Here is a 144,179-nt window from a genome sequence, read left to right as displayed (position 1 = left end):
TATTTTTGGGTTCCCTCCTCGTATAACAAAAATATCCTAACACTGACAGGCAGGACCTATATCCATTCAGATGATCTTGCATTTGTGAAAGTGTGGCAGAGCCAGCTGTTAAAAGAAGAGTTGGGTGCTTCAGGTTCTTGATAGCCACACTAGCAGACTTTTATTCTCAAAAAAGATAGCCATTAACTGCAGGCAGACTTAAAATGCGTAGTCACGCTGACATACCAGCCACACTCACCTGTTAAATGCACTCTGGCCATAATACCCAACCCGGGACGTTGTTGCATATTTTACTTTACACTCATCTGAGCGAGTGACATATAGATGCCTAAAAGTAAAGCAGTCTAACCAGGCAGTCCAAAGTAAAGGGTGGCGCACGAAAAAACCGAACCGTCTCTGACCGGCTGGCTCGAGCTATTATACAGGCGGGTTCAGTCACGATTGCGGAGCCTCATTGACGTGACGGGGTCAGCAGCCCCAACTGTGCATTAGTAAGGAAGCTGTGAGCCAGTGGGTACGGACATGCATGAAAGAGATCCAGAAGATGTATTCTCTGCAACAGAGGATTGGAATAGTGGAGGCGTATGTGTCTACTGGTTCTTTTAAGGAAACGCGGCACATTTATGCACAGAAGTTTCCTGGCGTAAAACTACCAGCAAAGAGCAGTACAGTAGACCTCCGCGAAGTCGCGGTTCAGGGTTCGCGGATTTTTCCTTTGAACCTAACTATTAACTGTTACCGGAAAGCGCAAATATCCTCCGCAATTTTTTATGGCTTTTTTCGTGGCAATACCGTGCTGTAGAGAGAACAGGAAGCAACCGCTGAGGGAAACGCGGTTTGGGATGGTGAAAGTAGCCAATCCGAGAGCGTTATTCATTTCTCCTTGCTGCTGATTGACTGCTGCCCTGTGACGCGTCTCCAGTTGAGTGTCCTTGTGTTTTCCATTTTGTTCTTGTATTCATTTTGTTATTCTTAAACGCACAAGATGTCGCGGCAAAACGCCCTGCACCTTCTTGCACTGAGCCTAAGCGCCAGAAGAAGTTTAAAACACTCCAGGAGAAAGATGAACTACTGGAATTGCTCCGGGAACTAAAAAGGTATGCTGCAGTAGCGCGCCACTATGGCATTAATGAAAGCACCGCACGCTACATAAAGAAGAACGAAGCAGTGATCTGGAGTACTGTAAGTTTCTGTGATAGTGCCAAAAAGGTAACGACCGTAAGGAATAAAAATATCATCAGGATGGAATCTGCCTTGGCATTGTGGATCACCGACTGAAGGAAGAAGAACATCCCCTTGGATGGTAACATCCTTCGGGAGAAAGCACGGAAATTGTACCAGCAGTTCGCTACAGGAGACAATGTAGCAACTTCCCATCACAATGTTCCTGAAACCTATCAAGTAAAGCCAACACGAAACCCCACCAGAAGAAGACCCGTCCAAAGATACGACTCCTCCTGAAGGAGAGGTGCCACCCGAGGAGTTTTAAATCCTCTGCATCGTACTGCACAGCTACTTCATCATCAATATCATTCATCATTGGTGAGTACCCGTACATTTTACTGTACTTTAATTAAATGAAACTATCATGTATTTACTCTGCTTATAACAAAGAAACGACAGCACATACCAAAGAAAACGCACTTGCATGAATTACAGTACGTGTAGCGGTAACATCGGTATTTTACATTTTAGCACCGCGGGAGACATAGCAGTACAGTACTTTACAGTAGACGGGTTTACCTTTACATTCTGTTTTTAGGTAATGTATTAAGCTGAGTTTGCAACAAAATTAAAGTGCTTTGGGGGCAATATCATACAAATTAGGCATTTAAAAGGCATTTTTTAACCCCATCCAAAAGTCACAGTTTTTCACACTTCGCAGATGCTCTAGAAATGTAATCCCCACGAATTATGGAGATGTACTGTATTCACGAGTTGGTGAAGAAGTGGAGTAAGACTGGATCAGTTGCAAACTGCAAAAAGAATCGGGCCCCGTTGCTCGTTTCGTGTACAGGCTAAGAAACGTACGTCGACATCGAAGTCGGAGATGGTTCAGTTTTTCGTGCGCCACCCTGTATATGGACACCCCTCCAAATGATTGACTTCAGGTGTTTCATTGCTAACAGCGGTATAAAATCAACTGCCTAGCCATGCCATCTCCATTGACAAACACGGGCAGTAAAATGGGTCACAATGAAGAGCTCAGTGGCTTTCAACATGACACTGTCATAGGATGCCACCTTTGCCACAAGTCAGAATGTGGAATCTCTGCCCTGTTCAACTCTAAGAGCTACCACTGTAAAGTGGAAGTGTTAAGGAGTGACAACACATCAGACATGAAGAAGCAGACCACATAAAAACCATGCAGAGCAGGCTGCCAAGCACTGAAGTGTGTAAAAATTGCCTCTTTTCTCTTGCATCACTCACAGCAGAGTTCCAAACCACCTCTGGAAGCAACATCAGCACAAGAACCGAGGGCTGAGAGTTTAATAAAATGGCTTCCCATAGCGGGGCAGCTGTACCCAAGCCTAAGATCACAATGTGCAATGCCAAGCATCAGCTGGAGTGGTGGAAAGCAGGGGTTCTCAAAGACGGTCCTGGGGGCCCACTGTGGCTTCAGGTTTTTGCTTCAACCAGATTCATAAATCGGTGACGACTGCTGATGCTGATCTCAATTAATTAAGCTGTTTTTGATTTACATTACATTAAGAAAGAAAGCACAGCAGCACGATTTTAGAAATATTTCTGCTTTTGCTATAGATTTAAACACTTAACTCACTTTTGTTGCTTTCATTACAAGGTGAGACACAAAAATAACCGGATTGATAAAAAAAAATATTTCTTGATGACTTCTAAACATTGTCACCTTCTTTATAACCCCCCGATCCCTACACCGCTCCATACGTATCTTCCATTGTTGAAACAGAGCTGGAAGTCTTCTTGCTTGAGGCTCTTCAACAGGCTTGCCATTTCTGTCTTCACTTCCTCCATTGAAGAAAAATGTGTTCCCTTCAGGTCACTTTTGATTTTCGTGAAGAAGTAAAAATCACAGGGAGCTAAATCGGGCGAATAGGGAGGATGATTGAGGACAGGAATGTTTTTGTCAGTCAAAAACTGCTTTACAGAAAAAGCGTAGTCTTGTCTAGCTGTTCGCTTTTTTCACCCGATATTATCGCAGCAAATCATGTAGAGATTGTTTTGCAAACACCTATTGGGCTCTTCACAGGATATACCGAGCTGGTCGGCGGTTTGAAAGGGCGTGTAGGGATAGAGTTCTATGATTCACATCCAGCCGACCTCCAGACGGTTTTCCAGGAAAACCCCAAGCCCAGTCCGGTTATTTTTGTGTCTCACCTCGTATATTTTGCCCTTTCTCTGTGCAGTTTGAGCCCTTTGTGGCATCTTTATGATGAGAATTAAAAACAAGCAGAGCAGACACACTGGCAAACAACACTGAATCATGAAAGGCTGCAATTACTTTAGCATCAGACCTGCTAATTAGAAAACAAAGGATTAATTAAACAAATAGAACACCCAGAAAAACAGAATGAACATCCATCCATTATCCAACCCGCTATATCCTAACTACAGGGTCACGGGGGGTCTGCTGGAGCCAATCTCAGCCAACAAAGGGCGCAAAGCAGGAAACAAACTCCGGGCAGGGCGCACACACACACCCACACAGCAAGCACACACAAGGGACAATTTAGGATCGCCAATGCACCTAACCTGCATGTCTTTGGACTGTGGGAGGAAACCAGAACATCAAGATGAAAATATTGTTAAAAAGAAAATATATATTAATATATATATATATTTTTTAATCAAACTTAGTTTTCTAATTTCTATATTGTTCCTGAAACACAGAATCTGGGTAATAACAGTTAACTTAATTAGCCCAGGATTCCAATTAAAAACTGAAGCTAGTTGTAACAAAAACCTGCAGCCACAGGGGGTCCCCAGGACCGACTGTGAGAACCCCTAGTGGGCCACCTTTGGACTCTGGACCTGTGTAAACGTGATCTCTGGAGTGTTGAATTACGCTTTATTATTTGGTAGTCTTGGAATAACTGTGGAGATAACACGGCCCAGGGACTGGGACCATAACAAAAATACCTGATTAAATGTTCAATATAAAGGGTAAGATTTCTCGGTTAAAAGGCAAGCATGCTAACCAGCACACCATGTGCGCTGCTGCTTCTCTGTCAATAGATCATACTGTTGTATTTCTTACTATTTTTTTTGAAAATTTAGCTCTGATTCTCACCTTTGCCCAAGTGGTATTTTCCAAACTTTGCTGTAAATGTAGAGTGAAGAAACACACCATACACATATTTTTAGGAAGTGAAACATATTTTAGGATGTCACTGCGCACTGGGGGGATTCCAAAGGACTGGAAAATGGCGAATATTATTCCGTTATATAAAAATGGGTGATGGAGCAGATCCAAGCAACTATAGGCCAGTAAGCTTAGCGTGCATCACAGGAAAATTAATGGATGAAATTATTAAGGATAAGATTGAGCAACACCTGGCAAGGACAAGAGTTTAACTGAACAGTCAGTATGGGCTCAGAAGAGGGAGGTCGTGTTTTACTAACATGCTGGAATTCTATGAGGAGGCAACAAAAGGAAACGATCAAAGTGGAGCAGATGATATTATTTATCTGGACTTTCAGAAAGCATCTGATGAGGTGCCACATGAGAGGTTGGGCATCAAACTATTTTTTGATGGGTGCAGAATTGGCTCAGACACATGGTTGATGTTAAGAGTGGTAGCCAGCAGGGGTCACGTTAGGGGCCGCTGCTTTTTTTAATACATATAAATGATTTAGATAGGAATATAAGTAACAAGCTGGTTAAGTTTGCAGATGATACCAAGACAGGTGGATGGGCAGATAATTTGGAATCCGTTATATCATCACAGAAGGAATTGGACAGAAGACAGGCTTGGGCAGATTTACGGCAGATGAAATTTAATGTCAGTAAATGTAAAGAATTACACATAGGAAATAAAAATGTGAGGTTTGAATACACAATGGGGGTGGGGGGTGTCTGAAAATTGAGAGTCCACCTTATGAGAAGGACTTAGGAGTCATAGTGGACTTGTCACTATCAACTGGCAGACAGTGTTCAGAAGCCATTAAGAAGGCTAACAGAATGTCAGGTTATATAGCGCCTTGATGTGTGCAGTACAATTCACAGGAGGTTCTGCTCAAGCTTTATAACACACTGGTGAGGCTTCATCTGGAGTCCTGGGTGCAGTTTGGGTCTCCAGGCTACAAAAAGGACATAACAGCATGTTCCCTGTAGGGGGTGGTAGCTCCCTAGTTGGAATAAGTTCTTTTGTAATTGCTGCGTTTTAAGTAACCGGAAACTATATAGTGTCAGAAAGGCGCTATATTGCGCCTGACCCGGCACAGACTTGACACAGGAGGCACGTATAAAATACAAATATTTTATTATTCTTCAGCTGGAGGGCACGTCTTCCCCGTAAACCCCCCAGCCACAACACAGTCCCAAGCACTTATAACTACCAGTACAAGCACAAACACTTCTCCTTGGCACCACCACTCCTCTCTAGCAACCTTGTCCTCCTCCACCCGACTCTGGCCCCTGAGTGGTGGTCACTGGCTCCTTTTATAGGTCACCTGGAAGTGCTCCAGGTGCTTGATCACCGAGTTCCGGCGGCACTTCCAGGTGTGACGAATCTGTTGCCCATACGGGCTCAGGAGTCCCAAACACAGTACCCCCTGGCGGTACCTGCGGGACCCAAACAGGGCTGCCCCCAACTCCAATTCCCAGGGAGCCCTGTGGGAAACCCAGGCACTACTCCAGCCCACAGGGGTGGCCATCTAGTGTCCAGGGGGAGGTATTGCACTTTCCAGGGCTGCTCTCCCTGAATATAGTGTGCAGGGGCGTCCCGGCTGGGCATGGATGCCAGCCGCCTGCCACAATAGATATGATATTAAAGGGCGATACCTCTCCCATAGTGATATGGCGGTAAGAAATCACATAAGAGAAAATAACTTAGCTTTCTTTAATGACAATTTACGCGGTATTACAGACGGGAAGCCATGGCAAGACAAATACCAAGGTGGGATTTTGATCTATACAGTCTGCCATTTTTCGTCGCTGCGCTGGAAGGCTTTTCAGGATGGATGACGATATCACCCATCTGTCCGTCGGCTTCCAAGTGTTTGGCTGCTATCTTTCATACTGGTTTCTCCACGTGCAGGCCCTTACTTAGGTTCCAAACAAGGGAAGAAGATTTTGTGCTGACTTTTAACAGAGGACAAAATAGTATACATCTGTCTTTAGGCTGACTATACATTCTTCCAGCTGTCTTTGTCTATCTTGTCCTATGCTTGGCCCAGCAATTCTAAATGCTGAGCCCCTTTGTGCTAAATCTGGCTCAGCTATGCATGCACAAAGAAAAGAAAAACAGATTTAAAATGTCTGACAGTGACATTAAACTTAATATTATAACAAACGTATTATAACACAGCACTAGAAAAAGTCCAGAGAAGAGCGACGAGACTGATTCGAGGGCTACAGGGGAAGAATTATCTCTCATATATATTTCTCTTCAGGTTCGTCCTGCTTCCACTTCAAAACCGGTCCCGCCCACACGCAGCCGACACGGCATTTCTCGATTCCTATTCATCGTCTTCCATGTCATGCACTATACTGGCCTGCTGAGTGTAATCCATCCAACAAGTACTCGAGGTGCTGCCACAAAGGTAAAGTACCTTTACCACCTTTGCAGGAGCCACCGGTGTCTTTACAACAGCTTCTTACACAGCAAACATCAGAAGCTAAAAATTATCGTGAACACATTCGAGAATACAACTCTTCTCTAGCGTTTGCTTCCATGGGTGCACAGATAACTCAACCTCCTGGCCACGGACCATACTGTTTTAAAATACACGGGCAAATTTATCACCAAATCTCTCCACTATACACTAACACTTCTACCTCTCCAGGATATGGACAGTTGTATGTTTTTGACTCAGCACAAGCTACTGAAGTACGCTTACCAAATAAAGCAAACTCTGCATGCAGCGAAAATGTACTTCTCCAGCTAGATTCCATGCTCAGAACCATCAACCCCTTTGCTAAATCATACAAACACATGCATGAAATCGCTCAGTCCAATCCAAAAGCATCTGTACGAATGGTTTTCAAGGAAAACCCTGGGCAGGATTTACGACGATACAATGCCCAGACATGTCACACCGATGTTGCAGCGATTTTCGTCGGAGAAGATGGCGAACCGCCTGCCGAAAGGGACATTTGCATCTATCCCATGGGCAACTCCTGTGAACAGATTTCCACGCTCAATATGAATTGCGATCCTATGGTTTGCCCACTTTTATTCCCTTATGAAGACATTGGCTGGCACAAAGATTTACAATATGTTCCCGATAAAAGAACTGCCAAGCGAAGAAGGTTTACACAATGCCAATTTTACGCATACAGATTAGCAATGAGGAATACATTTAGTATTTTGCATTCCAGCAGCAAACTATTCCAACAGTACGTCGTAGATGCGTATGTTAAAACAGAGGACGTGCGTCTCAACTATCTCAGATTACATTAACAAGATCTGCGCGTCGAACTATCACACGCACTGCAAGCAAACGCTGAAAATAACAAGATACGTGTAGGCAAAATTATATCACTGTCCACATTTCCAGGAAGTCCAAGATACATGCAACAAAACTATCAGGACCATTGCCATAGTACGTAAATTCGGAGAAGCCTGATTTATTTATCACTTTCACATGTAATCCTCTTGGCCGGAAATTCTACATGCACACTGCGTCTTTCAAGAAGTATTTATTTCTTCTTGATTTCTGAATTCCTTTCTCACCATTTTCCGTTCCTATTCTTACACCGCCATATGCTACGGCGGGCGTCAGCTAGTAAAGAAAGATTAAAAGAGCTGAGCCTTTCCAGTTTAAGCAAAAAAAAAAAAGATTAAGAGGTAACATGAATGAAGTGTTTAAAATTATGAAGGGAATTAGTCCAGTGGATCGAGACTGTTATTTTAGATAGATAGATAGATAGATAGATCTTTGTCATTGTCACTTTTACAAAGGAACAACGAAATTGAAATTTTAAAATGAGTTCAACAAAAACACGGGGACACAGTTGGAAACTTGTTAAGGGTAAATTTTGCATAAACATTAGGAAGTTTTTCTTTACACAGAGAACCACAAACACATGGAATAAGCGACCGAGTAGTGTGACAATAGACAGTAAGACTTTAGGGACTTTCAAAATTAAACTTGATGGTTTTTTTTAGAAGAATTAAGTGGATACGACTGACAAGTTTTGTTGGGCTGAATGGCCTGTTCTCGTCTAGATTGTTCTAATGTTCTGATGTTTAGACCAAATACAATAAAGCATTTTGAGATTTGAGTCAGAGGGGTTTCAACCATTTGCTCTGATCCTGAGCCGCCTCCATTGCCCACAAGGGGAACAAAACTAAAACGTATGCCAAACATCTGAACAATGCACATTAAACTTAACAGAGAAACAGTGATGGGCAGGTTGCAATGGTGGCGAGACCTCAAATTGCAATAACTATCTCCTTAGACAACATGACCGCCCCACCTTGGTTAAAATGACAAAAAAAGAAAAAATAAAAGGTTTCACATAATGGGCATATATCGAGCGCAGATTCTCAGTATGAAAGATATGTGTATAATAATAATAATAATTCATTACATTTATATAGCGCTTTTCTCAGTACTCAAAGCGCTATCCACACAGGGAGGAACCAGGAAGCGAACCCACAATCTTCCACAGTCTCCTTACTGCAAAGCAGCAGCACTACCACTGTGCCACCTGTGAGGACAATTAATCACGGCACCACCATCACAACCTGTAGTGCCATTTCTCAGTCGATTAAACACGCTGTAAGTATGTCATACCACATTTTCTGACCCTGAGATGCCCCCACCATGCCTCTGGGGAGGCAAAATCAAAATTACATATCAAAAACTTGGATTAATGGTGAGACGTACCCTTTTGCAAGTCTGTGTCTTGAAAAATAAAGATGTGCACAAAGAACAAACAAATGGAAATTGTGCTTTATACACATAGAGATTCATTCCCCCTTCCATTATCTGCACCCGCCTTGTCCACCTCGGGCTCAGTGGAGCCTAACAACATCTGGTGCATGGTATTAAATAAAAGTCAGACAAAGCACCAGTTACACCAACCTTTAGATGTGCCAACTACCTGCACATACAAGTATATTCAGGGGGAAAACCCACATAGACATGGGAGAACTGCAAGAACCTGGAAACTAAAATAAAAATGCCACCAGAGGTAAAAACAGATGGCTCCACCAAACATCCTGCACCAATAAGAATCTGCAGTCACTAGTGGTCTCTAGAGAGTGGTCTGAGCACCAATGATTAGGGAGACTTGAATGCTTAACCCTTATAGATCTCCACAACCTTGTTGGAATAATGAAACACCATTATTGGAACATCTGAAAACTTGATATGGGGTCTCCACCTGTTCCCAAGAAGCAATGGCTCATCATAAAGATTAAACCACTGTGTGTGTCACAAAACTGAAAAAATGAAAACATACTCACTTTTACCGGCGCCCTTCTGTTTTGAAGATGGTTTATCTCCTGTAATGGCAAGGAGCTCAGCTTCCAGGTCAGCATTGTCCTCATTGTTCTCCATCCCTTCTGGTGATAAATCCAGTAAAAGGCCCATCTGTCGTAATAGAGAGCGTTGATCAGACAAATTTCACAATTTCTTGCATAAGCATCTGATATATAATAAAAAAAACAGTAAGACATGGGTGTCAAGTTCTTCAGAGCAATTTGATTGGTCGGTTTGGCTTTGGTGACGCAAGCGAAAGAGGAAGTGTGAGTGTGAGACACACGAGGAGGACAGAAGGTGTAGGAGGCACACTGAGAGTCTCCTTCGAAGAAGGGAAGTATAAAAATGGACAGGAGGAGAGAAAGGCACTTTAAAAATAATGACAGAGTCTGAGAAGCAGACTTCTAGGGGGGATTCAGACACACACACGGACATCGAGGAATGATGGTGCAGGTCCACTTAGGACAAGAGACAGCAAATCGTTTTAAATTGTTCTATTGTCCGTCTTTGACCGGCACCATGACTAGTGCCTAAATAAAATCCTTTAACCTTCTACAGTTTCCTTTCACTGAGTCAAATAATATTATGAATCACTTCTCAGGATCGTCTTCTTCTGTGCCTTCAATTTAGGATATTTTCTCCAGGGCAAGTGCTTGGGTTTGACTGTCGGATGGATGGACAGAGACACGGGCGGTACTTTATTTGTTGCAATGGGGAATTTAGTTTTTACAGAAGCTCAAATATAGAAATATTAAAACAAAAGTACAACAAATGCTCTCAAACACACACACATACACACATAAGAATTACGAAAATGAAGAAAGAACTCCTGACTTGAGAACAGAGCAGTGAGGTAACATAAAGGCACAAAACCCAAGAGAGATGAAAGAGATCTGGTAGTGTTTCTTGAAATGCTTATGTTGAATTATAGTCCCTTAATGCTGATGTGTCATGGATGATGTACAGCATTGCTCATTATGGTCCTTAGTTTCATCTTCATTCTTGCCTCCACTACCACCTCCAGCAGGTCCAGAGAGCATCCCATAATTGAGCCTGCCTTCTAACTCAGCTTGGTGATTCAGTGGGCCTTTCTTGAAGTGAGGTTACTGGCCCAGCACACCACACTGGTCATCACAGAGTTGTGGAAGATGGGAAGGATGTCACCACACACGTTAAAGGACACCAGTCTCCTTAGGAAAAAGAGCCTGCTCTAGCCTTAAGTCTCAAGCTTTTTAATCCAGGCTGAAGACTCATGACTTCAGTTCAGCATACCCTGACTAGAGCTGCTGATTAGCTGTGATACTGCTGCATTGTTGTTAATCATTAGTACTAAAATGTAATAACTAAAACTAATATATGCCTATTGCTTTTCTTGAATTCTTGTCATTTGTTTCCAAGCTACCTACCTTAATCTGTCCCTCAAAGCCGTCACTCAAAGGCTGATGTACACACGTGCACGACAACACCAGCGTTTTTTTTTTTCCTTTTTTTCAAAATTCATTGAGCTGTTTTGTCCAGGAAGAGGTAAGGACTTCCTGTAAAATGCTTCCAAAAACGCTCTTCCATTTTCTTTTCCCTGCATTTTTTGAGCATTTCTGTTAATTTCAATGGAATAGGCACCAACTTATGGGTTGGTGGCAGGATTGGCACTCCAGCCACTGTAAAAAAAAAAAAAAAAAAAAACACGCTGTTCCAGTGTGGTGCCGAGGTGTTACCTGTTGCATGGCTGCACTCGGATCCCAAGCCGGGTGGTTCACCGTAAATACAAAGTAGACGTCTTAATCAATATGCCAAACATACAATTTTACTAGAAAATCTGTGGAGGTGTGAGTTTTAAATAATTCACCCTAAGTGTATGGATATGTCTGACTGTCAACTGTAGGACTGAACAAAATACAGTATGATTAATCTACTGATCTGGCCTGCAAGTTTGAAATAAAATGCATTCTACAGTCAGCCATTTTCTGAACCTGATTTTTCCATAACAGGAACTGATGGAACAGCAGTAATGAAGTAAGCCAATCTGGGACACCAGTTTGCCACCATCCACACCCACAGTCATTCATTCCTGACTGTTTGCATTCGGGTTCACTAGCTAACCTAAGACGCACACTTTGGGATCTTGAAGGAAACTCATATGTCAGCCATAAGAAGAAAGCAGGGCATTGTTGGGTGTCAGACCCAGCCAAAAGAACATTAACTATAAATTCAAGATGGGTGACAACAACTTGTGGGAATAAGGGCCCCTGAAAAGAGATATGAGAAATGAAACAAGTAAAAACGTTCACTGATAAACTAAAAACCTAACGTTTAGTATTTTTTTAATCCTCTTGGTTATGTCACTTGCATTCTAATTTAGAACAGACTGTAAAGTTGCACATTATTTTTTTACTTTTCAGATAACGACCAATTCTAATTTTGTGTTACTTATACAGGTAATTCTAGTTGTGATTTGAAAGGATATGAAACAGAACGTTTTCAGATTTTCCAGACACATCTTCTTCTTCTCCTTTCGGCTGCTCCCGTTAGGGGTCACCAACAGCGGATCATCTTCTTCCATATCTTTCTGTCCTCTGCATCGTGTTCTGTTACACCCATCACCTGCATGTCCTCTCTCACCACATCCATGAACATAAACACAATAAATCCTGAATTCCATACATGATGTCACGGTCCCACCGTTTCCCTTCAGCACTTCCGATTCCAGGAAGGTAAGCCGCGCACACCTGCCTGACTCACCTGCCGCGCGGCCGCCGCACCCTGCCCCTTCGGCCGGGGGGCCGGCGCCTTCTTCGCTCGATTCATGCAGAGTCCTCAGCAGGACGAGTAGGCTCTCCGAAAAGCTCTGCGATGATCTCTCCGACTCCAAACCAAAGAAGCGTCCAATGAAATTCACAAAACTAACACTAAACGCGGGCAGCCATCCTTTCGGTGGACGCAGCTAAATGACACTCGAGCCATTACAATTAAAAAGGCGTCCTTAAGCCTTACGGACTGTCTTACTGTTCGTATGACTTGTACAGTTCCTTCTTTAGATGAATCCTTATTCGTTTTATTTATACAAACAATCGCTTTCTTTTTTTCCCAGTTTTGCGAGACGCTCCTACTCTTATTTTAATCAGCAACTTCCTGTTTTGCAGACGCGTAACGAAGCAACGGCGACACTTTACGGCAGTTCAACTGGTCGTTGTATCGAAATGCCATGCCATCACACTCCCAAAAGGTGGGCGCACTTTACGGCAGGCCTGATACTAGCTGTGTATATGCCATCACTGTCGCAAACCTTCAGCGGGAGAAACTACCAGGGAATTTCTTTAAACAATTTCCGTGATGTCAAGAGCTTCCGTACAAAACTGCTTAAAATACAAAAGAGAAATTATTTTGCTCTGGTGGTAAGCCATTAAAATAAGCAAAGTATAGAAATGTATTCATATGACGTTTATTTTTCTTTAAAAGTTTTCAGCTATGGCAATGGTTCAGTTCAAGTCGCTAATTATTCAAATATATAACTGCATGTGCGAAGAGAACTATACATGCATGCAGTTCTTTACATTTATACAAAGCCATCTTCATCTCACATCCAGCATTTTAGGGATGTAAGTCACTGGGGGTGCCCTTTAAAGGACTGGTATCTTGGGTTGGTCCATGTCTTGTGCCCACTGCTGCTGGGACTGGCACCACCCTGAACTGCATAAGTGAGTTAGAAAATGGACGAATGGTCGGGTAGATGGAATTTATATTTCATAGCCTGATTGCTGAGTTTCGTCCAGCACATTTCAGACGATGCCAAAGATCACAGTGCAAGACAAGTGTAAAGACCGAAGTGACAGCCTCAGGATTTTATATAGCGCCTTTCACAGTGAGGCATATCTTCAATGTTCTTTACAGTTCAGCATATCTTTATTGTTTTCATATTTATGCAATGTAAATGAATCACTCGGTGTATGGCTCACTATCCCAAGGAATTTTAAATTTATGGATCAGTTGTTTCCTTAAGGGTGGCATGGTGGCACAGAAGTAGTGGTGCCATCCTTCACAATAAGGAGATTTGATTTTGTGCCCCCTATGCTCCTTGTATGGAAGTTAAATGCTCTCCTCGTGTCCATGTGGGCTTCCTTGGGGTGCTCCAGTTTCCTCTTAGAGCCCAAAGACATGCGGGTTAGGTAAACTGTCCCATTATGTGTGTCTGTGTGTTCACCCTGTGATGGACTGGTGCCTATCCCAGTGTTGTCTCTTTCTTGTGCCCAGGGCTTGCTGAGATTGGTTTCAGCTGCTTTGCAACCCTGCACTGGATAAGCGGGTTAAGGAAATGGATGGGTTGGATGGATTGTTTTAGATAGATAGATAGATAGATAGATAGATAGATAGATAGATAGATAGATAGATAGATAGATAGATAGATAGATAGATAGAAAAGGCACTATATGATAGATAGATATATAGGCTGTAAGGTGTCCTTAACTCTGGTCACTTCCTTTGTCAGTGCTACTAGTGCTACAGAATGAAGAAAATTTGTGAATTTCTCCTTGGGGTTAATAAAGTATCTATCTATCTATCTATCTATCATCCTATAAATACAAAAATCCTAAGTGGATGAAACAGTAGAGGATATGCATACGGGCAGTGTTAGCAACACATTGGCAATAGCTGTGGGGTGCAGGTGGGCAGGGGTGAGTGAGTCCCGCCCACATTCCCATAGTCACCGCCTCCTCGACCGCCCACTCACTACAGGTGAGGTTAAACGTGTGGTGTTTACATGCTCAGTACAGTATTCAAGGCAAAATTTTTATGAATTACAAGCTGTGTAAGCCTGTGCTGTAAAAAGCCCGGGGTCCTAGAAACTATTGAAATCATCAGAAAAAAAATTGAATTGTAGAGATGTCAGGTAATTGAAAGGAACTACTCTGGGCGTCTCTCTCCTAGGTGGTTTCGTTTTGCCGACGTGCTTGCCTTGCTTCTGTATTAGCAGCTAAGCAAGTGACTCCTTCTTTGGAGATTTTGTTTTGCCGACATGGCAGCCTCGCTTGTATCCTTGGAGGTGGAGCCCTTACCCCAACTCCACTTCTCACTTCCTGGCCAGACAGACAGACACACACACTTCAACGCGTAGACGTTTATATATAAGATAACAAAAGTAGTCTGTTACAATTGCAGCTTTGCCTCGGATAACCTGTAACCTCTGTTAATCAAGGAGTGAATAATCAGCAATTCTACTGTAATAGATATACAGTATATACTGTATACTGGTCGAATAAGGAATCATAAGATAGATAGATAGATAGATAGATAGATAGATAGATAGATAGATAGATAGATAGATACTTTATTAATCCCAAGGGGAAATTCACAAATTTTCTTCATTCTGTAGCACTGGTAGCACTGACAAAGGAAGTGACCAGAGTTAAGGACACCTTACAGCCTATATAGCGCCTTTCATACAGAACATTAACACAGGACACTTTATAAATACACCACAAGATAATTCCTACATTGTCAGCACTGGCAGGGGATGTGAATCCCTACCTTATTGTTTTATACAGCTCCTTCTGTCGGAGGGCTCCTTTGGGGTGGAGTGGTGGCTCTGAGGCTAGGGATTCGCACTGGCAATTGGAAGGTTGCCGGGTTTGAATCCCGTAAACACCAAAAGAGACCCTTAACCTTCAGTTGTTCCATCCTGGGTATGATGTTAATCTGCATCTACATGTAGGCCCTCCAACCTGCAGGGAAAATCTGGGGGTTGGTGGCAGAATTGGCACTCCAGCCACCATTAAAAACCTCCCACTGATTCCATTCCATCTGAACTAGTGTGGTGCTGAGGTGTCACCCATTGTATGGCTGCACTCGGGTCCTAATCTGGGATCCAGGAGTTGGTTTGTCATGTGGTGGGTGCGGCAATGCGCCGTATCGGCGTCTGCTCCTAACCCCTCTCTGTCTCTCCTGTCATGAATAACAATGTGTTTTATAGTTAGTTTTCGATTGTGAGTATTGGTGGGTGGGGTCTCTTTCTTACAGACACTGTATCATGTTGAGTAACACCCCCCCCCCCCATTACTGACAGTATCCTGGGGCACTTCACACATAATGTAAATAGCAGCTGTCTCTATATATAAACATTATATTTAATTTTTACCTACATATCTATATAAATAAATATAAAGTCACACGTGCATGTCTGTGGATCACCCTCAGGGTTCCTCTAAGGCAGCGGTTTTCAAACTGTGGGACGCGCCCCCCTAGGGGGGCACAAAGTAACAAAACAGGGGGCGTGGATCTTGCCATATGTGGCGTAATTTCGCTATTCGTAGGGAAATTGTAAACTTGTAGCGGTGTATCGGCAGCAAAAAATATAGGAATAAGATTCAATGAAAGAACTAGATGTTACAATCCCTGATATTTGCATCGCTTCTAATGGGGGAAATCTTGAGGGGTGGTTGCTATGAAGAATGGCAGCCAAGAGGCTTTACCAGCAGGACACATCGTCAGTTGTGTGCCTCAACTTCACCGGGTGTTTCGGCCTTTTATCACAAGACACCCTCTGTTGAGGCAGGCCCACCACAGGTTGATCAAGCCTGGGCGTGTGTCTAGCGGTTAGATAATCGCCTTAGCTGCCCAAGTGATGTCATTCCTCTTCAGCCATAGCCAGTGACTGGTCCTCTCAGCAGTGTTAGCCAAATCTCTGATAGCCTGTCGATGGGCCTGTCCCCTAACTCCAACCTCTCTAAGTATCTTTCGCTGTTGTACTGGCAACAAAGCCCCTACACCCTACCTCCACCGGGTGCACCTTGATCTTCCAGCCTCTGTCCTCCGCCTCAGCTGCTAAGTTGGCATACCGCAGCTTCTTACGTTCAAAGGCTTCCTCAATGGCATCCTCCCACGGTACCGTTAGCTCGATGACGTAAGCAAGTTTTCGGAAGTTAGACCAAAGGACGAGGTCTGGTCGCAGAGTAGTTGTTACGATCTCTGTGGGGAAGATGAGCCTCTGATCCAAGTCAACGTGCATCTGCCAATCCCTGGCTACCTTCAGTGGTCTCAGATCCGGGGGTTGAATGGGTAGTCCTCTGCTTGTCCCCCTCCCGGACAAATGCTGGTGGGTACTGGCGCACCTCCTGGTTGGTGAAAGGTTGGGCGTTGATGGATTGCCTCTTGCACTCAACTTTCTCAGCTAGACACCTGAGGACCTGGCTGTGTCTCCATGTGTATCTGCCTTGAGTGAGGCTAGTCCTACAACCAACCAGAATGTGCTTAAGTGTTGCTGGGACTGTACACAGGGGGTAAGATGGGTCCTTTCCAAACCACAGCTGCAGATTTATGGGGGAAGGCAGCACATCATATGTGGCTCGGATGATGAAGCTCAGCCTGTTGTACTCCATTCTCCAGAGTTCTCTCCATGTGAGTTTCCTCTTTTCAACACTCCCACTTCATCCAGCGGCTCTGCTTGGCTTGCGCTACAGCTCTGGCACACCTGGCTGCTTCCTCCTGTCGATGCACCTCCTCCACCACCATGTTTCGATGTTCGGTTGCAGATACCTGTTGCCAGAGAGGTGTTACCGCTCCAAAACCAAAGCCTCCTCTGCCCTGTTGGACGTGACCCACCCACCACGTCACGATGGAGAAGAGCAGATTTGGCCTGTAGCACAGCTGTGGCTGGGGTCCACTTCCTCCCTGTTGCTAGGGAGGGAGCAGCGCCTCTCACTATGGGATCCCAGCAGTCTGTGAGTGACATGTCCAGCCTCACCTTTGCGCATTTGAACTCCTCAACCAGGCTAGGAATGGGCAGTGACAGAATTCAGTCGCTGTAGAGCCCAACGCTGCTGAAGCATTTTGGAAGTCCAAGCCACTTCCTCACATAAGAGCTCACTAGCCTCTCCAGTCGATTGGCATGATCGAGCGAAACCTCATACATGGTCAACGGCCACATTAGTCTGGGTAATAAATTTTATTAGGGTTTCAAAAAAATGTTAGGGGGGCGCGATTAAAACAGTTATGAAAACTCGGGTCGCAAATACTTAAAGGTTGAGAAACGCTGCTCTAAGGCATGTGATCCCACCCCAGGTCGATAGGGGGCACTGTCACTAATCATGTCCTCTTCTATTCCTCCCACATCACCAAGAAGATGCCCAGTGAGGGCACCTGACTCCGCCCCTTCCAGTCTCCCACTTATAAGTCACGGAGTCAATGGAAGGAGGCGTCACTCTGTGAACAGAGCATGGCACAGGACGGGGGTCCAGCGTGACTGACCAGCTTGAATGCGTAAGCCCGATTTGGCGACTTTTTGTTTACTTATTATTTTCACTGCCTTGGGTGCTTGTTTTATGCTTATGGTCCTCCTAAAATCCACCACCAGCTCCTTGGTTTTGCTGGTGTTCAGGTGTAGGTGGTTTGAGTCGCACCATTTAACAAAGTCCTTGATGAGGTTCCTATACTCCTCCTCCTGCCCCACTCCTGATGCAGCCCACGATAGCAGTGTCATCAGCGAACTTTTGCACGTGGCAGGACTCTGAGTTGTATTGGAAGTCCGATGTATATAGGCTGAACAGGACCGGAGAAAGTACAGTCCCCTGTGGCGCTCCTGTGTTGCTGACCACAATGATGAGGGCTGCACAGCAAATCCAGGACATGAGATTTCTCAAAATGCCAGCAAAACAGCACTTTTGCATGTTGAACACCAGGACATTACACCTGACACGATCCTGATGCTGAGGGGACATTGCAGAAACAGCACAAACCTGAACAAACACGAAAATGAACCCCGTAAAAGAGTATGATGTGTTAGGAGGGGAGGAGATCGGAGGTGGAGAAGGTGGGGACGCAGGCAAATCCCCCAATATGTGACACCAGGGTGGGGAAGAGAGCCTGACAGAGGGACAAGCATATCAACGCCCAGAATACTGATACACTTTGGTAATTTTTTACGTGAGTAGAAAGCAGGGAACAGTGGTTATTTCTCTACAACAACAACAACATTTATTTCTATAGCACATTTTCATACAAATAATGTAGCTCAAAGTGCTTTACATGATGAAGAAAAGAGAAAGTAAGAAGTAAAATAAGACAACACTAATTAACATAGAATAAGAGTAAGGTCCGATGGCCAGGTAGGACAGAAAAAACAAAAAAACTCCAGATGGCCGGAGAAAAAAAATAAAATCTGCAGGGGTACCAGACCACGAGACCACCCAGCCCCCTCTGGTCATTCTCAAGGGGCAGAATCTTATAGAAATAAGTTTGTTCAATGGATTAAATTCATTTTCAAACAATTTCTCAATGTTGCTTCCTAAAGTATCTCACAAAAGTGAGTCCACCCCTCACATTTTTGTTAATATTTTAACTTTTCATGGGACAACATTGAAGATATGACACTTTGATCCAATGTCAAGTAGTCCATGTACAGCTTGTATCACAGTGTGAATTTGCTGTCCCCTCAAAATAACTCAACACACAGCTATTAATGTCCGATCCTTCTCCCACTTGGACAGAGGCAGTGGTGCAGTAAGAATTATGTTTCTGGACTTCTCTAGCGCCTTCAGCACCATCCAACCTCTGCTCCTTAGGGACAAGCTGACAGAGATGGGAGTAGATTCATACCTGGTGGCATGGATTGTGGACTATCTTACAGACAGACCTCAGTATGTGCGTCTCGGGAACTGCAGGTCTGACATTAGGAGCAGCGCAGGGGACTGTACTTTCTCCGGTCCTGTTCAGCCTATATACATCGGACTTCCAATACAACTCTGAGTCCTGCCACGTGCAAAAGTTCGCTGATGACACTGCTATCGTGGGCTGCATCAGGAGTGGGGCAGGAGGAGGAGTACAGGAACCTCATCAAGGACTTTGTTAAATGGTGCGACTCAAACCACCTACACCTGAACACCAGCAAAACCAAGGAGCTGGTGGTGGATTTTAGGAGGACCAGGCCCCTCATGGACCCCGTGATCATCAGAGGTGACTGTGTGCAGATGGTGCAGACCTATAATTACCTAGGAGTGCAGCTGGATGATAAATTAGACTGGACTGCCAATACTGATGCGCTGTGCAAGAAAGGACAGAGCCGACTATACTTCCTTAGAAGGCTGGCGTCCTTCAACATCTGCAATAAGATGCCTGCAGATGTTCTATCAGACGGTTGTGGCGAGCGCCCTCTTCTACGCAGTGGTGTGCTGGGAGGCAGCATTAAGAGGAAAGACGCCTCACGTCTGGACAGACTGGTGAGGAAGGCAGGCTCTATTGTAGGGACGAAGCTGGACAGTTTGACATCTATGGCAGAGCGACGGGCGCTGAGCAGGCTCCTGTCAATCATGGAGAATCCACTGCATCCACTGAACAGGATCATCTCCAGACAGAGGAGCAGCTTCAGCGACCGACTGCTGTCACCGTCCTGCTCCACTGACAGACTGAGTAGATCGTTCCTCCCCCAAACTATGTGACTCTTCAATTCCACCCGGGGGCGGTAAACATTAATATTATACAAAGATATTGTCTGTATACCTGCATGGTTATCACTCTTTAATTAATATTGTTTTTTATCAGTATGCTGCTGCTGGAGTATGTGAATTTCTCCTTGGGATTAATAAAGTATCTAACTATCTATCTATCTATCTAAACCGCTGGTAACAAAAGTGAGTACACCCCTAAGTGAAACATGCCCAAATTGTGCCCAATTAGCCATTTTCCCTCCCCAGTGTCATGTGACTCGTTCGTGTTACAAGGTCTCAGGTGTGTTAAATTTGGTGTTATCGCTCTCACACTCTCATGCTGGTCACTGGAAGTTCAACATGGCACCTCATGGCAAAGAACTCTCTGAGGATCTGAAAACATGAATTGTTGCTCTACATAAAGATGGCCTCGGCTATAAGATTGGCAACACCCTGAAACTGAGCTGCAGCACGGTGGCCAAGACCATACAGCGGTTTAACAGGACAGCTTTCACTCAGAACAGGCCTCGCCATGTCGACCAAAGAAGTTGAGTGCACGTGATCAGTGTCATATACAGAGGTTGTCTTTTGAAAACAGACGTATGAGTGCTGCCAGCATTGCTGCAGAGGTTGAAGGGGTTGGGGGGTCAGCCTGTCAGTGCTCAGACCATACGCCCGCCGCACACTGCATCAAATTGGTCTGCATGGCTGTCATCCCGGAAGGAAGCCTCTTCTAAAGATGATGCACAAGAAAGCCCGCAAACACTTTGCTGAAGACAAGCAGACTAAAGACATGGATTACTGGAGCCATGTCCTGTGGTCTGATGAGACCAAGATCAACTTATTTGGTTCAGATGGTGTCAAGCGTGTGTGGCAGCAACCAGGTGAGGAGTACAAAGACTAGTGTGTCTTGCCTACAGTCAAGCATGGTGGTGGGAGTGTCATGGTTTGGGGCTGCATGAGTGCTACTGGCACTGGGGAGCTACAGTTCATTGAGGGAACCATGAATGCCAACATGTACTGTGATATACTGAAGCAGAGCATGATAACGACCCCAAACACACCTCCAAGACCACCACTGCCTTGCTAAAGAAACTGAGGGTAAAGGTGCTGGACTGGCCAAGCATGTCTCCAGACCTAAACCCTATTGAGCATCTGTGGGGAAGGTGGAGGAGCACCAGGTCTCTAACATCCACCAGCTCTGTGATGTCGTCATGGAGGAGTGGAAGAGGATTCCAGTGGCGACCTGTGAAGCTCGTGTGAACTCCATGCCCAAGAGAGTTAAGGCAGTGCTGGAAAATAATGGTGACCACACAAAATATTGACACTTTGGGCACAATTTGGGCATTTTTCACTTAGGGGTGTACTCACTTTTGTTGCCAGTGGTTTAGACATTAATGGCTGGGTGTTCAGTTATTTTGAGGGGACAGCAAATTCACACTGTCATACAAACTATACACGGACTACTTAACATTGTGTCAAAGTGTCACATCTTCAGTGTTGTCTCATGAAAAGATATCATAAAATATTTACAAAAATGTGAGGGGTGGACTCACTTTTGTGAGATACTGTATATCTTGCATCACACATTTTGAGGAAGAACTGATATGCAGTGCTCAGTTATTTTGGGAACATACATTTTATATGTTATAAAATGTTACTATTTCAAACACAAAGATCTCTGATTGCTAATGCTGTCAGGAATTATCTGCTGTGAACTGAAGTGTTAAGTCACCTTTCATTTTATCACAGTGAGATAGATAGATAGATAGATAGATAGATAGATAGATAGATAGATAGATAGATAGATAGATAGATAGATAGATAGATAGATAGATAGATAGATAGATAGATAGATAAGGCACTATACAATAATAGATAGATGTGAAAGGTGCCATATAATAATATAAAACACTTTTCCAGTGCTTTTAACACCATTCTGCCCAATACCAGTGCTTGCCATCTGCAGAAGTTTTCTGATGACTCCTTCATCACAGGTTGCATTAATAACGGAGATGAGTCCAAGTACTGGAAAGTCACAGAGGACTTCAACTTGTGGTGTTGGGACGGCAACCTGCAACTCAACAACAGCAAAACAAAAGAGCTGCTGGTGGACTTCTGACGTGCCATGGAGCCTCCGAGTCCACTCACTGTTCAGGGGGAGGAGGTGGAAGTGGAGCAGAGCTACATGGAACAGCAAACTGGACTGATCTGACAACACCGTGGGTCTGGGCAAGAACAAGACAAGAAGGTCCCTAAAGTCCTACTCTTTATGACACTGTACTTTGAAAAATTGCCGCTCTGGGTGGTATCACTTCTTACTTAACAGAGAACCATTTCATTCTGAGGAGGGATCTTTACACATTAAGTCAGTTCTTGGGCTTTGAAAAAATTCCTAATATGTGAGCAAACCATAAATCAGTAATGTCTAATAGGTGACCTAGCAGGGTACGACAGATTGAGAGAACTAAGCCTATGTGATTACAGGAAGAGTTCTGTGAAAATCAGGAAACCAACTGGAACTTCACAAATCTGTTGTCATCTCTCCATGGTTATTTATGGAGCTTGTTATAGAGTGAAATAAAGAGGTTAATTCTGGAAGCTTCATGTGGAAGGTTTGTTTGAGAACCAAAAATGGCTTCCCTATGGCATCGCTCTGAGAAACTACTATGGTACCTTTATTTTTATACAGTGTATGTGGTAATGTATTTCAATTATGTATCTAAGCCTAAATTTTCCCCTCGGGAACAATTGAACTTCTATCTGTTTATCTGCTCCCATGTATTTACCTGGTAGTTTATTCCAAATGTACACAGAACATCAGAACAATTTAGTCAAGACCAGGCCATTCAGCCCAACAAAGCATGCCAGTTGCATTCTTCTAAAATCACATCAAGTCAAGTTTTGAAGGTTCCTGAAGTCCTACCATCTACCACACTACTTGGTCACTTATTCCACGTGTCTGTGGTCCTCTGTGTAAAGAAAAACTTCCTAATGTGTGTGTCCGAAATTTATACTTCACAAGTTTCCAATTGTGTTCTTGATGAACTCATTTTAAAGTCACTGTCTCCATCCACCGGACTGATTCTCTTCAGAATTTTAAACACTTCAGTCAGGTCTCCTCTGAATCTCCTTTAAAGGCTCAGCTCTTTTAATCTTTCCTCACCACTCATCCCCTGCAGCCCTGAAACACCCTTGTTGCTCTTTTGTGGCCTTTCTCTTGTGCTGCTTTGTCCTTTTTGTAGTCTGGAGACCAAAACTGCTCCCAGGACTCCAGATGAGGCCTTACCAGTGTGTTATAAAGCATTAATAGGACTTGTAGTCCACACATCAGGTCTCCTCTTCATCTCCTTTCCTTAAACTGAGAAGGTTCATCTCTTTTAATCTTTCCTCATAACTCATCAGACCTCCCATTGTGTATTCAGACCTCACATTCTGACTTCCTACGTGTTGTACTTTACATTTACTGACATTCAATTTCATCCCCTGTAGCCCTGAATCAGCCTCGTCACTCTTCACTGGACCTTCTCTTGTGCTGTTTTGTCCTTTTTGTAGCCTGGAGACCAAAACTGCACCCAGGACTCCAGATGAGGCCTCACCAGTGTGTTATAAAGCTTGAGCAGAACCTCCAGTGACTTCTACTCCACACATCAAGGTGCTATATAACCTGACATTCTGTTAGCCTTCTTAATGGCTTCTGAGCACTGTCGGGAAATTGACAGTGACAAGTCCACAATGATACCTAAATCCTTGTCATAAGCTGTACTCTCGATTTTCTGACCACCCATTGTGTATTCAGACCTCACATTTTTACTTCCTACATGTCATTCTTTACATTTACTGACATTAAATTTCATCTGCCACAAATCTGCCCAACCCAGTCTGCTGTCTAAGTCCCTCGGTGATGATTTAATGGATTCTCGATTGTCTGCCGATCATTCTAGCTTGGCATCATCTGCAAACTTAACCAGCTTGTTATTTTTCCATCCATCCATTATCCAACCCACTATATCCTAACTACAGAGTCACGGGGGTCTGCTGGAGCCAATCCCAGCCAACACAGGGCGCAAGGCAGGAAACAAACCCCAGGCAGAGTGCACACCCACACACACACACACACACCAAGCACACACCAGGGACAATTTAGGATCGCCAATGCACCTAACCTGAATGTCTTTGGACTGTGGGAGGAAACCAGAACATCAAGATGAAAATATTGTTTAAAAGAAAATATATACTAATGTATATACAGTACTGTGCAAAAGGTTTAGGCAGGTGTGAAAAAATGCTGTAAACAAAGAATGCTTTCAGAAATATAAATAATGATTGTTTATTGTTATCAATTCACAAAATGCAAAGTGAGCGAACAAAAGAGAAATCTAAATCAAATCAATATTTGGTGTTCCTACCTTTTGCCTTCAAACCAGCATCAATTCTTAAAGGTCCACTTGCACAAAGTCAGGGATTTTGTAGGATTCTAGTCAGGTGTCTGATCAACCAATTCTACCAAACAGGTGCTGATGATCATCAATGTCACACGTAGGTTGAAACACAGTCATTAACTGAAACAGAAACAGCTTCAAACTGGGTGAGGAACAGCCAAACTCTGCTACCAAGGTGAGGTTGTGAAGACAGTTTCATGTCATGGCGAGATTGAGCACAACAACAAGACACAAGGTAGTTCTACTGCATCAGCAAGGTCTCTCCCAGACAAAGATCTCAAAGCAGACTGGGGTTTCAAGATGTGCTGTTCAAGCTCTTTTGAAGAAGCACAAAGAAACGGGCAACGTTGAGGATCGTAGACGCAGTGGTCGGCCAAGGAAACTTAGTGCAGCAGATGAAAGACACATCAAGCTTATTACCCTTCAAAATCGGAAGATGTCCAGCAGTGCCATCAGCTCAGAACTGGCAGAAACCAGTGGGACCCAGGTACACCCATCTACTGTCCGGAGAAGTCTGGCCAGAAGTGGTCTTCATAGAAGAGTTGCAGACAAAAAGCCATACCTCCGACGTGGAAACAAGGCCAAGTGACTCAAGTATGCACAAAAACATAGGAACTGGGGTGCAGAAAAATGGCAGCAGGTGCTCTGGACTGATGAGTCAAAATTTGGGCTGTAGCAGAAGGCAGTTTGTTCATCGAAGGGCTGGAGAGCGGTACAATAATGAGTGTCTGCAGGCAACAGTGAAGCATGGTGGAGGTTCCTTGAACGTTTGGGGCTGCATTTCTGCAAATGGAGTTGGAGATTTGCTCAGGATTAAAAACTGGGATTTCTCAGTTTTGTATTTTTAATAAATTTGCAAAAACCTCAAGTAAACTTTTTTCACGTTGTCATTATGGGGTGTTGTGTGTAGAATTCTGAGGTAAAAAAATGAATTTAATCCATTTTGGAATAAGGCTGTAACATAACAAAATGTGGAAAAAGTGATACGCTGTGAACACTTTCTGGATGCACTGTATCCGACCGCAAAGGATAGTGAAGACAGCAGTGAACATTATTGGGGTTCCTCTCCCTTCACTATAGGACATATTTTACAAACATTAGTGTCCACAAGGCCTGCAGCATTGTGCCGTCCAAGAGAAGATACTGTAGCATCAGAGCCAGATCTGCCAGGCTGCAGGAGAGTTTTTACCCGCAAGCTGTCAGACTCCTTAACACCAGGCTGCCCACTGGGACCTTCCACCGCTAAAATCAGAACTTTTATACATGCGAGCCCCTGTCCTGCAAAGACGAGTGTGCAGGTAGAGAAGAACTGAAAATCTCATACTGACCTTTAAGGATTTTGACACTCTGGATATCCTTCTGCTGTGAAACATTCTGACCTGTCATTGTTTACACGTCTTAAACAACTATCATCATACACTGATCATTTCTGTATTATCTATTTATTATTTATTTATTATACCACATATCTTTCACATCAATATTGCTGCTACTTCTTCATCTTGTCTTGTTTGTGTTTTAATTTTAAATCCATCCATTATCCAACCCGCTGAATCCAAACACAGGGTCACGGGGGTCTGCTGGAGCCAATCCCAGGCAACACAGGGCACAAGGCAGGAACCAACCCACCACAGGACACACACACAGCACACACTAGGGCCAATTTAGAATCACCAATCCACCTAACCTGCATGTCTTTGGACTGTGGGAGGAAACCCACGCAAACATGGGGAGAACATGCAAAATCCACACAGGGAGGACCCGGGAAGCGAGCCCACATTACTGCGAGGCAGCAGCACTACCACTGTACCACCATGCCGCCTTTAATTTTAAATTTTAATTTTATTTTTAATTTATTATTGCACTTCATGTTGTTACACTGTGGATCCTGAGCTTCGCAATTCCGTCTATCTGTACACTTGTACAGTATATGGCTGAGATGACACTAAAGTTCACTTTGACTTTCTCTGAATGTCTTCACCATTTCTCTGAATTGCTTCATTTCTTTCCTTAAACAGAAATGAAACATGAAGTGAGGGAGCCAACAGAAGACCAACTACGTCAGGGCCTCAAACTCCAACCAGATACTTAAATAGGAGCCAATTCTTATTGTTAATTAAACCCGTTGTTTAATTCCATGGCTTGTTGCTGCTCTCATTGTGCAACAGCAGACATGTCCGAAATTGTGGATTGTTCTCTTTTCTAAGAACAGATCAACATTCCTGAGACCTTCACCTTTCTTTATTTTCAGATAATGTATGATGGACACCAGTTGTTTTGGTTCATTTTGTATCTCATTATTGTCCATCCATCCATTATCCAACCCGCTATATCCTAACTACAGGGTCACGGGGGGGTCTGCTGGAGCCAATCCCAGCCAACACAGGGCGCAAGGCAGGAAACAAACCTCCGGGCAGGGCGCCAGCCCACTGCAGGGTAAATCTCTCTATTCAAATGTTTTGTGGACCTGAGCAGATCAACATTCCTGAGACCTTCATCTTTCTTTATTTTCAAAATATTGTATGATGGACACCAGTTGTTTTAGCTCATTTTGTACCTCATTATTGTTTGGCAGCTAATTAAGGAAAAAAAAACAATTAAGGGGTCCGAGTCTTTGAGAACAAATCAATTAAAATGAATTGAAAAGAAGTTCACCAGCAGCAAAAACCGGTCACTCATTAAGAAAAGGGTTAGAATGAAAACCTGCGGCCACGGCGGCCATCCAGCACTGGGAATTGAGACTACTGAACAGGGAACAGGGGAGAGTCCCGAGGCTTTGGAAAACATCTTGTATCACCCCAGTACCAAAGGTATCACGTCCTAGTGAGCTGAATGACTTTTGGCCTGTTGCTCTGACATCACATGTGATGAAGACCATGGAGAGGCTGCTGCTTCACCACCTTAGGCCACAGGTTCAACACGCCCTCGACCCTCTGCAGTTTGCATATCAGGAGAAGGTGGGAGCGGAGGATGCCATCATCTACATGCTACACCGATCCCTCTCTCACTTGGACAGAGGCAGTGGTGCTGTAAGAATTATGTTTCTGGACTTCTCTAGCGCCTTCAACACAATCCAACCTCTGCTCCTTAGGGACAAGCTGACAGAGATGGGATTAGATTCATACCTGGTGGCATGGATCGTGGACTATCTTAAAGACAGACCTCAGTATGTGTGTCTTGGGAACTGCACGTCTGACAATGTAGTCAGCAACACAGGAGTGCCACAGGGGACTGTACTTTCTCCGGTCCTGTTCAGCCAACATACATCGGACTTCCAATACAACTCGGAGTCCTGTCACGTGCAAAAGTTTGCTGACGACACTGCTATCGTGGGCTGCATCAGGAATGGGCAGGAGGAGGAGTATAGGGACCTAATCAAGGACTTTGTTAAATGGTGCGACTTAAACCACCTACACCTGAACACCAGCAAAACCAAGGAGCTGGTGGTGGATTTTAGGAGGCCCAGGCCCCTCATGGACCCCGTGATCATCAGAGGTGACTGTGTGCAGAGGGTGCAGACCTACAAATACCTGGGAGTGCAGCTAGTATCATCTCCAGACAGAAGAGCAGCTTCAGCGACAGACTGCTGTCACCGTCCTGCTCCACTGACAGACTGAGGAGATCGTTCCTCCCCCAAACTATGCGACTCTTTAATTCCACCCGGGGGGGTAAACGTTAACATTTAACATTATACAAAGTTATTGTCTGTTTTTCACCTGCATTATTATCATTCTTTAATTTAATATTGTTCTTTATCAGTATGCTGCTGCTGAAGAATGTGAATTTCCCATTGGGATTAATAAAGTATCTATCTATCTATCTACTGCCATAGGGGAACCATTTCTAGTTCCCAGAAGAGCCCATCCACATGAAGATTCCGGAAAGAACCTTTTGCGGAGATGCGAGGTCCCATAAACAAACATGAAGAGATGATGACGGATTTATGAAATCCCAATGCTCTTCGGATTTTATTTAAGAGGACTCTCGCGCCCTACGATCACACGGACTCAGTTTAGACTTTCTTCACCTTCTACTATCCCACTGGTGGCCTTTTCAAAGCCCAAAGAATCAAATTTACTCACAAGAAACACTTCATGAGATGAAATGGGTCGTTGTCAAGAAATGGAGCTACAAGGGAGCGCACAACCCAGTAGGGAGCCATTACAGAACAGAGGGTACTCGTGTGTTGTAACCCCACCACAGGCCCAGGCAAGAGAGAAACTTCATCGTTTTTTTACATTTCATTTATTTACAAAACAAAAAATACGTCAAATTTTTTTTCCATTTTCCAACCCGCTGAATCCGAACACAGGGTCACGGGGGTCTGCTGGAGCCAATCCCAGCCAACACAGGGCACAAGGCAGGAACCAATCCTGGGCAGGGCGCCAACCCACCACAGGACACACACAAACACACCCACACACCAAGCACACACTAGGGCCAATTTAGAATCGCCAATCCACCTAACCTGCATGTCTTTGGACTGTGGGAGGAAACCGGAGCCCCCGGAGGAAACCCACACAGACACGGGGAGAACATGCAAACTCCACACAGGGAGGACCCGGGAATCGAACCCGGGTCCCCAGGTCACCCAACTGCGAGGCAGCAGCGCTACCCACTGCGCCACCGTGCCGCCCATACGTCAAATTTGATTTTAAATTATTTTTGAAACATTACTTCTGTTGTGAAGTTTCTAATGTCGTTATGTATAACATCGAAAGAGTCATCGCTGTTGAGCTGTCTGGGTTTATCTGGGTTGAGGGGTGGGATGATAACACACGAGTGCCCACTTAAAAATCAAGGTGCCACATTGCGGAACCATTTTTTTTTTGGTTTCTGAAAGACCCATCCACCCGGAAGGTTCCGGAAAGGCCCTTTTATTTACTTAGATCTGTAACAGGCTCCATACAGTAAATAACCATGATGGTAACAAATCAGTGAAATAGCAATGGCTCAGGGTTTTAAAAAGGACTCTCGCGTCATACAATCACACGGGTTAAATTCAGATTTTCATAATCTGTTGGTGTCCTGCTAGGTAGCCTACCATCCAATTTGTTTTTCGTTCTAAATATTAGGACGTTTTTCAAAGCACAAATGACCAACATCATATGCAACAAGGCTTTACCAGAATGAAATGGTGCTTTACATGCAATCACCCTATGCGGAACCACAAAGTGCCATTAAAAGAACCAGCATTTTTAAGAGTATACTTGTTTTTTTTGTTCCAAATACGTCCATTTGTATATTTGATCATCATTTCCAAGGATCTGCTTTGTCCAGAGCTGCTCCCCGATCCAGAAAACAGCCAGACGGAGGCTATTATCAAGATTGAAAACGTACGATTAGGCACCCCAAGGGGCCATTAACATTAGGGACCTACAGGTTACTCTGCTCCCACCCTCACTAACTTTTAAGGTCAGTATTTGTAGTTGGGGTAGGCCAGTCTTTAAGTCACGATAATAGAAAAGTACCACTATTTGTAATACCAGACGTCATTTTCACAAAAATGAATCCAATTTAGGGCAGTAGGGTGGGCCAACCTTTGCAGCATAACGTGCAATGCGACTTCTATAAAATAAATGAGGATTGGATAATTAAAATGTCACGGCACGGCTCTCATTATAAAAAATGAACAAAGGAACGCAACAGAAACGACAAATTTACTGAAAAAATGGCCTCAGATTTATACATTACATATTTACATTAAAATTATTGTGAATCATCCAAGTCATGCAAAACATCATAAAAAAATTAAAACACAAGAATCATTTGTACAATTAATTAAAACGAACAAGCAAACAAACAAACCAAACCTTGGAAGGTGAACTCGTGAATTGTCCCCTCTTACACCGAAAGTGTCATCCCGAAGTCTCAAACCCCGTGAAACGTCCGTTTTTTTTTTTAAACAAACACGTGAACATTTTCTAGAATCCCTGCGGAATGTTTGTTGTGAACTGCAACGGGAGTACAAACAAGAAAGTTTTCGTCTGGGCCATTTCCGTTTAAAATAATAAACTGTCTGGCGAAGTAAAACCATTTAAAACTGGGAACTCTTCGGCGGGCGAACGCGTTTCTGTCCACTTGTCCGTTTAAAACGCTGCAGTGAAGTCCTCCTCGCGCATCGGTGCCTCCGCCCGTTTGTTTCACTCTGCGCCTCCTCGGGTGGGTCACTCACGGCTTGTTGAGGTACAAACACACGTAGGTGTCGCTGATCTTCGGACAGAAGCGCTTCGTGTGAGCTTTGTCGCCCGTAGCTCCGCACACCGGACAGGTGTATTTCCTGAGAAGTGGGCAGCACACTTTGCCTTGCGAGTCCCGCAGAATGTGGGACGAATACACCTGCACGCTTTCTCCATTTTGTTTGCAAAAACTGCAAACCGTGCGTCGCACTCGGCTCGGCCTTCGAGAACTGGAGGTGCATTGCACAGCGGCGGACCCCTGCGCCTCCCGTGAGGTCCCCTGCGACGCATCAGCTGGCGTCTCCGCCGCTCCTTGTCCACCCTGTGGATTAGCGGCGATCGGCTCCTGAGGGAAACCTGTTTGGCAAGCTCCATCCCGGCTGGTTATAATTTCTTTTAAAACATCCGCTAGGCGAAAGTGGTCACTCCACATATCGAAGGCGAGGTCCTTGCGCTCCATCTTTCCACCTAGTTTGAAAAGTTTGATAGAGTCGGCGCCAGCCGCAAGCGCAGGTGACAGAGCGCGTCTGATTCGGGAGTGCAGCGGTCCTGTAACTCGACGTCACCGTGTGGGTCGGGGCGCTAAGGACCACACCAATGTGCATGTTTCATTGAAAACACTAAGAGCTTTGACTATATCGCATGTCAGTGTTTCATGAAAATTCGGAACGGTCTGAAATGCAAATTTGTGCTTATCATAGTATTAATCCATCCAGGCACCCAGTCCAATATTTAGGGGTCCTAAAAACCGACAGAACAGAGAAAGGGACCAGACCGACCTGGGCGGATATTTGATAATTAAATATTATTTTACACTCTTATCCGCAAACCCGCTTATTCGGCTCAGTTTCTTCAGCGGGTCATCACCCTGAAATCCCTGGATTTGATAGTATCAGGGTCTTTGTCCCGTTGTCGGTGTCTTGTTCCTCGTCGCGGTGTGTTTCTTTTCTTTTTTTTTTTTTTCTTGTTTGTTCATAAAAATTAAACTTTTTTTTTCGGTCCACTGGTTGGAGGAAATTCCCACATGCCGTTTTAATATTTAATTCCATTTATTTGATAATCTGCATTCAAAACATTGATATGAGTTTCAAATTTGATATCAGAACTTAGAAATTTGATATCTGGCATATAACATTTGATTACACGCTTTTAAAATTTGATATCCAGTTTTTATAATTTGATAGTGCGCTTTTGAAATTTGACATGATAGCTTAAATGCTAAACTCTCACATCATATTTTGGCGGCATGGTGGCGCAGCAAGGAGACCTGGGTTCTCTGTCCTCCAAAGACATGTAGGTTTGGGTGCATTGGTGATCCTAAACTGTCCCTGGTGTGTGTGCCCTGCGGTGGGCTGGTGCCCTGCCCGGGATTTATTCCTGCCTTGCGCCCTGTGTTGGCTGGGATTGGCTCCAGCAGACCCCCGCGACCCTGTGCTGGGATATAGCGGAGTATAAAATGACTGACTGACATCATATTTTGTCATTTTGATATCACATTAATTAAATTTGATATCAGGCTTATAACATTTGATATTACGCTTTTGAAATCTGATATCCGGCTTTGAAAATTTGATATCAACATTGCAATGGTTGATATCAAGATTTTACATTTGATATCGAGCTTTTGAAATTCGAGATCAAGGTTTTAAAATCTGACATCGCTCTTTCGAAATGTAATATCAGCTTTTGAAAATTTGATAACAAGTTTTTGAAAATAGTGGTCAACATTGTAATGTTTGATATCAAGCTTTTAAAACTCGTTTTGAAATTCGATATCGTACTTTTTTAAATTTCATATCAAGTTTGATATCACGCTTTTAAAATTTGATATGAGCTTTTGAGAAGTAAAACAAAAATGACAAGGTACAATACCCTAACTTTTGAAATGTGATATCAAGTTTTTAAAACTTATTATAGTAGTGTGGTAGCAAGGCTGCTTACCTTGTAGTAAAAAGACTATAGTTCGGCAGAAGATAATAACATTATTACATTGAATAAATAAAAAGATAAGGGAAGAATCAATACCAAAAATATTTCAATTAAATTAAGGTGAAAAATCTTAACAAAGCAATTGCCTTATAGTTCATTTGTTTGTTTTGTGGCGACCGCAAACTTATTAATGTAGTCATACAATTCAATACGTCAGTGCCTAAAAATATAAATGGTGGTATCCTTATGGGGAGCCTCGTTTTATTTATATAACATAATAAATTATTTGGTAATTGTCAAGAGTCAAAGGGAGCTACATTAAAACACAACGTAGCAACTCTGAGGGAACTCTCTACAGATTCCTTTCTTCATGTCCACCAACAGTTCTAAGCAGAAAGATCTGAGAAATACACAACGAATGCCCCAGGACAAAATGGACGTTCAGTAGATTTTGTAGCTCCCTTTACAGACGACACAAGCGCAGTTGCAGTCTGCTGCGAACATCGCTTACTTTAAGAAAGTTGCATTGTGTTTTATGACCCGAGAATTATCTATGTAACATTTAAGCAGCGATTCTGTGAGTTTGTTACGGATAAAAACTTTTAAGAAAAGGTTAGAGTGAGCCGTTGACACGTCACTAGTGTTTTTTTTTTTTTGTATTTGGTACACTGCATTAATCCCAGAGATACCAGCTGTATCAAATATTATTAAAGCCGCCTTGGATAAAGATGTCAGACAAATAGTAAGTAACAATATTAATTATGGCAGCAGTAGCCCGACGCTTCTGTGATAGAATTCAGCTGCCCGCTATCCTGAATTGGATTACGCACGTTTTAACGTTATGCTCATAATCAAGTAATCGATTATTATTGTTGTTGCCATTATTATTATTATTATAAAACATTCCTGACTAAATACTATTATCAATAATCATGTAACTCGCGCTCCTGCCGTAATCTCGACGCCTGCGCAACGTAGCCTAATGAGAGGCGCCAGTCAGGCTCAGGGCAAGCGAGAACTCGGAGTCACATGGACGGAGCGCACTTGGAAACGCGCACGCGCAGAGAGGGCCGTAATCGCACCTACGTCGCTGGATTTTGAAACGCCATTTGGGATGACATTTATATTTTTCATAATAAGGTACTCTGGTAAAGCTGCACAATTTTGTGAGTCAACCAGCTACTGTTAAGATATTTTTATTATTCAAATTAGGCCTACAATAGTTTGACAGAAATATAAATACGAAATCAAATATTTTACTTAGTCCGGCTAGTAAGAAGTTAAGCAAAATGACACTTTTTATGGGTTACAATATGCAAGCTTTCGGGTCAACTCAGGCCTCTTCTTCGGGCAAGATTTAATCAACGAGACTACGGATCACAATGAAGATTAATAAAATAAAAATATAAATAAAATCCTTAAAAAAAAAAAAAAAAAAATCTACGAGACTACTTGGTCACGTATTGGGTAACGGAAAAGAGGCAGTTTGTTACCTGGTCATTTTTGATGGTTGGTATCTGGGAGGAGAGCTTGGCGACATTTAATTTTTTTTTCATTATTTCTTTATGCAGCCGACATACTAATAGGTTGTTCTTTTTGTTCGTTTCTATGCTACTGTTCTCATGCTAATGTTGTACTATTTGATTCAGCTTTTAAAGATTGTTTCCCCTCTGAGGTTGCTGGATGTCATGGCCGGCCTGTGTACTGTGAGCGCTGTGCAGAGTGGTGGCAGACCCTCTGCGTTTTCCTCAGTTGATTCTGGGGATTGTCAGGGGTCTGTTCTGCTTTGTGTCGTGGGGTCCAGCGGCTGTGGGGCATCGGTTGGTGAAAAGAGATTCACTGATCTTGACTTTGCTGACGATGCTGTGATCTTTAATGGAGGCTCTGACTGGGGCTCTCGAGAGTCTGAGTGTCTGGGCTTGCGAGTGTCCTGATAAAAACCAAAGATCCAGGCCTTTAATGACCACTTAGGCACGGCCATCAGCAGAGTGTCTGTCTGCAGAGAGAGAGTGTCGACCTCGTCAATTGAGAGGTTTACTTACCTTGGTGGCCACGTTCATGCCTCTGGTGACTCTTCCTATGAAGTCAGTAGACGGATTGGGAGAGCATGGGGGGCTCATGAGGTCAACATAAAGGGGTGTGAGGCGCTCCCGATATCTGCAAAAGGACGAAGGTCCAAGTCTTTAGAGTCCTGGTGCTTCCTGTTTGTCAGACATGGATGCTATCCAGTGACCTGAGACTGAGACTGGACCCCTTGGGTGTCTCTTCAGAGGGTCCTTGGGTGCCACTGGTTTGACTTTGTGTTGCTCATGGAGTCCCGAATGAGGCACATGACCTGCATGGTGAGTGAGCGTCAGTTATACAATACAATACAGTTTATATCTTTGTGGAGCCCAAAATCACACAAGAAGTACCGCAATGGGCTTTAACAGGCCCTGCCTCATGACAGCCCCCCCCCCCCAGGCTTGAATCCCTAAGAAGACAAAGAAGAACTCCCAAAAAAAATCCTGGTAGGGTAAAAAAAATGAAAGAAACCTCAAGAACCTCAGACTGCTGAAGGTCTGTGCATCGGAGCTGGGGGGCCCTCTACAGCGCATCTTCAACCTGAGCCTGGCGCTAAGGACCACACCAATGTGCATGTTTCGTTGAAAACACTAAGAGCTTTGACTATATCGCATGTCAGTGTTTCATGAAAATTCGGAACGGTCTGAAATGCAAATTTGTGCTTATCATAGTATTAATCCATCCAGGCACCCAGTCCAATATTTAGGGGTCCTAAAAACCGACAGAACAGAGAAAGGGACCAGACCGACCTGGGCGGATATTTGATAATTAAATATTATTTTACACTCTTATCCGCAAACCCGCTTATTCGGCTCAGTTTCTTCAGCGGGTCATCACCCTGAAATCCCTGGATTTGATAGTATCAGGGTCTTTGTCCCGTTGTCGGTGTCTTGTTCCTCGTCGCGGTGTGTTTCTTTTCTTTTTTTTTTTTTTTCTTGTTTGTTCATAAAAATTAAACTTTTTTTTCGGTCCACTGGTTGGAGGAAATTCCCACATGCCGTTTTAATATTTAATTCCATTTATTTGATAATCTGCATTCAAAACATTGATATGAGTTTCAAATTTGATATCAGAACTTAGAAATTTGATATCTGGCATATAACATTTGATTACACGCTTTTAAAATTTGATATCCAGTTTTTATAATTTGATAGTGCGCTTTTGAAATTTGACATGATAGCTTAAATGCTAAACTCTCACATCATATTTTGGCGGCATGGTGGCGCAGCAAGGAGACCTGGGTTCTCTGTCCTCCAAAGACATGTAGGTTTAGGTGCATTGGTGATCCTAAATTGTCCCTGGTGTGTGTGCCCTGCGGTGGGCTGGCGCCCTGCCCGGGATTTATTCCTGCCTTGTGCCCTGTGTTGGCTGGGATTGGCTCCAGCAGACCCCCGCGACCCTGTGCTGGGATATAGCGGAGTATAAAATGACTGACTGACATCATATTTTGTCATTTTGATATCACATTAATTAAATTTGATATCAGGCTTATAACATTTGATATTACGCTTTTGAAATCTGATATCCGGCTTTTAAAATTTGATATCAACATTGCAATGGTTGATATCAAGATTTTACATTTGATATCGAGCTTTTGAAATTCGAGATCAAGGTTTTAAAATCTGACATCGCTCTTTCGAAATGTAATATCAGCTTTTGAAAATTTGATATTGCGCCTTTGAAATTTGATAACAAGTTTTTGAAAATAGTGGTCAACATTGTAATGTTTGATATCAAGCTTTTAAAACTCGTTTTGAAATTCGATATCGTACTTTTTTAAATTTCATATCAAGTTTGATATCACGCTTTTAAAATTTGATATGAGCTTTTGAGAAGTAAAACAAAAATGACAAGGTACAATACCCTAACTTTTGAAATGTGATATCAAGTTTTTAAAACTTATTATAGTAGTGTGGTAGCAAGGCTGCTTACCTTGTAGTAAAAAGACTATAGTTCGGCAGAAGATAATAACATTATTACATTGAATAAATAAAAAGATAAGGGAAGAATCAATACCAAAAATATTTCAATTAAATTAAGGTGAAAAATCTTAACAAAGCAATTGCCTTATAGTTCATTTGTTTGTTTTGTGGCGACCGCAAACTTATTAATGTAGTCATACAATTCAATACGTCAGTGCCTAAAAATATAAATGGTGGTATCCTTATGGGGAGCCTCGTTTTATTTATATAACATAATAAATTATTTGGTAATTATCAAGAGTCAAAGGGAGCTACATTAAACCACAACGTAGCAACTCTGAGGGAACTCTCTACAGATTCCTTTCTTCATGTCCACCAACAGTTCTAAGCAGAAAGATCTGAGAAATACACAATGAATGCCCCAGGACAAAATGGACGTTCAGTAGATTTTGTAGCTCCCTTTACAGACGACACAAGCGCAGTTGCAGTCTGCTGCGAACATCGCTTACTTTAAGAAAGTTGCATTGTGTTTTATGACCCGAGAATTATCTATGTAACATTTAAGCAGCGATTCTGTGAGTTTGTTACGGATAAAAACTTTTAAGAAAAGGTTAGAGTGAGCCGTTGACACGTCACTAGTGTTTTTTTTTTTGTATTTGGTACACTGCATTAATCCCAGAGATACCAGCTGTATCAAATATTATTAAAGCCGCCTTGGATAAAGATGTCAGACAAATAGTAAGTAACAATATTAATTATGGCAGCAGTAGCCCGACGCTTCTGTGATAGAATTCAGCTGCCCGCTATCCTGAATTGGATTACGCACGTTTTAACATGTTATGCTCATAATCAAGTAATCGATTATTATTGTTGTTGCCATTATTATTATTATTATAAAACATTCCTGACTAAATACTATTATCAATAATCATGTAACTCGCGCTCCTGCCGTAATCTCGACGCCTGCGCAGCGTAGCCTAATGAGAGGCGCCAGTCAGGCTCAGGGCAATCGAGAAGTCGGAGTCACATGGACGGAGCGCACTTGGAAACGCGCACGCGCAGAGAGGGCCGTAATCGCACCTACGTCGCTGGATTTTGAAACGCCATTTGGGATGACATTTATATTTTTCATAATAAGGTACTCTGGTAAAGCTGCACAATTTTGTGAGTCAACCAGCTACTGTTAAGATATTTTTATTATTCAAATTAGGCCTACAATAGTTTGACAGAAATATAAATACGAAATCAAATATTTTACTTAGTCCGGCTAGTAAGAAGTTAAGCAAAATGACACTTTTTATGGGTTACAATATGCAAGCTTTCGGGTCAACTCAGGCCTCTTCTTCGGGCAAGATTTAATCAACGAGACTACGGATTACAATGAAAATTAATAAAATAAAAATATAAATAAAATCCTTAAAAAAAAAAAAAAAAAAATCTACGAGACTACTTGGTCACGTATTGGGTAACGGAAAAGAGGCAGTTTGTTACCTGGTCATTTTTGATGGTTGGTATCTGGGAGGAGAGCTTGGCGACATTTAATTTTTTTTTCATTATTTCTTTATGCAGCCGACATACTAATAGGTTGTTCTTTTTGTTCGTTTCTATGCTACTGTTCTCATGCTAATGTTGTACTATTTGATTCAGCTTTTAAAGATTGTTTCCCCTCTGAGGTTGCTGGATGTCATGGCCGGCCTGTGTACTGTGAGCGCTGTGCAGAGTGGAGGCAGACCCTCTGCGTTTTCCTCAGTTGATTCTGGGGATTGTCAGGGGTCTGTTCTGCTTTGTGTCGTGGGGTCCAGCGGCTGTGGGGCATCGGTTGGTGAAAAGAGATTCACTGATCTTGACTTTGCTGACGATGCTGTGATCTTTAATGGAGGCTCTGACTGGGGCTCTCGAGAGTCTGAGTGTCTGGGCTTGCGAGTGTCCTGATAAAAACCAAAGATCCAGGCCTTTAATGACCACTTAGGCACGGCCATCAGCAGAGTGTCTGTCTGCAGAGAGAGAGTGTCGACCTCGTCAATTGAGAGGTTTACTTACCTTGGTGGCCACATTCATGCCTCTGGTGACTCTTCCTATGAAGTCAGTAGACGGATTGGGAGAGCATGGGGAGCTCATGAGGTCAACATAAAGGGGTGTGAGGCGCTCCCGATATCTGCAAAAGGACGAAGGTCCAAGTCTTTAGAGTCCTGGTGCTTCCTGTTTGTCAGACATGGATGCTATCCAGTGACCTGAGACTGAGACTGGACCCCTTGGGTGTCTCTTCAGAGGGTCCTTGGGTGCCACTGGTTTGACTTTGTGTTGCTCATGGAGTCCCGAATGAGGCACATGACCTGCATGGTGAGTGAACGTCAGTTATACAATACAATACAGTTTATATCTTTGTGGAGCCCAAAATCACACAAGAAGTACCGCAATGGGCTTTAACAGGCACTGCCTCATGACAGCCCCACCCCCCCCAGGCTTGAATCCCTAAGAAGACAAAGAAGAACTCCCAAAAAAAAATCCTGGTAGGGGAAAAAAAATGAAAGAAACCTCAAGAACCTCAGACTGCTGAAGGTCTGTGCATCGGAGCTGGGGGGCCCTCTACAGCGCATCTTCAACCTGAGCCTGGAACAGGGCAGAGTCCCGAGGCTTTGGAAAACATCTTGTATCACCCCAGTCCCAAAGGTTTCACGTCCTAGTGAGCTGAATGACTTGCTCTGAAATCACATGTGATGAAGACCATGGAGAGGCTGCTGCTTCACCACCTTAGGCCACAGGTTCAACATGCCCTTGACCCTCTGCAGTTTGCATATCAGGAGAAGGTGGGAGCGGAGGATGCCATCATCTACATGCTGCACCGATCCCTCTCCCACTTGGACAGAGGCAGTGGTGCAGTAAGAATTATGTTTCTAGACTTCTCTAGCGCCTTCAACACAATCCAACCTCTGCTCCTTAGGGACAAGCTGACAGAGATGGGAGTAGATTCATACTTGGTGGCATGGATCGTGGACTATCTTAAAGACAGACCTCAGTATGTGCGTCTTGGGAACTGCAGGTCTGACATTGTGGTCAGCAACACAGGAGTGCCACAGGGGACTGTATTTTCTCTGGTCCTGTTCAGCCTATATACATCAGACTTCCAATACAACTCGGAGTCCTGCCACGTGCAAAAGTTCGCTGATGACACTGCTATGGTGGGCTGCATCAGGAGTGGGCAAGAGGAGGAGTATAGGGACCTAATCAAGGACTTTGTTAAATGGTGCGACTCAAACCACCTGCACCTGAACACCAGCAAAACCAAAGAGCTGTTGGTGGATTTTAGGAGGCCCAGGCCCCTCATAGACCCCATGATCATCAGAGGTGACTGTGTGCAGATGGTGCAGACCTATAAATACCTGGGAGTGCAGCTGGATGATAAATTGGACTGGACTGCCAATACTGATGCTCTGTGCAAGAGAGGACAGAGCCGACTATACTTCCTTAGAAGGCTGGCATCCTTCAACATCTGCAATAAGATGCTGCAGATGTTCTATCAGACAGTTGTGGCGAGCGCCCTCTTCTACGCAGTGGTGTGCTGGGGAGGCAGCATTAAGAGGAAAGACGCCTCACGTCTGGACAAACTGGTGAGGAAGGCAGGCTCTATTGTTGGCATGGAGCTGGACAGTCTGACATCTGTGGCAGAGCGACGGGCGCTGAGCAGACTCCTATCAATTATGGAGAATCCACTGCATCCACTAAATAGGATCATCTCCAGACAGAGGAGCAGCTTCAGCGACAGACTGCTGTCACCATCCTGCTCACTGACAGAGTGAGGAGATCGTTCCTCCACCAAACTATGTGACTCTTTAATTCCATCCGGGGGGGTAAACGTTAGCATTTAACATTATACAAAGTTATTGTCTGTTTTTCACCGGCATTATTATCATTCTTTAATTTAATATTATTTATTGTATCAGTATGCTGCTGCTGGAGTATGGGAATTTCCCATTGGGATTAATAAAGTATCTATCTATCTATCTATCTATCTATCTATCTATCTATCTATCTATCTATCTATCTATCTATCTATCTATCTATCTATCTAAGAAAGGCAGTTCAAGAGAGACCCCTTTCCAGGTAGGCTGGGCGTGCAGTGGGTGTCCTAAAAAGGGGGTCAATACAACACAATACACAGAACACAAGTAATGCTCAATACAACATAATAGAAATAACACAAGTACAGAGCAGAGTTCAACAGTAGATGATATCACAAAATACGATTTGGTTTTGTTCAGAGTCCTGGAGACCTCGGTCATCAAGCTGCCTCCCCCTATTGGCTATATGGCGCCATACCCTGAGGGTGATCCGGCTCGCAGGACCCTCATTATTCAGGACCAGCCCAAGGGGACGCCCATGTAACGTGGCTGCGGCAGTGGCACTGGACCGCATGTCTGCCTGGGAGGGTTGCCAACCGGGATCCCGAGCTGTTTCATCACATGGTGGGTACAGCAACACACCTTACCAGTGCCTGCTCCCCAACCTGACCTGACCTGATATTTGTAGTCTAATCCTGCATGATGTGTTTGAATGTCAGATCGTATGTAGGAGAATCGGTAATGTTTAGTTAATTTATTATTATTATACACACTGTGTATATTTTGTCACTTGTGTTCACTATTGTCACTAGTATTTAATTTGAGTGATGTAGATTTTTTTTTGTATTGTTTTCAATGTACCCCTCCCCATAGCAATCATTGTGATATGGGTTTATAAGAGGCAGTGATAAATAATAATTGCATTTTTTCCTGAGCTCTTTTTGCTCTTGTATTTGTTTAAATTCTAGTATAATAATAGAGTTGAATTCTGTTCTCTTACAAAAGCAGAGACAAGGCCCAGATATTATATTACTGGGCCCAGGGAGAGTAGCTTACTAGCTCTTAGGCTGTCTACGTTTGAAGTGTATGCTACTCAGGATATTCCAAGTATCTTATTAATAATTCAATCAAGATCCATCCATCCATTTTCCAACCCACTGAATCCAAACACAGGGTCACGGGGTTCTGCTGGAGCCAATCCCAGCCAACACAGGGCACAAGGCAGGAACCAATCCTAGGCAGGGTGCCAACCCACCGCAGGACACACACAAACATACCAAGCACACACCAGGGCCAATTTAGGATCGCCAATCCACCTGACCTGCATGTCTTTGGGAGGAAACCCACGCAGACACGGGGAGAACATGCAAACTCCACGCAGGGAGGACCCGGGAAGCGAATCCACATTACTGCGAGGCAGCAGCGCTACCCACTGCGCCACCGTGCCACTCAATCAATATGAAGTGACATTTTTTTTTAATTCAACTCCAATTTATTTTCTGCTCTTTACAATCTCAACTATGCTGAAATCAACTGTTTCTTTTCTAATTTGCCCCATTCCTAAACTCTAGGATGATGATGACTTTACTCTTAGCTGCATTTATTACTGCTGCTGCAATTAAAAAGGGACATGGGCTGGGAGGTTTAATTCTACGCCCTCCTTATTGTCACACATAGAAAAACAAAATTTAAAACGTTTAACAGAGTCAGGGTATGATAGCTACTGCAACAAAGGGGTCGCCTAACTTTCTAGTAGCTCGGTGGGTGTTCTCGCTCGTTCTTTCTGCTCCGTAAAGTCGATGGTTTGAGATAAAGATGGTATGAGTCTGGCCAGTGGCTGAAGTGGGAAAATACGTCTGGTGTTATGTCAATTTCAGATTCTTCCTGTATTTCTATATATATATATAAATATATAGTATCCAGGGCGGCACGGTGGCACAGTGGGTAGCGCTGTTGCCTCGCAGTTGGGAGATCTGGGGACCTGGGTTCGCTTCCCGTGTCCTCCCTGCGTGGAGTTTGCATGTTCTCCCCGTGTCTGCGTGGGTTTCCTTCCAAAGGCATGCAGGTTAGGTGGATTGGCGATTCTAAATTGGCCCTGGTGTGTGCTTGGTGTGTGGGTGTGTGTGTGTGTATCCTGTGGTGGGTTGGCACCCTGCCTGGGATTGGTTCCTGCCTTGTGCCCTGTGTTGGCTGGGATTGGCTCCAGCAGACCCACCGCAGTAAATATATATTATATTTAATATAATAATATATATAATATAATGTTATAAATGCAAAGCTGATATTTCGATTTCTTCAGGGATACGTGGTAACAGGGGGCTTCAGGGGGCTAAGGGGGTATTTGTCCCTTGGCAATGTTAAAGCCCCGTGAAAGGACAGATTTCCTGTTTTTTTTTTTTTTTTTTCAAAAGACGGGTTGGTAAAGGTTCGAAATCCCAGTAAGCTCACATTAACTATATTCATTAATTATGCTAAGGGCAGAACGGGGTCAAATTCAATCACAGTCCTTGCGGTGGGCTTGTAGAGGCATCCGAAGTCATTGGGAATTATGCTTGTTTGGATCCTCTCTGAACTTGCATGTTAACTTACGAGCCCCAGTGAAGGTAAAACAAATCTGATTTCTAACACGCCTTAACAGTTTTCCTTGCGTGGCCCTAATTTCTCCGTTAAGCCTTCCTGCAGCACTTTTGTACGAGTCTTATGTGAGATTCATTCATCAACTCTGGGCTCTGGCTGGGCCACTCAAGGACATTCACAGAGTTGTCCTGAAGCCACTCCTTTGATATCTTGGCTGTGTGCTTAGGGTCGTTGTCCTGCTGAAAGATGAACCGTCGCCCCAGTCTGAGGTCAAGAGCGCTCTGGAGCAGGTTTTCATCCAGGATGTCTCTGTACATTGCTGCAGTCATCTTTCCCTTTATCCTGACTAGTCTCCCAGTTCCTGCCACTGAAAAACATCCCCACAGCATGATGCTGCCACCACCATGCTTCACTGTAGGGATGGTATTGGCCTGGTGGTGATAAGCGGTGCCTGGTTTCCTCCAAATGTGACACCTGGCATTCACACCAAAGAGTTCAATCTTTGTCTCATCAGACCAGAGAATTTTCTTTCTCATGGTCTGAGAGTCCTTCAGGTGCCTTTTGGCAAACTCCAGGCAGGCTGCCATGTGCCTTTTACTAAGGAGTGGCTTCCGTCTGGCCACTCTACCATACAGGCCTGATTGGTGGATTGCTGCAGAGATGGTTGTCCTTCTGGAAGGTTCTCCTCTCTCCACCAGAGGACCTCTGGAGCTCTGACAGAGTGACCATCGAGTTCTTGGTCACCTCCCTGACTAAGGTCCTTCTCCCCCGATCGCTCAGTTTAGATGGCCGGCCAGCTCTAGGAAGAGTCCTGGTGGTTTCGAACTTCTTCCACTTATGGATGCTGGAGGCCACTGTGCTCATTGGGACCTTCAAAGCAGCAGAAATGTTTCTGTAACCTTCCCCAGATTTGTGCCTCGAGACAATCCTGTCTCAGAGGTCTTCAGACAATTCCTTTGACTTCATGCTTGGTTTGTGCTCTGACATGAACTGTCAACTGTGGGACCTTATATAGACAGGTGTGTGCCTTTCCAAATCATGTCCAGTCAACTGAATTGACCACAGGTGGACTCCAATGAAGCTGCAGAAACATCTCAAGGATGATCAGGGGAAACAGGAGGCACCTGAGCTCGATTTCGAGCTTCATGGCAAAGGCTGTGAATACTTATGTACATGTGCTTTCTCAGTTTTTTTATTTTTAATAAATTTGCAAAAACCTCAAGTAAACTTTTTTCACGTTGTCATTATGGGGTGTTGTGTGTAGAATTCTGAGGAAAAAAATGAATTTAATCCATTTTGGAATAAGGCTGTAACATAAGAAAATGTGGAAAAAGTGATGTGCTGTGAATACTTTCCGGATGCACTGTATATCCTCTTTAATAAAACCCCTGTGTGTGTGCAGTGTCCGTGTGTGTGTGTCTTCTGGTGAAGTGCGCATGCGCGGGGCACGGTGCGACGCTTCAAAGACCGCTTTACGCGTCACACAAGACAGAGAAGGGGGGACGTATAAAATATCACGCGGCCGATCCAATCAGATTTCGGTAAATGAGGTAAGACCTAAAACATAAAACACGAAAAATCCAATCGAGTACTGAGACGCGGAGACGAGCTTCACCATTGTTGTGCAAGTGTTCACTCTGAGGATGTCAGATTTGCGATTAAGAAGCTTGGCCCGGTGAAGTCTAAAGTGTCAGTCGTTGAAGGGATTTTCCTAAATATACGAATTTTCATGATATTACAATACGATTACTTTTAAAAGTGGATTTATTTTTGCGCACATTACATCAGTTGCTGGGGAGAATCTGCTGATTGCCCACCATTGTGACAGAAAATTAAACGCATATTACGGACAGCAAAGCCAGTATTACTGTCAGAGAAAATGACAGGCATTTTACGGAAAAAATTTAATGAGGTAAAAGGTCCCTTGCCATTTAATATAGGCTGTTCCTACTAATGTTTATGGACTACTGTTCCAGCGCCCGTTATTGTAACGGTCTTAATGCCTATATATATATAGAGAGAGATAGATAGATAGATAGATAGATAGATAGATAGATATATATATATATACAGTATATATATTACGGAAGCGTATTAGGGCCACGATGAAAAAAAATACGGACACAGTGAAGAAAAAAAAACGAAATGTCGAGATTAAAGTCGACATATTGACTTTATCCTCGACATTTCCACATTATTCTCGTAGCTTATTTTGTCAGTAGCATGTCGCAAACTATACTTCATCTTACGATACAAGATGTTTTCCAAAGCCTCGGGACTCTCCCCTGTTCCAGGCTCAGGTTGAAGATGCGCTGTAGAGGACCCCCCAGCTCCGATGCACAGACCTTCAGCAGTCGTGGCGATACTCCATCTGGACCCGCTGCTTTGCTGGCACGAAGTCTCCTCAGCTCTCTGCTCACTTGCGCTGTTGTTATTATGGGTGGGGATGTTTTTCCTATGCTGGTATCAGCAGAAGGATGTGTGGAGGGTGCAGTACTCTGAGGTGAGAGTGAGAGTGGGTTAGGGTGGTCAAACCTGTTAAAAAAGTTGTTCATTTGGTTTGCTCTCTTCACGTCTCTCTCAATGGTGGTACCCCGCTTCGAGCTGCAGCCAGTGATGATCTTCATCCCATCCCACACTTCCTTCATGCTGTTATTCTAAAACTTCTGCTCCAGCTTTCTCCTGTACTGCTCCTTCGCCGCCCTGAGTTGGACTCGGAGTTCCTTCTGCACACGCAGGCTCCTATCAATTATGGAGAATCCACTGCATCCACTAAATAATGTCATCTCCAGACAGAAGAGCAGCTTCAGCGACAGACTGCTGTCACTGTCCTGCTCCACAGACAGATTGAGGAGATCGTTCCTCCCCCAAACTATGCGACTCTTTAATTCCACCAGGGGGGGTAAACGTTAATATTTAACATTATACATAGTTATTGTCTGTTTTTTTCACCTGTATTATTATCATTCTTTAATTTAATATTATTTATTGTATCAGTATGCTGCTGCTGAAGAATGTGAATTTCCCATCGGGATTAATAAAGTATCTATCTATCTATCTATCTATCTATCTATCTATCTATCTATCTATCTATCTATCTATCTATCTATCTATCTATCTATCTATCTATCTTAAAATGAATGTTGAATTTACTAAAGTTTCTCAAACCCTGTCATAAATTATGTAGCACATTAAATGCTTTGTGTTAACTGTTCCCCGAGCCACGTTAATCGGTACGCGCTTCTTAAACGGATTTCCTCTGCACTGAAAGGAGGCGCAGGCAGCAATCGCCGCACAGAATACATTCACTTCACGATATTCCTGCTCTCTGAAGATTTAGAATGCTGAGATAAATAATTGATATCATTTTCATGATGAAATGTATTAAAGTATGGGGGGCACGGTGGCGTGGTGGTTGCACTGCTGCCTCACAGCAAAGGAGTCCCGGGTATTCCCTGCCTTGAGTTTTCATGTTTTTCTGGTGGGTTTACTCGGCGTGCTTCAGTTTCCTTTCAAAGCGATGTCGGGTTTTGTTATGTATTATGGACACTGCTACTGTATGTGTTGCTCGTATTCACCCTGCGATGTGCTGGCGCCCCATTCAGGATTTGCTCCTGCCTCGCACACGACGCTTGCTGGGATGGGTGCAAACCCTGAATGGATGGCATAATTAAACATGTATAACGAATATTTTTTTTTAAGTTCTGAAAACTCTGAGGTCTAAGTTTGTAACTATTTTTTATTTCACAAAGACGTTTATCGTGTGGTGATTGGTTATGTGGAGAAAGAATAAGGAAGGATAGGAACTGGGGGTTTAGTACTGTACATCAGACATACAGCACGCATGAAATAAAGAAAGCCTGCTCAGAAGAACATCCATTGAATTCTGTGTTCGTGTCTCCGACCAGCACATCACGAACCCAACATGTACACAATATTTCAGTTAAACCTGTGCGATACTCATACGCTTCCGTAATATAAACAGTGTATGTAAGGGACATTTCAATGTTTGCACCTTACGGTGCTCATAGCAACCGGCTATCCACCAGCCCCAACCCACCCAAGCCATAGCTGGAGTTAAAAGGGTGTCCTGTCTCCTAAAAGACGCACTATTACTAAAATAAATTTTAAAGGCTATTTTTTTTTCCTCTTTAAAGTTACTGCAATGTAAATATAATCAACGAATACGCGGAGCACTGCTGCCTTGAACTATTCTCGCGTCAATGGGCTCGACATCGCAGCAAGCATAAAGAAATGGGCGTTACAGATGGGCGGGGTTATCTGTCAATCTTTAAAACTTCAGCCAATAGTATATTCAATTCTTTTTTGCTTTCAGATTTTGACAGTTATCACGCCCCTTAGACCCGCCCATAATATCTCCGGTCGGCTGCGAAAAGTGACGCAAATGAGTCGCGCCGGAAAAAAAAAACTGCACGAATTCTGAGCAAACCTTGGAGCCTCATGACTGATCAAATTCAGGTAATGTATTTTTTCCAATGGGGACATTATGATTAGAGGCGTCGCTGCGCTTTTTCGTTATGCAGACAAGTCATAAATCAAAAAACGATTTGCTGTCATTGCCAATATGTAACGAATTTATTTTATTTTAAAACGCAGAGCTCTGGGCAGTGCAAACTGACCACTCCCGAGCCCGAGCAGAATTTAGAAAATGGTAGCGAGGAAGACGTCGGTGCCTGCAGCGAGGCAGGTGAAGCTCAGCGCTATATGGATCACATGTGGCGCTCGGCAGGCAGTGACATTCGGCAGCCGGTTGAGGAGGAAGAATTCTGGTAAGGCCTTAATTTTCTTTTTTTATCTTCGCGTCATTCCCATTGCGAAGCGCTTAATTCGAAAGTGGGATCCTGACTGCATTTCAGGAAAAGCGCCCGAACTTTCCTGATTTATATATTGTTTTTTATTTCAGAACAGACATATACAGTACGTGGTGTTGCGGGAGGGCGTGGTTTTATGCAAATAAATTGTTTATCAAGGGACTAGTCACTCCCCCCCCCCCCCTCTCGTTTGACACAATTTCCCCCATGTAAATCTGGTTTGCTCGCATTACTTTAATCTTTAGCCAAGCCTATCCATTCGCTTTTCCTGGGAAAAAAACGGAATACAGTATCCGTTTCTAGTACTGTACCCACAAAAAGTCCAAAGGGTGAAATCTGCATTAGAGAGCTTTACACCACCTTGAAAAAGTCCAGCAGTAAAAATGCAAGTAATTAAAGTCAGTCGGAATTACTTTGACAAGAATAACTAGGTCACTAGAATAAAAAAATACATTCTCACACCAAATAATGAATTAGCACAGTGTATTAAGGATAAGTTCAGGATTTTTTCAAGTCAAAGTTATTTATTCACAATCTTCACCGTCATGGTATATATAATTTTGACACATATAATTATGTTCTAAGGTGTAGCTTTATTAGACTTGCAGTATATAAAGGAAAGACCTGCGTGTGTGTGTCTATGGAGCAGTGCGCTTTGCTCATGCTCAGCCACATCCACTAGATGGCGCATGCATGTACTTTTGATTTTTTTCGGAGCTTGCTCACTTTGCGCATGCGTGTGTGTATGGAGCAGTCCGCAGCCACGGGAGGAGTTGTGAATTCTACGGAAGATGTAGAAGCTTATACTGTACAAGTGTGACTTGCACTTGGTGAGATAGCGCATGAACGCACCTGAAATTGCACGTCGCTTCTCATTCAACCCAAACCTTCTTTATTTATTTGTCTGGTTTGTACAATGCTATATACTGCATACGCTGCCGTTCTTTATTATATTCTGTAAGTGCCTTGAGCATGGGAAAGGCGCTATATAAATAAAATGTATTATTATTATTATTAAGCAGACAAACTGAGCTTTGTGGTACGTGCATGTTCTTCATTCACACAGCGAGCAGCCATATACAGTTGTGCTTGAAAGTTTGTGAACCCTTTAGAATTTTATATATTTCTGCATAAATATGACCTAAAACATCATCAGATTTTCACTCAAGTCCTAAAAGTAGATAAAGAGAAACCAGTTAAACAAATGAGACAAAAATATTATACTTGGTCATTTATTTATTAAGGAAAATGATCGAATATTCCATATTTGTGAGTGGCAAAAAGTATGTGAACCTTTGCTTTCAGTATCTGGTGTGACCCCCCCTAAACGTTTCCGGTAACTGTTGATCAGTCCTGCACACCGGCTTGGAGGAATTTTCGCCCATTCCTCCGTACAGAACAGCTTCAACTCTGGGATGTTGGTGGGTTTCCTCACATTAACTGCTCACTTCAGGTCCTTCCGCAACATTTCGATGGGATTAAGGTCAGGACTTTGACTTGGCCATTCCAAAACATGAACTTTATTCTTCTTTAACCATTCTTTGGTAGAACGACTTGTGTGCTTAGTGTCGTTGTCTTGCTGCATGACCCACCTTCTCTTGAGATCCAGTTCATGGACAGATGTCCTGACATTTTCCTTTCGAATTCTCTGATATAATTCAGAATTCATTGTTCCATCAATGAAGACAAGCCGTCCTGGCCTAGATGCAGCAAAACGGGCCCAAACCATGATACTACCACCACCATGTTTCACAGATGGGATAAGGTTCTTATGCTGAAATGCAGTGTTTTTCCTTTCTCCAAACATAACGCTTTTCATTTAAACCAAAAAGTTCTATTTTGGTCTCATCCGTCCACAAAACATTCTTCCAATGGCCTTCTGGTTTGTCCACGTGATCTTTAGCAAACTGCAGACGAGCAGCAATGTTTTTTTTGGAGAGCAGTGGCTTTCTCCTTGCAACCCTGCCATGCACACCATTGTTGTTGAGTGTTCTCCTGATGGTGGACTCATGAACATGAACATGAGAGAGGCCTTCAGTTGCTTAGAAGTTACCCTGGGGTCCTTTGTGACCTCGCCGACTATTACACACCTCGCTCTTGGAGTGATCTTTGTTGGTCGACCACTCCTGGGGAGAGTAACAATGGTCTTGAATTTCCTCCATTTGTACACAATCTGACTGTGGATTGGTGGAGTCCAAACTCTTTACAGATGGTTTTGTGACCTTTTCCAGCCTGATGAGCATCAACAACTCTTTTTCAGAGGTCCTCAGAAATCTCCTTTGTTTGTGCCATGATACACTTCCACAAACATGTGTTGTGAAGAGTAGACTTTGATAGATCCTGTTCTTTAAATAACACAGGGTGCCCACTCACACCTGATTGTCATCCCATTGATTGAAAACACCGGACTTGAATTTCACCTTCAAACTAACTGCTAATCCTAGAGGTTCACAACATGACAAATATGTCATATTCAATCATTTTCCTCAATAAATAAATGACCAAGTATAATATTTTTGTCTCATTTGTTTAACTGGTTTCTCTTTATCTACTTTTAAGACTTGAGTGAAAATCTGATGGTGTTTTAGGTCACATTTATGCAGAAATAAAGAAAATTGTAAAGGGTTCACAAACTTTCAAGCACAACTGTATTTGCCTCCATTGGGTTCCAGTCTGACCTTACGGATCTTTTTCCCTCAAGGACGCTGCTTGGCCAAGTGATGCAGAGGGCAGTCCAGTCAGTTCCGACGTTTGCCGCTAGGTGTGTGTACTAACGTCCCTCCAGCCCCCAGAAAGAAATTCTTGTTATTTTTGGGTCCCCCCCTCATATATAAACTGATTCTCTTCGCTATTGGTTCGTATATCGTGCTTTCTGGATTTTGTTAATCTTGACCCGGTTTGTTCTTTCAGGTCCAAGCCTCAGCCTGCTCTGCCATCCTCCTTCCCCAGGTCCCCCATGGACGGAGCTCCTGGTCATGTAGGCCTTCTCTCACTGCCCTGGGAGCTCCTCCTTGAGATTATCTCCTACCTGCCAGCTCGTTTCATCCTGACTGTGCTTCCCCAGGTGTGCCGGACACTACAAGCTCTCGTATCGGATCGAGTTACCTGGAGGCTTCGTGCACAAAAACAGCTGATGGCCGCCTTCCCACTTACTGAGGATGAGGATTTTGATTGGCCTAAAGCTTGCAGCGAATTAGAAGAACATCTATCTCACTGGTCAGATGGCAAGGTGGAGCATTTCTCGTTGGTGGATGGACACTTTGCCACTGTCGACACCGTACTGCTGCTGGAGGAAGGCAATCTTTGTGTTTCAGGGTCACGGGACCGCAACGTCCGGATGTGGGACCTAAAAAACCTTGGGCAGCCCTCCAGTGAGGTTTTGCTCGGGACACTTGGGAAGGAGCGCAGTGGAACCCACAAAGGATGGGTTTGGTGTCTTGCGTCCCGGGGAAACCAGCTGTGCTCCGGATCTTTTGACAGTACCATCAAACTTTGGGACATGGGCTCTTCGGGGGCTCTCATCACAGAAGTCACGGGCAAAGCGGCTGTTTTGTGCCTGTTTTGTCTTCCAGATGTTCTGGTCGCTGGTTCCTATGACAAGAAGGTCACTGTGTATGACCCAAGAGGTGAGCTGCTCTACCAGTAGACCCAACTCCCTGCACATTTTATTGTTAAACTGCAGTATTTTGGAGGTAGTTCTGTAAATTAATGATGGGCGAAAATGCATACGCTTTTGCTGTATGCGACGTGACCAATTGGAGGTGCGAATGAATGCCTCGCTGCAACTTTTTGTTTAAAGGTTTTTGTAATTGGTCATCACTACGTTAACCTTGTGTAACTATCAGGTGACTGGTTGTCTGATGATTTTACGAGAACAGTTATGACCGGAGCAGGGCATTCAAATCAATATGGCCAATCCTACTGTAGCCAAAGGTTTGAAGTGTGCCACTGTGATCTGTGAGGTTTATTCTAAACACCTTATTTTATTAAAAACTAGCTGTCCCCCGCAGGACAAAGATTAAAAATCAATGTCAAGAGGGCCTGTTGGTGGTCTTCTTCTTCTTCTTCTTCTTCTTTCGGCTGCTCCCATTAGGGGTCGCCACAGCAGATCATCTTCTTCCGTATCTTCCTGTCCTCATCATCTTGCTCTGTCACCTCCATCACCTGCATGTCCTCTCTCACCACATCCATAAACCTTCTCAACCTTTAAGTATTTGCGACCCGAATTTTCATAACAGTTTTAATCGCGCCCCCCTAACGTTTTTTTGAAACCCTGTATTCCTATATTTTTTGCTGCCGATACACCGCTACAAGTTTAAAATTTCCCTATGAATAGCAAAATTACGCCACATATGGCAACATTCGCGCCCCACAGTTTGAGAACCGCTGTCTTAGGCCTTCCTCTTCTCCTCTTACCTGGCAGCTCTATATCCTTGACATCCTTTCAAGAGACCTCTTGGTATACAATATTTTTGGTTTTGTTATCGGAGGTGAGAATGCAGCTGTGATCTCTTTGCCAGAAATTTAAAAAGTTGGCCAAGCGGCAGGCAGGTACGCTCGAACGTGAAACGTTGGCACTGTATCTGACCGTGTTCAGCTGTGACGGGAGAGTGTCCCCCCGCTGTCGGGAGAAGAGCATGTGGCCGTGATATCTCTGCCAATGAGCAGCTACCCTCCATAACACACGGAGCTCTGATCTCAAAAACATCAAACGTTACTCCTTAAGAATCTCCAGATGGTAATGTCTGCTGAGCAAATGGGCATCGCTAGCTAAGCAGAGAGAAGGTGCGCTCCCAACACGTGGCGGGAGGTAGAGCGACTCGAACGGAGGCTGGCGTGTGAGTGATTAGGGCCCCGCCCACCTCCCTACTCCTGAGATCCCGCCTCCTCCTCCCATTGGCCTACAGCCTCTCTCTCGGATTTGCGCAGATAAACCAGTACCACAGCCGAACTTTGATACTTGGCGTGATAACAGAAGTCACAAAATCAACCGGAATGTTCAAGCAGGTTACAGAGAAAAACCCAATCTAAATCCGTCAAGCAGTTCTCTCGTGAAAAGCGGACAGACAGACAGATAGACTTTGGATTTTATATACAGGGTGAGTCATAATGATGTTAACTTTTGAATGGCGGGAACAATTTATTCACAAAACGTACTTCATATGTGCAGTGATGATTTACAGGAATGTCTCAACCTGTTCGCCATCACGCTCAGCACATGTCATATGTGGCACATAAATTGTATAGAAGTGTACAGAGCAGTACCATTAGTGTTAATATAATTTCGACTCACCCCGTATATAGAGATGTGTAATTGAGGCCATAACTAAATACAACTGAAATCACACAAATCATCTGACAGGGAGATGGAAAGAAACAAGTAGACGACGACTCAGGCTGAGGTGCCCTGTTTGGTGACCATCAGTATACAGCGGGGAAAATCAGTACAGGGCGGCATGGTGGCGCAGTGGGTAGCACTGCTGCCTCACAGTTAGGAGACCTGGGTTCACTTCCCGGGTCCTCCCTGTGTGGAGTTTGCATGTTCTCCCCATGTCTGCGTGGGTTTCCTCCCACAGTCCAAAAACATGCAGGTTAGGTGGATTGGCGATCCTAAATTGTCCCAAGTGTGTGCTTGGTGTGTTTGTGTGTGTGTGTGCCCTGCTGTGGGCTGGTGCCCTGCTCAGGGTTTGTTTTCTGCCTTATGCCCTGTGTTGGCTGGGATTGTCTCCAGCAGACCCCTGTGACCCTGTAGTTAGGATATAGCAGGTTGGATGATGAATGGATGGATGGATGGAAAATCAGAAAATTTTTTCTCTCAGTAAATGTATTCCTAATGCGGCTATTGACATGAAATTTTCATCAGATGTCGGTAACAACCCAAGTTATCCACACATATAAAGAAATCAAAATAAATAAGTCCATAAATAAGTTCTGTGTGATAAAGTGGAATGACACAGGGAATAAGTACTGAACACACTTACTGAAATTTATTTAATACTTTGTAGGAAAGCCTTTGTTAGTCATGACAGCTTCAAGACACCACCTGTATGTCGCTTGCATTGCTCAGGTGTGATTTTGGCCCATGCTTCCACACAAACCGCCTTCAAATCTTGAAGGTTCCAAAGTTCTCTTCTATGAACTCTGATCTTCAGTTCTTTCCATAGAATTTCAATTGGATTCAAGCCGGGTGATTGTCTGGGCCATTCTAGCAGCTTCTTTATTTTCTTTATTCTCTGAAACCAATTGAGAGTTTCCTTGGCTTTATGTTTAGGATCCTTGTCTTGCTGAAATGTCCCCCCTCGTTTCATCTTCAGCATCCTGGTAGATGGCAGCAGATTCTTATCAAGGATGTCCCGGTACATTTCTCCATTCTTCCTTCCTTCGATTATATGAAGTCTGCCAGCCCCACACCATGATGTCCCCACCTCTAAACTTCACTGTTGGTGTGGCGTTATTGGGGTGGTGTACAATGACATCCTAAGAGTTTGATTTTAGTCTCCTCTGACCAGACTCTGTTCTCCTAGTATTTCATTGGCTTGTCCAAATGTTGTGCAGCAAACTCTAAACGAGCTTCAACCTGCTTTTTCTTCAGCAGTGGAGCCATGGCGGCTGAGTGCATCATTTATTGTTTTCTTAGTCACAACTGGACCTGCTCATTCCAGGTCTTTCTGAAGCTCTCGATGAGTGGTCCTTGACTTTTGGACAACTCTTCTAATTATGGCTCTGAGGCTAGGGATCTGCACTGGCAATCAGAAAGGCTGCCAATTCGAATCCCGTAAATGCCAGTAGGGACTCTGCTCTGTTGGGCCCTTGAACAAGGCCCTTAACCTGCAATTGCTGAGCGCTTTGGGTAGTGAGAAAAGCGCTATATAAATGTAAAGAATTATTATTATTATTATTCTTTTGACTCCTCTGTCACAAATCTTGCAAGGAGCACCTGGTCGTGGCCGGTTTATGGGGAGATGATGTTCTTTCCACTTCCGGATTACGGCCCCAACGGTGCTCACTGAAACATTGAGAAGTTTAGATAAACTCCTGTGACCGATGCCATCAGTAATGTTGTGAAGGTCTTGAGAGAGGTCTTTGCTTTTACCCATCATGAGATGCTTCTCGTGTGACACTTTGGGAATGAGGCCATCAATTAGGACAAAACAAGCAGATATTGTGAATTTCCCCTTGGGATTAATAAAGTCTATCTATCTATCCATCCATCCATCCATCCATCCTGATCGGGGATATCAAGATTGCTGTCTAAATCCTGACAGATGTCAGCTGGTGTCTTGGCTTTCCATGCCTTTTTGCACCTCCTTTTCTTCATGTGTTCAATACTTTTTCCACTTTATTACACACAACTTAATTTATGGACTTATTTGTTTTGATTTCTCCATATGTGTGGATTACTTGGATTGTTACTGACATCTGTTGAAAATTTCATGTCAACAGCCCCGTTAGAAATATATTTACTGATAAAAACGTTGACGCGTTCAATACTGATTTTCCCCGCTGTATGGGCAGGGGCCGCTGTCTGCTATTTCGAGTTTTCCCTGAGAACAAATTCTTTCTGTCCCTTGGTGCTGGAAGAGCCTAAAGAATTGGGTTACGGTACAAGCGGCCCGAAATGACCTTTCTCTGCTGAGTGGCGATTGGGTGAGAAGCGCTGACATCCAGGAGAGGCATGGAGTAGAGCCGCTGACCCTCCACATCAAGAGGAGCCAACTGCGGATTCTTGCTGGATGCCTTTCTATGGAGGTTTTACAGCATGACCACCTGGGAGGGCACTCCGGGGGGATACCTAGAACTCGCAGGGAGGTTTATATCTCTCCCAGTTGGCTTGGGAACACCTTGGGATCCCACAGTATGAGTTTTCAAGTGTGGCTGGGGAAAGGGACGGACGTTTGGGCCTCACTGCTAAGACTGTTGCCCCCGCTTTGGAAAATGAATGAATTGTGTTAAAGCCTAATCCTTTGTGTCATATGTAGGTTGTGTAAAGCTGGCATCATCCTTGTTCCTGTGCCAATAGTAATGTAAATTAAATGTGGCCAATGAGGTTGTTATTGTGAAGCATGTGTGCTCATTGGTGGCTCTTGACCTCCATCTTCTAGTAAAGATGTGTGAATGATAGCTGGTTGCTCTGTCAATTCATACAATGTCCACTCTGATGTTTGTTCTTCTTCTTCGCAGCTGCTAACCCCTTGGTGAAGAGTCTTAGGCTCCACAATAAAGCTGTGTTATGTTTAGCTGCTGATGACCAATACATAATCTCAGGAAGTGATGATCACACAGTTGTGGTGTTTGACAGGAGAGCTGGGAAGGTCCTTCAGAAGATGCAGGTATGACCACTAGGGTTCTTCTTGAGTATCATCAACCTGTCCTTTTTTTACTTTCTCGTATAGGGCAAGTATTGTAATCGTCCAAAAATTCAACCTTGAGATTTTGATGAATCTCAACGTTTTAGACCTCCCCAAGTCCAAGTTGCTTTCTCTTAGGCAAAGTATGGTAATTGTCCAAAAATTCAATTTTGATGAATCTCGACGTTTTAAACCTCCCCGAGTCCGATTTACTTTCTCTTAGGGAAATTATTGTAATCGTCCAAAAATTCGATTTTGATGAATCTCGACATTTTAAACCTCCCCAAGTCCGATGTACTTTCTCTTAGGGAAATTATTGTAATCGTCCAAAAATTCGATTTTGTTGAATCTCGACGTTTTAGACCTCCCCAAGTCCAATTTACTTTCTCTTAGGGGAAAGTATTGTAATCGTCCAAAAATTTGATTTTGAGATTTTGATGAATCTCGACGTTTTAGACCTCCCTGAGTCCGATTTACTTTGTCCTAGGGAAAGTATTTTAATTGTCCCAAAAATTGATTGTGATGAATCTCGACGTTTTAGATCTCCCCAAGTCCAAAAATACAATTTTTGGAATTTATGTGTGTGTATGTATGTATGTAAACATTATAACTTGAGTATGCTTTATCTTAGGTCAAGCAAATTTTGCATACAAGTATGAGGTACAAAACGTAGATTTCTATCAACTTTTGAGCTACTTCTGCTAACCAGAAGTGGTACTTTATGTTTTATTTATGCAGCTGAAGAGTCCGATTTATTCAACTTTACTTTTATAATAATTGTTCAAGATATTATTAATTTGATTTGATTTGTTGTTGATGATTCTTTAATGTACATAATATAAAAATATAACCATTGTCTTGCGGTTTACTCCTCAAATATCCATCCCCATATCTGAGTATATGGGAAAGTCGAGGGGAGAGCACTCCCGATTTTATTTGAGATGACACATCAATGACGAATTTTCTCTTCTCTCCATGTAGCTGAGTTCCTACCTGCTGTCCTTTTCCTACCAGTATCCACAGCTGTGGGCAGGTGACAACCAAGGAATGCTGCATACGTACGAGTGCCAGGCAGGGCTTTTCCAACCCATTAAGAAGTTCAACGTGGGTCACAGTTCCCTGATCACAGGAATCCACCATACCCTGAGCTCGCTGTACACGTGCTCCACGGACCGGACCATCAAAGTACATGTGCCATCAGTTCCACCTAAGACTTTGTGCACTCTGCATCACTGGGAAGTTGTCAATGGGGTGAGTGGTATGGCTGAGTTACTCTTCTGTGTTGTCTTTACTGTTATATCCTTCTTAAAAAAAGAATCATTGCTCCATTACTGGATAGGCCTCTCCGCATTTCCATAAGATGGCAGGTTATGAGGTAAGGTAAATGCGGACTCTGTGGAGAAAGTGTACTTTTTAGCTTATTTGGCAATTCATAACACTAGAATACTGGTGTGGGGGGTGCATGCTGGACCCTAATTACAAATATGTGGATTTTTTTACATTTTCTTCTTACGTATTTTGTTGAACTCTTTCAGGGTTGATGTTGACTTTTGTTGAAATTCAGGGGGAAAGGACAGTAATCGGGTGTAAACTGCGACAAAACTCGCCGTTATGTTTTAGTTCGACTCTCTTTGCTTGAAGGAGAGCTCCGTAGCTTTGTTGATTTGACCTCGATTCCCTGCATCTGCATGAGTAGTGAAGAGCAAACAGCCTCTAAAATGGCAGCGACATCTTAAAGCAAATGTGCAAAGCAAAATACTCCATGGACATTTTACGTATTATTTCTGAATATTTTCTAGTGATGTAGGGCAGGATGACGCTCTACACACTTAACAGTCTTACTGAGTGTGCAGTGCAGCGTTTTGTTGTTAATCATTCTGCACGTACGAGAAGATTTTTTACGGTGACAAATGATGTTAGGGGAGAAATTTGCAGCTTTTCTTGCCCGCTATAAATCACATTCATGTGCAAGGTGAGAATAAAAACCTGTTTTTAACGCAGAGCAATTCTCATTTCATTCAATACCATTTATCTGACCTGTTGTGTCCTTGATGTCATGTCTTGTCTGTGTTCGGACATGTTTATCGAGCACACTGATCCCAAATGCTACCGAACCGTTCTCCTGCCCACCTCTTCCACGCAGGCCAGGGAACGGTTATGGTTGTCCCGGCATGAAGTGATCACAGTAGTCAAACAAACTAGACTGTTTGGGGTTACATAGGACTAACGTTCTCGGGCAGGGAACGAATTCCCTGTGTGTGTACACCCTAAGACACGTTGTGGTGATGCACAAATTCTCCACAAGAGGGTAGTAGAACAAGCTTTTTCAAAAATTAGAAACACATAAACTCATCCTAATCTTCTGTTTTCCTCACCTGCTGAAATTAGACAGCTGTGTGTTGGTGGCACGTCTTTTATCAAATTATGATCGCGGTGATGCACATCAACCACAGATAAAAAAAAAAAATCATTTACTATACAAATTAATAATAAATTTCAGTACTGGAACGGTCATTGAAATTTCCATAATTTTCATTGGGCTGAAGTATTCAGACCTCTTCACTGAGTTCACATTTTATGCTGCATTTTATTATTTAATCTTTTCCCATATCAAGCAACACTCAGCATCCAAAATTCTGAAGCAATTTTAGGACAAAAAAGTTTTAGGATTTTTTTTGTAATTTTTTTAAATAAAAAACTGATTAAATTTGCTCTGAGGGTGTTGATGGAGAAGTTTAGAGAAGGCCAGAAGGAGTTGCATTGCGTCTTTGTGGACCTGAAGAAAGAATATGAAAGGGTGAGGAGAGGGGAGCTGTGGTATTGTATGAGGAAGTCGGGAGTGGCAGAGAAGTACGTAAGAGTGGTACAGGATATGTACGAGGGAAGTGTGACCATGGTAAGGTCCGCAGTAGGAGTGACGGAGGTGGGATTACATCAGGGGTTGGCTCTGAGCCCTTTCTTATTTGCAATGGTGATGGACAGGTTGACAGACGAGATTAGACAGGAGTCCCTGTGGACTGTGATGTTTGCTGATGACATTGTGATCTGTAGTGAGAGTAGGGAGCAGGGTGAGGAGACCCTGGAGAGATATGCTCTAGAGAAGAGAGGAATGAAAGTCAGTAGGAACAAGACAGAATACATCTGTGTGAATTAGAGGAAGGTCAGTGGAATGGTGAGGATGAGGGGAATAGAGTTGGCGAAGGCGGATGAGTTTAAATATTTGGGATCAACAGTACAGAGTAATGGGGATTGTGGAAGAGAAGTGAAAAAGAGAGTGCAGGCAGGGTGGAGTGGGTGGAGAAGAGTGTCAGGAGTGATTTGTGACAGACGGGTATCAGCAAGAGTGAAAGGGAAGGTCTACAGGACGGTAGTGAGACCAGCTACGTTATATGGGTTGGAGACGGTGGCACTGACCAGAAAGCAGGAGGCAGAGCTGGAGGTGGCAGAGTTAAAGATGCTAAGATTTGCAGTGGGCGTGATAAGGATGGATGGGATTAGGAGCAAGGACATTAGAAGGTCAGCTCAAGTGGGACAGTTTGGAGAAAAAGTCAGAGAGGTGAGATTGTGTTGGTTTGGACATGTGCAGAGGAGAGATGCTGGTTATAGTGGGAGAAGGGTGCTAAGGATAGAGCTACCAGGGAAGATGAAGTCCTAAGCGAAGGTTTATGGATGTGATGAGAGAGGACATGCAGGTGATGGTGGCGACAGAGCAAGATGACGAGGACAGGAAGTTATGGAAAAAGATGATCTGATAGAACATCTGCAGCATCTTATTGCAGATGTTGAAAGACGCCAGCCTTCTAAGGAAGTATAGTCTGCTCTGTCCTTTCTTACACAGAGCATCAGTATTGGCAGTCCAGTCCAGTTTATCATCCAGCTGCACTCCCATTTATTTATAGGTCTGTACCCTCTGCACACAGTCACCTCTGATGATCACGGGGTCCATGAGGTGCCTGGTCCTCCTAAAATCCACCACCAGCTCTTTGGTTTTGCTGGTGTTCAGTTGTAGGTGGTTTGAGTCGCACCATTTAACAAAGTCCTTGATTAGGTCCCTATACTCCTCCTCCTGCCCACTCCTGATGCAGCCCATGATAGCAGTGTCGTCAGCGAACTTTTGTACGTGGCAGCACTCCCAGTTGTATTGGAAGTCTGATGTATATAGGCTGAACAGGACCAGAGAAAGTACAGTCCTCTGCGGTGCTCCTGTGCTGCTGACCACAATGGCAGACCTGCAGTTCCCGAGACGCACATACTGAGGCCTGTCTGTAAGATAGTCCATGATCCATGCCACCAGGTATGAATCTACTCCCATCTCTGTCAGCTTGTCCCTAAGGAGCTGAGGTTGGATTGTGTTGAAGGCGCTAGAGAAGTCCAGAAACATAATTCTTACAGCACCACTGCCTCTGTCCAAGTGGGAGAGGGATTGGTGTAGTATGTAGATGATGGCATCCTCCGCTCCCACCTTCTCCTGGTATGCGAACTGCTGAGGGTCGAGGGCGTGTTGGACCTGTGGCCTCGAGTGGTGAAGCAGCAGCCTCTCCGTGGTCTTCATCACATGTGACGTCAGTGCGACAGGCCGGAAGTCATTCAGCTCACTAGGATGTGATTCCTTTGGGACTGGGGTGATACAAGATGTTTTCCAAAGCCTCGGGACTCTTCCCTGATCCAAGCTCAGGCTGAAGATGCGTTGTAGAGGACTCCCCAACTCCAATGCACAGGCCTTCAGCAGTCGTGGCGATACTCCATCTGGACCTGCTGCTTTGCTGGCATGAAGTCTCCTCAGCTCTCTGCTCACCTGCGCTGTTGTATTTGTGGGTGGGGATGTCTCTCCTATGCTGGTATCAGCAGAAGGATGGGTGGAGGGTGCAGTACTGCGAGGTGAGAGTGGGTTAGGGTGGTCAAACCTGTTAAAGAAGTTGTTCATCTGGTTTGCTCTCTTCACGGCTCTCTTGATGGTGGCAGCCCGCTTTGAGCTGCAGCCAGTGATGATCTTCATCCCTTCCCACACTTCCTTCACGCTGTTATTCTGCAAGTTCTGCTCTTTCGCCGCCCTGAGCTGGTCTCGGAGTTCCTTCTGCACGCACTTGAGCTTGATTGTCAATACTGAAACTGTGCCACATTTGCATAAGTGCACAAAAAATAAAAACATTGACATTGGTACAAGAAATATATAATGGAAACGATTGAGTTTAGAAATGTGGGTACGGTATGATTATTAAGGCACAAGCGTTTCAGAGACGGACTGTTTGTATAATCGATTCGTTTTTGCCTCGGTGCATTCCTCATGCTCGTTTGTTTCTCTGACATTCTGCCTCGCCTACACTTGACGCTCACGTGCACACACACCTATTATTTCTAACGTTCATGGCGTCCTTGGCATCCCGTTTTCCCTCGTTCTGGAATCGCAGGACCTCCTAGGATGGCGGTTGAAGTTCTTCCCGTATTGATGCTGGTTTTCTACTCTGCCATTTCTGTTGCGTTGTTATGCAATGTCTGCCTAAACTAAATCTCTTTTCATTTAACTCGTGTCTAGATGGTGGGTCCTCTGCTCTCTCTTGTGTGTTTCGGCAACAGTTGCTTATTTTTTTTCTTCTTAATTTTCATGTTTGCGGAGAAGCTGCAAGTCATTTTGGTGCTCATTTCAACCTGAACACCCAATGTAAGCTTTGGCTTCTTCTGTCTTGTCCTTGTCTGTCTGGTTCTAACCCCATCTCTCAATCTCTGTCTGTTCCTCAGCTTAGCGTTTCTGGAGATATTCTGGCTGCCGCCTCTGGAGACATGTCTGTCGAAGTGTGGAGGATGACGACATGAAGGAAACTTTTCACGACATTACACTACAGCAGTACCTGTGCTCAATATTTCCCAAGAGTCCTTCCTTTTGGGGTAGAGGCGAAAGTGACAATGCCATGCTGAAACTTCTAGTGTGGTCTCAGTGCGATGGAGTCACAGTGGGTGACCCCGGCCTCACGTCAATAGTGGTTACCCCCCAACCCCCTGTGTCAGGTCAAGCAGTGGACTCTTGCTCACCTGTAGCAGGTCTCATTGAGTGTTGTTGTTGTTTTCTAGTATTTCTTGAGTGTTTTTTTTTTTTTTTCATGTACCACCCAACCAGACCCCAGAGTCCTGCAGTGCTCGTTTTGTCACCCAACGCCAATGCAAGCTCCAAATATATGAAGTGCTGTTCTTTGGATTAAACCATTTTTGAGCATAAAGTGAAGTAAACGGGGCATTGGATGACCTAATCGGGACAGTCTGCTTTACTAGCGGCCACTTTCTGCTGCTCTTTTGTCTTCCTGTGACTTTGCATTCGCCCGAAGCTTGACAGCCTTTAAAGCTCTCTGCAGGGTTTCTTCAACTGTGGGTTGAGGTGTGCGCTGCCGCTGTTGGGTTGCGAGTTACTGTTGTACTTAATGAGTTGTGGATGGTTTGAGATTTGGGTTGGCGTGGGTTGAATAAGCAGTTGACATTTCTCTGATGATCGTTGTTAATTTTTGATTCCCCCTCTCGCACCCACTAGTCTACAAGGGGGACAAGCACTTAGACGATTAGCTGCGATTCTACCAACTAACCTAAAAAATCTCAGGTGATCATCCACGATTCTCCATTAGCAGACCATCCTGCCTGAACTGACGGTCATCTAGGCATTCAATAAGGTGTGACCAGTAGGGGGCATTGCAGCGTCCCAGACACAAGTCCCGGTACAAACAAACAAGGCTTATTTTCATAAGTGCCCTTATGAATCGCTTTGAAAATCACAAACACGGCAGAATTCTTCTCCTTCTCTTTTCCCCTCTCCTTCTTCTCTTTCAGGTGAGCTTTGTCCTTCTTTGAACCCGGCTACAACTCGTCTGGATGAGGTCGGGTGGCTTCTTTTATCTTGGACCCCAGCCAGGAGTACTTCCAGTGCCAGGGCATATCCCGATGGATGCACTTCTGAATCAAACAGAAGTCCCATAATATAAGGATGATGGATCCCTGCAGCACCCAAGGCTGCTCTTAAGGGACTACAGTTCCCAGCATGCCTTGCAGGTGTCTGTACAGGTAGCTAGCATTGCCCAGGGATGCTGCCACCTAGTGTTTTGGGGGAGCATGTAGTCCTGCCAGGTTGTCTCCCACTAGCCTCTCTGGTGTGTATTGTTCCTCAGTCCAATTCTGCTGGGATGCAAGTGTACCCTGCTGCCGCATTGGCATCTTCTGCATGTCTCCTTGGGTGAGGCAGGATGATCTTCACTCCTTTTTGAAGAGGCTGGCCTGGCACTTTGCATCCATCCATGCGCACCGTCCATCACAAAGGAATGGGTCTTGAATACGCTAAAAAGGGGCGAGATTTGGTCACAACACAAACAATGTAAGAAACTCTGCTGTACGGTCATTTGCAAGTCATGGCAAATTCACCAAAAAAAAAAAAAAAAGAATATGGCTAAATACAAGTAACAGACCAAAAAGTGTCAACTTTACTGATAAGAAAAGACATTCAGGGCATTTCATCGTGGCTTGAGGCACTGGCATCAGGGTGGGTGAGGCAGGAGTCTGTCCTGCCATTTAAAATGGCTGCTCAGTCAGTCACCCAAATACCGTCGGGCATTGTCACGGATGCCTCTCTTGTGTTGTGACTTTCTGTTGTGATTCATGATGAGTTGTGGATTTGCATTAGGAGACATTAAACACTGCCAAAGCATTGCTGGTAGCCCACTATACTATGTCCATGTAATTCTTAACCTGCTTCTCCAAGGTCAGACATGCTGTTCGGAAAGTGGGTTTGTGTTTTTCTACCTTTCTAGGACTGGCTGAGCCCGGGGTCTTGCGAACTGGGGGGACATCTTTCAGTGTAACCCTATGAGATGTAAAAGTGCCCTTTGAAGTTTGAAAATGATGATCAAAGCAGATCTGTGCTGATTTACTGCTGGAAGCTGGTTAGACCAAATATTTTACCTGAAGTGAGTGCTTTGTGTTGCAATCTCTCTATCTTTTTTTCTGTTTTACCACGTAATGTCTGGTCCTAAGTGGTACACCTCTTAGCCTCTGGGTGTGTGTGACGTAAAAATCTGCAGAAGGTTATCGAAGGAATTTGCTGAGAGACTAAGCATACCAGGATGAAAATGAACCACCGTGATCTGATTTTTGACTGATGGGCAGTGAAATCCCAAATCTTAAACTTTAGACTGGTAACAAACATAAATCTCTCTCTCTGTCTATCTATCTATTTGTGGAACCTGGCCCGGACACAGACAGGTGGACACTGATGGTTGACCCAACACACGTTTATTTACATGATCCATATTTACAAGTGCCACACACAACCCCAAAGCTCCCCCAAAGTCCAGGCCTCTCACAATGCCCTTTTCTCTCTACTGGTCCACCTCCACTCTTCTCCTCCTGAGCTCCGTCTCTCTTCCTCCTGACTCAAGCCATCGAATGGCCCCTTCTAAACCCACCCGGACGTGCTCTAGGTGCCTCCCGATGGAGTGCTGGCGGAAGATCAAAGAGTGGAGGAAGGAGCAGCTGCGTACCCGGAAGCACTCCGGGTGTCCCTGGTCATCTTCCCTGTGCCGGAAACGCTGAGGGCCAGGACTCCTGAGGCATTGGGGCGCCCCCTGGAAGTGACCACGGGCCCCTATAGGGTTGAGCTTCTAAGCTCTGTTCTCGTGGTCCCCAAAGCCACCAGAGTGGTCGCCCCCTTGTGGTCTGGAGGAGGCGTAATCCCTCCTCCGGCCTTTCTGGGCATCCCGGCTGGGTGCCACTCCCAGCTGCTTGCCACAATACATATATAGAATCCAACATCTGTCTGCTTATCACAAGAGAACTACATAACGGATTTAGATCGGGTTTTTTTGTAGAATTTGCTTGAACATTCCGGTTGATTTTGCGACTTCTCTCATTGCACTAAGTGTCATAGTTCGCTTGCAGGAGAGATATATTCGTGCTAATCTGAAACAAAGGCTGCGGGCCGAGGGGAGGAGGAAGCGTGACATCAGGAGTGTGAAGCTAGGTATGGCTAGTGTGTATATATATATATATATATATATATATATATATATAATGTATGTGTGTGTGTGTGTGTATGTATGTATATCCATCCATCCATTTTCCAACCCGCTGAATCTGAACATAGGTCTGCTGGAGCCAATCCCAGCCAACACAGGGCACAAGGCAGGAACCAATCCCAGGCAGGGTGCCAACCCACCACAGGACACACACAAACACACCCACACACCAAGCACACACTAGGGCCAATTTAGAATCGCCAATACACCTAACCTGCATGTCTTTGGATTGTGGGAGGAAACCAGAGTGCCCGGAGGAAACCCACGCAGACACGGGGAGAACATGCAAACTCCACGCAGGGAGGACCCGGGAAGCGAACCCAGGTCTCCCAACTGTGAGGCAGCAGTGCTACCCACTGCGCCACTGTGCCGCCCTACATGCATGCATGTATGTATGTATGTATGTATATATATATATATATATATATATATATATATATACACACACACACTCTGGTGCCCAGGAGGAGGGCTTGTGCCTCCTCCAGAACACGAGGGGGCACCCGCCCTGGTTGCTTTGGGGGCCACGGGTACAGAGCTTGGAAGCTCAACCCTGTAGGGGCCCATGGTCACCGCCAGGGGGAGCCCTGGTCCTCAGCAATTCCACCACACCCGGAAGTGCTGGGGGGAAGAGAATTGGGGACACCCGGAGGACTTCCGGATACACCGCCAGAGTTTCCGCCACACAAGGGTGTGGCTACAGAAGCTCCTCAGGATGCACCTGGAGTCCATCCGGGGTGAATAAAAATGGCCGTCTCCGTCCAGTCAGGGGCAAGAGTCGGGTGGAAGAAGGACGGAGCTCAGAGGAGAGGAGTGGAGGCGGACCAGAGACTAGAAGGCATTGTGTTGTGTGGCCAAGGACTTAAGGGGTGATTGCTGCTGCGGCACTGGGTTTGTGCACTGTAAATATGAATAATAAACGTGTGTGTGGTGAAACCATCTTGTCTACCTGTCTGTGTCCGGGCTGTTCCCCACAATATATATATAAAATGTGTGTATATATATATATATGTATATGTATGTATGTATGTATATATGTGTATATACACAGTACTGTGCAAAAGTTTTAGGCAGGTGTGAAAAAATGCTGTAAACAAAGAATGCTTTCAGAAATGGACGTGTTAATCATTTATTTTCATCAATGAACAAAATGCAGTGAATGAACAAAAGAGAAATCTAAATCAAATCAGTATTTGGTGTGCCTTCAAAACAGCATCAATTCTTCTAGGTACACCTGCACACAGTTTTTGAAGGAACTCGGCTGGCAGGTTGTTCCAAACATCTTGGAGAACTAACCCCAGATCTTCTGTGGATGTCGGCTTCCTCACATCCTTCTGTCTCTTCATGTAATCCCAGACACACTCGATGATGTTGAGATCAGGGCTCTGTGGGGGCCATACCATCACTTCTAGGACTTCTTGTTCTTCTTTACACTGAAGATAGTTCTTAATGACTTTGGCTGTATGTTTGGGGTCGTCGTCCTGCTGCAGAATAAATTTGGGGCCAATCATACACCTCCCTGATGGTATTGCATGATGGATAAGTATCTGCCTGTATTTCTCAGCATTGAGAACACCATTAATCCTGACCAAATCTCCAACTCCATTTGCAGAAATGCAGCCCCAAACGTTCAAGGAACCTCCACCATGCTTCACTGTTGCCTGCAGACACTCATTATTGTACCGCTCTCCAGGCCTTCGACGAACAAACTGCCTTCTGCTACAGCCAAATATTTCAAATTTTGACTCATCAGTCCAGAGCACCTGCTGCCATTTTTCTGCACCCCAGTTCCTATGTTTTAGTGCATACTTGAGTCGCTTGGCCTTGTTTCCACGTCAGAGGTATGGCTTTTTGGCTGAAGCTCTTCCATGAAGACCACTTCTGGCCAGACTTCTCCGGACAGTAGATGGGTGTACCTGGGTCCCACTGGTTTCTGCCAGTTCTGAGCTGATGGCACTGCTGGACATCTTCCGATTTCGAAGGGTAATAAGCTTGATGTGTCTTTCATCTGCTGCACTAAGTTTCCTTGGCGTCTACGATCCTCAATGTTGCCCGTTTCTTTGTGCTTCTTCAAAAGAGCTTGAACAGCACATCTTGAAACCCCTTTGAGATCTTTGTCTGGGAGAGACCTTGCTGTTGCAGTAGAACTACCTTGTGTCTTGTTGCTGTGCTCCATCTTGCCATGACATGAAACTGTCTTCACAACCTCACCTTGGTAGCAGAGTTTGTCTGTTCCTCACCCAGTTTGAAGCTGTTTCTGTTTCAGTTAATGACTGTGTTTCAACCTACGTGTGACGTTGATGATCATTAGCACCTGTTTGGTAGAATTGGTTGGTCAGACACCTGACTAGAATCCTACAAAATCCCTGACTTTGTGCAAGTGGACCTGTAAGAATTGATGCTGGTTTGAAGGCAAAAGGTAGGAACACCAAATATTGATTTGATTTCGATTTGTCTTTTGTTCGCTCACTTTGCATTTTGTAAATTGATAACAATAAACAATCATTATTTATATTTCTGAAAGCATTCTTTGTTTACAGCATTTTTTCACACCTGCCTAAAACTTTTGCACAGTACTGTACATATGTATATGTGTGTATATGTATATATATGTGTGTGTGTGTATATATATATATATATGTATATATATATATATGTGTATATTACAAAAGAAAATCTTGAGACAAGACTTTTACCAAGAGAATTTTTCAAGCCCCGCCCTCCTGTCAATCATATTCAGCCCATGCCCGCGGTCCTCTCACCTCTCATTCGTGTGAATGCTTTTGTCAGACACGCTTCCTGCGCCCTCAGCTCTTACAAATTTTCACATTTTCTTCACTTTAAGTTCCCAATAAAACAAGACGTATTTTGTCCAGATCTTATTGAAGAATTTCATCCCGAAGGGATATCAACAGAAGAAATGAGTACACGGGCAATCCTACAACTGAGAAACGATGAATTCAAACGAATTAACGGCAAAAATGTTGATCTGTTACATGGCAGATTGGTTAAATGCGTATCAATGGACTCTGCTGAAACAGTTGGTGGTGATGGTGCGGAAGATGAAAACATCAACTTACAATATCCCGTAGAATTTCTTATACATTGCATTGTCACGATGTAACTCCAAACATGGAATCAAAATTCAAAGCAATATTGACGAAAGATTAATTCCAAACTTTAAAAAGTATTTGCATGTTAATTTCAAAGCCTAACCAAACGAAAACGTATAACGCAACGAATACCTCTAATGCAATATGAAACATAATTTTCTTTCAATTTTTTATGTTTTACTGTTTTCTACTATGGTTAATTACTCGCGGTAATGTAAAATAGTTAGGTCTACTATGCATATGTAACAATTCCCATGAAAATAACAATCTGTTTAAATTGTACATCTGCATCCCCATACGCGAGTGGCAGAGCCGTGAAGTGACTAGCGCGTAGCACCCGCCCGGGGGTTGGGTGAGCAGAGCGAGCCGGGGGCAGAGCCCCCTAGTGACATTATATTATTGTTATATTATTTCTTATATTCTTCTGTATCTTAGCTCATTTTTTTGGCTGGTTAGTGGTTTCCTTTCTGCCATGTCAGGTCACCATTCTTATATTGTAGATTCTTGTTTTTTCCTCACCAAGGATGCCATGCAAATGATTTGTCGCCTGAAGCGGGTGAGTAATTTGTCATCCTTTGCTATTGTCTCTCCATTTCTTTCTAACTATTTTATTAAACCACATAGTTCCTAATGAGTAAACAGAGGTGTCCATGGAAACGAGTCTGGTGGAGATCTGCCAACACCTTAGCAATTAAAAATGGCGAATGCAGCTGTTTATTAATAACATGAGGGTGGGAAACCTGAACACGCGACACAACTAAAAGCCAAAGAATGTTCCTCGAGCAATAATAGACGTCATCTTAAGAAACCGGGTTGGAACAAAAACCCAGTATGGCCTCTATGGGCCCTTTAGGGTGGTCTTTGGAGACCCCTGGGACACGGCATTAGAGTGGGGTTTCAGAAACCATTTTGGGATGTGGGTTATTGTTGTATTTAATGGTAATGGGTTGCAAATTGTTGACCCTGTGCCATAGCAAAAAGACAGTTTCCCCTCGGGGATTCACTGAGTATATCAAATCAAAATGGTTTGCGAAGTGGGTTGCCGCAGGTTGATTAATCTGAACGAGAACAGGCCATTCAGCCTCAAAAATATCACCATCCATTCACTTCTTCTAAAATCACATAAAGTTGAGTTCTGAAGGTCCCTAAAGTCCTCCTGTCCACCACACCACTTGGTCACTTATTCCACGTGTCTGTGGTCCTCTGTGTGAAGAAAAACTAATGTTTGTGCTAAATTCACTCTTATCCATCTGTGTCCCCGTGTTCTTGATGAACTCGTTTTAAAGTCTCGATCCACTGGACTGATTCCCTTCATCATTTTAAACACTTCAGTCAGGTCTCCTCCTTATCTCCTGTAAAGGCTCAGCTCTTTTAATCTTCCCTCATAATTCATCCCCTGTAGCCCTGAATCAGCCTCGTTGCTCTTCTCTGGACTTTCTCCTGTGCTGCTATGTCCTTTTTGTAGCCTGGAGACCCAAACTGAACACTGTCGGAATGTCAATAGCGTAGAGTCCACCACTTCTTCTTCTTTCAGCTGCTCCCGTTAGGGGTTGCCACAGTGGATCATCTTCTTCCATATCTTTCTGTCCTCGTCATCTTGTTCTGTTACACCCATCACCTGCATGTCCCCTCTCACCACATCCATAAACCTTCTCTTAGGCATTCCTCTTCTCCCTTTGCCTGACAGCTCTATCCTTAGCATCCTTCTCCCAGTATACCTAGCATCTCTCCTCTACACATGTCCAAACCAACGCCATCTCGCCTCTCTGACTTTGTCTCCCAACCATCCAACTGACCCTCTAATGTCCTCATTTCTAATCCTGTCCATCCTCGTCACACCCAATGCCAGTCTTAGCATCTTTAACTCTGCCACCTACCAGCTCTGTCTCCTGTGCCACCGTCACCAACCCATATAACACAGCGGGTCTCACTACCGTCCTGTAGACCTTCCCTTTCACTCTTGCTGATACCTGTCTGTCACAAATCACTCCTGACACTCTTCTCCACCCACTCCACCCTGCCTGCACTCTCTTCTTCACTTCTCTTCCACAGTCCCCATTACTCTGTACTGTTGATCCCAAGTATTTAAACTCCTCCACCTTCGCCAACTCTACTCCCCTCATCCTCACCATTCCACTGACCTCCCTCTCATTCACACACATGTATTCTGTCTTGGTGGTCCTACTGACCTTCATTCCTCTCCTCTCTAAAGCAGATCTCCACCTCTCCAGGGATAGCATAGAGTTCACCATGACTCCTAAGTCATTCTCATAAGGTGGACTTTCGATTTTAAGAACTTCACAAGTTTCCAATTGTGTTCTTAATGAACTCATTTTAAAGTCACCATCTCCATCCACCAGACTGATTCTCTTCAGAATTGTAAACACTTCAGTCAGGTCTCCTCTGAATCTCCTTTAAAGGCTCAGCTGTTTTAATCTTTCCTCATAACTCATCCCCTGCAGCCCTGAATCAGCCTTGTTACTCTTTTCTGGTCTTTCTCCTGTTCTGCTTTGTCCTTTTTGTAGTCTGGAGACCAAAACTGCACCCAGGACTCCAGATGAGGCCTCACCAGTGTGTTATAAAGCATTAATAGGACTTGTAGTCCACACATCAGGTCTCCTCTTCATCTCCTTTTCCTTAAACTGAGAAGGTTCATCTCTTTTAATCTTTCCTCATAACTCATCAGACCTCCCATTGTGTATTCTGACCTCACATTCTGACTTCCTACGTGTCGTACTTTACATTTACTGACATTCAATTTCATCCCCTGTAGCCCTGAATCAGCCTCGTCACTCTTCTCTGGACCTTCTCTAGCACTGTTATGTCCTTTTTGTAGCCTGAAGACCCAAACTGCACCCAGGACTCCAGATGAGGCCTCACCAGTGTGTTATAAAGACTTGAGCAGAACCTCCTGTGACTTTGCCTCATAAGGGTAAATTTTGCACAAACATTAGGACGTTTTTCTTTACACAAAGAACGATAGACACTTGGAATAAGCGACCAAGTAGTGTGGTAGACAGTAAGACTTGTGGGACTTTCAAAACTCGAGATGATGTTTTTTTGGAAGAAATAAGTGAACAGGACTGGCGAGCTTTGTTGGGCTGAATGGCCTGTTCTCGTCTGATTGTTCTAATGTTCTAATAAGGTGGACTTTAATTTTCAGACCTCCCATTGTGTATTCAAACCCCCTATTTTCATGTCATAACAGCAGAGCTTCCAATGTGTAGCCCCTTAGAGATCACCAGTAAACGCTGCCACAAGAATCAACAGGAGACATCACAGGTTTCGGGCTGCCACCCGTATATTCTACCCTGGCTGCAAATGGGTACATTTGTTGAGTTGTTCTCAGGTCAGAGTCCAGAACAGAACTGATCTTCAGGTTGTAAAGATGGCGGCTTTAAAGGCCGAGACCAGATGTGATGTTACCGTGTGCTCCGGAACCGGATGTGACATCTTCATGTGCTCCAGAAACCGGAGCACGTTAGTGTGGGTGCTAGAAGTGACATCATTGGGACCGGAAGTGATGTCATCGTGGGCACCGGAATTGATGTCTTCATGTGCTCCGGAAACTGGAGTGATGTCATTGTGGGCACTGGAAATGACATCATCGTTGGCGCTGGAACCAGAAGTGACGTCATCATGGGCACCAGAATTGATGTCACCGTGGGCGCCGTAACCAGAATTGATGTCTTCATGTGCTCCGGAAACTGGAGTGACGTCATCGTGGGCACCGGAATTGATGTTTTCATGGGTGCTGGAACCGTGTGGGATTTACCATGGATGGTCTGCAGATGATCGAGAGAGCAAGTCAGTGCAGCTCGGCCCCCGGTCCTCTGTGGAACTATCACTATTCAGGCCCTATAGCTGCCTCCTATGCCCACGTGTGTGACAATGTTTAAAAACACACAGTGTAAAGAAGCGAGTCTATACAGATTATTTTAAACACTGACCTAAAGTGTAAATTGAACTGGAAATAAGCAGTGGGTTGACTAGAATTTGACCTCAATTGTTGGAAATAAGATGGGGGGGGCAGGCTTCTTTCAGGGCCGTCTTAACAGAGTCATAGACCCCCCCCGGGCAAAGTATTGTACTGGGGACCCTGTTTTGATTGCAAAAATAGAAACATAGGCATTAGAAACATCGTAGGCCCCCCGGTGTTCCTGGGACCCCCGGCCAGTGCCCATTGTCCCCATACATTTGCACGACCCTGCGGCTTCTTTGAAAACCAAAACACTGCAGAGACGGAACCGTTTTCAAACCCATCCATCCATCCTCTTCCGCTTACCCGAGGTCGGGTCGCGGGGGCAGCAGCTTGAGCAGAGATGCCCAGACTTCCCTCTCCCCGGCCACTTCTTCTAGCTCTTCCGGGAGAATCCCGAGGCGTTCCCAGGCCAGCCGGGAGACATAGTCCCTCCAGCGTGTCCTGGGTCTTCCCCGGGGCCTCCTCCCGGTTAGACGTGCCCGGAACACCTCACCAGGGAGGCGTCCAGGAGGCATCCTGATCAGATGCCCGAGCCACCTCATCTGACTCCTCTCGATGCGGAGGAGCAGCGGCTCTACTCTGAGCTCCTCACCCTATCTTTAAGGGAAAGCTCAGACACCCTGCGGAGGAAACTCATTTCAGCCGCTTGTATTCACGATCTCGTTCTTTCGGTCACTACCCATAGCTCATGACCATAGGTGAGGGTAGGATCATAGATCAACTGGTAAATTGACAGCTTTGCCTTATGGCTCAGCTCCTTTTTCACCACGACAGACCGATGCAGAGCCGGCATTACTGCGGATGCCGCACCGATCCGCCTGTCGATCTCACGCTCCATTCTTCCCTCACTTGTGAACAAGACCCCGAGATACTTGAACTCCTCCATTTGAGGCAGGATCTCGCTCCCCACCCTGAGAGGGCACTCCACCCTTTTCCGGCTGAGGACCATGGTCTCGGATTTGGAGGTGCTGATTCTCATCCCAGCCGCTTCACACTCGGCTGCGAACTGATCCAGAGAGAGCTGAAGATCACGGCCTGATGAAGCAAACAGGACAACATCATCTGCAAAAAGCAGTGACCCAATCCTGAGTCCACCAAACCGGACCCCCTCAACGCCCTGGCTGCGCCTAGAAATTCTGTCCATAAAAGTTATGAACAGAATCGGTGACAAAGGGCAGCCCTGGTGGAGTCCAGCTCTCACTGGAAACAAGTTCGACTTACTGCCGGCAATGCGGACCAAGCATTGGGCATTTTCAAACCCATTTATTCCAAATTCTGGGTTATGCTGGACTGGAGCCTATCATGAAAGCGCAGGGTGCAAGGCAGGAACCGGCGATGGACAGGGCTGGAGACCCTCACGCTGAGGCTGCGTCCACACCACTGCATTTTTCATTTTAAAAACGCCCTGCCGTGCAGCATTTGGAGCAGCGGGTTCCTCTTTTCTCTCCTTCACTTTTATGCCGCCCCACTTTTGTCCCAGTTCCCATTCCGGGTGTGACACGTGATACACGTTAATGACATGAATGCTGTTATCGTCGCTCTGACGAAATGTTTATTATTGGTAGTGGAATAATTAACTGCTGAAATATAAACTTCTCTTCAGGTATGGGTTTAATTGACGCTTTTCTTACAAAGGATTGAATTGCACGCATGAAAACCCCGGGCCTTGACGGTAAGCTACTTAGAACTCGGCAGACTTCATTCGAGGATCGGGAGAACACAAAGCCCAATTATGCGAGATTTACAGGGCAATACTGGTCTGCAATTAAGATCTCACTTGGAACAAAACAAGCAGCCATTGGTAACCAATTATATCTCAAATTCCGTAAATCACCTTGGATAAAGGCATCAGCCAAAATTATCAAATATCAATGTATACTCTGTGTGTGTGTGTGTGTGTGTGTGTGTATAGGCGCTAGCTGTGCTACCCATCAAAGGCGGGCTGAAATCTCAATAATCAATATAGACCTCAGAATTAACGTTTGCAGTACGCCATCTATTGGAATGTATTTTGTAGCACATGTAGTAATGAAATGCATTACTACAAATGTTTGTGATGCGCCGTCTGGTGGAATGACAAATGCAATGCATATCTCTGTTATATGCCATTGGGTGTGGGATTTGTAAAAGCAGTGCTACTTTTTGTGATGCGCCATCTGTTGGAGTTACAAGTGCAATTTATTTTATTACTGCAAATGTTTTGTGATGTGGTGCCATCTGTTGGAATGGAAAATGCATTATATGTTATATGCTATTTAATATGGGATTTGTAAATAAAACAGATATGTCTCTGTTTTATTCCATTTGGTATGGGATTTGTGAAAGCATTGTTAATGTTTCAACTGCTTAAATGACGAATGCCATGCATTTTAGTGCCACAAATGTTTGTGAGGCACCATCTGTTGGAATGACAAATGCAGCGCATACAGTATGTCTCTGTTAGTATTTGTGATACACCATCTGTTGGAATGACAAATGCAGCGCATACAGTATGTCTCTGTTAGTATTTGTGATACACCATCTGTTGGAATGACAAATGCAATAATAATAATAATTCATTACATTTATATAGCGCTTTTCTCAGTACTCAAAGCGCTATCCACACAGGGAGGAACCGGGAAGCAAACCCACAATCTTCCACTGCAAAGCAGCAGCACTACCACTGTGCCACCTGCAATGCATCTGTCTGTGTTATATACCATTTGGTATGGGATTTGTGAAAACTGTGTTGATGTTTCTGATGCGCCAATTGTTTAAATGATGAATGCAATGCATTTTAGTACCACAAATGTTTGTGAGGGTCCATCTGTTGGAATGACAAATTAAGTGCATACAGTATGTCTCTGTTATATGCTATTTGATATGAGATTCGTAAAAATAGTTTTAGTGTTTGTGATGTGCCATCTGCTGAAATAACGAAATAACTGCGTTTTAGTACTACAAATGTTTGTGATGCGCCACCTGTTGGATAAACAGAAATATTGTAACCGAAAGAATACAAAGACACACACAGACAGACACATATCTTTTTATTAAGGTGAATATGTGGGGGAGGTAAAAAGACTTAAATTGGATGAATTGAACTTCCCTTTGGGTGTAATGAATTGACACGTTGGATGGCATGATGGCATAGTAGTTGGCACTGCTACCTCACAATACTGGAGTTATGGGTTCAAGGTCTGCTCACTGTATGGAGTCTGTATGTTATGCTCTTGTCTGTACCAATTGCCCTTTGGGGACTCCAGTTTTGTTCCCACTTCCCAAACACATGCATGTTAGCTGGCATTTCTTACCTGGCTCTGTATGAGTATAGGTATGTGTGCCCATGTGCCCTGAGACTGGCTGTTGCCCTGCCCAGCTGGTTCATTCCTGACAACTATCCAATGCTGCCAGGTTCGGCTACAACCCCTACAACCCCAAACTGGTCAAGCAAGTTTAGTTCGATAATGAATGGGTGGATGGACTCTGACTGTGTTGCAGAAAGCAGATAAGGAGAGCAGGAGGATTAGAGGAGTGGACTTTAGTGTTTCATTCTCTTGTCGTTTAGGCCCCCTGGCTGAATGCTATGAAAGTCCTGGTTTCTTATTTCATTGTGTGTAAACTGAGCCCAAGTTTCAGCTGAGGCCGGTTTTAATCTGCAATTCAGGAAGGTTGGAAGATTTTTTTTACCTCTTTTTTGATTTTACTGGAGTTGGTACCTCGACCAAGGCAGGCTCATGCCTCATGCCCAGCGCTGCCAGATCAGAAATGACCCTGAGTGGCATGATGCAGATTCCATAATGGCCAGATGGGTAGCAGCATCTTCAGAGTACTCACTTCTGGGTATAAAGTGACCACCAAGGATCCCAAAGTAGGAGGATGAAAGGAACTGACCTTGTAACGTGGGACAAAAGTGGGTGCTATATAAAACCATTGAGCACATCGCTGCACCTGCTAGTGTTCACAATGCAGAAAAATGGAAGCAACCGCAACGCATCTTGAAACCGTGTATGCCGTGAAAGGCGCTATATCAAATGATAAATTAGTAAACAATTGCAAATTCATATTTAATATGACATCTTTAAATATTTCCTAGCAGAGCCATTGTCACTTTGCCATTTTTGAAATTGGATGTGTTCCTGAGGAGAGATTCCTGTTCCCCTCCATCCCACCCAGTTGGCCATTTTTGAACATACGTGTTTGGATTTGTCATCGGTGTCACTTTTTCCTACAGTATGACGCATGGCTTCTTGTCCTTGAAGGGGTTGGCCGATGTCGGGACGCCGGTGAGCAGTGGGTCATTTCGCCGGTGCTCCTGGCAGTACTGGATCAGCGCAGCCGCTGCCTGTGACACCTAGAAAACAAGAAGGTCTTTTCAGTTGTGTTCCGCGCTGATGTATCGTGACGACGGGGCAGAACAGTGAACAGCGGCGTCTACCTATACAGTGCATCCGGAAAGTATTTACAGCGCATCACTTTTTCCACATTTTGTTATGTTACAGCCTTATTCCAAAATGGATTAAATTCATTTTTTTCCTCAGAATTCTACACACAACACCCCATAATGACAACATGAAAAAAGTTTACTTGAGGTTTTTGCAAATTTATTAAAAATAAAAAAACTGAGAAATCCCATGTCCATAAGTATTCACAGCCTTTGCTCAATACTTTGTCGATGCCCCTTTGGCAGCAATTCCAGCCTCAAGTCTTGTTGAATATGATGCCACAAGCTTGGCACACCTATCCTTGGCCAGTTTCGCCCATTCCTCTTTGCAGCACCTCTCAAGCTCCATCAGGTTGGATGCACAGCCATTTTAAGATCTCTCCAGAGATGTTCAATCGGATTCAAGTCCGGTCTCTGGCTGGGCCACTCAAGGACATTCACAGAGTTGTCCTGAAGCCACTCTTTTGATATCTTGGCTGTGTGCTTAGGGTCGTTGTCCTGATGAAAGATGAACCGTCGCCCCAGTCTGAGGTCAAGAACGCTCTGGAGCAGGTTTTCATCCAGGATGTCTCTGTACATTGCTGCAGTCATCTTTCCCTTTATCCTGACTAGTCTCCCATCCCCACAGCATGATGCTGCCACCACCATGCTTCACTGTAGGGATGGTATTGGCCTGGTGATGAGCGGTGCCTGGTTTCCTCCAAACGTGACGCCTGGCATTCACACCAAAGAGTTCAATCTTTGTCTCATCAGACCAGAGAATTTTTTTTCTCATGGTCTGAGAGTCCTTCAGGTGCCTTTTGGCAAACTGCAGGCGGGCTGCCATGTGCCTTTTACTAAGGAGTGGCTTCCGTCTGGCCACTCTACCATACAGGCCTGATTGGTGGATTGCTGCAGAGATGGTTGTCCTTCTGGAAGGTTCTTCTCTCTCCACAGAGGACCTCTGGAGTTCTGACAGAGTGACCATCGGGTTCTTGGTCACCTCCCTGACTAAGGCCCTTCTCCCCCGATCGCTCAGTTTAGATGGCCGGCCAGCTCTAGGAAGAGTCCTGGTGGTTTCGAACTTCTTCCACTTACGGATGATGGAGGCCACTGTGCTCATTGGGACCTTCAAAGCAGCAGAAATTTTTCTGTAACCTTCCCCAGATTGGTTCCTCGAGACAATCCTGTCTTGGAGGTCTACAGACAATTCCTTTGACCTCATGCTTGGTTTGTGCTCTGACATGAACTGTCAACTGTGGGACCTTCTATAGACCGGTGTGTGCCTTTCCAAATCAGGTCCAGTCAACTGAATTTACCACAGGTGGACTCCAATGAAGCTGCAGGAACATCTCAAGGATGATCAGGGGAAACAGGATGCACCTGAGCTCAATTTGGAGCTTCATGACAAAGGCTGTGAATACTTATGTACATGGGATTTCTCAATTTTTTTTATTTTTAATAAATTTGCAAAAACCTCAAACTTTTTTCACGTTGTCATTATGGGGTGTTGTGTGTAGAATTCTGAGGAAAAAAATGAATTTAATCCATTTTGGAATAAGGCTGTAACATTACAAAATGTGGAAAAAGTGATGAAGCGCTGGGAATACTTTCTGGATGTACTGTAAATGTCTATGAGTGCAAGTGGACGATGCTCTAGAGGGGGCGATGGGGTTCAGCGCGGTTAGGGGTCACATGTCGGGGGCGAGGGATCGCGCCCACTGAATGTGTCGAGGAGTGACAACGATCAAGGTGGTGTCCTCGACTGCGTGTGCGAGAAGGAGGGCGAGAGGACAACCGGCCCCGAGCGGTCTGGCAAGACGCCGACCGAGGCAGCCAAGACTGGGGTCGGTAGTTAGAGTCTCTCCCGTTGAGCGAGCCATGGAAGGAGATGTGCTTGGCTCAGTTGCCCCAAATGACTGTTGCTGGTTTTGGTGCCACCTTGTTTTAAACACTTGGATTGTTACCCTTTATGGATTACTTATTGGAAATACTGCACTTTCTTTTTGGACACAGTTTTGGTTTGTTTTAATAAAAGCACTTGGACACTTTTACACCATCCCCTTACTGCAAGTGGGACTTGTCCCCATCTCCGAGTTCATCCGGTTCCATTATCGATGGTGTCAGGGTCGAGAGGCTTCCAAATGGGGAGATGGAGCAGGACCCGCACCGTCACACAAGCAAATCGATGTGAAGTCAGTGATGTGCAGTTGCTGATCCTCCACATGTAAAAACCCTGACACTTCCGCCAAGGCTCCATGCCTTTCTCAGCTGGCCATGCACCATGGGCACACAGTTAACTGCATGGCCCTAAAAGTGACAGCGACTACAGTCCGGCGCTGCCCACCTTGATTCTCTCTATGCCAGCCTCCAGTCGCAGTTGCTCCACAGCCTGTCTGGCCCGCGCAGCGGTGGTGCTGCTGCACAAGTTCCCGGACATCAGATCCTGCACAGAGGAAAAAAACAAGTGAGGCTAATAATCCACAAACAGGGCACCTGGCACGCCCGGGGTTAACTGGGCAAACAAGAACTACAAGGGCATAAAAATGCAACAATTGCACTGATGCCCTCTGGCAAAACCGTCTGCTGAAAGCATTTGCATGTCTGTGATTAGGTAATGGGTGTCACAGCGGCACAGCGCATGGTGCTGCAGCCTTGGTGCTCCACAGCTTGTCTGCAGTTGGCACGTCTTCCCTGATCTTAACGCTGCAGCTTTTTGAAAGGCATTTCCGTTCACCCATTGATTTTTCTAGCATGCTTGTCCAGTTCAGGGTCACCAGGAGACCAGGGCATATCTAGCTAGCAGCAGGCATAAGACGGGTACTAGTTTTGGATGGACACCAGTCCATCACATAGCACATCATTAATTATAATCCATCCATTTTCTATGTGGCTTTCTACAACAAGCTGGTGCCTATTAGCAAAGGGCATAATGTAGGCATCAGCTTTGGATGGGATGCCAGTTTATCACAGCATGTGATTATGATAAGACCTATAACTGGCTTAACACATGATTAGGGTGATTATTTCTATCTGGCAAACCATGGAAACCCGGTGCCTATAGGCAAGGGGCTTAGTGCAGATGCCAACTTTGGATACAATGTACACCCTCATAATAACCCTTTCATTTTCTAGCCTGATTTTCCAGTTCAGGGTCACCAGAGTATAGGGGTATATCTAGGCAGTCCTGATGTATAGGTAGGTACTGACTTTGGGTGGGGCACCAGCACTTCACACAACACACCATCATAACAACCCATCCATTTTCTAACTGGTGTCTGTCAGCACAGGGCATGATGCAGGAGCCAGCTTTATATAGGGCACCAGTCTAACTGGCTTATCTAGTTCAGGACCTCTGAAAACTGCTGTCTATCCTGGCAGCACTGGACATAATACTGGTTCCAGTTTTGGATGGGCACTAGCCCGTCACAGAACACATCATTGTGATAATCCATCCATTTTCAGTCTGGCTTTCCACAGAAAGATGGTGCCTATCAGCATAAGGCATAATGCAGGTGCCAACTATGTTTATCACGGGGCACATGATTGTAATAGCATATTCATTTTTTTTAGTGGCTTGTCCAGTTCAGAATCACTGAAAAGTGGTCCCTTGGCAGCACTGGGCATTATGTAGATACCATCTATGAATGTGGCATCAGTCCATAACAGAGCACATCATGATAAAATAATTCATCCATTTTCTGTCCAAAATAATCCTCTTTAATAAAACCCCTGTGTGCGTCCAGTGTCCATGTGTGTGTGTGTGTGTGTCTTCTTTTGAAGTGCACATGTGTGGGGCACGGTGCGATGCTTCAAAGCAGATGCTTCAAAGGCCGCCTGATGCGTCACGCAAGACAGAGATAGCGGGACCTATAAAATATCGCACAGCCAATCCAATCGGATTTCGGTAAATGAGGTAAGACCTAAAACATAAAGCACAAAAAATCCAATTGGGTACTGAGACGCGGAGACCAGCTTCCCCAAAGAGGTGGGATTAGTGTTTGTTGTTGCGCAAGTGTTCACTCTGAGGATGTCAGATTTGCGATTAAGAAGCATGGCCCGGTAAAGTGTAAAGTGTCAGTCATTGAAGGGGTGCACGATTATCAGCTGCATGCCACACATTACATCAGTTGCTGGGGAGACTCTGGTGATTGCCCACTGTTGTGACAGAAAATTAAACGCATATTACGGACATCAAAGCCAGTATTACTGCGAGAGAAAATTAAAGGCACACAATACAGTGATGCATATTACAGCCACATGCAAGCCAGTATTACTTAACAGAAAATATTACGCACATACGAGCCTATATTACTGTGACTATCTACTAACAACATGCCACCCAAAAACAAGGACACATCAAGTGGGACACAAGACACAGACAATCAAATCCTATATAAGCAACATCTCCTGGAAGAACGCTGACAGACACAGACACAGAATGAGGTCAAAGTCCCTTGCCATTTAATACAGACTGTTCCTACTAATGTTTATGACCTACTGTTCTAGCGCCCGTTATTGTAACGGGCTTAATGTCTAGTTTTAATAATAATAATTCATCCATTTTCTAACTAGCTTATACTGTACAAGCATGGGTCATAATGAAGGTTCCAATTCATCACAGATCACATCCTCATATTAATAAATTCATTTCTGATTGGCTTACCACACAAAGCTGGCAGCTATCCTGGCAGCATTGGGTTTAATGCAGGTACCAACTTTGGATGGGGTGCCAGTCTGTTTTAGAGCATGTCAACATAGAAATCCATTTATTATCTAACTAGCTTACCACAGAAAGCTGGAGCCTATCCTGGCAGCATTGGTCATAATGCAGATGCCAACTTTAGATGGGGTACCAGTCCATCACAGAGCAAAGTATTGATAAAAATAATACATTAATTTTCTGAACACATCATTATAATAATAATAAAAATAATGAATCCATTTTCTAACTATCTTACCCCATAAATCTGGTGCCTGTAAGCATGGGGCATAATGAAGGTGCCGACTCTGGATGGGTGCCAGTTCATCACAGAGCACATCCTCATATTAAATTCATTTTCCAAATAGCTTACCACAGAATGCTGGCACTTATCCTGCCAGCATTGTTCATAATTAAGGTGCCAACTCTGGATGGGTGCCAGTTCTTCACAGAGAACATCCTCAAATTAATAAATTAATTTTCTGATTGGCTTACCACACAAAGCTGGCAGCTATCTTGGCAGCATTGGGTATAATGCAGGTACCAGCTTTGGATGGGGTGCCAGTCTGTTTTAGAGCACGTCAACATATTAATCCATCCATTTTTTAACACGCTTACCACTGAAAGATGGAGCCTATCCTGGCAGAATTGGTCATAATGCAGATGCCAACTTTAGATGGAGTGCCAGTCCATCACAGAGCAAATTATTGATAAAAATAATACATTCATTTTCTGAACACATCATTATAATAATAATAATAATTAATCCATTTTCTAACTATCTTACCCCATAAATCTGGTGCCTGTAAGCATGGGGCATAATGAAGGTGTCAACTCTGGATCGGTGCCAGTTCATCACAGAACACATCCTCGTATTAATAAATTAATTTTCTGATTGGCTTACCACAGAGAGCTGGCACTTATCCTGGCAGCATTGGTTATAATGGAGGTGCCGACCCTGGATGGGGTGCTAGTCCATCTCATTGTGATAATAATAATACATCCATTTTTCTAATCCATGTAACCAGTTTTAGGTCTTAGGGGGATTTTTCCTATCTTGGCACACCTGGGCAAAAAGGTGCCAGTCCATCACACAGCATGTCATTATAATAATCCACCCATCTTCTTACTGGTGGATCTGGTTCGTGACTGCAGGAAGCTGGCGCCTACTTGGTGTAGTAAGCCTGGTACCAACCCCAGATGAGGTGCCAGTTCATTACAGGGCACCCCCACGCTCACTCACTCACCCACCCAGTTGAGCTGCTCTTTAATTTTTACGGTTGTGATCCCTCTTGAGGTCCCTTATTCCTAACAGGTTTTTCTTGTTGCTGTAACACTTACCTGCTCCAGGGTATTTTCTCATAGAAGTCACCAAATTAGACGGTAGAGTCTCAGCCAATTCTTGAGATGTTAAAAGCTCACCCTGCTGGGCATTCGGCATACGCCTGACTTGGCCCCAGTAATTTCTCTGCCATTCGTAGCCGTCGCTCTCCTAATGATAAAGAGTGGAATCGTCCCACAGGGCCGCCCTAACAGAGCCCCATTTCACAATGGCTTGGCTTGTCCCGTGTCAGCAGCCTTGGTATTTATTAGAACATGCGGGAGCAGCAGCCCCTCAGAAGTGTGGGATTCAAAAGAATGAAATGGCAGGACATCAAACGGCTCCACAGATGACATCTGAGATTCGATTGACTCCATGCAGGCATCTGACCTTCTTCTTTAATAGGGGATGAGGGTGCTGGCTGGGCGCTGCAAAGTTCAAGGGAATGAAGATGGAGACAAAAGGCATAAAATACAACTGGGATGAAACCTGATTAACTGGGCATCACGTGAGGACCGGGGAAACAGTATGGAGGTGCCAGTCACCCAAATCTGCATGTTTTTGTAAAGCAGGAGAAACAAGAAACAAAGTGTCATGAGGAGAACATGCAGACTCCACATAGGCACTAACCAAGTGTCAAGGAGTTGGGACTCACCACTGTCCCACCATGCGGCCCCAACCTGTCCCCCTGTCCCTCCCCGGATCATGTCACTTCATAATATGCTGTAACGTAACATTCTCAGACTTACTCAGTCCAGTTTAGCTTCATGGGGTGCCAGAGCCTGTCATGGGTGCAAGGATTGGGCAGGGCAGAGTGACATCAAATGACATTAAATGACATCTGGCTGAATGCTTACTAGGAGACAAGTCTGTGCCACCTCAAGTTTCTGCACTTCTTGGTTTAGGTAGCCCCACCATTTCTCAAAACCTAATATTTGAAAATTTAAGCCAACCATAACTATAATATAATATAATATAATATAATATAATATAATATAATATAATATAATATAATATAATATAATATAATATAAGTCCTGCGGTGGGTTGGCACCCTGCCCAGGATTGTTTCCTGCCTTGTGCCCTGTGTTGGCTGGGATTGGCTCCAGCAGACCCCCGTGACCCTGTGTTCGGATTCAGCGGGTTGGAAAATGGATGGATGGATGGATAATATAATATAATATAATATACAGTGCACTGAGAATGTATTCCCACTCTCGACCCATCTCAAATAGATAATTCCAGAGTGGTCTCCATTCCATCTGAACTAGTGTGGTGCTGAGGTGCCCCCCCGTTGCACAACTGCACTTGGGTCCTAATCTGGGGATCCTGAGGAGGTTTGTCATGTGGTGGGTGCGGCAACCCACTGTGTCAGCACCTTCTCCTAACCCCCTCCTCCTCCTCTTCCTCTTCTGTACAGAGCAGACATCTCTGGAATCACTCAGGCTTTGGAGTTCCCTCCACACTGAGGTTGACATGTTGCGGGTGGCTGGAGCTACCAAGGTGTCATCTGTCCTGATCCTGCTAGATCTCTCCTCTGTCTTCGACTTGGTCAACCGTTCAGATCCTCCTTGTGCACCCTCTTTGACCTTTGCATTACTGGGACTGCCCCTCTGGTGGTTTGAGTCCTCCCTCTTGGGCAGATCCTACCGTGTGTTCTGGCGTGGAGAGATGTCAAGGGGTGCACCAGGCTAGCATGGGGGTGCTGGGTCTTCTCCATTTCTCTCTGTACACCTCATCAGTAGGCTCTGTCATTGTGTGCCATGGTTCCTCTTATCAGAGGTATGTCCGTGATAGTCAGCTGGGACTGGCATTCCTTCCTGAGGACCACGCAGTATCAGATAGCATCGCTGCACGTCTCACTGATATCTCAACCTTGGATGAAGGGGCACCTTCTCCAGCTCAGCCTGGCAAAGGCAGGACACCTTCTTATCCCGACCAGCCTGTCTTGTGCTCAGCTTGGCCCATTATGGCTAACACCTACCAAGTGAGTATGCAACCTTGGGGTGGCCTTTGATGACTAGCTGTCCTTCAAGGACCATGTTGTTACAATCTCTCAGTCTTGTAGATTCACCCTATAAAACATCTGCAAGATCAGACCGTGTCGGAGTATACAGCCTGGTCCAGGCTCTGGCCTTTTCACCTCTGGACCACTGCAGCTCTCTGCTAGCTGGAATGCCACATGTGCAACCAAGCTGCTCCACATGACTCAAAATGAAGCAGCATGCCTGGTGTTCAGCCAGCTGAGGTGGGCACATGTCACCCCTCTTTTCAGATCACCAGACTGTCTCCCTGTAACAACACATATTAAGCCCAAATCCTTGGTGCTGCCCTACAGAGTGGTCAACGGGTCAGCAACGACATGCATGGAGACACTTGTGGGGTCCTTCTCGCTCACTCAGGTCTGCTGCTGAATGACGTCTGGTGATGCCACCTCTGCATGACATCAAATCTCAGTCCGGACTCTTTTCATGTGTAGCTTCTAGCTGGTGGAATGAGCTGACCCCCTGAACATGTTAAAGAAGTGTTTGAAGACCCTCTTGTTAGGTGATAATTGCTGTTAAGGTTCTTGTAACCTTGGGATTGTAACCCACTTGTATGTTGTTCTGAACTTTTCACTTGCGATGATCAATATTGTCACCTTGTCCTGTCACACTTGTCCCCATACAGCCCTCCAGAGTGGTGTTTACTCCGTTATGGTGACCTCTTTTGTAAGTCCCTTTGGATAAGAGCAAATGAATGTAAATAGTAAAGTAGTCAGACCCCTTCACTTGTGCTAAAATCTTTTAAATTCACCCCCCCCCCCCCCATTTAGCAATTGTAACCCACTTGTATTTTGTTCTGAGCCCTTCACTTGCACAGTGTCAGTGTGAACCACTAGGGGGCATCACAGCCCCCCCCCCCCCCCCCAATCCCCAGAAACAACAGCACAGACGCACTTCCAGATGTGCCACAAATACCTTCATACATTCTACACCTCCAAAACTATGACTCTCCCCTTCTGCACTCCACCCTGGTGGGCTTTGTGTTCAGACCCCTTCACTTGTGCTAAACTCTTTTAAATTTATTCCACCCCCCTACCCCCTTACCCCACCCCCACCCCCCCATCCCCCAATCAAGCAATTGTAATTCACCCGCATTTTGTTCTGAGCCCTTCACTTGCATGGTGTCAAATCTCAATCCACTTCAAACCATTAGGGGGTGTAAATAGTTAATAGTGTTCAGATCCCCTTCACTTGTGCTAAACTCTTTTAAATTTATTCCCTTCCCCCCCCCACCCCCCCATCAAGCAATTGTAACTCACTCGTATTTTGTTCTGAGCCCTTCACTTGCATGGTGTCAGTGTGAACCACTAGGGGGCGTAAATAGTAAATAGTGTTTAGTGCCCTTCACTTGTGCTAAACTCTTTTAAATTCATTAAATGCCCCCCCCCCATAAAGCAATTGTAACTCACTCGTATTTTGTTCTGAGCCCTTCACTTGCATGGTGTCAGTGTGAACCACTAGGGGGCGTTGTGGCACCCCCCCCCCAAACCCCAGAAACTTCCAGATGTGCCACAAATACCTTCATGCATTCTACACCTCCAAAAATATGACTCTCCGATTCTGCACTCCACCCAGTTGGGCTCTGTGTTCAGACCCCTTCACTTGTGCTAAACTCATTCCAAACCCCCCCTCCCCGCCCCCCCCCCCATGGGTCCCATAAAGCAATTATAACCCCCTAGTATTTTGATCTGAGCCCTTCACTTGCACAGTGTCAGTGTGAACCACTAGGGGGCGTAACTAGTGTTCAGATCCCTTCACTTGTGCTAAAATCTTTTAAATTCATAATCTCAAGCAACACTCAATACCCCAGAATCCATCCATCCATCCATTTTCCAACCCGCTGAATCCGAACACAGGGTCACGGGGGTCTGCTGGAGCCAATCCCAGCCAACACAGGGCACAAGGCAGGAAACAATCCTGGGCAGGGTGCCAACCCACCGCAGGACACACACAAACACACCCACACACCAAGCACACACTAGGGCCAATTTAGAATCGCCAATCCACCTAACCTGCATGTCTTTGGACTGTGGGAGGAAACCGGAGCGCCCGGAGGAAACCCACGCAGACACGGGGAGAACATGCAAACTCCACGCAGGGAGGACCCGGGAATCGAACCCAGGTCCCCAGATCTCCCAACTGCGAGGCAGCAGCGCTACCCACTGCGCCACCGTGCCGCCATACCCCAGAATGACACATGGAAAAATTGGACTTTCAAAACTTTTTTGCAAATTTATTCAAACTTATTTAAATGAAACCAGCTAGAGCCAAGAATTCTCGTTAAGGTTATTTTATTTTGCATCTTTCCACCCTGATATTGCACCACAAGGGTGTCGGCATTTCTACCACGGGAGTTCCACCAGGTGAAGTGGCTTGTTAAAAAACCACACAGGGCGTTCAAACTGGCAGCTGATCCTCTTGTTATTTAACTTGGCATCTTCCCAGCTGTAGTGTCCATGTTTCTCCATTTTGAGCCCAGGCAGGTGAAACGGGTCTAGGGTTTGAACGTGCAGCCCTTATGGTTTACCGTGCCACACCTTTGGCAGCAGGGTGTCTCAAAGGCTGAATTGCTTTTCCTCGCCTCCTTTTAAATGGTGAGGGCCCGCCACGGCCCAGGGTGTTGTTTTGTTACCCCCCCCCCCCCCCCATAAAGGGAGGTTTTACTGAAGAAGGCAGATTCCTTTACATTGACGCCGCAGCAGCAATGCCGTCTTACTAGTTTGGTAATTGCGTTTTCAGCTGGAGCGGGTGAAGTGTCATCTTATTGGTCACCCCTCTCCGTATTTAAAAGGGACGAGGAGAGGAGTTCCTCATTGAGAGGAGGGCTGCGCTTTGTGCTCCGTCGTTACCTGATCAACCTGCGGGGCGAAACAGCCTGCTGCACGAAGAGGAGAAATGTAAGTAATTGAAACAGGCCTCTGCCTGAATGTACTGTAGAAGAAGTGACCTGACATTGCAGAAGAGGTCCTTGGAAATACTTTGCACAGGGAATGGAGTCTCCTGATCACATGTGCTGCCTTCCCGGTGTTCATGTCTCGCGTGTCCTGCACTGCACTGACCGTCCATCCCCTTGTGCTCGCCGTTCACTCCAGCTCTTTGTGGCTCTGGATGGCTCTACCTACAAGTTGTCGTAATTGTAATTTAATGCAAGTTGGGCGTTGCAGTACGGCCACCTCATGGAATCCTGGCTGCACTCACCTTCTGTGCTGGGTTTGTGTGTTCTCCCTGTGCTTGAGTGGATTTTTTTTTTCCAGTTTCAGGTGCTCCACCTTTCTAGTGATTGATAGATCATGGATACAAGCAGTGGAGACGAGCTTCCCTCCTGCGCAGGGTGTCTGTGACTGGGTGAGGATGGCAGACATTCGGGAGGGAAATCAAAGCAGAGCCAGTGCTTCTCTGCATTGAAACAAGCCACTTGAGGTGGTTTGGGCATCTGATTAGGATGCCCTCCTGGAGAAGACCTCTGGGCAGACCCATGAGACACCGGAGAGATTATATGTCCCAGCTGGTCTGGGAATGCCTCAGGATTCCTTTAAAGGAGGTGATGGGTAAAACTGACGTCTGGACGTCTTTGTGTTGACTGCTGCCTCTGCAGCTTGGACTGATTAAGTGATAAGATGGATGGATGGGTGGATGGATGGTGATCTGCTTTTCCTCCCAAATCACAAAGGTATCCAGGGTTGTTTAACTGGCAGCTCAAAATTAGCCCTGAGATGGACCGACATGCTGTCTAAATTTAGGTTCTGCCTTGCACATAAAGTTGTGAGGGCCATCCACCTTGAATTGGACTGGAGAATGTTGTGCTCTGCTTTCTTTTTGTGTAAGCAGGGTGGCACAGTGGTTAGCACTGCTGCCTCACGCCTCCCATGTTCAAATCCTGGCACCTTCTTTATGGCATTTGAATATTCGCCTGTGTCTTTACATGGACTTTAACACAACGTGGCCCCCGGGTGTATTTCAGATGTGCCCACCCTTACCGTTTTGGCCTGGAGCTGGGGCTGGTCCTCCCATATCACTATATTCTGTATTGGCCTCCCAGTGGTCTGGTTTACCTGCCACTAACCCAAAAAAACGGTTGGACTGCATGGTTATTGTACATCGGCTTTGCGTGAGTGGGCCCTGTGAAGGACTGGCACTCTGTTTCAGTTTACATCCAGCACTGCACCTAAAGCATCTATCTATCTATCTATCTATCTATCTATCTATCTATCTATCTATCTATCTATCTATCTATCTATCTATCTATCTATCTATCTATTATATAGTGCCTTCTATCTATCTATCTATCTATCTATCTATCTATCTATCTATCTATCTATCTATCTATCTATCTATCTATCTATTATATAGTGCCTTCTATCTATCTATCTATCTATCTATCTATCTATCTATCTATCTATCTATCTATCTATCTATCTATCTAACTATCTGTTATATAGTGCCTTTCATGTCTATCTATTATATAGTTTCTTTCACATTTTTCTATTATATAGTTCCTTGCATATCTATCTATCTATCTATCTATCTATCTATCTATCTATCTATCTATCTATCTATCTATCTATCTGTTATATAGTGCCTTTCATGTCTATCTATTATATAGTTTCTTTCACATTTTTCTATTATATAGTTCCTTGCATATCTATCTATCTATCTATCTATCTATCTATCTATCTATCTATCTATCTATCTATCTGTTATATAGTGCCTTTCATGTCTATCTATTATATAGTTTCTTTCACATTTTTCTATTATATAGTTCCTTGCATATCTATCTATCTATCTATCTATCTATCTATCTATCTATCTATCTATCTATCTGTTATATAGTGCCTTTCATGTCTATCTATTATATAGTTTCTTTCACATTTTTCTATTATATAGTTCCTTGCATATCTATCTATCTATCTATCTATCTATCTATCTATCTATCTATCTATCTATCTATCTATCTATCTGTTATATAGTGCCTTTCATGTCTATCTATTATATAGTTTCTTTCACATTTTTCTATTATATAGTTCCTTGCATATCTATCTATCTATCTATCTATCTATCTATCTATCTATCTATCTATCTATCTATCTATCTATCTATCTATCTATCTATCTATCTGTTATATAGTGCCTTTCATGTCTATCTATTATATAGTTTCTTTCACATTTTTCTATTATATAGTTCCTTGCATATCTATCTATCTATCTATCTATCTATCTATCTATCTATCTGTTATATAGTGCCTTTCATGTCTATCTATTATATAGTTTCTTTCACATTTTTCTATTATATAGTTCCTTGCATATCTATCTATCTATCTATCTATCTATCTATCTATCTATCTATCTATCTATCTATCTATCTGTTATATAGTGCCTTTCATGTCTATCTATTATATAGTTTCTTTCACATTTTTCTATTATATAGTTCCTTGCATATCTATCTATCTATCTATCTATCTATCTATCTATCTATCTATCTATTATTTAGTGCCTTACATGTATCTTTCTATACATTATATAGTGCCTTTCATATCTATCTATCTATCTATCTATCTATCTATCTATCTATCTATCTATCTATCTATCTATCTATCTATTATTTAGTGCCTTACATGTATCTTTCTTTACATTATATAGTGCCTTTCATATCTATCTATCTATCTATCTATCTATCTATCTATCTATCTATCTATCTATCTATCTATCTATCTATCATTTAGTGCCTTACATGTATCTTTCTTTACATTATATAGTGTCTTTCATATCTATATCTGTCTTTTATATAGTGCCTTTCATGTCTGTCTATCTATTATATAGTGTCTTTCACATCTTTCTATTATATAGTGCCTTGCATATCTATCTATCTATCTATCTATCTATCTATCTATCTATCTATCTATCTATCTATCTATCTATCTATCTATCATTTAGTGCCTTACATGTATCTTTCTTTACATTATATAGTGTCTTTCATATCTATATCTGTCTTTTATATAGTGCCTTTCATGTCTGTCTATCTATTATATAGTGTCTTTCACATCTTTCTATTATATAGTGCCTTGCATATCTATCTATCTATCTATCTATCTATCTATCTATCTATCTATCTATCTATCTATCTATCTATCTCTGATATCAGATGCTCTATATGTTCTCGCTATATGTTCTTTGTGCTCGCTTACCATTGCTTGATGTCCTTTCTTCACATTTCATCTTGCATTGTGCTCACTGGGACAGACTTCAGCTCCCCCACGCCTCTGTGTCAGATAAGCAGGTTTAAGAAATGGACGGATGTGTGGATGGCCGCCTCAGCTTGTGTATTAATGTTAATCGAGCCCTGTACAATTGAATATATTATATATGTGTGTGCACTGAAGTGAATGTCAATGTTGAGACATTCATTTGCTTGAATTCAACTTGGCTGCCGCCAGCAATGAGTGCAGCTCACAGCAATCTGTCAGTAGTCAGACGTATTTACACCACAACAATAAATTTTGGAAGACGTGGTAATTATTCCAAAATAGCAATCACCACTACTTCTCACCCATTCATTATGAATGATTAATTAATCAGTTGCAGTTCAATTTCATTTTCTCTCTCCATTTATTTTGTGTCATACATACAGCACATCCCCTGCCTCAGGTGATTCCCTCGTGTTCGCTCCCTCCTCTACAATCAGCTCTCATTATGTGTGCTACGGGGCTTGCCTAGTGGTTCCTACGCCATTCTTCTCACATGTCTAAATGAATGATGGCCAGCTTTGATGGAACTTGTAAATAATAGAGGAGCAGCAGCTAGTCCTGTATTTCAAGGTGCAGGCTCTTCAAAGCAAGAGGTTTTCCTGTTTTTTTTTTTTTAATTGTCCCACATAAAATAAGAGCAACAATCACAAGACTAGGGATTAATTAATTAATTTTTGTAAAGCTCCTTTGCAGCAAGAATGATGACAAGATATTTTGCAAAGTAAATAACATTACAGACTTTAAAGAAACAGTGCAAAGGAAAATCATAACAAAAATACAGAGTTATTATTAAGGATAAGTGGGTTAAACGTCATCACAATGTAAGTTTACAAAAATCTAAGAAAACAGAATTTAAAAACAAACAGCAACGAAGAGAATTAAAATGATCGCCACGCTGGGCTGGTATACTCACCTTAACAAAAGGACAAGTGTCTGCTCTCTTCGCAACCCCAAGATGGTTTGTGAGTGGAAAATGAAAGCAGCAAAATATGGGAAAACCCCTGAGGAAAACCTGGTGGGGTCTGCAAGAAAGCCGAACCTTGGGAGAGGACCAGCAAGACAATGAGACCGAGCATAAAGCCAAGTGGCTTCAAACAAAGAATATGAATGTCCTGCAGCGGCCGAGTCCAAGTCCACATGTCAGTCCGAAGCAGACCCCTTCACTTTCTGGACAATTTATTGTTTTGTAGATTTCATTTTAAATGGCTTGGTTTTTGTCCTGACATAGAACGTGAATTATGGGGACCTTCTATGCACAGGTCTACGTGCGCCCTTCTAAATGAAGGCCAATTAATTCAGTTTGCCACAGATGGATTCCATACGAGTTCTTGACACATCTTAAGGAGAATTAGAACAATAGGATGCACCTGACCACACATATATCATATATATCTCTCTATTGTATTAAAAAAATCCTGGGACGAGACTTTCTATCCTGCAATTATACGTGATCTTTTGAAGAGAGACACTTTCACGTCCCGCGAGACAAGACTTTGTGTCAAGAGATTTAACCACGCCTGGGGCCGGAAATAAAAGACAAAGAGAAGATGACAAAGTAGAACGTTGTAAAGAATTCAATAACGTTGGCGCAATACACATGCAGAGCAGGTTACAGATAAGTGAAGTATGAAAAAAAAAAAAAAAATATATATATGACAGGTACTATATGGTATATATATATATAACAGGTACTATATGGTATATATATAACATATATATCCGTGTCTGCGTGGGTTTCCTCTAGGTACTCCGGTTTCCTCCCACAGTCCATAGACATGCAGGTTAGGTGCATTGGCGATTCTAAATTGTCCCTAGTGTGTGCTTGGTGTGTGTGATAGATAGATAGATAGATAGATAGATAGATAGATAGATAGATAGATAGATAGATAGATAGATAGATAGATAGATAGATAGATACTTTATTAATCCCAAGGGCTGGCGCCCTTCTGGGTGTTTTGTTTCCTGCCTTGTGCCCTGTGTTGACTGGGATTGGCTCCAGCAGGCCCCCATGACACTGTAGTTAGGATATAGCGAGTTGGATAATGGATGGATGGATAATTTATATATATATTGTGAATTTCCCATTGGGATTAATAAAGTATCTATCTATCTATCTATCTATCTATCTATCTATCTATCTATCTATCTATCTATCTATCTATCTATCTATCTATCTATCTATCTATCTATATATATATATATATATATATATATACTGTATATATATATACATATATATAGTGATAGACAGCCAGCAGCTCAACCTGGTCAAGACGACCTGAGGATGAAGGGATGGGGGGAGGCAGCTACTTTTGGACACTACCTCCCCCAAAACGCTAGATGGCAGCTCCCCTGGAATGTAATGGTGACCCGGATTCCCACAGGGTATCCTAGGAATTGGAGTGCAGTTTCTCAGCCCTGTTGGGTACCGTGGGTGCCGCCACGAGGAGCTGTGAAAGGACCAAAGGAGCCATGCCTCATCCATAGCCCGGAAGTACTCATGAGTCACGAGGATGGAAAGTCCGAAGTACTTCCGGGCTGAAGAAAAGATGGTTCTCCATCTGACCTGGAAGTGCTAGCAAGTCACGTGGATGGAAGGGCAGAAGCACTTCCGGGTCAAGGGCTATATAAAGGATTGCTGGAGACCCAGTAAGCGAGCCAGAGTCGGGAGGTGTAGGAGAGAGCTTGCTGGGAGGTGTGGAGGAGAGAATATTTAAGTATTATTGTAGTATTGTGTATTCACTTGCCCTTTAATTGTGGTGGAGGTGCTTAAAGGCACTATTGGAGGAAGAAAGGAATTAAAAGACCTTCCTGTTTCTTTTAACCCGTGTCCAGAGCATCTGTTTGATGGGTTTGAAGGGGCAACAGCAACCCCTAGTGTCTCGCAATATATATATATATATATATATATATATAGTGTATATATATTGTGGACCACCAGGGGGTGTACCAGCCACTCTACCCGACACAGACAGGCAGACACAATTACTGTCCAGCGCACAATTTTATTTTCTTCTTTTCTGCATGGGCAACACTTTCCCCCGTTCCCCACACACACAGCACAGTCAATACAGCACCAATAAGCAAACAGTCCTTTCCTCTCTCTTTCTTAGTCTGCCACCTTCACTCCTCTCCAGGCAAGCTTCGTCCACCTCCTCCTGGCTCCTTGGATGGAATGAGACAGCTCCTTTTATAGGACACCCAGAAGGACTCCAGGTGCTCCCAGACCTTCTTCCAGCATCACTTCCAGTAACCCAGAGCTCAGGAACCGTCCAGGCGCCCCCTGGTGGTGGCCACAGGCCCCAGCAGGGTTGAGCTTCTAAACTCCAAACCCGTGGCCCCACTGTGAGCCAGGGGGGTTCCCCTCTCATGTTCTGGGGGAGGTATTGCCCTGAATATGCCCTCTCCCCCAGTCCTTACATCACAGGGGCATCCCGACTGAGCAAGGGCCCTGGCCGTCCACCACAATATATATGTATACTGCATGTATATATATATACTGTACATATATACATATATATTTTTTTCTGGCATTCCTAAATCATGACTTGGTGTCTCTGATAGTCTTTGTTGCCCCTATTTGGTGAAAGCTGAGTTTTTTCCTTGCAATGTGGCACCGTGGTTCGGGCCCTACTTAGACTTGTAGCCACACAGTTTCCAACTCAGTTCCTGTCTCTGAATGTGTGAGCCTAACTAAGAAACTTAGAGTCACAACCAATGGCGTTTTTAAAATTGCGGTGAGGCAAATTCCAGGGAGTTTATGTGGTCCTCAAAGAGAGACACTGTCAGAGGGGGCAGTGCCATCCTGAGATGTGCATGTGTATGTTGAGGGGTTTGAGAGAGAAAGATCATGAAGGCCTTAAAAGCAGTACTTAAGAGACCCACTCTGCCGGTTAAATCCATTGCCATTGGTACATGGCTGCCAGCGATGTTGGGAAGGATCCTGGTTTGGATCGTCTCAGCTCACAGATTTAGAGAAAGTGAGCACAGGTGGTGTTGTTTGTGACACTAAGTGAGTGGGGTGAGGTGGAGCTCGCAATGCGAATGTGAAGGCAGTGGATGGGGCAGGGAAAATATTATTGGAGTCACACAGAAGGAGCTGTGGCAGATCAGTCATAAGAGGGACTGAGGACTCTCACAATTAATGGTTTTAACAGTTGACCGGCTGCACTCGGGTCCAGATCCTGAGGGGATTCGTCGTGTGGTGGGTGCGACAATGCAATGCTGTATCAGTGCATGCTCCCAACCACCACCACCACCACAGTTGACCGGGGCAGAAAATTCATATGCAGACGTGTGGCAAAGCTAACATCCTATGACAGTGCCACGTCGAAAGTCCCAGTGCTCTTCAGATTAATCCAATGTCTGCCTATGCATATTGCATGGCTTTGTGCTTTACCTTATGTACCTGTTAACTATGAAACACCTGAACTCAATCATGTGGAGAGGTGTCCACATACATGTATATGGGCCATATGGCGTATGTTAGAGGATATCTAACATTACAGCTTAGTTTCTGTTTCCCCAGCCATAACCATTGGAGGGCCATGTCTGGCTCTCTGTCCTGGCCCTAATCTTCACCCTCAAAGGCAGTGACTGTCCAGTGAATACAGGACTTGGCGTATTATCATTTTCTGTACCCCTACTGGATTCGACACAGTAAATATGACGAAACTTGTGCTCACCGCCACAATACAGAAACGTTTAAGAAGTTTAACGCCTCTTTCCCGAACCGTTGACGCCCCTTGCTCCACCTTTTGACGCTAGTTGATTATATTTCATTTTGGCACGATTAAGCCGGGGTCTAGAATCGAAATGCAATACATACGGAGCTGCCGCTAAGCGAAATGCAATACGTTAGTGTTGACTTCATTTTTGACACGCGATCTATTGTCATGAATGAAAAGGCAATGAGCTTTTGTGGTGCATTTTAAACTGACACGAAAATTGCGTGGTAGTGAAAAGCAATGGTTGATGTTTTTTGATTGTGACACGATAAAACCGTGCAAGAATTCTTTTTTTGCATTTCAACGTAGAGAAACACGTTGGATTACGTTATGGCACGAAAAATCTTAAACTTGTGATTCCACTCCTTCCCAGGACTCAGGCGTTGACACCGCAGATAGGTAAAATAACAGGAGGCCCCGCCGCCTCATTAGCAAAGACCGAGGACGGTAACGCCTTACTGCGCAAACTGCATGAAGCTCCGCCTCTCGACAATGGGGCAGCCAATCGTGCATAATCTAGGTCACGCCGAACAAATCGGCAGACAGTGTCACTGGAAGACGCAGCCTCTTATTTAGCATAAGGAAGGCCGTAGTGACGTAAACTCTTTTCAAGTAATTGTCGCGCCACTGAGAGTAAGCTGTATGGCCAAACGTACCGCCCCCTTATTAGCATAGGGCGGTGCAACTTTTGGCGTGCTCGGCGTTTTGCTTGTGATGTACAGAGACGAGCACTGCGGAGAGGAAAACGTCGCCCCGGCGGCGGCCGGGTTTATCCAAGCGGGTCGGTGGTCCATTTGTGAGTTCATTACTTGTGTATGTGGTCCGGTGAGGTGGGCAGATTGATGCAATTTATAACTCTAGATAGTAGTGTTTGTTGTGAGTGTACAACGTGCGGAGGCCATAGCGGCTGACACGCCGAAATGTATGTAGGCCGGCCGGGTAGAAAGAGCTTACTACATTAAGGGAATTAAAGAAGCTTTACAATGGAGTTTTTTTTTTTTTTATATATAAATAAGTTGGTCGGAGGAAATGATACACGAGGGCGAATCGCGAGTGGGCGCTGCGCAGTTATCGAAAACGGGTGACAGACGCGGGACAATAAATAACCCGCAAGGTGTCTTTTGATTAGGCCGAGCTTGGGTAACAGACTTTTAAATGACGTCTTATCCCTATTAATCAATGTGAGTTTTCTACGGGCGACCCGTATTTTCAGTAAGTTTAATATAGTGACCATTTAAAGTCACGATGCTCAACGCACAACTAGCTGGCCTTCTCATGTTATGGGAGATCTGAATGGAGGAATCTTAAAAAAAACACCAGCACCATTTACTGCTTCGATATTATCAACATGAAAATAAATGACGGTATTCAACTTTAATTCTTTTGTTTTGTCAAGGAAATTGGGCAACATCCCTGAATGGGAAGCCAGTTAATGGCCAGGATCAATTTAGAGTTCTGTTCTCAAGTCTTTGTTCTTAAGGTGTAGATTGGGTGCACATGAGAGTTTCAAAGTGGAAGGCATTGTAGCGGGCAATTCAAACCAGTGCTCCTCCTTTTTGGAGGCAGGAGAGTTGCCATTCTGTGATCTCCTCCACCAGTGCACTGTACGGTGTTAGAAAGAAGGCAAGAAGGGCCAGAACCTGGTAGCAAAAGAGAACTTGAGACGGAGGTCAAGACCAGCCGTCATAGGATGGCTGATTTAGTGTTATCAAAAAGGCTTTTTAGAATGTTACACAGCAGAATAAATATGCAGGAATTCTTTTAAGAACAATTTAATATTTTTTTAGGCTTTTTATTTTAGAAGGAAGAACAGAATTTATTTTGGCACAATACTGAGAGATTTGAGGTCATCTTGGAAATTATGAAGGAGCCACTGTGGCATTTGTTCTGATGTAATATGTTTTTATAAATCACTTACTACTCCAGTACATTCAAAGGTGGTTTGGGAAGGATATCCTCAAAATGCCATAGTGTGTGCAAATAATTTTTTAATTTATCTTCGAGAAGCATAAAGACCATTCACCATTCTCTCAATACCATCTTTGACTGAACCATCATTCGAATGTCGATATTGTTTGGTTTGATTTGCTCTTTTTCCTTTTTATCCCTCGATTTTTAGAGGTTTAGTATTTGTTATAACTTGTTTTCGAGAATAATCTAATTTAAAATATCAAAAGAAAATATTGAAAGGTAGAAGCATAATGCGGTGTATTAATGTGCTACCCACCCAAATGCTAGGCGGTGCACAATTGTCAGACTTCCATTCAGAAACTGCTGGTCTGCAGCTACTAACGTGTATTGTCCTGCCATGATGTGTGATGTTGTGGCTCTGCAAATAGATGATACCTCCAAGTTCTTGGAGAAAGCAAGGAGCTGAAGAGATGGGTCAATGGCCACCTCAGTGGATGATTCAGTCTAATATTTCAGAGATTTTTTATTTTAGAATACGTATTTGAACAAACAACTTATGGGTGGAAGTGGATGTGTGAAGAAAGAGTCTCTGCTTTAAATAGGTCTAAACCTTTGGAGCAGTGAAGTAAGGAAACGTTAGGCATCCTTCAATGATAAGCGTGGCATTTTTCATGTCAGTCATTTCTTCACGAACATGGTGCATATGCATTTGCCATGCAAAATTGTGTTATAAAGATCGCTTTCTAAAAATTATATATATACTTGCATGGAGTTCCGAACGAGGCACATGACCTGCATTGTGAGCGCTGCAGTACGGCCTTGTGACGTGATCTCTCCAAGGGTGATCTGGCTTGCAGGATCTTCATTGTTGAAGACCCAAGTGGCTGGAACGGGCCAAGGGGATGCTCACGTAACCCCTGGCTGCAGCAGATAGATGGTCATTTCTGGAAGGTGGGACAGGACTGCACGTTTGCCTGGGGGGTTGCCAACCAGGATCCTGTGCTGGATATGGCAATATGCTGTACCAGTGCATGCTCCCCAACCTGACCTGACCATGCTCTTGTGCTTTACAATGGAGAATATGCAGCACGGAGGAAAAGCTTAAAAATTTACAAAATACGTCCATTTTTCAAGCCAAAGCAGCTGTCAAGTATAGATCCGTTCATTCCACGTTTCCAAATGCGTGTTAGGGCCAACAAAAGTTATCTGGAAATAATCCTTTTATCGCATATTCCTGGTATATTTTTCTTGTGGTAAGGGTCAGAACCTGGTAGCAAAAGAGAACTTGAGACGGAGGTCAAGACCAGCAGTCACAGGATGGCTAATTTAGTGTTATTAAAAAGCTTTTTAAAATGTTACACAGCAGAATAAACATGCAGGAATTCTTTTAAGGACAATTTAATATTTTTTTAGGCTTTTTATTTTAGAAGGAAGAACAGAATTTATTTTGGCACAATACTGAGAGATTTGAGGTCATCTTGGAAATTATGAAGGAGCCACTGTGGCATTTGTTCTGATGTAATATGTTTTTATAAATCACTTACTACTCCAGTACATTCAAAGGTGGTTTGGGAAGGATATCCTCAAAATGCCATAGTGTGCGCAAATAATTTTTTAATTTATTTTCAAGAAGCATAAAGACCATTCACCATTCTCTCAATAGATAGATAGATAGATAGATAGATACCGTCTTTGACTGAACCATCATTCGAATGTCGATATTGTTTGGTTTGATTTGCTCCTTTTCCTTTTAATCCCTTGATTTTTAGAGGTTTAGTATTTGTTACAACTTGTTTTCGAGAATAATCTAATTTAAAATATCAAAAGAAAATATTGAATCTTTTTTACGATTACAGTACTTTCCCTATACTTCGTATACGAGAAAGTAAAAATGTTAGGATGTTTCATTGTCCCTTCCAACCAAAATCAATCGAGTTTGAGAACGTTATATGTGCATCGTTGTGGTGTGCCATTTTCCTGAATTGGACTGAACATGTCTGAGAATTTTATGTTAATTAGGACAAGTTAAACTTTTAACGTTCATGAAAGAAAAATGCTTACTCGTGCTTTTCAATTTTTGTAAAGTGAAGGTTGGGGTTTCTTTCTTCTTTGGTGCAGTCACTTCAGAGTCCTGGGGTCACCTCTTGATCTCAGTGCACGCTGCACATTCTTCCCATGTCTGTATAGGAACATAAGAAACTTGATAACACAGATGAGACCCTTGAGTCGATCTGTCGCACGTTTATTTAGCTAATAGTTATGCTATCCCAATATTTCATCCACATCCTTTGTAAAGGTTGTCAGGGTTTCTGCTTGAAATCCATGGCTCGGTTATTTGTTCTGGAGTCCTACAAGGAGTGCTTTCTGGCTTCAGTCCTCTTTAGTTTCTACTGGTGTCCTCGCGTGTGTGATTCACTGTGAAGATGAAAGAATTCTGCTGGATCATCTTTTATCAATGCCTTTGAGAATGTTGAACATTTAGATTAGGTTCCTGTGCAGACTTCTCTGCTCGAGACTAAAGAAGTTTAATTATCTTGAGTTTGGGTTTATCCCCCAAGTCTTAAACATGTATATGTTAGGCTAACTGGCATCTGTGAATTTTTCCAGTCTGCGATTTGTGGAATATGCACAAGATTGTGCCATCCTGTGGGCAGCCATTTTGTGCCTTCTAGGCTCTGGTTATTTATGAGCCTGAAGAGGATTTGAAAATACATTTGTTTACTTTAATCCTATTATTTATTTACCAGATTCGTTTATTTAAGGTGCTATACAGATAAGTGCATGTCAGCAAATGGAAAGTAAAAAATTAACAAGCAATAAAGCAGAGAGCACAGTTAGCATAGTCCTACAGGGATAGCACTCAAGTAGAAGTGAAGTCATTTCACATATGATTGGGACAGGCGTCCATGGATATATAGAGCCGTAGAAAGAGGGTAGAATGCCCAGTCCATCCCAGAATGCTTTGTAAAGAGGTGCATCTTCAAGAGGCAACAGAATGTCAGTAGTCTGGATGGTCACGGCAAGTTTGGGAGGAAGAACTGGGAACCATCATCTTGTCTTTTTAGCACATCTGGTGTGTCAAGTCAAGTCAACTTTATTTATAAAGCACTTTACATACAACAGCCGCTGACCAAAGTGCTGTACATAGGCTAAAATAAATTTTAAACAAAAACAAAATAATAAATAAGTAAATAAAATACAATAAATGAAACTAATTAAAACATAGTAAACACAACTAAACAGAGTTAAAACAGAGTAAAATCAACTGCTCACAGTGTGAGGAGAAACGGTCTGGCCAAAGCGGAAGGCAGGAACACCAGAGAAGCAGATTTATGGCGGAGCAGAGCCATGCAAGGACCTGAAGGTTTAGAGGTTTGAACTGGATATTAGAGGAGAGAGCAAAGCAGAGGGGGGAATGTGAATTAAGCAACAAACTGAAAACCCAAGCTGGGAAGCTGCACTCTGGAGGAGTTGGATACGTCGGGTAGCACTGCTGGCAGCTCCACCCTATCCATCCACTTTTTTTTTTTTTTTTTTTTAATAATCCAAATAATTGAAGTTGCATAATTATTGACACCACCTAAGCAGTTTAATTTGAGGTGCACAGATCATAAGCTTTTGATGAAAGTGTCCACTAGCACCATTTATGTATGTATGTATGTATGTATGTATGTATGTATGTATGTATGTATGTATGTATGTATGTATGTATGTATGTATGTATGTATGTATGTATGTATGTATGTTCTGGTGCTCTCTATTACCAATAGTAAATTTTGTCTTTTCACTTTTGCAGTTATTTGCACTTAATTTAGAAGTAGTTAGAATGTTTACTGGGTCTCGTGGTCTGCCTTTTGCTTGCCTAGTGTGGGTGAGCTTCTCTGTAGCAAATGAAATGAAAGGTGACTAATGAAATCCTAATTTTAACATGCTGTTTTATTCTTGTTTTAAAGCTTTTTCACTGGTGTGCAATACCCACCTTTTCCTGTAACTACACATAAGATGGCAGATCATGTCCCAATGGCGCACGAGGCAGTTCTGAAAAGTAGCTGCCCTCTCCCCGAGGAGACCCCACAAATCAAAGGGTATGATTTCAATCAAGGGGTGGATTACAGAGCGCTGCTGCAATCATACCTCAATACAGGGTTCCAGGCAACCAACTTTGGACGGGCTGTGCAAGAAATCAACAATATGGTCAGTTTGTTTGCACGTGCATATGTGAGAGATCATTACAGGAAAAATTCTATTTGTGTACAGTGTATGTTTTATCACTTTACAGCAGTGCCGTATTGCTTCATTTCAGATAGAGAATAGGCTGGAACCTATTAAAGATTCAGATGAGAAGGCATTGAAAAATGAATTTTGCCAGCGGCCGGTCTCGGGCTGCACAATTTTCCTTGGCTACACCTCTAACCTCATAAGTTCTGGGATACGAGAATCTATCCGCTATTTGGTGGAGCATAACATGGTAAGATGGCTTATGTTAATTTAATAAAGTTGTTGTTTCTGACTAAAACAGTCAAATTAATGAAATGACCTTTTTAATCAGTCTTCTGAAACGTACAAAATCATTGTTTTCCAGTATGTATGTCAGTCGGTCATTTTCTAACCCTTATAGTACTGAACATGGCCGTGGGGGTCTGTTAGAGCAGTGTTTCCCAACCTCGGTCCTGGGGGCACACTGTGGCTGCAGGTTTTTGTTCCAACCAGCTTCATTTTTTAATTTGACTCCTGAGCTAATTAAGTACAATACAGTTTATTTTTGTATAGCCCAAGATCACACAAGAAGTGCCGCCATGGGTTTTAACAGGCCCTACCTCTTGACAGCCCCCCAGCCTTGACTATCTAAGAAGACAAGGAATAAATCCCAAAAAAACCCTTGTAGGGAAAAATTGAAGAAACCTCGGGAAAGGCAGTTCAAAGTGAGACCCCTTTCCAGGTAGGTTGGGCATGCAGTGGGTGTCAAAAAGAAGGGGGTCAATACAATACAACACAACACAATACACAGAACAGAAGAAATCCTCAATACAGTATAAAAATAATTTTACAAGTACGTAGCAGAATTTAACAGATAATATCACATAATATGATTTGGATATGTTTAGAGTCCTGGAGACCTCAGCCATCAAGCTGCCTCCCCCATTTGGCCATTCCACAGCTGAAACAGCGCTGGGCCAGCCAATCCGATTAAAGGACCCCTCTACCCCACGATTCCTGTTATCCTCCATTAGAGATGACTTTACCTTAGGCAGGCAAAACAACTTGGCAGGTGGACCGTGGCACCAAGTGCCACATTTGAGTACCGAGAAGAGACATCAAGCTGCCCCTCCCCTTATTGGCCATTCCACAGCTGAGTCAGTGCTGCGCCAGCCAATCCGATGAAAGGACCCCTCTACCCATTGATTTTTCCATCAGTGATGACTTTACCTTAGGTGGGCAGAACAACTTGGCAGGTGGGCAGTGGCACCAAGTGCCACCTCTGAGTACTGAGACGGGAAACAGAACAGGTGAGGGTTAGTAATAAATTCTAACTATCATGTTACTTATGTTTTAGTGCTAATGACTAACAACAGAGATGCAGTCTGTACAGTTAATCAGCAGCTCTAGTCAGGGTGTGCTAAACTGAAGAAGCGAGTCTTCAGCTGGGATTTGAAAGCTGAGACCGAAGGGACATCTCTTATAGTAGGTGTGTAAGTGATGTGTTATTTCCCAAGTTCTGTTTTGGGAACAATATAGAAATTAGAAACTAAGTTTGGTAATATATATAACTAGCCAACCCGCGGTGTACCATACGCCGCATAATCGGGCCTCTTTTTTAATAATTTTAAAGCACAGGGAGAAAATTAACATTTGAAAAATCGGAAATGTAATAAATCACCAAGAAAAGTAACATTTCATGTGCCCACCCCCAACTCGTCACCTAAGTCGTTTTCCTCTTTGCACAGTCCATATGCACTTGTTTCATTGTTGTCTGTGGTTTTGGCTGCTTTTCTATATATAATCCACCAAGTTACCCGACCATGGTAGTACTGGGGGGGGGTGAACGTGAACAAAGGGCAGGGACGTAATCAGTGTGAGCATATGACCCGCTAGCCATGTTTTTGAAACTTTGGGCCTTTGCCTTATTAATTGTCATGCAGCATGCGTTGCGTCGCGTGAAGTATTAATCCGGCCTAAGGAGAATAATTGATCTAATAAAACACATAAACTAGAAAAGGTTTAAAACAACATCCAAGTGTCTGGATGTCCCAATAGGCCCTCTTGGCTAAGTTAGCTTAGAGCTTACAGAAAATGTTGTCAAACAATGCTACCTAGAAAGGGTCATCCGTCAAAACTCCTTGTGCAAACAAAAAGTTGGATCTGTGAGGGAAGCGGCCAAGAAGCACTTTGAAGGAGCGACCAAGTTCAGAGTGGAGTAAAGGTGCACCAGTCAGTCATCTCAAGAGCTCGGCGTACAGCTGGCCTGTATGAGAACGTGGCACAAAAGAAGCCATTTCACATTGTTCTTTGTAAAGTTTGCCATACGGCAAAGAGAGCCACATTTGTAATCTGGGTGTAGTTTCTCCCATTTTGAACAGTTCAATTGTAGACGACTCCTTTACGTTATGAGGTTAAGAGTTCCACAGGCGAGGAGCAGCAGCTGCCAAAGCCCTGTCTGTCCCCCTTAGTTTTACACTTGGTACGAGGGACAACGAGACAACTGACCAGAAGATCTAAGTACTCTAGATGGCTGGTGTAAAGCACACAATTCAGATAAATAGGCAGGAGCAAGCCCATGTAAAGATTTAAAAACTAGCAACAAGATTTTAAAATGAATTCGAAAACTGACAGGCAGCCAGTGTAAAAACGCTTATATTGGAGTAACAGAATCAGACTTGCGTATCAGGGATTTGCTAATCTCAGAATACAGCGAGTTGCAGTAATCAAGGTGAGAAAAGATGAAAGCAGGAGTAGCTTTCTCAAGATCCCTAGAAGATAAAGGCCTGATCTTACCTAAAAGACAAAGCTGGAAAAAGCAACTCTTGACTACACCAAGATTGCGGACTTGAGGTTTGCAAAAGACCGAGAGAGAGCTGAGAAGTCCAAGACCAATTTGGTCTTTAGCTGATGGACCCACTATAAGCACCTCCATTTTATTTTGATTCAGATCAAGAAAATTATTAGCCATCCAGGATCTTCGTTCAAAAAGACAGTTGTGCAGTTGATTTATTGCAGAGTTGCAGACTGGAATATAAACCTGTGTATCATCAGCATAGCAGTAAAAAGAAATGTTAAATTTCCTAAAAACAGCTCCAATAGGGTGAAGGTACATAGAGAATAAAATAGGACCCAAAATGGATACCTGAGGAACACCACATTTAAGTGGAGCAGTAGATGAAAAAGAGAAAATTAAAGTCACTGAAAAGTGTCTACCAATTAGATATGACCTGAACCAGTTAAGAGCGGCCCCTTTAAGCCCAACAAGATGTTCAAGTCGCAACAGCAGGTGAGGCGAAGACAGAAGTTGAGAGATTTGTAGCACTTGACCCGACCTTAAACATCAGACTTCCAGCTGGGTGTACTGCAGGGCTGCTTTTCATCAGCATAGCCTGGACATGTTGTTAAAATGCAGGCATTAATAATGGAAAATAAAGTATGTGGCTGTCAAAAAAAATAGGCGTGACAAAAGTATCCATGGAGTGGCCCAAGGACAGAAAGGTTGAATGTCCTACAGTGGCTCAGTCAAAGCCCTGATCTCAATAGGATTAAAAATCTGATTGCCACTATCTGAATAGTGTGCTGCACGAGCATCATCCACCTAATCTGGAGGAAATCTTCCCTGGAAAAATTGGCAACAACCCTCTGAACAGTGGGCAGAGCTGGAACATATTGTACTTAACTCAAAAATACTAAGCTCTTATTACTTACAGATTTGGCTTTACCAAATGCTAGTGTACTGAATCGATTGTCAAAGTGTGTATCTGTTGTTTGCCTCATTATTCTTTTAAAAATATATTTATATAATTACTTTTTAAAAACCACACTTATATTAAATTAAAAACTAAAAAATAAGTCTCATACAGTACATCACAAACAAAATCTTGGCAAAAGCACCCATGCTTTTATTTTACGAGTGATGTACGAGTCAAGTCAAGTTGGGGAGCATGCACGGGTACAGCGCGTTGCCACACCCACTACACAACGAAACAACTCGGGATCCCGGTTTGAAACCCCACAGGTGGACACGCGGTCCAGTCCAACGCTCCGGAAATGACCCTTTATCTGCCGCAGCCAGGTGTTACATGGGCGACTCCTTGGTCTGGTCCAGCCACACAGGTCCCTAACAGTGAGGATCTTACGAGCCAGATCACCCTCTGGGAAACGTGCCATAACTGACGCTCCATCACAATGCAGGTAATGTGCCTCATTCGGGACTCCCTGAGCAACCGCTCATTCAACACAGTCAAACCAATGGTACCCAGTAATTTTCCGGAGAGACACAGTACCAAAGGAGTCCAGTCTTCATCTCGGGTCACTGGATAGCGTCCATGTCTCGCAACCGTATAGCAAGACAGGAAGCACCAGGACTATAAAGACTTGGACCTTCGTCCTTTTTCATAGATATTGGGAGTGCCACAAACCCCTTTCCAGCGACCTCATGACCACCCCCCGCCGCTCTCCCAATTCGTCTACTGACTTCATATGAAGAGTCACAAGAGACAGGAATGTCACTGCTAAGGTAAGTAAACCTCTCAATGACGAGGTCAACAGTCTTTCTGCAAACAGACACACTGCTGATGGCCGTGCCCAAGAGGCCATTAAAGGCCTGGATCTTGGTTATTTTTTTACTTTTTAACTTAATATAAACGTGGTTTTTAAAAAGTGTGTGTATGTATGTGTGTAATATATATATATATATATATATATATATATATATAAAATTTCAACTTTTTAGTGTTTTAGTACAATTTTGTAATCAATATTTTAACACTTAATATTTCTATCCGTTACTAGCGCCATCTATTGGTGAAATCTAGTGAAAACTATTCTTCATATGAAAATTTCATTTTTTAATTAACATGGATTAATTGATCAATTAGTGAAACTGATTATTGATTCATGTATTGTCATCACAAGTAAGTGGGAAAAATTTTCAAGTCATTTGGACAATAGCAAGTGGGTTAAATATCGATTACAAGATTTATACCAGACAACAAACGGGTGAAGTTAAAAGAAGCGTGGTTAAAAAAGGCGCCCTTTAAATTCTGGCTGTTGTACCCTCTTCACACACTCCCCTATTTTGTTCCCAATACTGTAGGTAGATGTTTTGGTGACAACCGCAGGCGGGATTGAAGAAGATCTCATCAAATGCCTGGCACCTACTTACTTGGGGGATTTTACCCTGCCAGGGCGAGAGCTACGCTCCAGAGGGATTAACAGGTTAGTGTTTAAGCCGTTTCACACATTCAGTCTAGATGCAACACAAATAGTGTGTTTGTAGTAATGGATGAGAAAAATATTTTTACTATCCTGTTTTTAATGGAGAATTCCAGAGTTAATGGCACGGTAGGTTTCTACTAAGATCAACACTGAAAAAAACGTAAACAATGCAGGTTATTTTTCATGAATGTTTTGACATTTACCTGTGTCAGACTCGAATTGTATGCTCCCAAGCAAATGTATTTTTCCTACAATATTGTTAAGTTTAAAGCATTTCTGGAAAATTCTCTCTTGGTCAAGCTTTTGAATTGCAAACCCACAACCACCCCCGCCCCACCCTGTTCATTGGTCAGGAGTCCTGCCTAGAAGTAGCTCAGTCATTGGCTTCCATCCACTTTGCGTGATATAAGTGTTACAGAAAAAGGACAGAGATTTGTACAACTACAGATTAAAAGTTAAAAGTGGATGAAACCATTTTATCAAGTGCAAATGTATGCCTCGTATTTGTGCATATCCAAGATGCTCACTGCATATCTTTGTTGCAGTTTTATAAACTGCCAGAAGTACCGAGTTGGGCCTTCAATTCAAAAGCTCAATTCTGTTTTAATGTACCCCTGTTGTGTATGAGTGAATTTACAGGAAATAATTTATTTCAAATATTTTACCCAAACTACATATTTCCAGAGCACACAACTAGACACCTGCGATTGTTTCATGGACATTCTGATATGGCCCCCCGTTGACTGCTATTGTATCAGTGGATTTGTTACCGTTGTTCTGTATTTAAAAAAAACAAAAAAAAACCTGAGATTAATGATTTTACTCCACTATAACTACAAACACACAGGGTAAGTAACATTAAAACAAAAAAAAAAAACAAAAACAAATCGAGTGGTCTCCCCTAGACTTTGTTGTACACTCAGATATGGGGATGGATATTTGAAGAGTAAACCGCAAGACAATGATTATATTTTTATATTATGTACATTAAAGAACCATCAACAACAAATCAAATTAATAATGTATTGAACAATTAATATAAAAGGAGAGCTGAATAAATTGGACTCTGCAGCTGCATGAATAAAAGGTAAAGTACCACTTCAGGTTGTGAATTGTGAATTTCCCTTCGGGATTATGTATGTATGGATGGATGGCACAAAAGTTGATAGAAATGTGCATTTTGTACCTAATACTTGTATGCAAAATTTGGTTGACCTATATAGTTATATATACAGTGCATCCGGAAAGTATTCACAGCGCATCACTTTTTCCACATTTTGTTATGTTACAGCCTTATTCCAAAATGGATTAAATTCATTTTTTTCCTCAGAGTTCTACACACAACACCCCATAATGACAACGTGAAAAAAGTTTACTTGCGGTTTTTGCAAAAATTTATTAAAAATAAAAAAACTGAGAAATCCCATGTTCATAAGTATTCACAGCCTTTGCTCAGTACTTTGTCGATGCCCCTTTGCCACCAATTCCAGCCTCAAGTCTTGTTGAATATGATGCCACAAGCTTGGCACACCTATCCTTGGCCAGTTTCGCCCATTCTTCTTTGCAGCACCTCTCAAGCTCCATCAGGTTGGATGGGAAGCGTCGGTGCACAGCCATTTTAAGATCTCTCCAGAGATGTTCAATCGGATTCAAGTCTGGGCTCTGGCTGGGCCACTCAGGGACATTCACAGAGTTGTCCTGAAGCCACTCCTTTGATATCTTGGCCGTGTGCTTAGGGTCGTTGTCCTGCTCAAAGATGAACTGTCGCCCCAGTCTGAGGTCAAGAGCGCTCTGGAGCAGGTTTTCATCCAGGATGTCTCTGTACATTGCTGCAGTCATCTTTCCCTTTATCCTGACTAGTCTCCCAGTTCCTGCCGCTGAAAAACATCCTCACAGCATGATGCTGCCACCACCATGCTTCACTGTAGGGATGGTATTGGCCTGGTGATGAGCGGTGCCTGGTTTCCTCCAAACGTGACCCCTGGCATTCACACCAAAGATTTCAATCTTTGTCACATCCGACCAGAGAATTTTCTTTCTCATGGTCTGAGAGTCCTTCAGGTGCCTTTTGGCAAACTCCAGGCGGGCTGCCATGTGCCTTTTACTAAGGAGTGGCTTCCGTCTGGCCACTCTACCATGCAGGCCTGATTGGTGGATTGCTGCAGAGATGGTTGTCCTTCTGGAAGGTTCTCCTCTCTCCACAGAGGACCTCTGCAGCTCTGACAGAGTGACCATCGGGTTCTTGGTCACCTCCCTGACTAAGGCCCTTCTCCACGATCGCTCAGTTTAGATGGCCGGCCAGCTCTAGGAAGAGTCCTGGTGGTTTCGAACTTCTTCCACTTACGGATGATGGAGGCCACTGTGCTCATTGGGACCTTCAAAGCAGCAGAAATGTTTCTGTAACCTTCCCCAGATTGGTGCCTCGAGACAATCCTGTCTTGGAGGTCTACAGACAATTCCTTTGACTTCATGCTTGATTTGTGCTCTGACATGAACTGTCAACTGTGGGACCTTCTATAGACAGGTGTGTGCCTTTCCAAATCAGGTCCAGTCAACTGAATTTACCACAGGTGGACTCCAATGAAGCTGCAGAAACATCTCAAGGATGATCAGGGGAAGGCTGTAAATACTTATGTACATGTGCTTTCTCAATTTTTTTTATTTTTAATAAATTTGCAAAAACCTCAAGTAAACTTTTTTCAGTTTGTCATTATGGGGTGTTGTGTGTAGAATTCTGAGGGGAAAAAAATGAATTTAATCCATTTTGGAATAAGGCTGTAACATAACAAAAAATGTGGAAAAAGTGATACGCTGTGAATACTTTCTGGATGCACTGTACAATATATACACACAGACATAATTCCAAAAATGGTATTTTCAGACTCGGGGAGGTCTTAAATGCCGAGATTCATCAAAATTTCAAGGTCGAATTTTTTGAACAATTACAATGCTTTGTGTATGAGAAAGTAAAAAAAAATACATATTTTTTGGGGGGTAGAGTATTCCTTTACTCATTTCAGAAGTATACTGGGAGTTACTCACTCTTGCATACCTGGGTGACTGATTACTTGCATTCATAGCTATCACGCAGGAAAACGTTATTCCAGTCAAAGGGCGAACGATTACTACAAGTGCATGAAAGGCCTACAAACTTCAACAACCCATGTTAGTCTATGAAAGATGCTATATTTATAATCTGTTAGATTGAAATGTACGAATAAAAAAGCACAACATATCCCTTGTTTATCCTTTTAACCGAGCCTTTATAGTGGTATGCCATGGGTATGGCTAACTCTTCTGTATTCCTCATTCACTGGGGAGAAGAGGCTGTCTCCAGTTGGTGGGTCTGTGCTCTTTTGTGTTCTCCTCTGAATGTGCCCCCTGACAATGCCAGAATACACCCATCTGACAGTACATACAGAACATTTTTTTTTTCCCCCTTTGGTTTGGAAAGATCTCGTTTATCAGGATGATGAGGTGGATAAAGAGTTTTAAGTTGTATTGGACCAACAAACATTACGGGTATGCTTCAAAATGTGTTTTAACAGTCGAAACCTCTCTACAGGATTGGCAACCTGTTGGTTCCCAATGATAATTACTGCTTATTTGAAGACTGGATGATGCCAATTCTTGACCAGATGGTACTGGAGCAGAAGACAGAGGTGAGAAGTAAACTATTTCTTGTTAAGTTATACAAACCTTTGATTAAATTTGAGGAGTGCTGTGACAATTTGTATTTAACTATTTATAAATGGGAAATGGAGACTAGGATGTTGGACAATAGGGCTACCGTTCATGATAGAAAATTTGTTAAAAGGTAAAATAAAGCACTTTTGAATAAAACCTAAATGGTTGGGCTGGTGGCACAATGGATAGTTAGCATTGCTGTCTTATATTTCTTAGGTCTGTCAATATGGAGTTTGCATGCTTCCCTTGTGTCTCTTGAGATTTTTTTTTTTCTTGTATGGGTTATGGTAATTGACATCTCTAGACCGGATCTGTTGTGCCCTGTGGTGGACGGTTAGCCTATCTTAGAGTTGGTTCCTTCCTTATTCCCATTGCTGGCAGGATAACAGCATCATAATTTGATTATGCTGGGTGGATGAATAGACAAATTAGTAAAGCAGACTTCCATCTAGTGTATTCAACTAGTGTTAAGGGATATAAGAGTCGGTTGCATTGCCTCATGTAAAATACTGTAACTGCTCCTCACACTAGGGTTCAGTTCCTGGCCTGGTCACTTATGTGTGTGGAGTTTGAAATTTCTGGTTGGATGTTCTCAGTGTACTCAAAGATGTGGACTTTAGGTTAATTCAAGATTATAAATTGGAATGTGTCCTGTAGTGAATTTGTGTCCAGTCCAGGGTTGGTTCTTACACCCAGTGCTACCAGCGTAGACTTGTGGAATAAAATTGTTTCAGGAAATGGATTTTTTTAACTTCTCTAGCTCTATTTTCTTTTTCAGGGGACTCATTGGACTCCATCAAAGATGATTCATCGTCTGGGAAAAGAGATCAACAATCCCCAGTCTGTCTACTACTGGGCCTACAAGGTACAGAATTCACTGTTGCTAGAGACCCTAATTACCAGGCACTTGTCAAGTTTCCATAATATAATAAATGTTTGTCTGTTTCTTTACAGTGTATTTACTAAAAAAGTAGATGTAGCATTTCACTTTGTTTTTGCATGACAACCACATGGTCTGTGTTTTCAATAGTGGTGCAGAAGCTAAATATTTAACCTTTCCACATTAAAGTTCATGAAGTGTAAATTGAAAATAAGGGCCACACCCTGCTGCCGAGGGTGACAGGTTGGAGAAAGACAAGTGGAACTTGTTGGCATACCTTTTAGTCAGGGAGGAATTTAATGAGAGAGAAAAATTACAACACAACTTGTAATTTCTGTTCTGACCCCTTCAACTGTGAGGGTAGTAATTTTATCTGTTTGTATGTGATTCTCTTTGTAGAACAACATTCCTGTGTTCAGCCCTGCCATCACTGATGGCTCCTTGGGAGATATGATGTATTTCCATTCCTACAAAAACCCAGGACTAGTCCTTGACATTGTAGAAGGTAAGTGAACCTAGCAAAAGTACCTGCTATGAAAACTATGTCTGGACGTCTCATTGGATTCATAAATAGTGTTTATAAGCAGGCAGTTTACTAAAACAATTGAAAAGGCCAGCACGATCCTGCATTTGGTACTGCTCACAGCACTTGGACTACAGAGAAAGAGAGGTTCTACTTAACTTGTGTAGGCCACATCTGGAATACTACATGCATATGTTTGTTTCCAAATTTGGACTAACCTGAGAAAGAGTAAAGAAGGGCGAGTTATACCCCATGCAGTATGGAGCAGTGGGAGCCACAAGGTGGCTAGTTTAATTCTTGCTGTCTCACTGTGTCACCCTGAGCAAGTCCCTTAACCATCCTGTGTTCAAATTATTTAAGAGCTATGGTAAAAATAATGAACACAGAACCTGTGTGTTGCTACGGAGATGTTTCCTCCATATGTACAGTAATGATGACTGGGGGGTATGAGCAACAAAGGGTCTGAATCTCTGTTTTAAGAAAGTGGATTCAAATGGATTGAGATGACATGATAGAAGTCAGTTCCTCAGTAAGAACACGGGGCACACAAGTGAGCCGGGTGAGGATATGAATTGCACAAATGACAAAAGAATTTCTAACCGCAAAGAATTTGCACAAATTGAAGTACCAAGTACAAATATGTGTAACAGTCCAAAACTTGTGGTCATGGTGGAATTGAGCCCATTCCTCGCAGCGGGTGCCAATTTGGAATCATCGATTTACCTCATCTTAGCATGCCTTTGGGGATGTGTGCGGATACCTGTGTACACTATATTGCCAAAAGTAATTGGGACACCCCTCCAAATCATTGATTTCAGGTGTTCCGATCACTTCCCTTGGCCACAGGTGTATGACATCAAGCACCCCGGCATGCAGATGGCTTCTATAAATATTTGTGAAAGAATGGGTTGGTCTCGAGAGCTCAGTGAATTCAAGCCTGGTACTGTGATAGGATGCCAACTGTGCAATAAGTCACTCAGTCAGCCAGTCATTTTCTAACCTGCTATATGCTAACACAGGGTCACGGGGGTCTGCTGGAGCCAATCCCAGCCAACACATGGCAGGAACAAATCCCTGGGCAGGGCACCAGCCCACCTCGGGGCACACACACCAAGCACACATTAGGGATAATTTAGGATCGTCAGTGCACCTAACCTGCATGTCTTTGGACTGCGGGAGGAAACCGGAGCACCTGGAGGAAACCCACGCAGACACAGGGAGGACATGCAAACTCCATGCAGGGAGGACCCGGGAAGCGAACCCAGGTCTCCTTACTGCAAGGCAGCAGAATATCACTGCGCCAACGTACTGCCAGTGCAATAAGTCCCTTTGTGAAATGTCCTCACTACTAAATGTTCCACAATCAACTGTTAGTAGTATTATAACAAAGAGGAAGCAATTGGGAACAATTGCAACTCAGCCATGAATTGGTAGGCCACGTAAAATCACAGAGCGGGGACAGCACATGCTAAGGTGTACAGAAGTCGCCAACTTTCTGCACATTCAATAACTACAGACCTCCAAAAGCTCAAGAACAGTGCATAGAGAGCTTCATGGAATGGGTCTCCATGGCTGAGCAGCTGCATCCAAGCCTTACATCACCAAGTGCAATTCAAAGCGTCGGATGCAGTGGAGTAAAGCCCACCAGACGCCACTGGACTCTAGAGCAGTGCAGACATGTCCTGTGGAGTGATGAATCTGACCAGAAGAATGGTACTTGCCTGACTGCATTGTGCCAAGTGTAAAGTTTGGTGGAGGGGGGATTATGGTATGGGATTGTTTTTCAGGGGTTGGACTTGGCCCCTTAGTTCTAGTGAAAGGAAGTCTTAATTCTTCAGCATACAAAGCCATTTTGGACCATTTCATGCTTCCAACTTTGTGGGAACAGTTTGTGGATGACAACATGACTGCACATGCACCAGTGCACAAAGCAAGGTCTATAAAGAAATGGATGAGCGAGTTTGGTGTGGAGGAAAGTGAGTGGCCTGCACAGACCCCTGACCTCAATCCAATAGAACACCTTTGGGATGAATTAGAGTGGAGACTGCAAGTGAGCCAGGCATTCTTGTCCAACATCAGTGCCTGACCTCACAAATGCTATCCTGGTCACAAATCCCCATCAAAACACTCCTACACCTTGTGGAAAGCCTTCCCAGGAGAGCTGAAGCTGTTCTAGCTGCAAAGGGTAGGCCAACTCCATATTAAAGTCTATGTATTAAGAATGGGATGTCATTAAAGTTCGTGTGTGTAAAGGCTGGCGTCCCAATACTTTTGACAATATAGCGTACCTGGAGGCGAACCTTTGCAGACAAGGAGGAAAAGTTTGAGAAATCCACACAGGCAACAGCTGAACCATGAGATTTAAAATAAAGATATGAGGTGGGAGTGCTAAGTACACCATCATGTTGCCCAAGTACTGGGATATTTAGGTCACTTTGGATAAGTGTTGCTTATGAGCTTCATTAAAAGTTAAAATTGTCATAACCCATTCACTGGTACATTTTGTCAGAGGTTACTTTCTGCTGTTCTTCTTCCAGATATCCGGCGCATGAATAATCACGCAGTGTTTGCCAAGCGTACAGGGATGATCATTCTTGGCGGAGGGCTGGTTAAGCACCACATCTGTAATGCCAATCTGATGGTAAGTGACAGAATTGTGACTCCATCAACCTCCTGATTTTTACTTTTTTTTGGTAGTGCACAGGCTTAAAGTTGATGATACTGAGGAAATTCAGAATCGCAAATTAAATGTTACTTCTTAAACTTGTAACCCCCGTTGGTACCTTTTATCATTTAAACATTTTAAAACAAAAGTTCCTCATTAATTTAGAATATCTTGACTATGAGCATAAAATAATACTTGCACGTTAACAGGGTTATATAAAACTGAGCTTCATAAATGTAAAAAAAAATATATAATGTAAAATTTGAAATATCCAGTCAGGCAATTGGCCTTTTATAATCCAGTTTAACAGTGTGTTGGATGTATATATTACGGCCAAAACCTGAAATCAGCCAAAGTGGGAAGTGTCCGGCCAAATCGGGAAATGGCCAGTGTCGCTGTAAATTGACTGGCCAATGTCCGATCTTTTTCTCGATTTCGGGATTTGGCCAGCCAGTTTGCGAAATAGCATGGGGCGATCAGCCAAAGTTGGAAGAAAAAAGGCATGAGCAGCGATTTGTTGCGCACCCAGTAGTGCAATTGCATAGAGTGTAGCCTTGGCCCGCCGGTCAGTGATTGGAAGAGACAACGGTTCATAGTGATTTTTCTTCTCTGCCTACGGATTCCAGTGTGAGCAGTTTCTCGCGCAGAATGGAAAACTCGCTTCTGAATCTGCATCACAAATTTTTAAGCATCTTCGCACCATGAGCGGACAGTCTTTACATCGGCACATTGAATTTTGGCCAGGGATTTCTTGCCACCTCACGAAATGGCCGGCCAAAGTAGCATATACACTGGTCATTTCTAGTAATTCGGACTTTGGCCACACCTCTTGGCCAAATTCCGAAATGGCAGGCCAATTCGGGAACTGGCAGAACTTCGGATTTTGGCCGAAACTTGTATACTTAAATTAAAAAAAAAAAAAAAGTATAAAAAATGACACATGCTTACAGTGGTTTTTTTTTTTTGTTTTTTTTTTTTGGTAGTTTAATGCATAATAAATAAGGAGATAAGTGGAGCTGCTTTAAAAATCTTTATTGTCCAAATACACATTTCATTAATCATTACAAAGCAGTTAACTTGTAGACACCTAAAACTCAGACAATAGTTCAAAGATGTAAAAACTATAACCCATCCGGCCAGAACACTGAAGCAAGATGTAAAGAAAAGAGTAGCTACACACAAAGTACGACACCTTTAACAATTCTTGTTGGATTACACTTGAATTTGGATTCATAATTATAGATCTGTTAGCCAGTAAGAGAGTTAATTTAACAGTAATTGATAATCTCTCACCCTATGTGTACCTTCAGAACTTTTCCTTGGTATCCTTGTGTGTCTGAACCTCTCTTGACTGGTTCTCCCTCTTTCGAGCACATTTTTCCCCCAAAGCCTCCATCTGAAGACTCTTTTTCGGTATGTTTGAGGTGCCTTAATTGCCTCCTATGTGCTTTTATACTTCCAATCTTCAAAGGGGACTCTCAGAGTGCCTCCTACAGTCATATGAAAAAGTTTGGGAACCCCTCTTAATTTTTTGGGTGTTTTGTTTATCATTGGCTGAGCTTTCAAAGTTGCAACTTCCTTTTAATATCTGACATGCCTTATGGACACAGTAGTATTTCAGCAGTGACATTTAAGTTTATTGGATTAACAGAAAATATGCAATATGCATCATAACAAAATTAGTCAGGTGCATAAATTTGGGCACTCCAACAGAGATATGACATCAATACTTAGTCGAGCCTCCTTTTCAAATATAACAGCCTCTAGATGCTGTCCTCCTATAGCCTTGGATGAGTGTCTGATTCTGGATGGAGGTATTGTTGACTATTCTTCCATACAAAATCTCTCCAATTCAGTTAAATTGATGGACAGCCTGCTTCAAATCATCCCATAGATTTCCGATGATATTCAAGTCAAGGGACTGTGACGGCCATTCCCGAACATTGTACTTCTCCGTCTGCATGAATGCCTTTGTATATTTCCAACTGTTTTGGCTCATTGTCTTGTTGGAATATCCAACCTCTGCGTAACTTCAACTTTGTAACTGATGCTTGTACATTATCCTGAAGAATCTGTTGATATTGGATTGAATTCATTGGACCCTCGACTTTAACAAGGGCCCCAGTCCCTGAACTAGCCACACAGCCCCACAGCATGATGGAACCTCCATCAAATTTGACAGTAGGTAGCCGTTGTTTTTCTTGGAATGCTGTGTTCTTCTTCCGCCATGCAAAGTACTTTGTTATGACCAGATAACTCAATTTTTGTCTCATCAGTCCAAAGCACTTTGTTCCAAAATGAATCTGGCTTGTCTAAATGAGCATTGGCATACAACAAGCGACTGTTTGTGGCGTGAGTGCAGAAAGGGCTTCTTTCTCATCACCCTGCCATACAGATGTTCTTTGTGCAAATTGCGCTGAATTGTAGAACGATGTCCAGATCTTTTGAGAGTTGCTTTGAGGATCCCATGCTGTCACTCTTCAGAGGAGAGTCAAAGGGAAGGAAGCACAACTTGCAATTGAGCACCTTAAATACCTTTATATCTCATGATTGGACACACATGTCTATGAAGTTCAAGGCTTAACGAACTCATCCAACCAATTTGGTGTTGCAAGTAATCAGCATTGAGCAGTGACAGGCATTCAAATCAGCAAAATGACAAGGGGACCCACATTTGTGCACAGCCAGTTTTTCACATTTGATTTAATTTTCTACAACTAAATACTGTGTTACTAAAAATCTATGTTCTGAAACGCCCCAGTACTCCGATGTTTCTAGGAAATGAAAGACCTACCACTGTTATCTTTTTGGTTGAAAGTAAATTATTATGCAGGCTGAGAGGGGTTCCCAAACTTTTTCGTTTGACTCTACTTGTGTCTCATGCTCACAAATCCTCTTTTGATCGCATCACCAAAGTCAGACTGACCAATCAGATTGTTTGGAGGATACAGACACACACACACACACACACGCGCGCGCGCGCACACACACACACACACACACACACACACACACACACACACATACTTGCATGTAGTCGTTATGGATTTATTATGTAGTAGATGCTGATGTATGGTTATTTCACTGGATGCATACTACATTTTATATCGCATGAACTTTAAATACAACTCCATACTGTCTGCTGCAAGGGAGCATATAATCAGCAGTCCACAGGATGCATTTATAGTGACTTTATTCCAGAGAACTGAATTTTCTTGTACTCTCTTAGTGAGTTTTGAGCATTTATGGGGTGTGTAGGCAGTTTAACAAAGTGCTAAGACACCAGGTTGCCTCTTCAGTCCACACGTCTCACCAAGTCTTAACCTATCCATGCTGCAACTGGTTAAAAACAAATAACTGCAGGCATTAGTTACTCCTGTATTTCTGTCAAAAGTACATTATCTACTTAATTACAATACCTGTAATTGTGGGTTTGTGTACTGCATTGTATTCTATAATGTCAAGATAAGGACTGCAAAATATTTTGCATTTGTTTCTCCTTATCCTGTCATCTTAACTTCCAGCCAGATGTATCCTAGTTCCGTGTTCAAGAAGAAACAGTTGATCTCGCTTGACATGCTTTGCTGCTTATACCTACCCTGACGGCACTTCCACCTTGTAATTAGTTAAAGTAGCCGAATATAAGAAGAATAAAGGAGGCAAATTTGTCCTCCTAAATGTGGAATGTGTGGCAGGGGCTGCTTCTCTCTTGAAGAATAAATGTGATGGTTGAAACCTTTGTGTATTTCTAGAGCTGGATATGTGCATTGGAAATGTGACAATTTTTTTTTCCTTCTCTTGCTCATTCAGAGAAATGGTGCTAACTTTTCAGTGTTTGTCAACACTGGCCAGGAATTTGATGGTTCAGATGCTGGTGCAAGACCAGATGAGGCAGTCTCCTGGGGCAAGATTCAGATGGACTCCAAGCCAGTAAAGGTGAGATTTTTCTTTCCTCAGATTATTATTAGTACAAAATTGCCTACATCTAAATAAATACCTAATATTTTAATTCATGTGACCTTATAAACGTTGATGGATTTTGTTATAGTGGTCATAGTTTCAAATCCCTGCCTGTGTGGAACGTTTTCACTGTGTCCGCATATACTACACTGTGTCTGTATACTAGTTTTCCTTAAATATGCCAAAGAAGTACAAATTAACTGGTGACTCTAAATCATTGTCCATGTGTAAATGATTATGTATATAATGTGTCCTGCGGTGGACTGGCACTCAATGCAGAGATATTTTCAGCCTTGTGCCCACGGCTCCCTGTGACACTGGCCAAGCAAGTTAGAAAAATGGATATACGGAAAAAATCAATTAAAAAAAATTGATGTGTCTAATACAGGGCTTTCTCAGCATAATGTTTTTGCATAATGTTTTTGAAGTTTGGGTCATAATTTCTTACAATTTCACACAAATATGAAAGGTTCAAATATAGTAACTAGCTTAGGGGTGGGCAAGATCACCCCCCACCCTACCCAGAAGGTAGTGGGTTAGGGTTGATTTCACCCTACAGTGTTTTTAGTTGACCAGTGAGAAACGTGTACCAAGTTTCACGAAAATCGCTCCAGCCATTCAGAAGTGATGCTGGAACATACATACATATACTTTTTTATATACTATATAGATATATAGAGATAGATATAGAGATATGTGTATATACTGTATATATACAGTACATCCAGAAAGTATTCACAGCACATCACTTTTTCCACATTTTATGTTACAGCCTTAGTCCAAAATGGATTAAATTAATTTTTTCCTCAGAATTCTACACACAATAATGACAACGTGAAAAAAGTTTACTTGAGGTTTTTGCAAATTTATTAAAAATAAAAAAAAAAAACCGAGAAAGCACATGTCCATAAGTATTCACAGCCTTTGCCATGAAGCTCCAAATTGAGCTCAGGTGTATCCTGTTTCCCCTGATCATCCTTGAGATGTTTCTGCAGCTTCATTGGAGTCCACCTGTGGTAAATTCAGTTGACTGGACCTGATTTGGAAAGGCACACACCTGTCTATAGAAGGTCCCACAGTTGACAGTTCATGTCAGAGCACAAACCAAGCATGAAGTCAAAGGAATTGTCTGTAGACCTCCGAGACAGGATTGTCTCGAGGCACAAATCTGGGGAAGGTTACAGAAAAATTTCTGCTGCTTTGAAGGTCCCAATGAGCACAGTGGCCTCCATCATCCGTAAGTGGAAGAAGTTCGAAACCACCAGGACTCTTCCTAGAGCTGGCCGGCCATCTAAACTGAGCGATCGGGGGAGAAGGGCCTTAGTCAGAGAGGTGACCAAGAACCCGATGGTCACTCTGTCAGAGCTCCAGAGGTCCTCTGTGGAGAGTGGCCCAGCCCGAGCCCAGACTTGAATCCGATTGAACATCTCTGGAGAGATCTTAAAATGGCTGTGCACCGACGCTTCCCATCCAACCTGATGGAGCTTGAGAGGTGCTACAAAGAGGAATGGGCGAAACTGGCCAAGGATAGGTGTGCCAAGCTTGTGGCATCATATTCAAAAAGACTTGAGGCTGGCATCGCTGCCAAAGGTGCATCGACAAAGTATTGAGCAAAAGCTGTGAATACTTATGGACATGGGATTTCTCAGTTTCTTTATTTTTAATAAATTTGAAAAAACCTCAAAACTTTTTTCACGTTGTCATTATGGGGTGTTGTGTGTAGAATTCTGAGGAAAAAAATGAATTTAATCCATTTTGAAATAAGGCTGTAACATAACAATGTGGAGAAAGTGATGCGCTGTGAATACTTTCCGGATGCACTGTAGATATGAAATTGATTATAGATTTGTCATTTCGGGACCTTCCTATGCCAGGCTTCCTCCTTGGGTGTTTCTTTCCTACATTGAGAAGATGAAAATTCCTGAAGCCTCTGGGGTTCTCATTTCCCATTTTAGTGGCCCCCTGAGCACGGTGTGGGTGTGAGGTGGTAGAGTGCGGTATGTCCTCATACACCAGTCTTCATTAGAATGACTTGATTTCCACTAAACTGGATTTATTTCCTCCATTGTATGCTCTTCCTTTTTAAATGTTTTTTTGTCTTCGGTTTATTAATTGGAACACAACACTTAAGAAGCTTGCTGTCTTTCAGGTCTTTGCAGATGCCTCGTTGGTGTTCCCTCTGATGGTAGCGGAGACATTTGCACGACATGCGGGTGTCCTTATTGGAGAGAAGAAAGAAGATTGATGTCTGTTTTCGTAAGCTCGGGTGGCGTGCACTTCATTTTGGAGGTGGCCTGGATGAGTGAATGCTGCCTTTGCACCATCACATCCTTGTAAATCTTGAGCTCCGACACCTCCTTATTACAGACTACTGTTTTGTTTTTGTTTTTTTTTTTTCTTTGTTCACTCCTGACTCAGGTTGATTTCCAATTTTTAGGCATTTTGCTTCCTCGTGTTGAAGAAAAATCCTGGGTGCTTACATTTTACTGCAGCCAAGCCCCTCAAGTCAATGTCTTTTAATTCCTGCATCAGACTGGCCCTCCGCTGGATTGCTGACCACAATTTATGCGTATGTTTGACGGCCTAGTAAAATTGGTGGGCTTGGGGATTAGCACTTTCATTGTCTGTCCACTAGGTGGCTCTTTCAGTGAAGTCCGCTTGCACTTATTAGTCCATTTAAAGCAACATCAGTGCATGAGCGTCCAGTGCATTTTAAAGAAGGGACTTCGTGTAACGTGGAATTGGGTCGTGGACTTTGGCTGCGGTTATGGCAGGACTTGAACTTCTTGTAATTTATGCACTTGCACAGAGACTTGCTTTAGGTCTGCGGTGGTCCTGCATGAGGAGTTAGGACGTCTTGAGGTGTTAGGACTGCTACGAGTGTTTGAGAACCCAACGTTGTTTTTAAAGGAAACGGCTTGCGATACCTCATAATATATACGCTTACTGGCGCAAAAATATAATGCCTGACAAAACACCTTTAAAAGCAAAAATAAATGAATTAATGTACAGCCTATTTTTGTGAATCATGTATGTTATACGTTTAAAATATTTCCGTTCAGTGTCCATATTCAGTTGTTAACGTTTTAAAATTGGGTCAGGACATGTTATGCCCTCAGAGCTACAATTTGTTTTATTAAAGAGAGATTTTTTTTTTTTTTGCTTTTGTTTTCTTAAGCGAGTCTTCCACTTGTTTTTTCATTTTTTTTAATTTTTTTTTTTGTATGATCATTTTCTAGAACGGGGGTGTCAAACTCCAGGCGTCGTGGGCTGCAGTTGCTGCAGGTTTTCATTCTCACCCTTTTCCTAATCGGTGACCAGTTTTCACTGCTAAGTAACTCCTTTTTCCTTCATTTTAATAGCTCTGTTTTTAAGGAGTCAGTCCTCTAAATTGGTTCTTTTCTTTATTAAATGGCAGCCAAATAGAAATGAGACGTGAAACGAGCCGACAGATGACCAGCTTAATTGGAACTTGAAACTCCAACCAATTTCACTCCAACCAGTTTCTTAATAAGAAGCTGATTCTTGCTGTTAGTTAAACTCGTTATTTAATTCCATGGCTTGTTGTTGCTCTCATTCTGCCACAGCAGACATTTCCAAAACTGTTGCTTTTCTGTTTTTTCTAAGAACACCGACAAAATGTTTTAGTGACCTGAGCAGATCAACCTTACTGAGACCTCCACCTTTCTTTATTTTCAGATATAATGCAATGAGCACAGGGTAAGCTTGGCCATGTGGTGGCTTGTTTTGGGTCTCATTATTGTTTGGCTGCTAATTTCAGGAAAAAGAAACAAGGGGCCTGAGTCGAGTGAATTAAAACAAAAGAAGTCAATTAGCAGCAAAAACTGATCAAAAATTAATGAAGGTGGTTAGAATGAAAACCTGTAGCCACTGCGGTCCACCAGGACCTGAGGTTGACCCCCCCTGTTCTAGAGCACATGTCTTAAAATGTTGGCCTTCATTGCTGTATGAAAAATGTCGCTGTTGTAATTTCTTATTCACAAAATGAGAGAATTTGAAACGGAGCTGTGAAAAAGTATTTGCCCCCTTCCCGATTTTTATTTTTTTGGTTGTTCCCCGTATTTTTCCTTCCTCGCAACATTTCACTGTTTTTCATCTCCAAATCCATTTAATGGAACGCAGAAGACATCCTGAGTTAACACGATTGTTAAACAAAAATGTTTGGCCCCTATAATCACCCATGTGACAAAGCGGGTAACACTTCAGTAGATTTCTGCAGAACCAAAACTGCTCATTTATTCTTCTGTAGCAAGACTTTAACAAAGGCTTCATTACACTCCTAAAACGGCAGTAGGTTTGGTTATTCACCTCCATGCAGTGTGGCTTACCAACATGAAGGGTAAACTGACTTGTTCATATGAAGGATTCACAGGTCTTGTACTAAACAGGTGAAATCAAGTGAAACGCACATCTCAGTTAAGCCACCTCAGACCACTCCAAAGTGACATTTAGTTAGCAGGTGACATTGCAGAGATGAGTAAACACTTTACTGATGCTTTGTAAATGTTACAAAGACCCAAAAGAGTGTGTGTTAAGGTCTTGTTAAGCAAGTGTAAGTGAGTAATACAGGGTGAGCCAAAAAGAAGTACCACATTTCAAACGGTTATTCTGCAAAAACGCTAGAAGATAAATTTAATTAAGGGGATACAAAACAGAATCCACCCCCCACTGTGTTTTAAAAATGTCTTCAATGTAGTGACCATCATTAGCGATACGCTCGTATGACTCGGTCGGCCATTTTGTGGCAAATAGCATCCTTGAGGGCTTCAAGGTTTTGAGGTCGGTGTGTGTATCCCTTCAACTTGAGAAGAAATCACACGGAGCGAGATCAGGTTTACGTGAAGGCCACCCGACATCGCCGTGCAGGGAGATCAGCTTCCCCGGAAACATCTCCCGCAAAACTCGCATGTAGGCCGTGTGACACCAGGAGTCCACCACATCCATTACTTCCCAGTTCTCCAGCATTTCAGTGTCACGTTCTGAAGTGATGGTGTCTGTTGCTCCCCCCTCCTCAAAAAAGTAAATTATGACACACCGCACCAAACTGTAAAATGTGTGCTCGCTGGGCATGGGGGTCTCTGATGAAGTTCACCCGGGTTGGTTTCCCCCCAATAGCGAAAGTTTTGCTTATTTACGCCACCATTCAAATGGAAATGTGCCTCGTCACTGCACATGACGATGGCATCTCGGTGAACGGTTTGCAGCATGTTGGCGCCCAACTCTCTCCAGCTCTCCCAGGGAGTTCCTGCACTGCCATCATTTTGTATGGACGGAAATTAAGGTCTTATGTTAGAAATGCCAAAGGCAGAAGCAGGCCGAACATCTAGCAGACTGCACGATGGACGCCCTTAACAGCTTGGATGTTTCCAGCCGTTCATTTGTACAGTCTGAGGACGGCCCGGAGGTTTTCTGTTCAGTGTTATACCCATCAATCTAAATTTAGCCACCCACTGAAGATTTGTTTTCCCATTTGGGACGTCACCATTAGGAGGAATGCTGAAGTGCATAACAATGATGGATTTGTTATTGACGAACATGTCGACAGAGAAAATAAGCAAGTGGCCGACTGACAACTACAAGGGATTGCCTATCAAAGGACCCCCTCCAGGCCATCCCACCTCACGCTATGCCCTTGAGAAATGGGGTACTTCATTTTGGCTCACTCTGTAGATGCATTTTTGCAGTAAGTGGAGTGAAGTGTTACCACAAGTTAGTTGCCCACCTAAACTTATTAAGTGGTTGTGCCACCAACAGCTGCAATCAAGTGCTTCAGGTAGCAGGAGGTCAGTTTTTGGCATTGCTGTGCAAAAATGTTTTTAATGGTTTTAATTCAGCCACATTTCACTATAAACTGCCTATTTAAGGTCTGGCCACAACATCTTAATGGGGTTCAAGTCAGGGCTTTGACCAGGCCACTCCAAAGTCAGCCATTCAGAGGTGGACTGGTTGCCCGTCCTGCTGCTTAACACAGTTGTATGTGACCGGACTTTCTCCTTCAGTGCTTTTCTGATTTGTGTTTCTCTCAATGATGGCAAGCTGCCCCACTCCGTTGCACTTCCACCACCATGTTGGACTGTGGGCACGATGTTCTTACTGTGGTAAGCTGTGTTCGCTCTGCAGCAGATGGAACGGGACTCGCGTCTGACTCATCACTTCAGAGAGAGCGTTATCCCAAAAGTGTTTGAGATAATTGAGTGTTTATAAGTGTGACAAACCTTTCTGTTCTTCTTCTTAAGTAATAATTTTTGCCCTGCAACTCTCTCATGGGTACCATTTTTGCCCAGTGTCTTTCAAATGGTGGAATCAGAAATAGACACTTTATTGTAAATTTCCCCTTGGGATTAATAGTCACAAAATACTGACGTTAACTGAGGTGAGAGCAGCTCGCCATTCCTTTAGATCGGAGGTCTCACGCCAGTGGCCGCAGGTTTTCATTCTAACCCTTTTCTTAATTAGCGACCTGTTTTGCTGCTAATTAACTTCTTTTGAATTCATTTTAATTGACTGGTTTTTTTTTTTTTTAAAAATTGCATATCTGGAATTTCTTCTTCATTCCTCTGAATTGCTTCATTTCTTTCCTTAAATAGAAATGAAATGTGAACCAACAGAAGACCAACTAAGTCAGGGCCTCAAACTCCAACCAGTTGCTCAATTAGGCGCCAAGTCTTGTTGTTAATTAAACTCGTTCTTTAATTCCATGGCTTGTTGCTGCTCTCGTTGTACAATAGCAGACATTTCTGAAATTGTTGGTTTTCTCTTTTCTAAGAGTTCTGTGAAAATGTTTGGGGGACCTGAAGGTCTCAGGAATGCTGATCTGCTCATCTTTCTTTATTTTCAGATAGTGTATTATGGACACCAGTTGTTTTGGCTCATTTTATATCTTGTTGGTGTTTGGCCGCTAATTAAGGAAAAAGAAACAAGGGGTCTGAGTCTTCAAGAGCAAGTCAATTAAAATGAATTCAAAAGAATCTGATTAGCAGCAAAAACGGGTCACTCGTTAAAGAAAAGGGTTGGGATGAAAACCTGCAGCCACGGGAGTGTGAGAGCCCTACCGTAGATGTTCTTCTGGGACTTCCTGGGAGTAATTGTGTTAGGCAAGCCACTCCTGGAAAGACTTACCACTATTCCAAGTTTTCTTCATTTGGAGATGATGGCTCTTAGGGTGGTTCACTATGTCTGGTGAAGACCAGGCACTGCTCCTCCACAGCCTAATGCCATCCGTTGGGTGAAGCGTGGTGGTGGGAGCATCATGCTATGGCAGTGCAGGGACAGGGAGACTGGTCAGGATTGAGGGATGGACAAATGCAGCCAAATACAGAAAGGTCCATCGGAGGTAGGCCTGCTCCAAAATGCATGTCACCTCAGATGGGGTTGATGATTCACCTTTTAGCACAACACTGGAGTTTCCTCAAGTGGCAAATGTGTGTGTAGAGACCTGCAGCTGGAAGATCCCATCCAGTCTTATAGAGGTTGAGGGGATCTGCCATGAAGAATGGGATACACTGCCTACATCCTGGTATGCAAAGCTTGTAGAGACTTGCCAAGAAGACTTGAAGCTGGATTTTCTGTCAAGGGGGCTTCTATAAAGTACTGAATTGAGGCTCTGAATACTTGAGAGATTTCAGTTTTTGGTTTTTAATAAATTTGCAACCCTTTCTGAAAACAGATTGATGGGAAAAATAGCAAATCAATCTAAAATTAAATCTGCAATACAACCGCGTGTGTAGTAAGTGAAGGAGTCTTGATACTCTCTGAATTTACTGTTTTGGTTAATCTTGGTGAACGGGATTGGTGAGCTTGTTGAGGTGAATTGTTCTGCATTGTATCTGTGAAACACTCAAGTATTTTCTAGTAGGAATGACTGCTGAGTGATTTTATGATGTGTGTAATCCAAATATTTTTGTTTTATTCTTATAAATGAACCCCGCCGTGCTGCTGCTGCGGCACTAAAGAAAAAAAAATCCCGTGCTGATGCCACATTGTGTGCATTGCCTGCCCCCTGCTGGCGCTCCGCTTCCATTACCGCATGCTGTCACTTTTACTACTCCTACCAGAATGCCTTTCGCGGTATATAAATGGCCGCTTTCAAAATGTCTTCATTGACGTAAAACAAGAGCTGCTTCACAGATATAGAAGGAGACTGCAGTCCAACATGAGATTTTGGTTTCTACGATGTTTGAACACACCATGTTTCACAGCTTTGCCCTGTATGCTTGGCGAAGCGACGGCACTCGCGGCGCGTGTTGCCCGGTCTTTTACGAGCACGCAAACGGCGAACCGGCGGGGCATTGCGGTCGGCGGCGCAGAAGTCCAAGAGGATTTCATCAGCGAAGAGGAAGAGCGGACTCTGCTGGAGGAGCTGGAGCCGGTTTTGAAGAGAAAGCACTACGAGTACGACCACTGGGACGACGTAAGCCTTCTAATTTCTGTGCGGTCTAATGTCAGACATGTGACGGTAGGAGGAGTATCCGGAAATGACGTAATGCGGTTGGCGTCTACTTGTCTCTTTTAATTGGCCGGTTTACTAGAAACCTGTAAAAAAAAAAAAAAAAAAAGCGCGAGTTCATTTACATGGAACCGCCCTTTTATCCAAACCCCGCCCTCCTATTTTAACCATAATACACTCCGAATAGTGCGGAGCGGCGTTACCACCCCTATGTTTTTCTGCTCTCGTGTACGTTTCTATGTTTTTGTCTCCTGAGTCTATGATTTTTTTCATCACAGTCATGTATTTCTTGTAGCACAATTTTTGAACTACAGTTAGGAGACCCGAGTTCGCTTCCCGGGTCCTCCCTGCGTGGAGTTTGCATGTTCTCCCCGTGTCTGCGTGGGTTTCCTCCGGGCGCTCCGGTTTCCTCCCACAGTCCAAAGACATGCAGTTTAGGTGGATTGGCGATCCTAAATTGGCCCTAGTGTGTGCTTGGTGTGTGTTTGTCCTGCGGTGGGTTGGCACCCTGCCCGGGATTGGTTCCTGCCTTGTGCCCTGTGTTGGCTGGGATTCAGCGGGTTGGAAAATGGATGGATGGAGTTTCTTGTGTATATAAATTTACTTTTTGTACATATTAACAAAAAATGATCAACTCTGTGCCTCTATGAAATGTAATTCCTAGTCTGTGCATAACCAAATTAACTTGGCGACTGTGATTGGTGACATGTGCCTTGACGTCACATCCTGCATAGTGCACATGCCTTAATGTTAATTAGTCAGTCACGTGCCGATAGCAAAAGCGGTCGTTAAATATCAACAGCTACTCTTGGAAACCACCAAAATCTGTCATCAAGGACGTTAAACAAGGACGGTGCCGTCAATGATGTTGTGAGAAACTGAAAAGGAACAAACCGGGACATTTAAAGTTAAAGTTGTTGATTTGAGTGAGAACGAGTTGTTTAATGTTCTGCACCCAAGCTTGAATTTGACATTTCCTGCTTATTAGGAATATGGAAGTTTTTTTGATGCTTAGATTTATTTGGCAGACATGTGCTGCTGTTATATTAATTAGAAACTTCCGCGTATACCTTATTAAACATGTCCATGTTTTTCTGTGTTTATTTAGTTATATGGTCTTATGATTTTCCTAAAACATGGGGCATTTTGATTTATTTCACTGATTTGTCAGTTCCTCAGGCCTTTTCTAACCTGCTTATACCTGAACAGGGTCATGGGGGGGTCTGCTGGAGCCTATCCCAGCTAGCATATAGTGGGCAAGGCCATCGTAGGACACACAAGAGATACACATCCACACACTAGATTAGATTCTTGAATTATGTCCAAAATACAGAGAGATTCACTCAAAAGAGGCCTTGAATAGATAGATAGATACTTTTTTAATCCCAAGGGGAAATTCACATACTCCAGCAGCGGCATACTGATAATAAACAATATTAAATTAAAGAGTGATAACAATGCAGGTATACAGACCGACAATAACTTTGTATAATGTTAACGTTTACCCCCCCCGGGTGGAATTGAAGAGTCACATAGTGTGGTGGAGGAACGATCTCCTCAGTCTGTCGCTGAAGCTGCTCCTCTGTCTGGAGATGATCCTGTTCAGTGGATGTAGTGGATTCTCCATGATTGACAGGAGTCTGCTCAGCGCCCGTTGCTCTGCCATGGATGTTAAACTGTCCAGCTCCGTGCCTACAATAGAGCCTGCCTTCCTCACCAGTTTGTCCAGGCGTGAGGCGTCCTTCTTCTTTATGCTGCCTCCCCAGCACACCACCGTGTAGAAGAGGGCGCTCGCCACAACTGTCTGATAGAACATCTGCAGCATCTTATTGCAAATGTTGAAGGACGCCAGCCTTGTAAGGAAGTATAGTTGGCTCTGTCCTCTCTTACACAGAACATCAGTATTGGCAGTCCAGTCTAATTTATCATCCAGCTGCACTCCCAGATATTTATAGGTCTGCACCCTCTGCACACACCTCTGATGATCATGGGGTCCATGAGGGGCCTGGTTACTGTCTGTCTGTATACCTGCATTGTTATCACTCTTTAATATTGTTTTTTATCAGTATGCTGCTGCTGGAGTATGTGAATTTCCCCTTGGGATTAATAAAGTATCTATCTATCTATCTATCTATCTATCTATCTATCTATCTATCTATCTATCTATCTATCTATCTATCTATCTATTCCTGAACGTATTGGCAAGCGTCTCGTTAGATAGCAGTAATTTCACGTTGGATGTTTTCCTTCCAATCTTCCACAGTGCAAGGCTTGTTCTGATAAACTTTTCCTTTGAGCAGACCCCAAAGGAAGTCTGGTGGTGTCAGATCTGGCGACCATGGTGGCCAAATGACCCTGTTTGCCAAAGAAGGACTCAGTTTCTGCCATGCTCCTTGCCAATGTGTGACACGTTGCTCCAACTTGCTGGAAGTCACCTTCCGTTAACTCACGATCATCCAGTTGATTCTGACGTCACTTAAATGAATTGGTGACCCAATAGGTTCACACCATAAAGACGTGCTGCTCAATACTGTACACCACCATCCTGATGAGAAGTCGAGTGACTGAGTGAAGGGGTACGGGCGGTAGGCACCCAGAAGTTGCAAACGGCTGTCCGGCACCTACCTCATCGCTCCGACGCAGGGGCATCACAGCTTGTGCTGAGGAGCACAATGCACGTTGTTTCATTCAGATTGCTTTGTCCTAGCAAGTTATTACAGAATATTCAGGGCCTCTTTCGAGTGAATCTCCTGGTGTTCCTCCATACACCAACAGGCCATCAGTGTAAATTTGAACATTTCTGGCTCAATGTATAAATTGAGGAACTCCTTTGTTTCTGAAGCCTCCTTGGACCCCTTCCCTTCCACCATCTCTTCTCTGCCTTCTTTTCTTTTAATTATTGATTGCTGACCAATCAGATCTCCCTCCAGGACTCCTGCTACTTAACACGTCGCTTGATATTCTCGTATGCTTTCTAGAAACTGACCTGCAAGGCCCCCTAAGTTCCACTCCCTGTCAATAATCTCGTTTCATGCCCAGTCTGTTCTTCTTGTTTTCTTCTTTATTTTTCCAGGCCATCCATGGGTACAGGGAAACTGAGCGGTCCCAATGGAATGAGAAGAATTCCAGGGTCCTCCAGAGAGTTCGAGATGTGGCCTTCCCTCTAGGGGCCAAACAGCTGCACCTAGTACACGTCTTAGACCTGCACAGGAAAGGCTACATTAAGGCCCATGTGGACAGTGTTAAGGTAATGGACCGATGGCCCACTTTGACCTTTACACCCTTGTGAGCACACAACAAAGGAGTGTGTGAATTAGAGATGGTGCATTCCAGAGAACACATCAAAGGAGAGCATCTTTTGCAAATTAAAATGAAAGTGCGGTTTCCTTGAAACTCGTCTACCTGTTTATGCTTTATTTTCAGAGAAGGTCATCGAGCAAGCGTCCATTTGGTCACCAAATCAAAGTTACTTCTTCTCAATCGGGATAGATATTTAAGTGCCACGTGAAATTGCATTCTAAAGTGAAGTGTGCAGTCAAGGCCAAAAGTTGTGAGAATGACACAGGTGTTGGTTTGTGTTTTTAGGTCTTTCTGTCAGATGTTTCTCTGGTGTACTGAAGTAGAATTACAAGCAGTTCAGAAGTTTCAAAGGCTTTTATTGACAATGACATTACGTTTATGCAAAGAGTCAATAGTTGCAGTGTTAACCCTTCTTTCTTTATCAAGACCTCTGCAATTCACCCTGGCAGGCTGTCAGTCAACTTCTGGGCCAAATCCGGACTGATGGCAGCCCATTCTTGCAGAATCAAAGCTGGGAGTTTGTCAGAATTGGTGGATTTTTGTTTGTCCACCCGCCTCTTGAGGACTAACCACAAGTTCTCAATGGGATTAAGGTCTGGGGAGTTTCCTGGCCATGGACCCCAAATTTTGATGTTTTCAGTTCTCACTTCTGCCTTATGGCCTGGTGCTCCATCATGTTGGTCACCAAACTGTTCTTGGATGGTTGGGAGAAGTTGCTCTCGGAGGATGTTTTGGTTCCCATTCTTTATTCATGGCTCAGGATCGGGGCACCAGCAGTGCAGAGTTTGTTCAGGAATGGCAGCAGGCAGGTGTGAGTGAGGTGAAGACTTTTGGAGGATGGCCTGGTGGGTGTCAAGAAGGGCAGCAAAGAAGATAAGAAAAACATCAGGGATAGACTGATATTCTGGGACTGGACTGCTGGGGTCAAGTCATTTTCTCTGATGAATCCCCTTTCTGATTGTTTGGGGCGTCCGGAGAAGAAAAGTTGAGTGGCGCTACCATCAGTCCTGTGACAGGCCAACAATAGAGCATCCTGACACTATTCACGTGTGGAGTTGCTTCTCAGCCCAGGCAGTGGGCTCACTCACAGAACACAGCCATGAATAAAGAATGGGACCAAAATATCTTCCGAGAGCAACTTCTCCCGACCATCCAAGAACAGTTTGGTGACCAACATGATGGAGCGCCGGATCATAAGGCAAAAGTGATAACTATGTGGCTTGGGGAACAGAACATCAAAATTTTGGGTCCATGGCCAAGAAACTCCCCAGACCTTAATCCCAGGCGGGTGGACAAACAAAACCCCACAAATTCTGAGAAACTCCAAGCATTGATTATGCAAGAATGGGCTACCATCGGTCAGGATTTGGCCCAGAAGTTGATTGATAGCCTGCCAGGGCGAATTGCAGAGGTCTTGAAAAAGAAAGAAGGGCCAACACTGCAGATATGGACCCTGCGAACCCACAATGTCTGCTTCAGAAGGAAGTGCTTTGCAGTGTGAGCTAATAGTAGTCCTCCTAGTCTTGGCCTGTGTTGGCGGAAGGTGGAGCGCTCCCTGGTGACGTCAGCTGAATGCTTTCTCTCTCAGCCTCCACCCATTCTGCACAGCATTGCCACCACACTGTACTGGTCCACAGTGAAACTCTCGTCCTCATTGCCAAGTGCCGTGGAGAGCTGCTGGCCGTCAGCTGCAAACCCACAATGTGAGCATCAGAAGTGGTCTCCTTGCAGCAAGAGCTAATGGGAGAACTCCTCGTCTTTGTTCGCAGAAACCACTTTTGAACACCCCAAGCAGGGCGTTTCCTGGTGATGTCCGTCCCCCCCACCGTCGGCGCCACCAGTTATGCACAGCGTCACTACACTGCACCCGTCCACAGTGAAAATCCCATCCTCGTCACCAAGTGACTTGTCATAGACTTCCACCATGGAGCATCTCGGTTCACAGATTCGCACTGTGGTGAAGTGCTGCTGGTGGTCAGCCCAAAAACCTATGACATCTGGTTCAAAAGCGGACTCCTTGCAGCGTGAGCTAAGAGGAGAATCGTCAAGTCCTGGATGAGCAGAAACCGCTTTTGAGCACTGAAGGTGAAGCGCTTCCTGGGGACGACAGCTGAGGTCTCTCTCTGTACCCCATCACCTTTTCTGTGAAACTCCACCACTACCCTGCAAGCTGAATGTAAGGAGAAGGTTCAGATTGTACTGAAACTTTGGCATTGAGTTTTTGGCTTTGATTCCTGCCTATAGAATACATGTGTGTGAATGAGAGGGAGGTCAGTGGAGTGGTGAGGATGAGGAGAGTAGAGTTGGTGAAGGTGGATGAGTTTAAATACCTGGAATCAACAGTACAGAGTAATGGGGATTGAGGAAGTGAGGTGAAGAAGAGAGTACAGGAAGGGTGGAGTGGGTGGAGAAGAGTGTCAGGAGTGATTTGTGACAGACAAGTGAAAGGGAAGGTCCACAGGACGGTAGTGAGACCAGCTATGTTATATGAGTTAGAGACAGTGGCACAGGAGACAGAACTGGAGGTGGCAGAGGTAAAGATGCTAAGATTTGCATTGGGTGTGAGGAGGATGGACAGGATTAGAAATGAGGACATTAGAGGGTCAGCGCAGATTGGGAGACAAAGTCAGAGAGGCGAGATTGTGTTGGTTTGGACATGTGCAGAGGAGAGATGCTGGGTAAAATGAGAGAAGGGTGCTAAGGATAGAGTTGCCAGGCAAGGGGAACAGAGGAAGGCCTAAGACGAGGTTTATGGATGTGGTGAGAGAGGACATGCAGGTGATGGGTGTGACAGAACAAGATGACAAGGACAGAAAGAGACGGAAAAAGATGAGGAGACCCTTAATGAAGGCAGTCAAAAGACGACGAAGAAGAAGAAGAATATTGTAATTGTTCTGTATGTGGATTTATTGGCCTTGATTTCCTTATTATGTTCTAAGGTACTGTTCATTGTTTCTGAACTGGATTTATATAGTTTACCATTGCCTATTTTAGAATATTCACATTTTTTGGAAAAAAATATTTAAATATGAAAGAACTTTGTTTGGATTGACATGGATCAGAAGTTTATGGTTTCCCTCTTCTAAATCCTTAGCCCCATTTTTGGGCCTATGCGGGAGGGAAGCCTGCCATCTGAGTATGTGTCTTGGGTGTCTTGGGTGAGGCTTATTCAGTAGGCCCAAACCTGTAAGAGGGCATGTCAGGCCTTCTGTGTGGGTTTTCATGAGGCCTGCTACCCTTCTGCGTTTAGTTGCGGCAGGAATTCACAACAGTTACAGCCACACTGCACGAATTGTGATTTGTCATACGTGTCAGTTTTCGAATGCCGTTTCTATAAAGTCTTTGGTGTCCAACACTGTTGTCTCTTAACAACTGTAAGAAAGCTAAACAGGATGACACCCCAACCATGTGCCATGTCAGTGTCCGAGTTCCCTTGGCTTATAGTGTCCATCAATCTTAGTAGTGGAGTGTGATGTAGAGTAGGACTTCAGGGATCTTCAAATCTCAACTTGATGTTATTTTGGAGAATATCAGTGAATAGGATGGATTAGGTTGTTGGCATCAGTGGCCTGTTTTCTTCACAATTGTTCTAATGGGTCTAATGTTCTGTGATTTACAGTTCTGTGGCAGCACAATTGCAGGCATCTGCCTCCTGTCTTCCAGTGTGATGCGCCTGATCAGCGAAAAAAACCCAACTGACGTGGTGGACTTGCTGCTGCCAAGACGCTGTCTCTACATTCTCAGGTAAGCTGGGCTTCCACATTTGTTTTACCTTCTTCATTCAGTCTGTACTTATCGTTTGTTGCTTGTGTGACATGAAAACGAAGACTTTTCAAAATGAACCGTTGCATTGTGAACAAGTGTAAGACAAAGAATTTTGAAAACGCTGACTAATCATGCCCTGATTGCTTTGTGCTTATTATGTGGCTCTTCTCTAATTGGATCCACTTCATTACAATGTTTCATACCCTGACTGGTCATCCTTCACAAAAGAAAACGGTATTTCAACATAGCCGACATTGATTTTGGAGTGTCGAGTGGGAATTTGTGCCATTCAGCCAAAAAAGCATTTCTGAGGTCAGGTTACTGATGTTGGATAAGAACATCTGGCACACAGTCTTCATCATTCCACTTCATCCCAAAGGCATTCAGTAGGGTTCAGGTCAGGGCTCTGTGAACGCCACTCCAGTAACTCCATGTCTTTGTGCACAGGGGCACAGTCGTGCTGGAACAGGAAAGGTTCTTCATCAACTGTTGCCACAAAGTTGTAAGCGTGCTTAAATGTCTGCTGTGGAATTAAGAGGACCCTTCACTGGAACCAAGGAGTCTACGCTAAACTCTGCCATCATCCATCCTCAATCAAATTTGACAGTAGGCGCTATGCTGTCTGGGAGGTTGTGGTCTCCTGCCTTCCACCAAACCCAGATTTGTCCATCAGACTGCCAGATCATGAAGTGTGATGCGTTACTCCAGAGAATGCGTTTCCACTGCTCCAGAGTCCAGTGGCGGCATGAGTTACACTACTCCAGTCGACACTGTGCAATGCAATCTTAGGCTCGGCCATGGAAACCAGTGTTGTGACGCTCCTGATGTGCCGTTCTTGTGCCAGTGTTGCTTCCAGAGGCAGTCCAGAACTCTGTTGTGAGTGATGCCACAGAGGAGAGGCCATTTAGGCCACTCAGTATGTGCGTCTTGGGAACTGTACGTCTGACATTGTGGTCAGCAACACAGGAGCGCCACAAGGGACTGTACTTTCTCCGATCCTGTTCAGCCTATATACATCGGACTTCCAACACAACTTGGAGTCGTGCCACATGCAAAAGTTCGCTGATGACACTGCTATCGTGGGCTGCATCAGGAGTGGGCAGGAGGAGGAGTACAGGAACCTCATCAAGGACTTTGTTAAATGGTGCGACTCAAACCACCTACAACTGAACACCAGCAAAACCAAGGAGCTGGTGGTGGATTTTAGGAGGCCCAGACCCCTCATGGACCCCGTGATCGTCAGAGGTGACTGTGTGCAGAGGGTGCAGACCTATAAATATCTGGGAGTGCAGCTGGATGATAAATTAGACTGGACTGCCAATACTGATGCTCTGTGCAAGAGAGGACAGAGCCGGTTAAACTTCCTTAGAAGACTGGCATCCTTCAACATCTGCAATAAGATGCTGCAGATGTTCTATCAGACGGTTGTGGCGAGCGCCCTCTTCTACGCGGTGGTGTGCTGGGGAGGCAGCATAAAGAAGAAAGACGCCTCACGCCTGGACAAACTGGTGAGGAAGGCAGGCTCTATTGTAGGCACGGAGCTGGACAGTTTAACATCTGTGGCAGAGCGACGGGCGCTGAGCAGACTCCTGTCAATCATGGAGAATCCACTGGAGCCACTGAACAGGATCATCTCCAGACAGAGGAGCAGCTTCAGCGACAGACTACTGTCACCATCCTGCTCCACTGACAGACTGAGGAGATCGTTCCTCCCCCAAACTATGCGACTTTTCAATTCCACCCGGGGGGGTAAACGTTAACATTATATAAAGTTATTGTCTGTTATACCTGCATTATTATCAATCTTTAATTTAATACTGTTTTTTTTTTTTTTGTATCAGTAAGGTGCTGCTGGAGTATGTGAATTTCCCCTTGGGATTAATAAAGTATCTATCTATCTATCTATCTATCTATCTATCTATCTATCTATCTATCTATCTATCTATCTATCTATCTATCTATCTATCTATCTATCTATCTATCTATCTATCTATCTATCTATCTATCTATCTATCTATCTATCTATCTATCTATCTATCTATCTATCTATCTTTTTGCACCCTTCAGCACTTAGTAGCTCCGCTGTGTGAATTTCTGTTCTTTAGAACTTCATAGCTGAGTTGTTTTTGCTCCTCAACATTTCAGCTTCATAATAATAACACTTACAATTGACCGGGGCAGATCTAGCAGAGCAGAAATTTCACATACGAACCTGTAGCAAAGGTGGCATCCTATGACAGTGCCACGTTTAAAGTGACTGAGTTCTTCTGTGCAACCCGTTCAACTGAGATTGTATGACTATGCGGTTGGTTTGAGGCTCTGGCTGAAATGCCTCACCTCAGTCATTGGAGGGGTTGTGTAATTTCAAAATTGTGCAGCCCTTCTTGTCTCTTTAAAGAATCTATGAATTGGTAAATATTTGGGAATAAAGTAGCACAAGTTTCCTGAAATCCCTGTACAATACAATACAGTTTATTCTCGTGTAGCCCAAAATCACACAAGAAGTGCCGCAATCGGCTTTAACAGGCCTTGCCTCTTGACAACCCCCCAGCCTTGACTCTCTAAGAAGACAAAGGAAAAACTCCCAAAAAAACCCTAGTAGGGAAAAAAAATGGAAGAAACCTCGGGAAAGGCAGTTCAAAGAGAGACCCCTTTCCAGGTAGGGTGGGAGTGCAGTGGGTGTCAAAAAGAAGGGGGTCAATACAACACAATACACAGAACAGAACAATCCTCAATACAGTATAAAAAAATGTACAAGTACGGAGCAGAATTTAACAGTAGATGATATCACATAATAGGATTTGTTGTAGTATTTCGTATTTTATTCTGGTTTATTCTCTCTTATTCTAGATCAATACTTTTTATTTAGTGTATTATTTGTATTCAATGTTGTATATGCCCTGTTGTTCATTTTGAATTTCTATGAAGTGCTTTGGGCATGGGAAAGGCACACTATTAATAAAATGTATTATTGTTGTTATCATCATCATCATATTTGTTGGCTAGCCTATGTTGACTTCTTTTGGCTGCTCCTGTTAGGGGTTGCCACAGCGGATCATCTTCTTCCATATCTTCCTGTCATCGTCATCTTGTTCTGTCACCCCCATCACCTCCATGTCCTCTCTCGCCACATCCATAAACCTCCTCTTAGGCCTTCCTCTTCTCCTGTTTCCTGGCAGCTCTATCCTTAGCATCCTTCTCCCAATATACCCCTCATCTCTCCTCTGCACATGTCCAAACCAACGCAATCTCGCCTCTCTGACTTTGTCTCCCAACCGTCCAACTTGAGCTGACCCTCTAATGTCCTCATTTCTAATCCTGTCCATCCTCGTCACATCCAATGCCAATCTTAACATCTTTAACTCTGCCACCTCCAGCTCTGTCTCCTGTTTTGTAGTCAGCGCCACCGTCTCCAGCCCATATAACACAGCTCTCACTAACTTCCTGTAGACCTTCCCTTTCACTCTTGCTGACACCTGTCTGTCACAAATCACTCCTGACACTCTTCTCCACCCTGCCTGCACTCTTTTTTTTTCACCTTTCTTCCACAATCCCCGTTACTCCGGACCAGGGGTGGGCAATGTCCGTCCTGGAGAGCCGCAGTGGCTGCAGGTTTTTGTTCCAACCCAGTTTCTTAATGAGAAGTCAATTACTGCTGATGAAGTGACATTTTGATGCTTCATTTTAGTGGTCTCACTTACTAAGGTTCCCCACCCTTAATTGCTTATTTCAGTCTTAAACAGCTGCATTCACTGTTTTAATGGCTCCTTAGTAGCAATAAGATGTAAATGACAAACCAGTCAGTAGTTCACCATCTAGCTCGTTTTGATTTACATCTCTGTGTGTTCATCATGCACTGTTTGATTTATTAAAACACTTAATAGAAAATGTGACAGATTGAAAATTATCCATTTTAGGCTTCAAATCATTTTCTTGGAAAGGAAAAAAAAATCTACGATATAAGAACCTTACATTGCAGTCTAACAATCCATAAAAATAAATAAGGTCTGAGATTGGAAAGGATTGGTATATACGTAATTAAGGAATTGGGTTGGAATGAAAACCTGTCGCCACTGGGGCTCTCCAGGAATGACGTTGCTCACCCCTGCTCCAGACTAGCTGCGAGTTTTAATATTTGTATTTTGGCGACCTCTGCTGGCCGTAAGTCAGAATGCAGCGCTAAAACGGCGCGCGATGTTGGGAACGCGTCTGCTACATCCGCCGTCAGTTTAGGCGGGAAGTTCAGTTCTGTAGCTGAGTGGAGACGCACCAGTTCAGTGAGCGGCTTAAAAGGAATCGGAGTTCATATTCCGTTGTTCGCTTTTACCAAAGCGTTATATGTAAGTAAATATTTTGTATATTGTTGTGTCTTTCATGAAAAAATTACCGTTTTACCAAAGCTAATGTTGAAATAATAAAGAAGACGGCGTTTACAATGCAGGATTACTGCCAGCTGATTATATAATGTGATGTACGTTTGTGGTGTGGACGTTCATTGTGGTTTGATTTTTTATGATCTTTTCATTTCTCATTTGTGGACGGAGCAATTCCCCACCGGCAATTGATCCAACCAGAGATTATTTATTTGTCCAACTCTGGTTAACGAACACGGCCGGCGGAGGTACGGAGCTATCACCATTACTGTAAACCACCTTGAAACTGGCGTGTTAAATACCTAGTGCTGCAAAGAGATGTATTACCGTAACTTGTAACTTGTTTGTAGGTCACTTGGCATACTCGATTCTTTTTATAGAAATGTAAAGTGGAAAAAAAAAGTTTCTATTTGTTTTCCGAAATGTCGCGTCTCAGACGTGACATTTTCCGAGTGACACGTTTCCTTTGAAAGCATCTTTGAGGAGTGGCCCACTGTAGTCATAAAGAATTTGAAGCCAGCATGTAACTGGTATTCGTGTTTAAGGTCGTATCGGTCTGATAAATTATTTTTGATGAATTTTGCAGATTCAGGAGCGATGTCCTCACAGGTGGCACAGTGGTAGTGCTGCTGCTTTGCAGTAAGGAGACTGTGGAAGATTGTAGGTTCGTTTCCCGGTTCCTCCCTGCGTGGATAGCACTTTGAGTACTGAGAAAAGCGCTATATAAATGTAATGAATTATTATTATAGGTGTAGTATATTGTAAGTCTGTTGAGCAATTGGGGGTTCCGTAGTAATAAGGAATTATGGGTACAGGCGAGCAATAGGAAGTACAGTAGATTGTCATGTTAATATGGTACAGTGACGTGTACTCAGCGACGACCTTTAGTAAAAAGAACCTGTTACAGTTTATCACTTGAAGGTGTCTCCGTCTTTCTCCTTTTTGTGACTGCAGTGTTATCGCCTACAGATATAACAACACGAAAATGAACGTCAATGGCAAAGGGCTATCATGTGGCTTCGACACCCGCCGTTCAGCTTCTCGGACTCTCTCGCTGTGCTGAGGTGCTGCGAGCTACGTTATGCCAAATTTGAATTGTTTTAAAAATTATAATATTTTTAATTTTTTTTAAAAGATAGTATTTAAATAAGGCACAGAAAGAGCATGCAATTATTTAGATTCATGCCTAACTTTTTTGTGTTATTATTATTATATAATGTTAAAATAAAAGGTGTCGCCCAGACTAAAGTGCCGCCTTAGTCGATTATAATAATAATAGTTCTTTGCATTTATATAGCGCTTTTCTCAGTACTCAAAGCGCTCAGCGATTGTAGGTTTAGGGCCGAACAGAACAGAGGCTCTGTTGGCGTTTAGGGGATTCGAACCGGCAACCTTACGATTGCCAGTGCAGATTCCTAGCCTCAGAGCCACCACTCCGCCTAAATCATCTTGTCTCTTCACCTCACACCACTCCTCCCCTACATTACCGAATTAATTATATAGTAAATATTATAAATTATAAGCAATTCTTACCCTGCCCTCGTCCCCCCTGCTAGGGTGAATCCCAAAACCGGTATAATTGTGTATTATATGCCCAAGCATAATGGCCATTCTCTTTTGTTTAATGTCTGCTTTGTCTCATCATTAGAGATGGATCAGGGCATGGGAAAAAAACATTTTCGCAAATAAATATATTTGTTTCTCTATCAAATAACGGCACATTTTTTTTAAATTGAATTTTACATTTCACATTTTTTATATGATTTGCAGAACCAAATTAAGCCTGTAAAAGATTTTGGTGCCCCCATATATATGAGCTGCACTCACTCTCAGTGGATGACTGAACGGGACAGCCGACAAAACCAAGACTAGAACTATCACGTGGAACGTGCGGCAGTTACCAGATTCTAATTTTGTTGTATTCCTAAGATTAATATATATCATTAACCTCTATTATTAATATTTTATATATATGGGCGGCACGGTGGCGCAGTGGGTAGCGCTGTCGCCTCGCAGTTGGGAGACCTGGGGACCTGGCTTCGCTTCCTGCGTGGAATTTGCATGTTCTCCCCGTGTTTGCGTGGGTTTCCTCCCACAGTCCAAAGACATGCAGGTTAGGTGGATTGGCGATTCTAAATTGGCCCTAGTGTGTGCTTGGTGTGTGTGTGTGTGCGTATGTGTGTGTGTGTGCGTATGTGTGTGTGTGGCCTGTGGTGGGTTGGCACCCTGCCCTGGATTGGTTCCTGCCTTGTGCCCTGTGTTGGCTGGGATTGGCTCCTGCAGACCCCCGTCACCCTGTGTTCGGATTCAGCGGGTTCAAAAATGGATGGATGAATATATATATATATATATATATATATATATATATATATATATATATATATACTGTATATTCTTAACTCCAGTGTCATGTTTCTGTGCCCAATGCTGACTCTTTCCATGTGTGGAGAGGCTTGCTAGCTGCCAGCTCCAATTTCTCAAGTGATCTCCATCCATCCATCCATTATCCAACCTGCTATATCCTAACTACAGGGTCATGGAGCCAATCCCAGCCAACACAGGGCACAAGGCAGGAAACAAACCCTGGGGAGGGCGCCAACCCACCGCAGTATATATGTAGGAAAAAATTACGTGGGGGAGGTGGCTAAGTCAGTGTGATCAGGAGGGGGGGGGGGGTGGGGGGTATTGGGTGTACAGTTTATTTATTATGAACCTTTTCTTCTTAAGTTTGCATATGCTGGATTTATGTCCAAGTGTCTGTTGATGGCGTTCTCATTTGATAGCCAAGATTCGGCCAGCTCTCTGACACTGTTAGTACTGGCCTTAAATTTTACTGGCCGAAACTTAAGAAGAACATGTTTATAATACATATACTGTACACCCAATACCCCCCCCCCTCCTGATCACACTGACTTAGCCACTCCCCCACCCTCCCCATAATTTTTTGCTATATGTTGCCTTTGATTGTTGTAAGTCTAAGCATTATCCTCTGATGAAGACCCCTGGCAGGGGTTGAAAGCTCAGGAATAAAAACTACTTTATTATACGTGATTCATTTTTCTCCCTTTGTGGATCTCCAGCTGCAAATATATATATATATAATATAATATAATAAATGTGGGGACCACTTTTTGCGGAGCCTGGTTCCACTGCACCACTTGCAGTTTTGCTCCATATGGTTTATAGTAAATGGAAAATTTCTGTGGTGCTTCCCTTCCCTTGTTTCCCTAAGCATGTGCTTATTTTGCTTACTGGTTAATCCAACTCTGATGATTTGTGATGCTCCTTTAAGCATCTTGGTGCATTTAATACATGACATTCATGGACAAACTCAGCGCATTCACTTTTGCTTTTTGCACAAACCCTGTGCATTGTGTTTGTTTCCAAAGTCCCTTATTGATTGCTAATGTACTATTATATGCATTGAGTCTGTTAACGTCAGGTTCATTTTTTAGCTTATTTTACTGACCTGTTGTGTTAGAATATTTGCCTGAAGAATGGATGCTCCTATAGCTTTTTGTGGACAGGTGGTCATCAATGTGTGACTTTACTCCGACCGAAAAAATGCTTTTGCAGCAAGTGTGGAACTGCTGTAGTCAGTTAGCTTTGTGAGCCTTCTGGCTCGGTCATGCTTTTTCACTTCAGCCCACAAATGAGATCTTTTAATAGACTGAAGAGGTTCATCTTGCTTAGGACCTCAGAGGAAAGCCTGTGCTTTATTGTAGAGATTGCTTTTCCATACACACGTTTTTGCTGCTAACGATTTTTTTATAATGTAATGTAATGATCAGAGCTGTGCAGTGTTTTGTACAGTCAGAGCAAAACTTGCCATGATTTTGTTTTCAGTAGTTTTAACAATAGAACCTAACCTTTTAATCATATTTTCAGTGCCTTTGTACGCTGGATGAGGTATATTGTAAACTCCTAAATCATTCTGAGCTTTTAATTTTTGTACACCGTTGCCTTCCATTTGTAATAAACATTCATTTCACCTATTTGGGTCACTTTGCACTTTTCTTTTGACATTGATTTCCTTTTAAAAGATTGTCGGTATCAGAGTTTACCACTTACATGCATTTACTTCTTTGGGGGACACATTTATCCAAGGTGACTTACAACATTTATGATACAATTGATTACATTTCTTTTGGTTTTACAATTGGAGCACAGGCAGGTCAAGTGAGTGTCAGTTGTGGGATCTGAACCCACAAGCTCAGGGTTTGAAGTCCCAAGCCCTAACTACTTCACCACACTTCCACTTTCTGAAAACCTAAGAACTGATCAGACAAGAATTTCTAACTAAGCCAACAGAATAAACATGTAATGAAAAATATATTTAAAGAGCAAAATAAGACTGCTTGATATTTTATATTATCTTTAATTTGTTTACTGCAGGGATGAGGCTCGTTACAACTATACTCACGAGATTCTGAAGGACGAGGAGTCATATTTCAATGATGTAAAGATTAATCGTGATCGTCGAATATCTGTCATCTGTCGCAACCTTTCAGAAGATCATGCAGAGTGAAGATGCATGTAGAACTGTGGTGAACTATACAAGGGAGGATGGGGCAACTGTTAAGGTGACTCAGGAAACAATGTGGCAGCTTGGCTAAATAAGCTTTCAACTGCATTTCATAAAAGATGCAAAACTGTGGTTTTTAAAAGATCTACTAAATTAAATCTATAATCTATCTATCCATTCTATTCTCAAAAATAATGGGAATAGACGTGTGACTTATTTTTAAGTGTATTAAAAGGGGTTCACTGGTGCTCTGTCTAGAGTTGTTTCTGCCTCGTATGTACAGTTACTCACTTAGGCACTGTCTCCCCATAACCCTGAAGTGAATAAGCAAGTTACAAAATGGTTAGATGGATGGATAGATTAGTAAAGTATGCATATTCTGCCAGTTGTCCATTAGGATTTTCTCTGGGCAGTCTAGTTTTTCTCTTGCATCCCAGAGATGTGCTGGTTAGCTTAACTGGCCTGATATGAATGAATGAGTTTTCTTGTACTGTATGTGTACTGCAATAGAATGGTACCTCATCCAGGGATGGTTTGTGCCTTGTGCTCTGTGCTGCTACCTGTTAATTAGGTTTTAAACAAAAACTATGAATGGATAGTTAATTATGATATCAGATTATTAATGTAAGTAAATTAAGTGGATTGAGACATCCTTTGATAAATTATCTTTAAGAAAAGAATATTAATTGTGTTCCTGAAACTTTTCCTATTACACTATACTTCAGAGGCCTAACCTTGCAGTAATAAGTGCAAGGAAGCATCCCTGGATGGGATTCAAGTCCATCACAAGGCACATTCCGCATAAGTGGTACCCAAGTTATTATTCATCTAAACAAAAAAAGTCTTATTTCATTAAACATCTCTTTTTTAAAATAATTTCTATATTTTCTTGGCCAGAAAGCCATTAAAAAGAAATGACGTTCTAACCATTAGCTGGGTGAGAGCAACT

At 43.4% G+C, this 144,179-nt stretch overlaps 6 protein-coding genes across 16 annotated transcripts in view; 3 read left to right on the top strand and 3 right to left on the bottom strand.

Annotated features, from left to right (window-relative positions):
- Positions 1 to 12,797, bottom strand: part of cc2d1a (coiled-coil and C2 domain containing 1A) — a 96,773-nt gene extending 83,976 nt beyond the window's left edge. For all 9 annotated transcript variants that reach the window (XR_007933773.1, XR_007933774.1, XR_007933775.1 and 6 more), the window contains exons 1-2: positions 12,373 to 12,797; positions 9,618 to 9,744 (exon numbers count right to left, since the gene is read on the bottom strand). Coding sequence is in view for 2 of the 9 variants with exons in the window: in XM_028822562.2 (XP_028678395.2) it covers positions 9,618 to 9,744; positions 12,373 to 12,438 (193 nt within the window). In the remaining 7 variants the exon portion in view is untranslated. The remainder of the gene's footprint in view (positions 1 to 9,617; positions 9,745 to 12,372) is intronic.
- Positions 12,798 to 30,169: 17,372 nt separating this feature from the next.
- LOC114667741 (nanos homolog 2-like) lies at positions 30,170 to 31,305 on the bottom strand. Its single transcript, XM_028823167.2, has one exon. The coding sequence runs from the start codon at positions 31,124 to 31,126 to the stop codon at positions 30,659 to 30,661; it is 468 nt and encodes a 155-aa protein (XP_028679000.1). The 5' UTR covers positions 31,127 to 31,305; the 3' UTR covers positions 30,170 to 30,658.
- A 16,064-nt stretch (positions 31,306 to 47,369) lies between these two features.
- Positions 47,370 to 62,414, top strand: fbxw9 (F-box and WD repeat domain containing 9). The gene is made up of 6 exons (XM_028823337.2): positions 47,370 to 47,476; positions 47,615 to 47,787; positions 50,740 to 51,455; positions 56,011 to 56,159; positions 57,159 to 57,428; positions 61,914 to 62,414. The coding sequence occupies exons 1-6, from the start codon at positions 47,459 to 47,461 to the stop codon at positions 61,986 to 61,988; spliced, it is 1,401 nt and encodes a 466-aa protein (XP_028679170.1). The 5' UTR covers positions 47,370 to 47,458; the 3' UTR covers positions 61,989 to 62,414.
- A 14,005-nt stretch (positions 62,415 to 76,419) lies between these two features.
- On the bottom strand, positions 76,420 to 82,963 carry LOC114667513 (guanine nucleotide-binding protein G(I)/G(S)/G(O) subunit gamma-7-like). Its single transcript, XM_028822825.2, has 3 exons — positions 82,762 to 82,963; positions 79,066 to 79,164; positions 76,420 to 76,649 (listed from the first exon to the last, which is right to left on the bottom strand). Exons 2-3 carry the CDS (start codon positions 79,156 to 79,158, stop codon positions 76,524 to 76,526), a joined length of 219 nt encoding a protein of 72 aa, XP_028678658.1. The 5' UTR covers positions 79,159 to 79,164; positions 82,762 to 82,963; the 3' UTR covers positions 76,420 to 76,523.
- Positions 82,964 to 87,539: 4,576 nt separating this feature from the next.
- dhps (deoxyhypusine synthase) lies at positions 87,540 to 121,959 on the top strand. 3 transcript variants are annotated; one of them, XM_028823017.2, is made up of 10 exons: positions 87,540 to 87,683; positions 101,619 to 101,859; positions 101,969 to 102,133; positions 106,964 to 107,085; positions 110,651 to 110,747; positions 111,551 to 111,637; positions 112,052 to 112,157; positions 114,713 to 114,816; positions 118,651 to 118,776; positions 120,950 to 121,959. In XM_028823017.2, the coding sequence occupies exons 2-10, from the start codon at positions 101,668 to 101,670 to the stop codon at positions 121,043 to 121,045; spliced, it is 1,095 nt and encodes a 364-aa protein (XP_028678850.1). In that variant the 5' UTR covers positions 87,540 to 87,683; positions 101,619 to 101,667; the 3' UTR covers positions 121,046 to 121,959. The 3 variants fall into 3 exon arrangements, with proteins under 3 accessions (XP_028678850.1, XP_028678848.1, XP_028678847.1); XM_028823015.2 differs by lacking the exon at positions 87,540 to 87,683 and adding an exon at positions 96,353 to 96,550; XM_028823014.2 differs by lacking the exon at positions 87,540 to 87,683 and adding an exon at positions 96,395 to 96,535.
- A 4,910-nt stretch (positions 121,960 to 126,869) lies between these two features.
- alkbh7 (alkB homolog 7) lies at positions 126,870 to 143,590 on the top strand. The gene is made up of 4 exons (XM_028823491.2): positions 126,870 to 127,231; positions 130,341 to 130,514; positions 134,187 to 134,311; positions 143,101 to 143,590. The coding sequence occupies exons 1-4, from the start codon at positions 126,974 to 126,976 to the stop codon at positions 143,231 to 143,233; spliced, it is 690 nt and encodes a 229-aa protein (XP_028679324.2). The 5' UTR covers positions 126,870 to 126,973; the 3' UTR covers positions 143,234 to 143,590.
- The last annotated feature ends 589 nt before the right edge of the window (positions 143,591 to 144,179 follow it).

This window comes from Erpetoichthys calabaricus, chromosome 17 (genome assembly GCF_900747795.2).
Source record: "Erpetoichthys calabaricus chromosome 17, fErpCal1.3, whole genome shotgun sequence".
NCBI lineage: Eukaryota > Metazoa > Chordata > Cladistia > Polypteriformes > Polypteridae > Erpetoichthys > Erpetoichthys calabaricus.
This window is presented reverse-complemented; position numbering and strand designations above follow the sequence as displayed.

What these genes read in the sequence shown, in the direction of transcription:
- LOC114667741 (XM_028823167.2), bottom strand. Translation starts at nt 31,126, where the DNA reads ATGGAGCGCAAGGACCTCGCCTTCGATATGTGGAGTGACCACTTTCGC.
- LOC114667513 (XM_028822825.2), bottom strand. Translation starts at nt 79,158, where the DNA reads ATGTCCGGGAACTTGTGCAGCAGCACCACCGCTGCGCGGGCCAGACAG. An exon ending in CTGGCATAGAGAGAATCAAG is followed by an intron (nt 76,650 to 79,065) that starts GTGGGCAGCGCC and finishes CTTGTTTTCTAG; the next exon opens with GTGTCACAGGCAGCGGCTGC.
- alkbh7 (XM_028823491.2), top strand. Translation starts at nt 126,974, where the DNA reads ATGAGATTTTGGTTTCTACGATGTTTGAACACACCATGTTTCACAGCT. An exon ending in AGTACGACCACTGGGACGAC is followed by an intron (nt 127,232 to 130,340) that starts GTAAGCCTTCTA and finishes TTATTTTTCCAG; the next exon opens with GCCATCCATGGGTACAGGGA. An exon ending in CGCTGTCTCTACATTCTCAG is followed by an intron (nt 134,312 to 143,100) that starts GTAAGCTGGGCT and finishes TGTTTACTGCAG; the next exon opens with GGATGAGGCTCGTTACAACT.
- dhps (XM_028823017.2), top strand. Translation starts at nt 101,668, where the DNA reads ATGGCAGATCATGTCCCAATGGCGCACGAGGCAGTTCTGAAAAGTAGC. An exon ending in TCTACTACTGGGCCTACAAG is followed by an intron (nt 111,638 to 112,051) that starts GTACAGAATTCA and finishes TTCTCTTTGTAG; the next exon opens with AACAACATTCCTGTGTTCAG. An exon ending in TCTGTAATGCCAATCTGATG is followed by an intron (nt 114,817 to 118,650) that starts GTAAGTGACAGA and finishes TTGCTCATTCAG; the next exon opens with AGAAATGGTGCTAACTTTTC.
- fbxw9 (XM_028823337.2), top strand. An exon ending in CACTGTGTATGACCCAAGAG is followed by an intron (nt 51,456 to 56,010) that starts GTGAGCTGCTCT and finishes TCTTCTTCGCAG; the next exon opens with CTGCTAACCCCTTGGTGAAG. An exon ending in AGGTCCTTCAGAAGATGCAG is followed by an intron (nt 56,160 to 57,158) that starts GTATGACCACTA and finishes CTCTCCATGTAG; the next exon opens with CTGAGTTCCTACCTGCTGTC.